At 39.0% G+C, this 110,882-nt stretch overlaps 2 protein-coding genes across 9 annotated transcripts; both read right to left on the minus strand.

Moving 5' to 3' along the window:
• Positions 1-234: 234 nt before the first annotated feature.
• On the minus strand, positions 235-75,682 carry NOD1 (nucleotide binding oligomerization domain containing 1). 7 transcript variants are annotated; one of them, XM_058179863.1, is made up of 12 exons: positions 75,536-75,682; positions 60,995-61,307; positions 55,047-55,221; positions 40,158-41,961; positions 39,702-39,785; positions 38,632-38,715; positions 35,172-35,255; positions 27,226-27,309; positions 22,625-22,708; positions 20,292-20,375; positions 2,780-2,863; positions 235-1,468 (listed from the first exon to the last, which is right to left on the minus strand). In XM_058179863.1, the coding sequence occupies exons 2-12, from the start codon at positions 61,208-61,210 to the stop codon at positions 1,396-1,398; spliced, it is 2,856 nt and encodes a 951-aa protein (XP_058035846.1). In that variant the 5' UTR covers positions 61,211-61,307; positions 75,536-75,682; the 3' UTR covers positions 235-1,395. The 7 variants fall into 7 exon arrangements, 6 of the variants coding, with proteins under 6 accessions (XP_058035846.1, XP_058035847.1, XP_058035848.1 ...); XM_058179864.1 differs by lacking the exon at positions 20,292-20,375; XM_058179865.1 differs by lacking the exon at positions 60,995-61,307 and having other exon boundaries at positions 75,536-75,666.
• A 1,237-nt stretch (positions 75,683-76,919) lies between these two features.
• GGCT (gamma-glutamylcyclotransferase) lies at positions 76,920-88,210 on the minus strand. Of its 2 annotated transcripts, XM_058179870.1 has the most exons (6): positions 88,034-88,210; positions 87,610-87,644; positions 86,134-86,304; positions 85,521-85,666; positions 79,383-79,518; positions 76,920-77,434 (listed from the first exon to the last, which is right to left on the minus strand). In XM_058179870.1, exons 3-6 carry the CDS (start codon positions 86,293-86,295, stop codon positions 77,273-77,275), a joined length of 606 nt encoding a protein of 201 aa, XP_058035853.1. In that variant the 5' UTR covers positions 86,296-86,304; positions 87,610-87,644; positions 88,034-88,210; the 3' UTR covers positions 76,920-77,272. The 2 variants fall into 2 exon arrangements, with proteins under 2 accessions (XP_058035853.1, XP_058035854.1); XM_058179871.1 differs by lacking the exon at positions 87,610-87,644.
• Between the last annotated feature and the right edge of the window lie 22,672 nt (positions 88,211-110,882).

The following is a 110,882-nucleotide window of genomic DNA, read 5'->3' on the forward strand; positions in this document are numbered from 1 at the left end:
ATTTACAAAAGAATAATTCATTCAATGTGTCTATTATCATAAGATTTCAAGAGGATGCCTATTTCTTCTTGGTAACAATGGTAATGGATACAATAAAAGCATGTGATATGCTAAGTCCATTTGCTTTGACTTGTAAACAGTGGTGCTAATTAAACCATTTCTAGATGTCTTTTTAAAAAGTATTGTATATATGAAAGAAAAGATAACCTACAATGTAACCAGGACAAATGCAAATCAAGAGAAACAGAAAATGAAAATACTTTAATGAGAAAATAACTCATTCAATAAATTGAACCTTGATTACATATTGATGGGTTTCTGCCACATAATGAAAAGCAAATTAATATGCAGACAGGAATACATCAAACTGTAACATAAAATATATTTTCATCAAAGTAAAACATTTTAGCTGTAGTCCATATCCAATAAATGAAGTGTTCTTCATATACTAAATTAAATTTCAAATTACCATTATATTGTTCAACCTTTCATCTTTTATTTCTATTTCCAACCCCCTAATAATTAATTTATTAATATTGGAACAAAAAGATACCACAATGGAGCATCCCACAAATATCTGTCATTTATACCATACTTCTCTTCCACATATTGAGGCTGAGATCCAGCCCTTATTAAATATCCTCAGATAATCAAAACACTAGAAACAAATGATATTTAACATTCTGTAACACTAACCCAATCATTTGACTAAACCACTAAATCACTATTAAGGACAACTTATGTGAGCACGTTGGATGCATTTCCTCTCTTCTCTCTAAGATCTAGGAGTAAATTAGCACAACTTCCAAGTGAGCCAGTAGCAAAACAGATGAGATAAGTCATTGGCTTCAAAATGGCGAGTTAACTGGTGATCAAAGTAACCTTCATTCTGCTCCTTTTAGGTGAGTGATAACACATTACTTAACACATTTCTACATTGCCTGTCTCACTTAGGTCACATAAAAAAGCTTTACCCATAACTTTCAAGCTAGTGACTTTGGGGAATGTGTGGCAAACATTTGAAGGAGGGTGGAGTAAGGGAGAAGGCAGACAGTATATTTTTTTCAGATGAGCTGCCAGTTCCCTTAGAGTTCTGATCCTCCAATTTCAGTGTCCTTTAAGGGCTGTCTTCTGAACCACTTCCTGCTTATATATCTCGAGGCCTGGCATAAAATCGAAGCCATCCCACAACCCTAGCACAAATGTTGTTACGGTAGACCTGGTTAATTACCAAGGCAAAATCCTCCTTTCAAGCATCAGTGTCAAGATATGCACACAGGAGGTGATCATTTTATTCAAGTTTTGGGTTCATTTTGCCCAGGCTTCTGGCATTGCTCTGAGCACTAGTATAATTGTCCTGGTATGACAATTACCATCCAATCTGGAAAAAGTTTCTCAGAAGCAAATGAGTCTCTTTTCATTTTCAAAGACTCTGGCCTCCTCTTGACTTATTGGGTTTCCGTTTAAGCTGTTGAAAATGGAAAAAGGAAAAATTGGTTTTTAAAAGCAGTTGTTTCTACATATGTATCAATAAGTATGTTTCCTTTTCTTTCCTTAGATGATTTTATAGCTCTTTCTATTGCCTCATTCTTCCAGGATATGGCTGTTCTTATTGTAGGATGTGGAAAAACTTCAGAGCACTAACAAAATCTTTCTTACAATCCCCATGTTTAACCAGTGCCAGGGGGATACTGAAACTAATGATGCTTTGATCGATTTTTCTGTTTTGAGAAAAATATTAAGCTTCCTCTTTTTTAGCAAGTATTTGCTTTAATTATTGTGATGTGAACCCAATTTAACAGAAATGAAATTGGATCTCTTCTGTTTCCTTCAGATTTTTATGCAGCTAATTGGGGTAGAATTAAGAAACATTAACTAAGGATGAGGCTGTAAGTCACCACCTAGAGAACCTCTCTCTCTCTCTCTCTGTCCTTGTTAATAGGGAGAGCAAATCTGTAATCTTCCAGATACTGATAGATTACAGCTGTCAGCCTCCTTCATTATTGGCTAAACATCTGAAGGATCATCAATTGCCCATCTTTACATAAAGCGTAAAAATGATAAGGAAATATAACTATAGGCATCACATAGGTATATTTACTTTAGCTAAAGCACTGAATCAAAGAGAATATTTATGCAACTGTCTACAGAAAACATCCAAAGGCATATTTTAGTTTATACCTGTGATCATCCAAATATGATAATCCTTGACCACAATTGAGCCCAAAATTTTTGTTGCTGAAAGACGGTTGTTAAGTGAGTTTTGCCCCATTTACAACCTTTCTTGTCACAGTTGTTAAATGAATGACTGCAGTTATTAAATTAGTAACATGGCTATAAAGTAAATCTGGCTTCCCACTGGCTTTGTTTGTCGTAAGATTGCTAAAGGTGATCACATGACCCCAGGACACTGTAACTGTCATAAATGTGAGTCTGTTGTCAATATCTGAATTTTGATCAAGTGAACATGGAGATGCTGCAATAGTCGTATTTGTGAAAAATGGCCATAAGTCACTTTTTTCAATACTATTGTAATTTTGAATGGTTACTAAACAAACTGTTGTAAATCAAGGACTACCTGTATTGCTGAATGGTAACTCCTGACAGGTTTAAGCAATTGGGTCAGTAATTAAGGTTTCTGGGAGTTGTAGTTTGCTCCATCAAGAGGGCAAGGGCATTCCACTCTTACTTTCCTCCTATTCAATTTAGTGAAGTTTCCACAAAGGGTATGGAGCTGAAGGCTTCACTGGTGGGTTTTATTCCCTATGGATGACCTTACCAGATTTCTTTGAGAGTTGTATTGTCTTGAAGAGCATCAGCTAAGCTTGTGGCGCCTCGAACCGTAATCTGGTTCTGGATAAGCCTGGAGGTGAAGAGAAGAAGGAGAAAACAGACTGAAGACAAATATTTTGCACTGGACAAACTCTGTCATCTATCCCTACTTTGCAGCATCCTGCCTGTCATGCATTTGGCAAGAGCTTGGTGCATTTGATGCAGAAAATCAACCAAGAGGCTCCAAGCCTCTTCAATTCGAAGTACAAGAGCTTCTTTCAGGGTTACCGAACTTAATTGTACTATTAACTTTACGGCTTATCTGTGATCACAGCACAGCAGCTGTCTGGGGGATAATGCTGGCTAATTCCACACAACTGCTTGACAAGACCATTCCCTGGCCATATTGAACTGGCTGGGAACCACTTCAGCAAATGCCTCCAAAGACAACTCTGGGGAGTTATCAATCACTGCAAAGACTCCAGCCCCCCTTTTTTTGTTCCATTCAGAAATGAGCAAACTTCCTTCTGTTGAAGTCACATACTTCCAAAGAAATAGCAGGAGCTACATTTCATGCCAAGGATAAGTTGGACAAAAGCAAGTGAGGGGTATAACACAAACCAAAAGCAGGTGGAGCCCACCTTATTTCTATTTCTGTCTCTTATTTCTCCTTCCACCATATCTCTTCCCCCTTTTTCTTCCCAACGTAGTGTCCTCTCGATGTAAAAAAGGGTGAAACTTCCTGGAGTCAAGACTGATGCCTAGTGAAGTCATTTGCTATTGTCTTCTTGTCACATTTTGTACTTTTAGCCCTCATAGGTAATGTTTCCATAGATGTTTTCCTATGCAAATATTAATCTCTCCAATCCTGCTTCCTTTTTTCAAGATCAAACTCCTACTATGACACCCTCTAATGTTGGGCTACAATAACCGAGGGAATCATCTGGGAAGGCTACTGTACTAGGAGATTGTTTTCCCTCCTTGCCTCATTTCTGTCTCATCTGACTACATGCTGCTTGCATTTTTTCAAAAGAACTTGAGAGGGTAGGAAAAGAAGGGCTTTAAAACAAAAATGTAGTGGGAAAAATGAGCTAAACATTTATTCTCCCAACTGATTTTCAGGGGTATGAATTGAATCACTGGGACCCACAATGCAACTATTTTGAACCCTGAGCCAGGAATAGAAACTCACTAGAATTTAGACAAGAATGAATCTCCCTTCTCCCTCCCCCCACCTGGAATTTGTATGTGCCAGGAAAAAAGCCAAGCATAATTCTTCTCATCTGATCAGCAAAGACAAACTCTTGAGGGACACGGGGCTAAATTTTAACCTGGTATAGGCAAACATCTTCTTTAGTCATTAGAAAAATCACTGGAACATAATGGTTGACAACTGCTTTGCTAAGTAATTTGAAGAGTAAGTAATTTTATTGATTGCAGAGATTCTGCTCAGCTAACTAAAATTTTGTTACTGGAGAGAAAAGAGACTAATAACCATGTAAGTTTATTTGCTTTGTTAGACAATGATGAAGCTTAGATATTTATACCTATAGGTAATCCTTGATTTACAACTATAACTGGAACCAGAATCTTAGTTTATTGAGCGAAGTGGTTGTTAAGCTCATATGACTGCTTTGCTCAACAACTGCAGTTCAGCTCTCCCAGTTGCAGTTATTAAGCAACTGTGCAAGTTAAGTAGGTGAAGCAAAAGAACTACCTGCAAAGGAAGGCAGATAGCTCCCTTATGTGCAGAAGGGAACTCCTGCAGTGGAGTGCAGGAATGACTTTTGGAATCTGAGCTTCATTTCTGCAGCCTGATGAAGGACCTCACACCACTACCACCCTGATACAGAGAGAGGAAATTCTTTAGCTGGCCGCAGCAACTTGCAATCTTCCTTGCCGCCTTCCGGGAAAGCTGGCAGAGAAAATGGCAAATGACAATTGCATTATTGTGGGGCATTAGGCAACCAGTTAAAAGCAAATGGATGATGTGTTAGAATAGGAAGTAAACCACCCTTTCCATGCAATCATAACTTCAAACAATTTTTAAAGATTCAGTCGTAAATCAAAGACTATCTGAGAACATAAACAGCTTAATAGTGCTGGTCTCAAAGCATCTCAGGGTAAATGATGCTTTTCAGACACAAAGAAATAAAAAGTGGGACAGTCCAAGCAAAAAAGAAATTCTTTTGTACTGTACAATCTTTAACTGCATTTTCTGAACAGCAACCTAATTGCCTTTATCAATTGTTTGCATAGATTTATAAAGTTAGTTAGGATACAATAAACTGGAACATCTTTTCTACCAGAGAAAAAAATCTTCCTGTTTAGGTTCTGTCCCAGCTATACAATCTGTGGATTTTCCAGATGTGTTGGATTTCAATATCCACAATTCCAACCCTCTACTCTCTCAGGGGGCTATGAAATATAACTTTGAAGAAAAGTTATACTGGGCTATGCTTTAAAAGTAAGTTGACTCTATAGTTTTCCTTTGCAGCAGCTGAGAACATTGTGTATTCCAGTCACAATATATGCCATGCTCAACCTCTATCTGGGGCCAGACTGATGATCATAAGGTGCAGGGCTTTGTAGGAGACATCTTCTCTATGGGATTCTTTCTTATAACACACTCAAAAAACCGCATCCTATTTTTGATATTTTAAATGTTGCTAGGTGGGATAAATTTGAGAAGTGGGTGGATCTTCTTCATAGGCAGGAATCCGCTTAGGCTTTTTTTCATTGGCTAGACTGAGACCCATTGTTCCCTGGCTCTTCCTCTTGAGGCCCACATTCTCCAATTAAATGAAGCCCATGACATCTTGTGTAGAGCTTGTCTATGAAGTTTCTCTTAGGAGGATCGAGATTTAATGGCCAAACAAGGAGGTTTCTCTAGCCATATATAGACATACAGAAGGTCTCCCTGTGAGTTGTGATTCTTGATAGTCAGGTTTTCATTGTGGAGGAATTCTATTGAGACATATTTTTATGCATGTCAGGCTCTTTTTCTCACGAGTATGAGGGGAATGGGGATTTAATGTGGGGGGAATGGTTGGAGCATGTTGAAGCAGGACAACCAATACATACAATCCTCTTGCGCCTTACTTACTGTATTTTTCGGTGTATAAGACGCACCGGAATATAAGACACACCTTAATTTTGGGGGAGGAAAACAAGAAAAAAAGAATTCTGCCTCTGTCTACCAGCATCAGGATCAGCGGCGTCCTCACTTCCATTTGGATTTTGTTAACGGTAGCACAGATCTTTTTATCAGTTTAAAACAAATCCTAACACTCTATTTAACTGGACTGGGTAGGATGGGATGATTTTCATGGGGGCAGAAGAGGGACTTGGCACCAAAGGCTCCATTCTCGAGACACCCCGTCTTCCTACCTAGCACTTCAGTCCTTCTGGATGCTGCCATCACGTAAACACAGTGCCAGGCTTCCCAGCAAGCTCCCTGCACTTTTGCTGCCTTGGTCAGATCCTGATTCCAGAAGCGGCCTGGGGAAGCGCGGAGGTCAGGACTTGCTTGGCAAAGCAGGCACTGTGCAGGGGGCAAAAGGCAAGGCGCTGCCACCCAAAAACACTGTTGCCGCGATCTCTGCCACCTGGAGATCTCCGCTGCTTCCCCAGTTCCAAAAATGGGGTGTGCAGAGGCAAAGAAAGAGCATCGCGTTTTCGGGCGGTTCCGGGCAGCAGAGATCGTGGCATCAGTTTTTGGGTGGCAGTGCCTTGCCTTACACTTCCTGTGCAGCCCCCAACAATCTACCAGTTCCTTGAAGATGCAAGACCGTTTTCATGAGGACGCGCAGCCCTGCGAATTGCATTGGGGAGGAAAACGCGATGCATGGAGGCAATGCTCTTGCGAAGCGGGCACTTCTGCGGGAGAGGTGTAAGGCTAGGTGGCTTGCTGCCTGGCCTGCCCCTTCTCCAGACAAACCAGGCTGAGGGCAGTCAGCTTCTGCTCCTGGCCCGGGAGGCAGATCTGGCCAGGAGCAAAGAGAAAGCGAGACTGTGGAAAAGGAGGATGAGAAGGGCGACGCAGCTCTGCAAATTGTTTCGGGGAATTGAGGAGGAAAACGTAATGCATGGAGGCAATGCTCTTTTTCCTCTCCAATTCCCTGAAGCAATTTGCAAAGCTGCACGCCTCCTCCTCCTTTTCTGGAGTCGGCTTCTGCTCCTGGCCCGGGAGGGGGATCTGGCCAGGAGGAAAGAGAAAGAGAGACTGCTCTACACCATTTCTGACAGATGGCAGTCCAGTCACTTCTTGAAAGCTTCCAGTGGCTCCCATAACATCTGAAGGCAGACTGTTCCATTAGTTGATTGTTCTGTCAACCTATTTCTAGGTTGAATTTCTCCTTAATCAGTTTACATCCATTTTTTCTTGTCTGGCCTTCAGATGCTTTAGAAAATAGCTTGACCCCCTCCTCTCTGTGACAACCCTTCAAATATTGGAACACTGCTAGATTAGCCATGCCCAGTTCCTGTAACCATTCTTCATATTTTAGCCTCCAGTCCCCTAATCATCTTTACTGCTCTTCTCTGAACATTTTTCTAGAGTCTCAACATCTTTTTTATAGTGTAGTGACCAAAACTGGATGCAGTATTCTAGGTATGGTCTTACTAAGGCTTTACAGAGTGGTATTAGTACCTCACATGATCCTGATTGAATCCCTCTATTAATGCATTGGTTTTTTGGCTGCCGCTGCACAGTTGGCTCATATTTAGCTGGTTGTCCACTAAGACTCCAAGATCCCTCTCACAGTTACTGCTATTAAGTTTGGTTTCTCCCAATCTATAGGTATACTCTTAGTTTTTCTTGTCTAAGTATAAGATTTTACTTTTCTTTACATTTAATTTCATTTTGTTAGTTAGGGCCAAATGTTCAAGTCTGCAAAGATCCATCTGGATCTTGAGTCTATCATCTAGAGTATTAGCTATTCCTGCCAGATTAGTATCATCTGCAAATGTGATAAGTTCCCCTTCTATTCCCTCATCTAAGTTGTTTATGAAGATATTGAAAAGGACTGGGCCTATGATAGAAACTTGCGGTACCCCACTGCTTACTTCCCTTCATGTATACTAGTACTATTAAGGATTACCGTGTTTCCCTGAAAATAAGACCCGGTCTTATATTCTTTTAGGCCCCGAAATAAGCACTCAGACTTATTATGGGAGGGGGAGTGTCTTATTTTTTTCAAGGAAAGAAGGTGGCGAGCCCGCTGGCCCCACCCTCTCTGTCCCATCACTGCTTGCCTGCAGCCACAATTGCCCAAGCTCTCTGTCTACCCCAGCCTCCACCTGCCCTGCTTGCTGGCCCTGCTGCTGCCGGGACATTTTTGGCTGCTGGCCGCCAAGTGGCTGCCTGTGCTGCTGCTGGCCTTGTGGGGTTTTTTTTATTTTTTATTTATCAAACTTATATACCGCACCATCTCCCGTAGGACTCAGGGCGGTTCACAGGCATATTAAAACAATATAAAAACAATATAATAAATAAACCTTAAAACCCAGATTAAAACTAAATATTATCATAGCCTGATCACTAAAACAGTAAAAACCAATAAAACCTCCATTAAAATTTAACTAAAACATTTTGTTTTTAGGCTAGTCCCGCATGCTGAAATAATAGAGTCTTCAGTTCACGTCTGAAGGTCCGGAGGTCAGGGAGTTGTCGTAATCCTGGAGGAAGCTCATTCCACAGGGCTGGTGCCGCCACAGAGAAGGCCCTCCCCCTGGGGGTCGCCAACCTACATTGTTTGGTCGACGGCACCCTGAGGAGGCCCACTCTGTGGGAGCGCACGGGTTGTTGGGAGGCAATCGGCGGCAGAAGGCGGTCTCGAAGGTATCCCGGTCCTAAGCCATGGAGCGTTTTAAAGATGGTAACTAAAACCTTGAATTGCACCCGGAAGACTACCGGTAGCCAGTGCAGGCTGCGCAGGATAGGTGTTATATGGGAGCAACGCGGTGCTCCCTCTATCACCCGCGCGGCCACATTCTGGACTAACTGGAGCCTCCGGGTGCTCTTCAAGGGGAGCCCCACGTAGAGAGCATTGCAATAGTCCAGGCGGGAAGTGACGAGGGCATGAGTGACCGTGCGTAAGGCGTCCCGGTCAAGGAAGGGGCGCAACTGGCGAATCAGATGGACCTGATAAAAAGCTCCCCTGGCGACGGCTGTCAAATGATCCTCTAAGGACAGCCGGTCATTCAGGAGAACACCTAAGTTGCGCACTCCCTCCCTGGGGGTCAGTACTTCCTCCCCCACAGTCAGCGATGGTGTAAGCTGACTGTACCGGGACGCCGGCACACACAGCCACTCTGTCTTGGAAGGGTTGAGTCGGAGCCTGTTCCTCCCCATCCAGACCCGTTCTTCGCCCTCCTAGCACTGCTGCTTTTGGTCATCCTGCTGGGCTGTTCCTGCCTAGTACGAGGGGGGTGGTCATCCCAGATCTATGACCACCGGAGTGCACATATGCTGCTGGTGGCACAATTCCACCAGCCCAGTCTTGCACAGCCAGCACGAGAGCTAGCACCCACCAGGGCCAAGGCCTGAAGAGAACTGGGCTCAGCTCACAGCCCGGTGCCTGCAGCACCAAGTAGACCTACAGGAAGATGCTTAGCAGCCCAAAGGTGGCAGCAGGTGAGGCAGCATGGCTCCATCAGTGGCCGCTTGTAAAGGTGCCCTGGTAGGCTGCTGGTGGGGGGGAACTTTCTGGACTCTCAGCTGATTCACCCAAAGCAAGCAGGAGCAGCCCAGCAGGGCAGCTAAGAGCAGCACTGCCAGGAGGGTGAAGTTGCTGCAGGTGAGTGGTGAGTGCATCAAAAGCAAAAAGCGGGACTCGGCTCTTTCCGAAAATGTGCTTGCAACAGCTGCCTGAAATGTGCTTACTGGACACAGAGTGGGTGGCCCTGTGCCTCTGCCTTCGCCTGCTGTCAATGCTGTCCTGGCATGTTTTGGAAAGGGAAAAATAAATAAATCCTGCAATCTCTCTGTCAACTCGTGAAGCATTCCTGACCTGCTCTTGAGTTGTCATAGGCAGGGGGATGGGGAACCGAGCCTCACAGCTGCAGCAAGGGAACTGCATTTCAGTCAAAACAAAAGCACATTCCAGCCATTTCTATGTCAAGGCCATCCCCATGGGGACCCACAGTAGTTGGAGGGAGGGATTTCTACAACCCACAAAATTGCTTTGTTGGGGAATGTGACTGATGACATACAATGGGGGAAGGGGGAAACAGGGTCAGAGCCGGGGTGTGAATTAAGTGAGGTCAGAGTTGGCTTCACTTGAAATGTGCCGTCATGAATCTCCTAATAAATAACTGGATTTCTTTGGAAGCTTGGCTCAAGGCTAATGATTAAATAGGGCATCGGTCAGAACCCTGACAGCAAGCCAACTCTCTCAAAACTAATCAAAATGACTGGGACTCCTGAGCCTCAGACTCTCCAGTTGCTCCCTGACCCCTAGAGTGTGTGGAGAAAAACTCAGGCCACCATGGCAGAGGGTGGACTATCCGAAGAGAGCCTGCTCCAGGTGGCCTAGAAAGAGGCAGAACTTGTCTCCACCTAGGGACTTCCAGGACCCAGCAGCCCAATCAGAACCAGAGTGCAGCCCTCCCTGACCATCAAAGCCGAGATGCCCACTCCAGCTACTGAAACAAAAAGGGATGAGTATTGGTGGGAAAAAAATCCCTGAAGCAGCTGAGGTTGAGTTTCCCCACCCTAGTGCCCAAGGCTGGGGAAAACCCTTGAATGAGCTAGGAAGAGTGGAATGGATGTGGGACTGGGAACAGGCCAGGTTCCCAAAAACTCTGATGGAACCCTTGGGGAGATCCATAGAAGAGCTGAGGGAGGAATTTGACCAAGCCACCCTTCGTGATGGGCATTGTGCCGCCCAAAAGAGAGGAGGGTTGCAGCTGAACTCTTTGAAGTGAGGAGACGCAGATGGGAACACAGCCCCCCTTCTCCACCCACCAGAAGGAGATTGAGCCCGAGACAGCAGCTGATGCCTCCACCACGCAACAGGCAAGCTGCTCAGGGCGGGCAGCCCTCCCCTCTCTATGAAATAGAGCTGTGGGAAACCACCAAGCACAACAAGCACAGGCATTCAAGGGCCAACATGAGGAGGAAGGAGCAGCACTTAACGAGCCACCTCAATTCAGGGGGAAATTTGATGGGGACAGATCAGTTGGCTCTATTCTTTGACTCAGCTAGGGTCTATTTAGAGCACTATGGATACTTCTACCCATCCCACAGAGCCATGGTGAATACCATTGCTGAGGGGCTAGAGAGAGAAGCAAGGGACTGGCTAGCAGCCATCCACAAGAGGAGAGCTCCCCAGCTGCAAGACATCAAATACTTCCTCCAAGAGCTAGAAGCCAGATTTGAGGAGGCAGAGGAGAATCCATACATGGAGGATAAGCTTCAAAACCTAAAGTGACCCATTAAGGAATACATCTGTGAATTCAGGGGAGTCATGGGGAAGCTATCCCCTTTGCTGGAGCAGCTATTAGTTCATTATTTCAGAAGAAGCCTAGATAGGCAAATCACCCAAGTAACCGCCTATTGGGACATCCCGAACCGACACTCTGAGTGGTTCTGAGTAACCATAAAAGTTGACAATAGATTGCATGCCAACAACATGAGAAAGCAACCAGATACCAAAGAGTGAGATCAACCAGACCAGAGATCATCTGGCCAATGGGAAGCCGCAGCACCACAACCGGCCCTGAGACCATGTTTCCTACGAAGTCAGCTGAAATGCTAGAGATGCAGAGGGATAGGCCACATTGCATCAGCATGTGCAAACCCAGCTCCGAAACCCAAACCCCACCACCCACGGCATGACTGGAATGAGGCCCCAGGTGTGCTGCCAACATGTCCCGAAAGGCCCTCCAAGTTGTAGAAGTCCCTCCCTACCCAGCCAAAGGGGGGGAACTCCAGCCAATGATGACCAATCATCAGATCCCTATGACAGTGAGGATGAAGGCAAAAATGACCCAATCGTGAGTGAACCGATCCATCTCTTCGTCTTCTTGATACACCTCACAGCCACAAAAACAAGAACCCAGGGTAGTTTTCAAGCCCTAATAGATTCAGGCTGCACTAGATGCTTGATTAACCTAACCACGGTCCTGAAACTAGGGATTAGAGCGAAAAGACTCGCCCACCTGATCAGGTTTGAACAAGTCCCTATTGGGGGGACCTACGCCACCCAACTGACCAAACCAGTGAAGCTAGAGCTAGCGAATCACTGGGAAGCAATCTGATTCATAATAGCCCCCAAAATGACAGACACGATCATACTGAGGCTCTCCTGGCTAGGCAAGTGGGGCCCAACCATCTGGTGGAAAGGGGGCAACCAGACACTGAGGATAGCAAGAGGCTCGTAACCCCCTCCACAGCAGCAACTAGAAGCATCGCCCATGCAGGAAAGCCTCCCAAAGGCTCCATGAGAACAACTGGTAGCAACCTCTGACAAAACCCCAGAGACTGAACAGATCTCCAGAGAATATCAGGACCTTGCAGAAGTGTTCAGCGAGACCAAATGTGATATCCTACCCCCCCACCATGAGACAGACTGCACCATCAAAATCATTCCCAGGGAAAAATCCAAACTGTACACCATGTAAACCCGGGAAATGCAAGAAATGCGCAAATACATAGACAAAAACCTAGCAAGTGGGTTCATCGAGCCAGCCAAGCCAGGGTCGCAGCCCCAGTCCTATTCAAAAAAAAAAAAAGGTGGAACTATGAGATTATGCGTGGCTTTTAGGGCAATAAACTGTGTGTGTGTACACAATCTATACCCCCTCCCTCTTAAGAAGGATATGCTGTCTTAGCTAGCCAAGAGAAAAGTAAACTAAACTAAACCTCAGAGAAGCATACTACCGAAACTGCATCAGTGAGGAAGCTGAATGGAAAACAGAATTCAACTGTCCCCTAGGGAGCTTCCAATTCAAAGTAATATCTTTTGGACTGCAGGGGCCCCCAGCGCTGTTCATCGCCCAAACAAGTCCGCTGGTTCAATTGGTTCAACACTTCAACTGGTTCAATTTCATGCTAAAACACATCCCGGGAGGCAGGGAGGAATTTCCTAGCTGATGCCCTCTCCTGCATGCCCCCGTACAAATGCAAATGGGAGTTCCTAATTTCTTATTCCCACATCAATGAATTTTTTTTCCTCTTTTACTAGCATTTCAATTCTATATCTCAATTTCAATTATTTTCATTCTACCTTTCACATTGCATCCCCTGATCTATTTTACATTAAATACTTTTTTTTTGCTTCTTACATACCTTTCATTTCATCCTTACTTACATCATTTACTAACATTTTGATTTTGTATCTTAATTTCAATTAATTATTCCATTTTACAGTAATCTGAATATTTCTTCTATTTTACTTCTTACATACAATTTCTACTATTAATACCATTCCCTTAAAAAAACATACTACTACTTTCTACTTTCTACTATCCATTATTCTTCCTCTTTCACCCATTTTCATGGTCTCTCCAGAATTCTATTTCTTAATATTTTCCTCCCTTTCTCCCATTCTCTTATTTCCTTCTTTTTCTTTTTGTATTTATTGTTATCTTCTTTCCTGTATCCTTTCTCTAGTTTTTAAGATTGTTACCCTTTTACTTCTCCCCCTTGATCTTTTCTCATTTCCTTCTTTTCTCTTTTTTGAGAAATATTCCCCCCTCTCCAATTTTATTTTGTCACTGTCAATTCTAGTGTAATCAGCTATTTTTTATGTTCAATTATTTTCTTTCCAACACTGTGTTCTTGCTTCTCACTTGTATTTTCTTTTTCCTTTTTTTTTTTTTTGTATTCTAACCAATCCTCTGCTTCTGTATTTCTCTTAAATGCTTCTCGTACCTTTTGAAACATCTTCTCATGTTTATTCCTCATACTCACACTCCCAATTTTCCATATTGTCAATTCAAGGAGAAAAGATTTTTAAGTTTGTTGTTATTTTAACTTGCGTATAGTTCAAATTCAACTCCATATAACGTCTCTTTTTTCTTTCCAAGTAGTGTCCAATTCAGATATTCTTTTAGACCATTCTAGTTTAAGACTTTATACTTTCCACTTCTTTTTGAAATCATGCTCCAGCTGTTTAAACAAATACTCCTTAAAAAACTCCCCACAAGTCTGAATCCTTGTTCTTTCTGTCTTTAAAACACTTATTGCAATACTTCTTTTCTACCAGCAGATGTCTCTCTCCAATCCACAAATCCCCAGGCAACGAAATATCAATTGTAGATCCACAAAGACAGTACTTTCTCTTCTATTAATTCCTTTTGTTGTTAAAGAATGCTTTTCTTCAGTTTTCTTTTCTTATATTATTTTTAATTCTTTCCAGATCCAATTTTAAATCCAAGTAGAAGGTTTTCCTTTTAGGGCTTTAATTTTAAAGTTCCTCTTTGTTTTTTTTCTTCATTTTCAATTCCCAAATGCCAATTAGCTGCTTATTTCAGGTTGGGACCTCTTTAAAGCTTTAGCTTGTTTTTCTTCTTACCTGTGAGTTGCCCAATCACTCACCCTGGTAACAATACTCCATTCAATCACCACTCCTCCACAAATCTTAATCCGGTTGCCCCAGTTTGTAGTGGTCACTTCAATGGCCACCGCCCCTGCTGCCGGATCAAAGCGCTGCCTCCAACCCTTCAAGGAACTTGCCTGTTCCTCTTGGTCTTCCGAGGCGCCTCTCTTTCTTCCCTGTCTCTCCAAGATGGTTCTGGTCCGAAGACCCCTCGACAGCAGTTTGTCTGGCTGGATTTTCGCGAAGCTCAACAGAGCTTCACTATTTTCCAGCCACTATCACCACGAGGCTTCAAGTTCTGAGGTGGAAGGTTAATTAAGCTAAAAGGTTTTAAGCAGGGGTGAAATCTAAACATTTTCCCTACCGGTTCTGTGGGCGTGGCTTAATTGGTGGGCATGGCTTGGTGGTCAGATGACTGGGTGGTTATGGCCAATAACAATAGATAATAAAAATAATAAACAAAGTATAAAAAAAAAAGAGGTATCAAAAACCAACTTTCACACTTTACACACACACAACACAACACAACACAACTGACTCACACACAATGTAAAAGCAGCTGCACTTCACACTTCACAAAGCCACAAAAAGCTCAAAAACCAACTTTCACACTTTACACACACACACACACACACACACACACACACACACAAAATGCCACATACAGCTTTCTTAGATTTTGTGTGTTTGTGTAGTTAGAGTGAACTGACAAGATTGATCTGCAAGTGATCTAACCATGAAACCCAAAACCGAACTGCTAGCAGACCCCTGGTTCCGTGACAATCAACACATTTTGACAAAAAGGGAGGATCTAGAATGGAAGAATGCGTGCCCCTCTCGCACCACTTCCCTGCCTTACCACAAGTTTTGGCACCAAGCATTAAAAGTAGGACACATGTTAGCCGCGAAGTGACTGAGCCAAGTCTCACGGATTCTCACGACAACAAACACCACCATGAGAACGATGCATTTGCTTTGCATGGGGTTGTGCCGAAACAAGGTGAGCGGGGCGGGTGATGTGGCGAAGCTGTTTCTGTCCTTTGTTTACCTTCAGACAGTTCTCGCTACAGGCAGTGTGGGAAATGGGGGCACTACCAGCCTTTAGAAGACCGGCTCCTATCTTTTTCCAATTCTTTTCAAAATATTTTCCGTCGCGGTGGGAAGAAGAGCAGAAGAGTGCCAGCAGCGCCCTAAAAAAATTAGTAGCCCCCCCTTTTTTTTAAAAAAAAAAGAAGGGCATTGACTTAAAAAAAGTAAAATAAAACAAGAGGGGAATCAGAACTCCCTTTACTCCTCCTCCTCCTGTCACTTCCTCCCCCCTTAAAAAAAAAACACATCTAGCAAATGTAAAAAAAATGTAAAAAAAAAAAATCAGCTTCCAGATTAAAGTGACCAAGCCGGCGGATTAAGTATTGTAGTAAGATTGCTTGGAAGGAGAACGCCAGGCACACACTTCCCTTCCTCCACCAGCACCCCAACCCAGCCAACATGAAGGAAAAGGCGATGATTAAAACTGCCAAAATGCAAGGCAACATGATAGTAAGTAGCCGGTGGCAGCGGCAATGTAACTCCGGGGCGCCTTTCCACAGCGTTCGTTCGTTCGCTCACGAGCAGGGACGTGCATTAGCCTTCGCCACCAGAAAGGCACGATCCGGGTTGAGCACGGCATTGCATCTGCGTGCGGAGCTCCTCACGCGGAAACCCTTAGTCAGGTTTTACTGGCTGAGGACGCGTCCCTGGCCTGCCCAGCACAGCGCAATTGGAAATGAGCTTCGGCCGGGTGCTGGCATGTGGCTGGGGCTGAGGAAGGGTGGAAGGATGGTGTGCAGGGATGAGTGACCTTAGAATCAGGACGCGCCTCTGAGCTCGCGCGCTGCCACCGCCCGCTGCCCCTGCATTCCTTGCCCTTTGCTTGGAGAAATAGCCGGTTTGGCTAGAACAGCAGTTCTCAGCCTGTGGATCGCGATTTGTATTAAAGGGGTCGCAGCACTATAAAGGTTGAGAACCACTGAGCTAGCCAAACTGCTCCTGAAGCACATTTACTGCCTACATGGAGTGCCATGAAGGATCATCTCAGACAGAGGGGTCCAGTTCACAGCTAGGTTCTGGAGGGAGTTCCTGTGGTCCATCCTGCACCAATGGGGGAGGGAGGCAGAGAGACTGAACGCCATGGTAGAGCAGTACCTGAGGTGTTACCTAGAATTATCAGTAGTCCAATTGGATAAACCTCCTGCCTTTTGCTAAGGTCACATACAATAATACAGTTCACACTAGGACAGGACTAACTCCATTCAAAGTAGTGAGCAGCATGGACTTCATCCCAATGCCAGAATACCCAAGGGATCCCCCCCCCCAATCAGCTTTACAGACTAGCTGTCAATGCTGAAAGCAGCATAGGAAAATGTCAGAAAGCACTATCTAAAGTGGTGCAGACCTATAAGAAACAGGCAGACAAACACCAAGCCCACAACAGCTGTTCCAGCTAGGGGAAAAGGTCTACCTCTCCACAAAGTACTTGAGGTTAAAACTTCTCAGCAAGAAGCTGGGACCCAGGTTTACGGGACCATTCCCCATAGTGAAAATTATCAACCTGGTCATGGTGCAATTAAAATTGCCCCGACTACTAGGCAAGGTACACTCAGTATTCCATAGCAGCCTTTTAAAACCTGTGGACAGGTGAACCCTGAGACCACTACCTCATGAGCCCCCGGACCCAGTGGTCATAGGGAGCCAAACCCATTATGAAGTGCAAGGTGGCACAGGAGACAACTCCAATACCTAATCAAGTGGAAGGGCTACCCCTATCTTGGGTAAAGAACAGAAACATCCAAGCTGACCGCCTCATAGCTAAATCTCATGAAGACAATCCAACAAAACCTGGGGCAGGGTTGCACGACGCCTGGTCACTCGGACCTCGCCTCGCCTGGATGCCTCATTGACTGCTACTTGCTGAAAAAGGTAAGGATCGCTGGTTGCGGCCTAGCGTGTCGCGCTCCATCACCCAATCCCTAGGCTCACGTAGTTCACACAGCTGCCGGGGATCATTTGCGGGCCATGTGCTACCCCACCATTGGTCCCCCAGTTCCCTTGCTTGCTTGCCTGCCTGGCCTGGCTAACCACCCACCTTTCCCCCCAGCCTCCAGCTTGCTTACCTTTGCTCTTCGGACCGAATTCCGAGCCGCTGGTTGAAACACCTGCCTTCCTTCGCTTGCTGTAATCCCTGCAATCGACTGCATTGCTAACAACTGAATCTGCCTGCCTGCAATTTATCTCATCGCTGAGCAACTGAATCTGCCTGCCCTGTCCCTTCAACTGGGTAAGTTTTTTTATTTTGGGGGGGGAGCTTTAAAAAAAATGGTTAATTGGGGTTTTTTTAAGAGGTTTTTTTCATTTGTAGTTTGGGAAGTTTTAAAGTTAGCTGCTTTTATCTAAAAATAAAAATAAAATAATAAAATAAATATTTGTGCAGATTTGGTGTGTTTCTGTAGTGTTTCACTTTAACTACACACAAAATCTCACAAAGCTGTATGTGGAATTTTTTCTGCCTTTCCTCACTTCACGGAGGCACCAGTAATAGGCAGAGGTGCAGAGGTGGGTGGAGAAGGCACGCAATCAGGCCTGCCAGATGTGCCATGCGGCTGCCTTTTCATCGCAGCTGCAGGCAAGCAAAGATGGACAGAGTGGATGGGGGGGCCCCCACGGGCTATATCCAGTAAGCCAGATCGCATGCCTCCCCCACCTCCCTTGCACCTCTGCCAGTACCACTGCTATAAGGCGAGGCAAGTGGTGGGGTGGGATGGGGCACCACAGTACAGTCCCTGCATTCTTGGCCCCCACCATCCAGCCTAGTCTTCCAGCTCCACCACATACTCCCCAAGCAAAGACGGTGGGACAGACCGCATGTCTCCCCCTGCCCCTGGGCAAGTTGCAGCTGCTTCCAGACAATGTCTGGCCCTCCACACACGCTCACCACCTTCTATATTGGCCATGCCATGCCCTCCGTCCCACCCCCAATGAGGATGCTCTGAACTAGGGCTTATTTTGGAGGTAGGGCTTATATTGTGAGCAGCATGGAAAAAAAATCATGCCGGGTCTTATTTTTAGGGTAGGTCATATTTTGAGGAAAACATGGTACTTGTTGAGTATGGTTTGTCAGCCAGTTACAAATTCATCTGATGGTGATGCTATCTATCCCACTTTTTTTTAGCTTACCAAGAAGTAAGTTGTCTACCTTGTCAAATGTCTTGCTAAAGTCTAAGTATAATGTCCACAGCATTTTGCTAGTCTACTAATTTAGTCATAATGTCAAAGAATGAAATAAGATTGGTTTGGCATGATCTGTTTTTAACCAATCTATGTTGACTTCTAGTTATTACTTTACATGTTTCTAGATGTTGGCAGATCTGTTTTTTGATTATCTTTTCCAGTATCTTCCCAGGTATTGGTGTTAGGTTGATTGGTCTGTAGCTTTCTGGTTCTGCTTTTTTTTCTTTTTTTGAAGATTGGAACTACATCAGCTCTTTTGTTCTGCTTTTTCTTTTTTGTAAATAGCTTTGAGAATTGAGTTGAATTGAAAAGCAGATTAGAAATGTAAAAACAAATAAAGGGACAGGTGTGAAGAAGAAATCACAGCTAACTTATTTCTAAGTAAGTGATGCATATGCTCATCAGAAGACATTTCACCTAGCTCAGAGCCCAAAGATACATCAATCTGCAAAACAATAGCCATTTTATCAGGCAGGAGGAAAGAGGATAAACCGGAGGAGGAGTTATGAAAAGATTATTAAGTCCTGAGAAAATGAGCAAGAAATTCAGTAAAATGTGTGAGAGAGAATTTTGGATGCTGGAAAGAATTGATGAGAGACAGACTTGAGGTCTACAATATTTCAAATCTATAGGCTGCTCCACTCTGGCATCAAGCTTCCAAACTATCAGTTAATAACAGCCATAAGAAAGTTAATTCAAAAATTACTCCTTTGGTAATGTAATCACATGTAAAGTGGTAGAACTAATTTATCCTTGGCTTTCAAAAAGATGATGTCAACATGTCTAGCCACCATTTCAGCTTATTATCTAAACTTGGTATCTTATAAGTACAGAAATAGGCAAGCTGGTGCCTGCCAGGCTCTCTGTTCTATCTGATTTTAATTTAAATGGATAAATAGGAAGCTGACACACTTCAAAGCATAGGGCAGCTTTATAAGAATGCTTCTCATGCTGGCAATGTGCTCATATATCCTAAAGAAAGACCAAATAAGCTGGGGTGATGAGGAGCTAGAAGCCCCAGCACCCCTTTGTCACCATAATGATGCCAAAAGGATGAAGCATTATGTCATAGTAGAAGTTTCACCTATCTGTACACATTGCAACATCACATGCAAGCCATGTAAGGGACAGAACTTGATTTGTGATCATTTTGGTAGTCTCCTCTGCCCCCCTCTCCCATAGGTTGAGGCCTATCATTAGAGATAAGGATGGTGAGCCAGGTCACCTATTTTGCTAGGAAAGTGCTTGGTGATTGCCCAATGTGCATTTTGTGAACATGTAAGCTTCTCTGAAGGGGTCATTTTGTAACATGCTTTTGGAATTCCAGATGGGGCGGGCATCCAAAAAGGTTACTTAGGAAAAAGGAACTCAATACCTGTGTTAACATGTAACAATCTTAAAGACCATCCAATAGTCTTCCCTATTTTGCTTCTGTTGAAGAAAAAAATTACTGTTCGGTGTTGTTTTTCTGTGTTTGTCATATGTTAGTTTTTGTAACATTTGTAATGTGCCCTGATATTCATTGGGATAGTGTGGATTACAAATAATAAATACAGAACTATATAACATTAAATACATATCTCAGTCAAAATAATTCAAATAACTAACTATGGATCTTTCTACAGAATTTTTAATAGTCCTTAAAATATGGTTTACTGCCCCCAGCCATAACTAAGAATGTGTCCTTCACAAACCAGTGTAACTCACCACAGATGGCCCAATCTCTTGTTAACCTTTACCATTTCAGCAAAACTCTCAGCTGCTTCATCATCCAACTCATTTTTTGTTAGCCTAGTCAAGAACACAAAAAGGGTTTCAGTCATGTGAATGAATGGTAGATGAGTAGTTAAAAAAGTTGTCATTCTTGTTTTTGTTGCTAATTTTCATGCAATATTATAAAAAATGCTGGCAAGCCAGAATGGATTTGAAGAAAACTCTTTTCAGTCCAATCTGTCTGCCTGCCAAGCACTATTCAATTTCTATTGTGCATATAGCCTCTGGGGCATAACTAGATGGCTGTTTCATTTTGTGCACCATTTGGTTAAGAAAGTAAGAGGTCACTCAGACTAGAGAACCAACCTACTTCCTCCTTATTCAAAGTCATTTCTATGTGTCCTGAAAACTTTTTGTTTTTGTCACTGTTGTTATTATATACAACTATGTAAATAAACAAAGAAGTTTAGGGAAATGCCTGGGGTAAAAATGGGAATCAAAGGGTCTGAGAACTTCTATTAAACATCAGCAAGTCCTGTTAACTTTTCCTCAGTTACCCTGTAGATCAGGGGTTGGTTCCACTTAACATTGCTACCAGTTCACTCGCGCGCCACTTCTGTGCATGCGCAGATCATATTTGAATGATGTCTGGGTGGGTGGGCTGAGCCTCCCCCCGCTGCTGCTACCGGTTTGCCTGAACTGGGGCGAACCAGTAGCAACCCACCACTGCTGTAGATATATTCCAATGATGTGATGTGGCATTCCCAGTATTTTTTTCCCCAGAAATTCCAGAAAAGCATTATAAATACAGTAAAACTGTAAAACATAAGCAGTCCTAAACCATGATCCCATTTCTGTCCATAGACAGAAAAAAAGAAAAACCTCTAAATGCACATCCCACTTTCAATTATTCATGGGATGTGAATATTGAGAAAATATAAAACCAATAACAAAAAAAAATGCACTATATTTTCACCTCAAAAACAATCCTCCCTCGAAGTTCTAGCCAGTTGTACATCCTGACCTACAACAGGACTCTCTTTTGCCTCTCCTCATGATTCTGCTCTTGCTTTCATTTCTGATGGACCCCTCAATACATTATTATTGACACATTATTCAGATGAATCAGTAACATTATCTATGTACCCACCTATAGTACTTAATGATTGTAGCTGCACCAAGGAAAAATATATTCTCAGTTCTATTCATTTCTTGTTCATATTGTTCAAGCCAATAGCACTGTAGCCATGGTTCTCCAAAATTTTGCAATTCTGGGCACCATTTAGGATATCTTTAAATACCATCAGCCCCTTTTGTTAGTGTCAGGACTGGCTGTTCTAGAGATAACTGTTATTCATTGTACTGATCACAATCAGCTATGCATTGTTAGAACTCCAACAGAATAAAAGAGAGGAATGGTCTGTTTTTTATTTAATTACTAAGACATATCAGACTTAAGTGTTTCATACTTTTGCTCCCCAGATGAGAAGAGTATCATAAGCAGAATCAATGTGCCAACCTCATCCTTTCCAAACAGACCACCATATAACTACCAATAATCTCAAACAACTCCAACTTGAAGAATTTTCAATCCTACCACAATACTATAATCCAACACCAACTATGGCCTTCCCATATATGAAGCATTTCACCTCCCTCCCAGGGATGAAATGCTACCGGTTCAGGCGGATTGCCCGAGCTGGTAATGAAAATGCTACTGGTTCGCATGAACCGGTAGTAAAAAAAATGCTTTTAAAAAAAAGTTCTGAGGATTGCGCGGCACAGCTGATCCTCGGAACTTTTTAAAAACTTTTTTTAGCATTTTTTTACTACCATTTGGGCAATAGGTAGTAAAAAAATGCTAAGAAAAAGTCTTTAAAATGTCCCGACAATCAGCTGTGACAATCAGCTGTGCTGTGCAATCCTCAGAACTTTAAAAAAAACTTTTAAAAGCATTTTTTATTACCCATTGCCCAAACTGGTATTTTTGTGTAAAGTGTGATAGTTTGTTTTTTGGCTCTCTGTGACTCTGAGGTTCCTGTTTGTTGCAGGGGCCATTTTGTGTGAAATCCAGCTGCTTTTACATTGTGTGTGAGTCAGTTGTGTAGCTTTTGTGTTATTTTTGTGTAAAGTGTGATAGTTGGTTTTCCCGTCACACGCCCACCAAGCCGCAACCACAGAACCAGTAGGGACAATTTTTGAATTTCACCACTGCTCCCTCCCCAGAAGGTTAGGATGCTATGAAGCAGATTTTTTCTGCCACTTTTGCAAAAAAGAGGATGTTCAAAACATCAAAAGTTTATCCCCATCTTCTGCAAATTTCTTACCAAAATATATTTACACCATTGTTGTGTTTCATCGCTTCTGCGAGGCTTTTACCTCCTTCTGTAGTGATGCTGTTAAAGGCAAGACTGTGAAGCAAATGATAAAGAGTTTTAAAAATCCAGAAAGTAGTACCACCCAAGCAACAATAACTATTTTGATTAGGTTTTAAATCATACTTTTAACAAATTAATTAACTGTAAAATTCTGAGGATGCTTTCTTAGAGAGTTACAGTATCTTACAGAAGAAGAAACTGGAAAGATTTCCTAAGTTCTATCTGTTCTGCAAATAGATCCTGGTAACGATTAATTAGCTGTTGGAAGAACACATAATTAGCTATAGACAACTAACTAAAGAATGTCTCCCACATTTTCACAATATTTTGAGCATAGCATTTCAAGCTGCATTAATGAAAAAAATTAATGACTGCAAGGCAAGCATGGGAGCAAAGTGAAAGGGCAAGCTATTTGGAAAATATGAAAAGGAATGCAGCTCCCAAGTTCCTCAACCTGTGTTTCCTGAACTCTCCAGGAACTATAATCATATATTCATTTCTGTGCATGATACAAGTTCAAAGAGAGGTCAGAGGCCCTGCTGCCTTCAGGGACTGCAATGACAAATTCAGGGAAAAACATTTTTTTTCTCCTAAGTTTGAAGCAATGTTTCTTTATGTAAACTGGCTGGGAAATTCTGGGAGTTGAAGTTCACACATCTTCAAGAAGAATACTAATTTAGAATATCTAAGATTAGGTGGCAGTTAGAAGCAGGGCTAAAGGTTCAATATAGATATACCAGACTATTGCCCTTGAGACAAACAAATAAATCTAATCAGACTTTTCTCTTAAAAAAAACAACAACAATCAGGAAGATGAGAAGTCAAAACAGCTTACTAGTATCGTTCTGCAGCTGACTGAGAAATCAAAAGACATGAAGTTCTATTGTCACTGAGAGTAGCTACTAGTCTTGGGAAAATAAGTGCCCTAATGAAATTCATTAACCAATTTCCCATGTCATACTTTTTATTGCCCCTATAAACCATCTTAAAAAGGTAAAGGTTCCCCTCGCACATATGTGCTAGTCGTTGCCGACTCTAGGGGGTGGTGCTCATCTCCGTTTCAAAGTTGAAGAGCCAGCGCTGTCTGAAGACGTCTCCGTGGTCATGTGGCCGGCATGACTAAATGCCAAAGGCGCACGGAATGCTGTTACCTTCCCAACAAAGGTGGTCCCTATTTTTTCTACTTGCATTTTTACATGCTTTCAAAACTGCTAGGTTGGCAGAAGCTGGGACAAGTAACAGGAGCTCACCCCATTACATGGCAGCACTAGGGATTCGAATCGCTGAGCTGCCAACCTTTCGATCGACAAGGTCAACGTCCTAGCCCCTGAGCCACCGCATCCCTCTTAGAGCTTAGAAAAACCATCTGAAAGCTTTGGAAAAATAAAAATCACCCAAAGTATTTGAATTGCTGTGAAAAAGATATTGAAAATAAACAAACTACATTAATTATGAGGCAAATGCAGAACAGTCTACAAATGTTTACTAATTGAACATTTACCCAAAATCACACTGTTTTCTTCCTGGAAACCAAACACAAAAGTTTAAAGGGGAGGGGGGGGAATTCCCAAGCTTAGAAATCGTCAAGGTTCTGGAAACAACAATTGAGGGTAGCCTTCCTTCTGGAACATTTTCTTTCCTTCCATATTTATTTGTATGTTATTCCCTCATAGGGCTGTAGATGATTTACACTACACAAAGAGTTTTTAAAATATTCATAAAATTGAACTAGAACAATTCACTAAAAACAGAGCTGTTGACTATTACAACAAAAAAAAATATGCTACTATTACTAGATAAAAACTTTTCTGCCAATATGTCCTCCAAAAGAGCAGCATCTTTATCATTTTTTTCTGAAGGAAATAAGGGGATGGGCAAATTTGGCTCAGGGCACAAACTCTTTCAGAAAGACCCTGAATTTTCCTTCTCTGGTTTCTAGTTCAAAAATCCTCTTGGGATGAGTATCTGGAGCATTCTCCCCCTGCTGGGCTATATAAGGAGCTCAGATTTTACCACAAGACCATTCCCAAGGAAATAAGCGAATAAATTAAAGAATGGGTGTTTCTTCAAGTCAGATCAAATAACTTTTGCCTAAAATTTATCTATTTTTTTAAAGAATGGAGGGTGAAAGTAAGTATGGGAAAGTATTGGATGAAGGTCTGCTGTTCAAAAGAAAATATCTTACTTGGTAGAAATAAACCTTGGGATTCCCATACTCTGGTAGCCAGTGATTAAAAATAAGATAATTTATATCTTTTCTTCAGCACTAAAAATATGATTCATTTCTTTGTAACAATAGCAAATCTTTGATTGTGATATGAATAAAAACAAATGGAAGATCGTGGATTTTTCCTTTTTCACATACATGAACCAAGTAAGCATGGTTGTCTGATCTTTTGGCTTACCTGGGCTGCACTGAGTGAAAAGAAATTGTATTTGGTTGCATATAATATATATAACATAGTTAATGTATATAAATAACAAACTTCCTTTATTTTTTAGTATTTTTATTATCTTGTGGGGCCACATAATCAACTGTCCAGGGAGGAATGTGGGCTATGGGCTGCAGATTGGACATGCGTGAAATAAAGAAAGAATAAGGAAGGAAGAAATCAATAGTTCTTTCTTTCTTCAACACAGCCCATTGGCTGAAGAATTTTTAGTGGAATCTAGAAAAAAAAATGGTCTCTGCTTACAGAATGTACATCATTAATAAGGAGGTCATGACTCTTTCTAAAGCTATCTAGTGATTGACACAACTAAATAGATTTTCAGAGTCTAGATTCAACTGTTTTCCTCTCAAGATTCGCCACCACTGCCCTAGAAAAATGCATAGGTTCCTCTGGGGGATGTTTCCCTGGCCTTCAATGAGACCAATTTTATTTTTATATTTTTCCATATAAAAGCCTTCCTACCTTGCGTGCATTTCTACTACTGAGCTTACATGTCTGCCTTTTTTTTAAAAAAAAAAAATATGCACAGCTACTGCCATTTATCCAAAAGAAACCCAGTAGAGCTTGCCACCTTGTGGAGGAATTAGAAATGGCTACATTTCTCATTTAAACCACGTTTAAAAGATGAAAAAAAAGTGATGGACATCCCCAACACCTTTTTTCTTTTAAAAAAAAATCTTTTAAAAGTCTTCTTGTTAAATGTTGAGGGGATACCAATGCCTATTTTATTTTTAATGTGTTTTTGTAAATTCAAATATAGACTACCAGTATCATTTTCTAACTGTCACAGTGCATTTTAAAATATCACTTACATTTGATGTTTTAAATAGATGATGCTCTACTTTATCGTTTAAAATCCATTGCCAAATGTTTATCAGCTCCTCTAGAATTCCACAGGTGCCATAGTTCCTTTTCAAAAAAAGGTGATGTCTTCTTTTGAACTGATTGCTCTTTACTTACAATAGGATGGTCGATCTACTGGGGTTTCAGAGCTGTACTTACATGTGAAGAGGAGGATCTATATAATCCATGTTTTGGGCTATCATATCTAGGTAGCAAAAATCTAAATTACTCGATGGCAGAAAAGATATTTTCTGTTGGTAGAAGGATATTTGGGCAACTTTGAAAAAAATATTTTTTAGTTTTGACATGCCCATTTAATTTTTACATGTTTTCTTTCTCAAAATGGCAGGAAATTCTAATAGAAATTTTGAGTGAACATGGTCAGAGAAGAATTGAAGGGCTGCAGAAAGGTGACCCAACTGTCCGCAAAAGTATTTCTCCAAACAATATTTGGTTGTTCTATCTAGCCAAACTTCGAATTTTTTTCCAAAGCTATAACTGTGTAAGTAAGGCCCTGGCAAAGGTATTGTGGGGAATTTAAAAAATGGCTTTCTGATGCTCTGGATCAGGGGTAGCCAACCTTTTTATATTTACTGCCCACTTTTGTATCTCTGTTAGTAGTAAAATTTTCTAACTGCCCATCAGTTCCACAGTAATGAACCGTGTATCGTCATCTGCACATGCCTCTTGCGCATTGTGGATGGGGGGGCGCCAGCTACCAGCTCTGCTTGTCTGTTACAGCTGGGTGATGTGGGAGGAGATGCGCAAGCTATTCTGGGACAGGGCTCTTTTGTTTGCAGTCGCACTATAGCGCTATTTAGTTTCACTTACGTAACATGAACTAAACTTATGCGCAGTTGATACAAATAGTGTATTTTCAGAAATTTAAATTGTCACAGGGAATTTTATGAATACCTAATGACAATATTTTTAAATAATGCTATGAAAATTTTTTTAAAAGTCAATTAAATTAAAAAAAAAGGAAAGTGCTTCAGTATCGGACAAAACCCCTATCGCCCACCATGACAGCTGGAACACCCACTAGTGGATGGTAGGGACCAGGTTGACTACCACTGCTCTGGATGATAGGATGAAGGAGAAAAGAAAAGTAACATTGACAGTGACACCAGAATATCGAGGTTCTGCACAAAAGGATAATGCCAGTTCTGCAAAGCTCATTGAGCAATTCTGAAATCTAGAGGGCCTTCTGGGTGGCATGTGGCATGAATATCAGTCTCCTCATAAACATTTTACCTGATATTGGTTAAGGTGGGGTGATTTTTCAGTGCCTCTGCAAAAGCTTTTGCTCCTTCATCCCCAATCTTGTTACCCCACATTCTGCCAAAGACAAAAAGACCAGGTACATTAAAGAATATTACCATCATGGGTTTTTAAAAAATATTTTTTAAAATCCTGCCTTTATTATTTTTATACATAACTCAACCCAGCAAGCATTCTTAATACGCCTTTCTATTCCTACTTTTTCTCCACAATAGCAAGCCTTTGAGGCAAATTAAGCTGAGGCAAAGTGACTGGCCAAAGTTACCCAGCTGGCTTTCATGCCTAAGGCAGGACTAGAACTCACATCTCCTATTTTTTAGCTTAATACATTACAATAAGCCACCAGAATCACACTATCCCAAAGGTGCTTTTTTTAAAAAAGGCAACTGGACTTTCTGCTCAGAAAGCACCTTTGGGACAACTGACCAGACTACAGGGAGGAGGGCTTGGGGCATATTTCTTATATGTGAATTTTGTGCCAAATACCTCAGAGCTTGCTTTCATTTTGTTTGCTTTCAGTTCATACTCAGTAAAAGTACCTTTCTCTACAAACAATGGAGTTGGGGGTTTTCTTTCTTGAGTATTGAAAGGAGGTATTCCTGACAACAAATTTGCAAGTAGATAGGAAGCTAACAATGGGATTAGAAATGAGGGTTAATAAAGCTAGACTTTTTAGCAACATAAATGTTAAAATGAAGTTACAAATTGTCTTTGTTTAACAACCAATTGTTCAGCGATGGGTCAAATTTACGATGGTGCTGAATGACCAGACCTCATACACAGTGATCATGACTTTGGGTCATTGCAAAGTCCCACAGTCATGATCACTATTTTTTTTAATCAATTTTTATTGATTTTTTTTTCTTCACATGCACACCCACATATTTTATGAACAGAGTATTGGCCATATCATATCTTATACAACTTAACATATCCAAATACATTTTACTTAGTTACAATTTCTGCCAAAGTGTTCTTTTTCCATATTTTAAATCATATCTTAATATTGTTTATATAAACAATATGCTTGTTTATATAAACCACATCTTCTTTCGCCCTCAAATTCTATTTTCTCCATTTTTACTGATATAGATTCTCTTTTATTATTTTTTAGATAATTCATTTTTTATCCTGATATGTTCAAACATGTTCGGGGCTGCCTTTCTTTCATTTCATTTTTTTGTTTTGTTTTACAGCAATCTTTCTTTTCTCTTTCCTCTCCCTCCCTTCTTTTATCCTTCCTACTTTCTTCCCTCCTCTCCTACTTCTCTACTTCCCCTTCCTTTCTCCCCCTCCTCCTTTCTTCCTCCCTATCTAACCTTCTCTCCTACTCTTATTTCCCCTCCCTTTCTTCCTCCCCTCTTCCCTTTCTTCTTTTTCTCTTTCCTTTTCCCTTTCTTCCCTCTCTCTACTCCTTCTTATCTCTCTCTCTATTTACTGTATTCATTTTATTTATTTATTTATTTTTATTTATTTCAATTTTTATACCGCCCTTCTCCCGGAGGACTTAGGGCGGTGTACAGCCAAGTAAAAATTCAATATATAAACATTAAAAAGAGGTTAAAAAGAAATATTATAATGTGGCCGAAATTTTAAAACCATTTAAAATCTTAAAACATAAATACCCCAATAAAATTTCAATCCAGTCCCGCTTGAATAAATAGGTGCGTTTTCAGCTCACGCCGAAAGGTCCGAAGATCAGGCAATTGACGAAACCGGGGAAGTTCATTCCAGGCGTAGGAGCTCCAACAGAGAAGGCCCTTCCTGGGGCCGCCAGCCGACATTGCTTGGCGGACGGCACCCTGAGAAGGCCCTCTCTGTGTGGCGTCTGGTCGGTGGGAGGCACAAGGTAACAGCAGGCGGTCCCGTAAGTACCCGGGTCCTAAGCCATGGAGCGCTTTAAAGGTGGTAACCAAAATCTTGAAGCGCACCCGAAAGACCACAGGAAGCCAGTGCAAGCTGCGCAGGATTGGTGTTACATGGGAGCAACGAGTTGCCCCCACTATTACCCGCGCAGCTGCATTCTGGACTAGTTGCAGCCTCCGGGTGCACTTCAAGGGCAGCCCCATGTAGAGAGCATTGCAATAGTCCAAGCGGGAAGTGACAAGGGCATGAGTGACCGTGCATAAGGCATCCCGGTCAAGAAAGGGGCGCAACTGGCGCACCAAGCGCACTTGGTGGAAGGCCCTCTTGGAGACGGCCGCCAAATGATCGTCAAACGACAGTCGCCCATCCAAGAGGACACCCAAGTTGCGCACCCTCTCCGTTGGGGCCAATAACTCGCCCCCCACAGCCAGCTGCGGCTGCAGCTGACTGTACCGGGGTGCCGGCATCCACAGCCACTCCGTCTTGGAGGGATTGTGCTTGAGTCTGTTTCTCCCCATCCAGACCCGTACAGGCTCCAGACACCGGGACAGCACTTGACAACCGTTGGGGTGGTTCGGGGTGGAAAAGTACAGCTGAGTATCATCAGCGTACAGATGATAACTCACCCCGAAACCACTGATGACCTCACCCAGCGGCTACATGTAGATGTTGAACAGGAGGGGCGAGAGAATCGACCCCTGAGGCACCCCACAAGTAAGGTGCCTCGCGGTCGACCTCTGCCCCCCTGTCAACACCGTCTGCGACCAGTCGGAGAGATAGGAGGAGAACCACCGATAAACTCCCAACCCCTCCAACCGGTGCAGCAAGATACCATGGTCGATGGTATCAAACGCCGCTGAGAGATCTAATAGGACCAGGGCAGAGGAACAACCCCTATCCCTGGCCCTCCAGAGGTCATCTACCAACGCGACCAAAGCTGTCTCCGTACTGTGACCGGCCTGGAAGCCAGACTGGAACGGGTCTAGATAGACAGCTTCATCCAGGTACCGGGGAAGCTGCCATGCAACCACACTCTCTACAACCTTCGCCACAAAGCGAAGGTTGGAGACAGGACGATAATTTCCCAAGATAGCTGGGTCCAGGGAAGGCTTCTTGAGGAGGGGTCTCACCACTGCCTCTTTCAAAGCAGCGGGGAAAACCCCTTCCATCAATGAAGCATTTATAATTCCCCGGAGCCAGCCTCGTGTCACTTCCTGAGTAGCCAGCACTAGCCAGGAAGGACACGGGTCCAGTAAACATGTGGTCGCATGTAGCCTCCCCAGTAACCTGTCCACGTCCTCGAGAGCCACAGTCTCAAACTCGTCCCAAATAACCTCAACAAGACGTGCCTCTGCCATCCCACTTGGATCATCGCAATTTTGGTCTAGACTATCCCGAAGCTGAACGATTTTATCTCCTCACTAAATTTTCAGTTCAGTATTTTTCATTATGGTGTCCAGACAACCCCGTTTTTTCCTCCATTTATTGAGTGTATTTCTCAGAATTCCCCTCATATATTTTTATTTATTAACAATGTATTTCAACTTATTCCTTTTAATTAGTTCAACCTTCCACCTCTTATTTTCTTTAAATTCATATTCCCAGTTCAATAATTTTTTTTCTCTTTCATTAGCATACATCATTTACTAACATTTCAATTTTATTCAATTTTATATCTCAGTTTCAATTATTTTCACCTATAAACCATTCTGTCTTTCACATTTCATCTGCTGGTCTATTTTTCATAAATAGTTTACTCCTTCCTTTTTTACTTCTTGCATATATTTCATTTCATCCTTATTTATATCATTTGCTAACTTTTCAGTTTTACATCTTATTTTCAATTAATTTCTTTGCTCTTTTCAATATTTAAAACATATTTCTTTACCATCCACTATTGTTCTCTCCAATTCATACATCCTCAGACAACAAAACATATAACCCATTTTATCTTTCACATTTCATCTACTTCTCCATTTTACGTTAAACAGTATATTTCTTCTTTTTTACTTCTTACATACACTTCATTTCATCCTTGCTTACTTCCCCTTTACAATAATCTATATATTTCTTCTAATTTACTTCTTATATACAGTTTCTACTACTAATATCCTTCCCTTAAATCAACCTATTGACTTTTTAATTTCCTTTCTGTTATCCATTTTTTCTTCCCCTTTTAACCATTTTCTTTCAGTCTCTCCAGAATTCCATTACTTAACGTTTTCCTCCCTTTCTCCCATTCTCTTATCTTTTTCTTGTATCTTCCTTTCTTCTTTTCTCTTTCCTTTTCCCTTTCTTCTTTTCTCTTTCCTTTTCCCTTTCTTCCTCCCTCTTCCCTTTCTTCTTTTTTGAGAGATACTTCCCCCTATCCATTTTTATTCTGACACTGTCAATCCCAGTGTAATCATCTGTTTTTATCTCCTTTTCAACATTGTATTCTTGCTCCTCTTGCTTCTCACTCATATTTTCTTTTTCCTTTTTTTTATTCTAACCAGTCCTTTGCTTCTTTATTTCCCTTAAACGCTTCTCGCACCTTTTGAAACATCTCCCTTAGTTCCTCATACTCATGCTCCCAACTCTCCATGTTATCAATTTAAAGAGAAAGGATTTTTGAATTTATTATTTTAGCTTATGTATAATTCAAATTCAAGTCCATATAATGTCTCTTTTTTCTTTCCAAATAATGTCCAATTCAAATGTTCATTTAAATCGTTCCAGTTTCCACTCCTTTTTGAAATCGTGCTTTAGCTGTTTAAACAAATACTCCTCCAGTAGTTTCCCATGGTGGTCTAAGTAATGCAATGCTTTCCTTCCACCAGCAGATGTCTCTCTCCAATTCACAAATCCCCCAGCAACAAAAAGTCAGTTGTTAATCTACAAAGATAATTACTTTCTCTTCTTTAATTAAATCCTTTTGTTGTTAAAGAATGCTTTTTCTCAGTTTTCTTTTTCTTTTATTATTTTTAATTTCTTCCAAATCCAATTTTAAATCCAGATGGGAAGTTTTTCTTTTAGGGCTTTGATTTTAAAGTTACTCTTTGTTTTTTGTTTTCCCTTCACTTTGAATTTCCGCGTGCCAATTAGCCACTAATTTCGGGTTGGGACTTCTTTCAAGCTTTAAAAATGTTTCCTTCTTACCTGTGAGTTGGCCGATCTCTCACTCGGTAACAATACTTCGTTCAATCACCACTCCTGCTCAAATCTTAGCCCAGTTGCCCCAGCTTGTAGTGGCCATTTCAATGGCTGCTGCCCCCGCCATCTGGTCAAAGAGCTGCCTCCGACCTTTCGAGGAACTTGCCTGTTCCTCTTGGTCTTCCAAGACACCTCTCTCTCTCCCCCACCCCTCCAAGATGGTTCCAGTCGTAGACCACCTGACAGCAGTTTGTCTGGTTGGGTTTTTGCAAAGCTCATTAGAGCTTTGCTATTTCCTAACCAATATTGCTGCGACACTTCCGGTTTCTCCTCAGTCATGATCACTACTTGTGAGTTTCCCTGCCAGTTTCTTGCAAGCAAACTCAAGGGGAAGTCAACTGGAAGTAGGAAGTCATGGTCATGTGAGGTCCTTATTTAGTGACCCATGTGATCCTTGTTTAAAGACCACAACTAACCTCCTGAATGTGTTGCCACTAGGCAGCAAGGTCACATAGTTTTTTGGTTTATGACCATATCGCTTAATGGCAGTTTCTGGTTCCAATTAGCATCATTAAATGAGGACTACGTGTACTGGTTTCTGTCCAGAACATTTTTAAAAAATGCCACACTTACCCAATTTCATATATTTTTAATTATTAACAATGTATTTCAACTTATTCCATTTTTACATTACAACCTTTTAGTTAGTTCAATCTTCCACCTCTTATTTTCTTTAAATTCTTATTCCCAGTTCAATATTTTTTTTTCTCTTTCATTAGCATACATCAGTTACTAACATTTCAATTTTATTCAATTTTATATCTCACTTTCAATTATTTTCATCTATAAACCATTCTTTCTTTCACATTTCATCTGCTGGTCTATTTTTCTTAAACAGTATACTCCTTCCTTTTTTACTTCTTGCATATATTTCATTTCATCCTTGCTTATATCATTTGCTAACTTTTCAGTTTTATATCTTAATTTCAATTAATTTCTTTGTTCTTTTCAATATTTAAAACATATTTCTCTACCATCCGCTATTGTTCTCTTGAATCCATACATCCTCAGACAACAAAACATATAACCCATTTTATCTTTCACATTTCATCTGCTTCTCCATTTTACATACTATTACAGTATAGTTCTTCTTTTTTGCTTCTTACATACACTTCATTTCATCCTTGCTTACTTCCCTTTTACAATAATCTATATATTTCTTCTAATTTACTTCTTACATACAGTTTCTATTACTAATATCCTTCCCTTAAATCAACCTATTGATGTTTTAATTTCCTTTCTGCTATCCATTTTTCTTCCCCTTTTAGCCATTTTATTTCGGTCTCTCCAGAATGCCATTACTTAATATTTTCCTCCCTTTCTCCCATTCTCTTCTACTTTTTTTTTCTTGTATCTTCCTTTCTGCTTCCTTTCTCTAATTTTTACTCTTTTAATTTTCCCCCTTTTCCCATTTCTTTCTCCTTTCTTCTTTTTTGAGAGATACTTTTCCCTATCCATTTTTATTCTGTCACTGTCAATTCCAGTGTAATCATCTGTTTTTATCTTCAATTATTTCCTTTTCAACATTGTATTCTTGCTCCTCTTGCTTCTCACTCATTTTTTCTTTTTCCTTTTTTTACATTCTAATCAGTCCTCTGCTTGTTTATTTCCCTTAAACGCTTCTCGCACCTTTTGAAACATCTCCCTTAGTTCCTCATACTCATGCTCCCAACTCTCTATGTTATTAATTTAAAGAGAGAGGATTTTTGAATTTATTATTTTACCTTATGTATAATTCAAATTCAAGTCCATATAATGTCTCTTTTTTCTTTCCAAATAATGTCCAATTCAAATGTTCATTTAAATCGTTCCAGTTTCCACTCCTTTTTGAAATCGTGCTTTAGCTGTTTAAACAAATACTCCTCCAGTAGTTTCCCATGGTGGTCTAAGTAATGCAATGCTTTCCTTCCACCAGCAGATGTCTCTCTCCAATTCACAAATCCCCCAGCAACAAAAAGTCAGTTGTTAATCTACAAAGATAATTACTTTCTCTTCTTTAATTAAATCCTTTTGTTGTTAAAGAATGCTTTTTCTCAGTTTTCTTTTTCTTTTATTATTTTTAATTTCTTCCAAATCCAATTTTAAATCCAGATGGGAAGTTTTTCTTTTAGGGCTTTGATTTTAAAGTTACTCTTTGTTTTTTGTTTTCCCTTCACTTTGAATTTCCGCGTGCCAATTAGCCACTAATTTCGGGTTGGGACTTCTTTCAAGCTTTAAAAATGTTTCCTTCTTACCTGTGAGTTGGCCGATCTCTCACTCGGTAACAATACTTCGTTCAATCACCACTCCTGCTCAAATCTTAGCCCAGTTGCCCCAGCTTGTAGTGGCCATTTCAATGGCTGCTGCCCCCGCCATCTGGTCAAAGAGCTGCCTCCGACCTTTCGAGGAACTTGCCTGTTCCTCTTGGTCTTCCAAGACACCTCTCTCTCTCCCCCACCCCTCCAAGATGGTTCCAGTCGTAGACCACCTGACAGCAGTTTGTCTGGTTGGGTTTTTGCAAAGCTCATTAGAGCTTTGCTATTTCCTAACCAATATTGCTGCGACACTTCCGGTTTCTCCTCAGTCATGATCACTACTTGTGAGTTTCCCTGCCAGTTTCTTACAAGCAAACTCAAGGGGAAGTCAACTGGAAGTAGGAAGTCATGGTCATGTGAGGTCCTTATTTAGTGACCCATGTGATCCTTGTTTAAAGACCACAACTAACCTCCTGAATGTGTTGCCACTAGGCAGCAAGGTCACATAGTTTTTTGGTTTATGACCATATCGCTTAATGGCAGTTTCTGGTTCCAATTAGCATCATTAAATGAGGACTACGTGTACTGGTTTCTGTCCAGAACATTTTTAAAAAATGCCACACTTACCCAATTTCATATATAGTTTTACTTTTCTTGATGGCGTAAGCAAGACTTTTCCCTCCCTCTGTTGTTATCTTGTTTGCTCCAATCCTGCAAAGAAATTATTTTCCTGGAAATCAAATCAACAAACATTTTTGTTTCAATGCTGTTTTAGATACCTAACATTGTTTTGGAAAAAAACGGCCTTTTCACCATGGCTCAGTTAGCCTTATGCCCCATTCCTACACCCACATATAATCTGATAATCTCAGTTCCAATCCTTATGCTGCCTTTATTACCTGTGTTCTGCCTTGCTGCTGCATGGTGGTGTTCTGCTTTCAGATATGTAGGGGTTTTAAGCTACCTGGCTTTGCTGCCCCTCTTCTTTCTAACTGACATCAGCTTGCAAATATTTGTCAATTATATCTTTGCTGTGACTGGCAGATAGAGAAGGCATGCCTAAACCAGCTTAGGGTGTTTTTACTACTTTACCGTTATGATTAATCACAGTTTCACATTTGCCACACTCTAAGTCATGGGTGTCAAACTTGCTGTCATGTGACGTTTTATGACGTTTTTCCTCTTTGTGGAGCTGGAGTGGACATGGTCTTTGTGTATGCATTTGGCCTGTGGGCCGCCAGTTTGACACCCCTGTTTTAAGTAATAGCTAATTTTTAAAAAGTGGAAGCTTCCAACATTCTTCACAGAAGAAGCCAGCAAACTAGTCTGCTCTGATATCATTCAACCAAGATTTAGCATTGCATTGAACACAACTACTTGCCTTTTATTAGTGCATTATGCTTTTAGTTCATACTGTGTAATCTTTCTGTTCTTTTATGAATTTTTAAAAGTAGAGTGTTTACAGTAATTTTAATCAATAGGTAGACTTCTTGGTGAACTAAGTCTGAACCTGTCATATGACCTGTTTTTTTAAACATGCACTGAAAGCTGTATTGTTGCAACTGTATTGTTGCTTTGTTCTAACAAGAAATATTAGTTCATAAATTTTACTATTCATAAAATATAGTACAATACTATACAATTAGCTTTCTTAAATTTTCCCTATGGATATTTTAAAAAATACATCAACATTTTGGAATAAAAAGCAGATAAGTATATCATCTGATCCATTCTTTTTTTGAGGGGGGGATGGGAAATCCTTCTGGAATTATGATTAATAAAACATTTAGGATCCAAATACTAATAATTTTTACCTTGGATATTCCTTCATGGGCTTTTATGCTGATAAAAGTCCATAAAGGAATAGACAAAGGTTGCTTATTATCTACTTTTAATTGATTCATTAAAACTAAACAGATATGCATAGTGCACAAATCATATGCAGGTTGAATCTTGGAAATTTTTGTTGGGAGAATGTGTAAATTAATTTGTAATCTAATTAAAAATTAAAATGTAATATGGGCAGATGAGTTTGCTCATCCTTCTAAAACAAGGCAATTAAAATATTGAACAAGGTCTTTTATTCTTTGCACTAATGTGCTTATATGGAAAAAGTTTCTAAAGCTGATGAATCCTAGTCAAAACTACAATCTTAAAATAATTTTGGAAAACATTCATATGGGAAGAATATTCTTAAATTCGAATACAGGTGGTCAGTGACACTACAGGCTGCTTATTATGGTCACAAGTTGTGGTCATTAAGCGAGCTGCCCAGGTATTGCCTCCCTAACTGACCACAGTCCCTGATCTCCAGTTATTAAGTAATTAGGCAGATTGTTAAGCAGAAGATAAGGTTCCTTAGGAGTTGGGAGGCCCTGGGAGGTCTAGTGCAGACCCAGGCTTGTATTGCACTATCTTTCTAGCTCACAAGTGACCAGGGCATCTCCCATTCTGATGGACCCTGTGCTTTGCTTCCTGCCATACTGGGTCTCCATAGGCCTTGGGTACCATACCCTCCTCCCTATATCTTTGGGAAGAAGCCACTCTGTCACAAGGTCTTCCTACATAATGGTGCCTATTTTGAAAGCATTCACAGAATGCTTTCAAAATGCAGAATGACACGCCCTCAGCTTCTTTATACAATGGAGGTCATGTGGTGCCATCCCAGAAGTAGGCACCATTTCAGAGAGGTATACATATGGAGTCACTACAATATCCCTGCTTTTGTTCATAAGGGTGGGCCAATTGCTAAGAGATTGAATTTTGTTCCCATGACTGCAGAGGCAGTGTAGAGACTATTGACTTTGGGCAAGGATTATAAATCCCTTTGTTCAGTGTCACTATAATTGAAAAGTTGCTGAACAATCATAAATCAAGGATTATTTGTATACTGAGTGGTTGATTCTGCCACTTATAAACCCTTGACAATTCATGACATTTATAGAATGGGACTGCTAGAGAAATCTGTAGGAATACTTTTAGTTTTTCATATTTACATAATACAATATAGCCAATTGACTATATCAGATATGAGCATCAGTCACAACAAAATGAGATTAGATACAGTGAAGTGTTATAAAATGTACACAAATCCTCACATGTATGACCACATAAGATAATTGTGCAGCTTGGATTTAACAAATCCAAAGCCACTCCTGAGTTGCCTCCATGTCTATCATTTTTCCTGCAGGAAATATCAGCAATTAATCTAAACAAAAAAATTTCCAACTAAAACTGTCAAAGATTTGTACTTATATGATGGTACCTCAACAGTGGTTGTTGAACATTTCCATTCCATCCAAATCCTCTCTAGCCAGTGATCTTGGAATAATAATTATCCTTCTACTAATTTTGATTAACTGGACCCCCATGTGATAATTTTATCTCAGTTGAACCCAATGATAACTGCAAGGCTAACAGTCAAGCTAAGACCCTCAAAGTTTTCAATCTTAGGATTTTCAAGATAGATCATGGATGTTCACGTAAAATGGCTCTTATATGAAGATTCACACTTTCCTATAAATTAAATTCCTATAATTTTTACCATGATGGGACTAATCAGAAAATTCTCTAACTCACTTAACGAAAATTGTTTCCCTTCACTGATCTTCTCACTCCACCCAAATACTTATTATTCCTCCCAACAACTTTTTTCTAGGCTACTAGATACCACTCTAAATAAAACACTGATGTCTGTCTGTCTATACATATACATTCAAACCCTCTCCATACAGCCCACCTCGATATACAGTGGGGCAGGTTCCTCTCTGTGCTTCCGGAAATCTAGCACCATTTCCGTTCATGAAAATCTCAGTGGGTTAATTCAGAAGTACTTTTTACTATACAAGCAAGCAACCCGGGTTCAAACAAGCTTATTCTTCTCCCATTCCATCAGATTGGGAAAAGATTCTCCATGGGAGGGACTCTGCATACTGCACAGTTATATTGCTCCAAAGCTCAGAGATACTTAACCTTAATATCCAACATTATATGAAAAAATTTTGTGGTAGTTGAGGAGGCAGAGTCCATTTTTGAAGGTTTAATCACTTGAGAGCTAGGGTGGTATAGGGATGGGAAAGATACTTACTTAACATAGATGAGGCTTGGACATTCCTCAATGAGTCTTGCCACATACTTTGCTCCAATATCGGTAATCTGGTTGTTATATAAGCTTTGGAAGGAATAATAGAAGTTCAGGTATTAGCTAATTAAGTTAATTACATCAAATACATTTTTTTTTAAAAAAGTACAAATACAATTTCCTAATTATAATGTAATTGAGACGGAAGTTTGTTTCCTTTGCACAAGAATCAATAAAAATTAAAGAAGCAGTTCCATATAGTTTCGGACCTCTAAAAATTTGTTATGATGTGCTGCTCATTCAATAGTTTTTTATGCATATACTGCTTTTTCGATTGACTATAGAATAAAAGCCATTAAATTCAAGGCAGTTTCTTCTAAGTGGACAAGTATGAGTTTGCACTATTAAAACAGAAATTAACATTTCCTCTTTTATTGTATTTACAACTGTATTTACTTTGTATTTCTTTGACCACAGCGGAATCCTCCACACACATACACCACTAGCACCACCCAACCACTACTACCACCACCATCACCACTGGCAGGACAAATTATAGTATATGAACAGGGAGCAAATCTCACTCTCTAGCACTGATAATATTACTTAGTTGGGTAATGAAATACCTGCAAGCAAATAACTAAGCTCAGAGAGCACCAAAGATTCCATCATTCAATCCTGAGCTACATATATTCTTTTTTTATCAATTTGGTATGCTGGATAGGGGTTTGTGGACATTGAAATTCAACCTCTGCAAATAAAATGGGTTATTAGCATGTAGTGAATCAGGCATTGCACCTCTGCCTAATTTTCCTAGTGCTCTTCAATTTATCTCCATTCAATAACTTTCCAATTGTTACTATGTTATTTCATGATGCTGCACTAAATATAAAAATACTAAAGACCGGATATAAACAAACAAACAAACAAACAAACGTTGAGAACAATCAAGTAATGGATCAAATGATCTGACAATGATCTAGATATGGAAGTCATTATTCTTTCACATTATTCTCCTTGATAATGGGAACACGCCCTTCACACAATGAGTATCTGAGCTCGTCCTTTGTACATACCCCAAATAAGACACAATTTTGAATTTGGACAGCTCCTCATAAAGCACTCTCACACCTTGATCTGTGATCTGGTTCACGCTCACCCTAAAGTAAAAGAAAGACGTGATAAAGTAGCTGGCTCACAGCCCCATATATATTGAAGTATGATCCTTTTAATTCAAAGAAGCATCAGCAGATTTAGCTTTCTTTGTAATACCATCAATGTTTGATCTTTCTTTTTTCCTTCACTAACTGAAGCAATTTATCCATAAATAATAATATCTAAAAGAAACTGTTTATAATTCCTACAAGTAATATTTTAGGGATTCCAGGAATCACTCAAAGGACAATTTTACCAGCACTGTGTAGATTAGAGGGTGGAAAAAGTAAGGATGAAGAGTCTGCTCCCTGATTCTTTCAAGGAGAAGTAGCTTCTTTCCTTATATCAGTTCCTATTAGATTATTGTGTTACTGTACCTGAGTACTGCCAGATGGCTAAAGCAAGGCTGCAGCTGCTTGATCCCATAATCATTGATGTTGTTATTGTCCAGATCAAGGGCCAAGCGTTTCTGGAAATGATGCATAACAAAGGAGATGGCACTGCAGTCAGCGGAGTAGGCATTGCAGTAAGTCAGCTTGATGTAGTTGGCACGCATGCACTTGGCAACCCCTTTACCAACTTTCTCACTCTGCGTCTCATAGATGCATCTCAGCATCCAAACAAAGTTTGGCATTACTTGTACCTGTTTGTATTCCTTCAGCCTTGCCCGAGAAAGACCCTTCAGATGAGACTTCATGCTTTCAAAAAAATAGGCAAGAAGAATCCTCCTTTTCTTCTTGACTGTACTCAGAGGAATCAGATGCCTCAAGAGTTTCTGCCTTGCCTTGGAAAGCAAGCCACACAAGAAGAGGTTAGTAAAATGAAAGTGCTCTTTATTTCGGAAAGGATCCCCTCCTGTTGGGTGGTAATTTTTTGACCAGGAAAGAGGCAAGCAGGAAGACAGAGTAGTGTCTTGCATGGAGCATTCAGCAAAGAACTGCAGCAAATCTCTGGCCCCTACTTTCTCATCTGTTACCAGATAAAAAGCTGTGAAAAATGACTGCAAGGTCAAGTGCAGGAATTCATAGCAAGATTGGTCTACAATACCTTCATAATTAGGAACTGTCCTGAGAAATCCTAAATGTAAATCCTGCTCAAGGAGGTCACTAAGGACTTCCTCTTGCTCAAAGACAAAGAGAGATTTCTGCATCCCTATGTAGGCTATTTTACTCAGTGCAAACAATTTCTCTTTATTGGACCTGTATGTTTCTTCTTGGCTTCTGTTGTTCTTCTTTAGAATATTTCTCTTTTGAATGCGATTAAGGTGGACTTCAGTCATGAGCAAGAATATGTCTGTTAGAGTGACAGTGAAGTCTGGGAGCTCATGGCTATCAAATGCAGAATGGAAATGTTCAAAGCATTTGAATATAATCCAGCAAAATAATGGCACCGAACACAAACTGCTTAGATTTGGGTTGGCTTCCAGTTGATTCAAAACCAAAGCCCGACATCTTTCATCTTTGAAGAACATTTTAGTATAATCTTTCAGGTTACTACTGGAAAACCCTCGAAGATGTACTTTCTTCCGGACAATGTTTTTAACAATTTCTGTCCCTGTCCTGGCTGTCAGAATTTTTCTAGATCCCTTCAAAAGTTTTCCACTGAGGAGGCCCACCAGAAGAGCAAGTGGGTGAATAGATTCAGTGGGCGAGCAGATTTCAGGAATACTACTGAGATCAAAATCAGAATGAATTTCATCAAATCCATCAAATGTAAACAAGACAGTATGAGGAAATTTTACAATGAAGTTGAAAACTTCCTCTTGATCCTGATCTGGGAAACAGTTATACTTGAAGAGAAGATCCTTTAAACAAAAGGCTTCTTCTTGCTTGAAACAGCTGAACATTCGGCATCGGAAACAAAAGAAGAATTTGGCCCCTACATCAAAGGCATTCTTGGACCAGAGATTTTGCATCTTTTGCAGTAACATGGACTTTCCAATCCCAGCATCCCCAAAGATATAGATGGTTTCTCCATTTTCATTGATCAGCCCAAAACTGTCACTAAGTAGATCTTCTAAAGCATCCACATTACTGAGTTTCTCATTTTTATGATTGAGAAACTCCATAATGTTGGTAGAATATATTTCTTCAAGCAACATGTCTTCCTTTTGGGCATATGACATGACGAACTTTGTTTCTCGGCCCAATTCATCTTTAAGTTTCTGCTGGTATCTGCTGACTAAAGATAAAGCTGAGTATTATTAAATGAATTTTAGGCCAGTTCACGTAACCGAAAGATTTCTAGGAGCCATTTAAAAAAATTATACTACTAACAGATGATATGATCTATTTAAATTGTATTTTATCATATTTCTCTGCAATATGTGAGAATTTTCAAAGCAGCTATGGAATGTCTCAAGGGATTGGCACTCCACTCAAAAAGTAATAGAAAAACACACATACACTCATAAACTTCTCTTTACACATATAGACTTCCTCCACAGAAGTATATTGCTGTAAATGTATGCCAGGAAATTGATGTCCCCTCCAATACACAAAGTGTAATTTCACATGCATGACATTGTCACACATTACATATCCTAAATCCTAAATACATATCCTAAATTTTATGGCCCTCTTTTTAAAGATTTTATAAATTGTTTTTGGAAAACTATATTGCTACATACTGTATATGTATATATTATAATATGTGTTTGTGTTTATGCACTGTTATTGATTTACTGCAGTATTTAGATTTGCTTTTAGTAGTATTATTCAATTCTGTCCCAGCATTCTAAAATTTTATCTTTGGTTAACAATTCTTTTGATATTTTATGAAGATGTATTAAGTTTAAACATCATTTTCCTCAGATTAGCATATTTCCAACTTGCAAATTGTCACAGGATTACTTTATTCTGCACCCAATTGCAATAAAAAACAATATTAAAGTAACTATTATATAAAATTATATACATTTTTCACTTATCTTGCCCAGTGGGCTGTCTCCCAAATGTAATGGTTATACTGCCTATCATTTTGTTTTGCGGCAAGTAGTTACAAGGAATTCAATACAGGTAGTCCTTGACTTACAACAATTCATTTAGTGACTATTCAAAGTTACAGCGGCACTGAAAAAAGTGATTTATGACCATTTTTCACACTTACAACCATTGCAGCAATCTGACAGTCATATGATCAAAATTCAGATGCTTGGAAACGGATTCATATTTATGACAGATGCAATGCCCCGGGATCATGTGAACACTTTTTGTGATGTTCTGATCTTCTGAAAAGCAATGCCAATGGGGAAACCAATTCAACTTAACAACCACATAACAACTACAATGACTACACTTTGTCTCCTCTCCTCCATTTCTATGGCATGTAGTACATAGAAAGATCTTTGGCCTCCATAAACAAGCATTTTGTAATTATGATGTTCTTATTTAAATGATACCTAAATATATACATGATCCCCATGATATTCCTCTTCAGGACAAGTTCTCCATTCCTCTGAAAACAATAGAATACCCTATCCCACCACTCGAAATCCTAGGCTTAGAAAACTTGGAACTCCGTCGCCTTCGACAAGACCTAAGCTTAACTCACAGAATCATCTACTGTAATGTCCTTCCTGTTAAAGACTACTTCAGCTTTAACTGCAATAATACTAGAGCAACTAATAGATTTAAACTTAATGTCAACCGCTTTAATCTAGATTGTAGAAAATATGACTTCTGTAACAGAATCATCAGTGCTTGGAATACTTTACCTGACTGTTGTCTCTTCCCACAATCCTAAAAGTTTTATCCAAAAACTTTCTACTATTGACCTCACCCCATTCCTAAGAGGACCATAAGGGGCGTGCATAAGCGCACAAACGTGCCTACCGTTCCTGTCCTATTGTTTTTCTTTTCTTCTTTCTATATATATGCTTATACCTCCCTATATTTACTCATATATGTTTATATACAATATAATCTTTTGTATGATTCCTACATATATTGTTGTGACAAAATAAAATAAATAAAAATAAATAAATAAATAAAATGTAATGCACAGAAGAGGAATAAGAACTAGTAAATTAATTATAGGGAAAGAAGGAGGGCAGCTGACATCGTGGCTAGATATAATAGACAGTAAACTGCTATTATGAATATGGAAATTTTATATATAACAAAAAAACTTTATAATAAAAAATAACAATAACATATTACAGAGAAAAAAATATATAGCTAAAACTAATGTACCACACCACTCCATATCATCCAACAACTTTTATTTTGATTATGCCCATACAGATATTGTTAGATATTGTTTTCTCAGCTCACTTTCTCAGTCTTCTCCTTTAGTTTGCCCGATTTGTTTTCAACTCCACCGTCGTTCATCTTCTCTAAATGACTAAGCTCACATTTTTAATATGATCCATATTTATTCAGCCACTCATTTCTAAACCTATATTTTGTTTCTTTTACTTCTTAAGAATCAATTCTTACCATATTCCACTTAGTTTTATTTTTCTCTTTACAAATCCAACTCTCATTCCCATATAACAAAATTAAGCAGGAACATTCTTTTGCATGCTGCCATTTTACATTTTCTTCAATATACTTTAATTCCTCACAATAAAACACATGCAATTCACTGCTTTTCTATACTTGCAGTCTTATAATAAAATTTCTCCATCCATTTCCTCATTCTAAGAAAATACCTACTTGCATTTCTGTATAACTTCCAATCGTTGACTATATTTCCCAATGAAGCATAGAATCTTCATCTACGATAATTAATTTTCAAATCCATATCTTTATTTAATCAAACAGTCTATCGATCATTAACTTCAAATCATTTGTGTTCTCAGCCAATGACATGGCAGTAATAGCAGACACAGTAAATATTCATCAAAATCTCACCTAGCATTCCTTGTACATTTATTCATAAATTATACTTGCCTCAGTCCTTTTTCAGTTTGAACCATTAACTAAGGATTCTATTTATTCCCACATAGACTTGATTCCATCATTGTAATGGGCTGTGAGAATAAATTTGAGGAACAGAAGGTAAGACGCTGCCAAGATAATGCTCAATCCACAGCAGGAATGTAATTTGAAAAAGCATCTCCAACTTGATCCTCCCTAGTTTTCTTTAGAATAAAGGCAAGGAGTGGAAACACCCATTTAGGGTTGTAAGATTTTGTTACTATGATAAATAATATAATAAAACTGTGATCATAACACTAAAAGTAACCTTAGTACTCTTAATTTTAGTAGTCAAGATTTCCCTTATCTGACCATTGCCATTGCTGTGGCTCTTCCTCCTGTTCCTCCATTTTTTTTCTCTCTGTTCCAAGAAGCTTCCCCTTTCCCCTTTGTTGTTGTTAGTTGCGAAGCTGTGTCCAACCATTGTGACCCCATGGACAATGTTCCTCCAGGCTTTCCTGTCCTCTACCATCCTCTGGAATCCTTTTAAGCTCACACCTATTGCTTCAGTGACTCCATCCAGCCACCTTGTTCTCTGTTGTCCCATTCTTCTTTTGCCTTCAATCTTTCCCAGCATAAGGCACTTCTCTAATGAGACCTTCCTTCTCATTAGGTGACCAAAGTATTTGAGTTTCATCTTCAGAACCTGGCCTTCTAAAGAGCAGTAAAGGTTGATCTCCTCTAAGACTGACTGGTTTGATCACCTTGCAGTCCAAGGGACTTGCAGGAGTCTTTTCCTGCACCATAGTTCAAAGGCCTCAATTTTTTGCCGCTCAGCCTTTCTTATGGTCCAACTTTCACAGCCATACATTGCAAATGGAAAAACCATAGCCTTCACTATATGCACTTTTGTTGGCAGGGTGATGTCTCTGCTTTTTATTATGTTGTAGATTTGCCATAGCTTTCCTCCCCAGGAGCAAGCTGTCAGAATATTCATGATTGGAAAGACATGGTAACAAGGTCAGCCAATGAATAGGTATGGCAACTAAGTCAGCCAATTGGGAGCTGAGACAGACTGGAGCCAGGGCATGTCTTAGTCTGCAGCTTCTGATTCTGTGCAGAAAAAAAAGAAACTGAAACCAGTGTCTGTGTGTGAACTTGTCTGCTGATCTGAGCTGAAATGAAACTGTTCTCTGCTGTTGGTATTGTGTGTGTGTGTGTGTGTGTGTGTGTGAGAGAGAGAGAGAGAGAGAGAGAGAGAGAGAGAGAGAGAGGGAGAATATATATATGTTAAGCTCGTTCTTGTATAGTTCTTTTGTGTAATTTTGCCATCTCTTCTTAATCTCTTCTTCCTCTGTTAGATCCCTGCCATTTTGGTCCTTTATCATACCCATCTTTGCATGAAACATTTCCTTCATATCTCCAATTTTCTTTAAGAGATCTCTGGTCCTTCCTGGTCTTCTATGTCTTTGCACTGTTCATTTAAGAAGGCATTCCTATCTCTTCTAGCTATTCTCTGGAATTCTGCATTCAATTGCATGTATCTTTCTCTTTCTCCCTTGCCTTTCGCTTCCATTCTTTTCTCAGCTATTTGCAAAGCTTCCTCAGATAACCATTTTGCTTTCTTGCCTTTCTTTTTCTTTGGGATGGTTTTAGTTGCTACCTCTTGTACAATGTTGCGAACCTCTGTCCATAGTTCTTTAGGCACTCTATCTATCAGATCTAATTCCTAATCTAATCCAGGGGTGAAATCTAATTTTTTTGCCACCGGTCTGGTGGGCGTGGCTTGGTGTGGGTGTGGGTGACTGGGTGGGCGGGACAAACATGACATCACTCACATCACTCTTTCTTTCTTCTCTTTCTCTCTCTCTCTCTCCCTTCCTTTTTCTTTCTTCTCTCTCTCTCTCTTTTTTCCTTCCTTTCTTTCTCTTTCCTTCTCTCTCTTGTCAGTCCCACTGCATGGGGGCTCTCATTCTGGCGGGGATAGCAGCTGACAGAGCTAACCGCCCCACATTCCAGCCACCCAGGAAGCCTCACCCTGGCTCCACTTACTAGCCCTGCATCCTGTCACTCGCTGGTGGCTCCCACTCCTGCTCGCTGCTTCCGGGACTGCTGCCAAGACCTCAGATCTCCTTGTTGCTGCCTGCTCCCTACCGCCTCTCAGCTGAGAGGCGGACAGGAAACAGCAGGTGCTCAGATTGGCACTGGCCACTTCCACGCCTGCTCAGAGGCCCCAAGCCTGATCGGGACCAACCCAGGCTGCCCAGGATTACCCAGGTGGCTTGCCCAGGAGTAACCAGAACTCGATAGCCCAGGCTGCACAGGATTAATTAAGGCTTGCTAGTCCTGATGAGGTGTAGCTGGGGCTGTGCACCGGTTGCATGGTGGGGGGGGGTGTCGGGAGAGTAGCGGGGCGGAGTGCATCGGGCGCGTTCCCCGTCATTGGATGGATGCAGGCAGCGGGACCCGAAGTGGAGGGGAAGGCAAGCAGGCAGTAGTCACTCAAATGCCCTGTGAAAGCCAAGCGAACCTTGCCAGTTCCCCTTCTTTGGCCGAGCACAGTGGGTCTCCCTTCCCAACTTCCCATTGGCCTTACATCTGCCTGCCCTCCCGGGGCTGCCCATGCGCACCCCAGCAAAGCAGCAGTTTTTGCTCCAGCAGTTGCTGCAGGAGAAGTCCTCTGGGAGGGTGGGCAGCTTGGCCGGGAAGTAGCATGTCCCCTGCCATGGGCTGGATGCAGGCAGGGGGAAGGCAAGTGGGCAGCAGTCATCCAAAGGCTGCGCGGAAGCCAAGTGCGCCAGACCCAAAAGGTGAGCGAGCCTCGCAATGTCCCTCTGAGTAGTCTCGCACACCTATCCCTCTCTCCCCCAGCTAAGAAGCGCTGAGAGGAGCAGCACTTCTTCACCAGCGGATCTTCTGCGCATGCGCAAAAACTGCGCATGTGCAGAAAGTAAAATGTTACTTACTGGTTAAAAGCAGGAAGTAATGACACCCAGGCGGGTGGGCGAAGCTTCGCTCCATGATTGCTACTGGATCGCCAAACCAACTGGGACGATCTCTACCGGATCACGCGATCCGGTCCGATCCGGGAGTATTTCACCCCTGCTTAAATCTATTTGTCACCTCTACTGTATATTCATCAGGGATATGATTTAGTTCATACCTGAGTGGCCTAGTGCTTTTCCCTATTTTCTTCAATTTAAGCCTAAATTTTGTAAAGAGAAGCTCATGATCTGAGCCACAGTCAGCTCTGGTTATGTTTTTACTTACTGTATAGTGCTTCTCCATCTTTGCCTGCAGAGCACATAGTCAATCTGATTTCTGTGTTGACCATCTGGTGATGCCCATGTGTAGAGTCAACTCTTGGGTTGTTGGAAGAGTGTTTGCTATGATCATCATATTCTCTTGGCAAAATTCTATCAGTCTGTGCCCTGCTTCATTTTGTACTCCAAGGCCTGTTATTCCAGTTACTTTTTGGCTTCCTAATTTAGCATTCCAATCCCCCATGATGATAAGGACATCATTTTTGGGTGTTAATTCTATAAGGTGATGTAGGGCTTCATAGAATCAGTCAATTTCATCCTCTTCAGCACCAGTGGTTGGGGCATAGACTTGGACTACTGTGATAGTGAATGGTTGCCTTGGATCCGACCTGATATCATTCTGTTATTTTGGGAATTGTATCCCAGTATTGCTTTTCCTGCTCTTTTATTGACTATGAAGGTTACTCTTATTTCTTCTGATGTATACCTGATGGTCATATTCACCTGAGATGGAGAATAGCATTGGACTTTCCTTTCACCACCAGATGCATCCACAGCTGAACGTCCTTTCAGCTTTGGCCCAGTCGCTTCACTCTTTCTGGCACTACTAGTACTAGCCCTCCGCTCATCCCCAGTAGCATATTGGACACCTTCCGACCTGAGGGGCTCATCTTCCGGTGTCATATCTTTTTTCCTTTTTGTACTGTCCATGGGGTTTTCATGGCAAAAATACTGGAGTGGGTTGCTATTTCCTTCTCCAGTGGATCACATTTTGTCAGAGCTCTCTACTCTGTCCATCTTGGGTGGCCCTGCACAGCATAGCTCATAGCTTCATTGAACTACGCAAGCCCCTTTGCCACAAGGCAGTAATCCATGAAGGAGTTCCAGGCATTAATTTATTACTTTTTAAATGCTTTTTTTATATATGTCTTGTACTTTCTCTTTCGTTTTCTTTCATGTCTATTTTTCCCCAAGATCCACTCTTGGCACTTTGACAAATTGTCATTCAGAACTCTCATCAACTTAATATTGTGAGTCTTTCAATATAAATAATCAAATCCATCATGTTTAAAAATTTATATATTTAATTCCACAAATTAAAATAATAGGATCTGTTTGACGAATGTCTGAAAAGGCTTATAATTAAATTGAAACATATTTTTAATATTTTAATTCTTGGATGACTCAATCATTCTCTTCTCGCATTCCTACCTAGTGGAATATACTTTTATTTTGGATTGCCTATATTCAGAAGATTTGTTTCTTTCAAAACTCCTTAAAATTACATATTCATTCATCTTACAGGTAGTCCTCAAATTGCAACCACAATTGAGCCCAAAATTTCTGTTGCTAAACAATGCTGTTATTAAGTGAATTGTGCTCTATTTTAGTTTAGTTTTTGTCACAATTGTTAATACCATGTTTCCCCAAAACTAAGACCTCTCCAGATAATAAGCCCAATCGGGCTTTTCAGCACATGCGACAATATAAGCCCCCCTCCGCAAAATAAGCCCCCCCACCAATTACTTACACGCATGCACAGCCAGTCCCACCATTTCCTCTGGTTGCTTGCCGCGCAAACATCATAAGGTGAGGCAGCAAGGCCGGGGGGGGGAGGGCACCCCACATGCCCTTACCATACCTACTGGCAACGCTTTACCTACTGGCAAAAAGAGTGGCAGGCCAGCGACGTGCCTTGTGCCAAGCAACCGGAAGGCCAGCGATGCGCCTTGCATCCAGCAACTAGCAGGCTAGCAATGCGCCTCGCGCCCAAACTGGTAGGCCAGCAACACGCCTCATGCCCCACTCCTTAGCGGCAACGCTGATGACCGCCACAAAAAGAGCAGCAGGCCAGCAAAATGCCTTGAACCCCACTCCTAACCTGTACCTACCACTGCCTCCAGCAAAAATGAGAGAGAGAATGGGGAGAGAGAAAGAAAAGAAAAGAAAGAAAAAGAAAAATGGAGATGAAAAAGAGAGAAAGAAAGAAAAGAAAGAAAAAGAAAGAGCGAGGAAGCGGGAGAGGGAGAGGAAAAAGAGAGAGAAACAAATGAGAAACAGAATGGGGAGAGAGAAAGGAAAGAAAAGAGGGGGGGGAGGATGAAAGAGAGGAAAAAGAGAGAGAATGGGGAAAGGAAAGAAAGAAAAAAGGGAGAGGGAGAGGAAAAAGAGAGAGAAACAGAAATGAGACAGAGGTTGGGGAGAGAAAGGAAAGAAAAGAAAGAGAGAGGGAGAGGATGAGAGAGAGAGGAAAAAGAGGGAGAAGGGAGAGAGAAAGGAAAAGAGAGAGAGAGAAGAAGAGGGAGAGAAAAAAGAGAGAAAAAAATGAGAGAGAATGGGAGACAGAAAGGAAAGAAAAAGAGAGAGGGAGAGGATGAAAGAGAGGAAAAAGAGAGAGAATGGGGAGAAAGGAAAGAAAAGAAAGAAAAAGGGAGAGGGAGAGGAAAAAGAGAGAGAAACAGAAATGAGAAGGAGAAGAGGGAGGGAAAGAGAGATCCATTTCTCACACACATTTCAAAAAGAAAGAGCTACTCTGTGGAATTCAAGAAAGGAATTGTGTAGGGCAAGAATCTGGGCAAGAATCTGGCAGCTTTCTGCAAAGAGAAAACGTTGGATCTACGTATGGTCTGAAAATGAAGAGTAGAGTATGATAACCTCAGTCAACAAGTACAGAAAGGAAATGGCAAGAAGCGCAAGTGTGGATCAGGTCAGGAACCATTATTTCCTGAACTTGAAGATGCTATCTGTGAATGTATTACTGACAGGAGAGAAAGTACTTTAGTTGTAAGCAGGGCTGATATTCAAGCATTTGCCCTTGAAATGGCACCAAAATTGGAAATTACCCAGGAACAATTCAAAGCCTCTCAACACTAGCTGGATAGCTTCCTTCAGTGACATGAACTGTCTCTGAGGAGATCCACCTCGCTGTTCATGCTGGAAGATGGTAAACTTATCAAACGGGCACTTGCATTCAAGTTGTTCGTTGATGGCATTGACTTTTCCAAGTACCAGCTATCGAACTTAATTGCCATGGATGAAACAGCAGTGTTTATGGGCTAAGGTGTTCAAACCACTATTGACCAGAGGGGTGCCACATTGATTTATATTCCCTCAACAGGATATGAAAGCGCACATGTGACATGCATATCGGCTATTCAGATGGATGGAACCAAAGTCACACCTCTAATAATAAGCAAGGGAAAGAAGGACAAAATTGAAAGGGTTTCAGGGATTCATGTCCTTGAAACTGAAAAGGCCTGGTGCACCCAAGCAGCTATCAGGAAGTGGGTAGAGCTAATGCTCCCACTTGTTTTGCGAGGTGGCCAGAGGCATAGTATTGTGGGATTCAGCCAGCACTCACCATACCAAGGACATGAAAAAATTTCTGACTCAACGCAGGATTGATCAAATCATGATTCCTGCAGGAATGACTAGTTGGCAGACATTGGACATCAGTATAAATAAGCTGTTTAAAGATCACCTCCACTTGGAAATTAATCAATATACAGAACACCAAATGATACAGAACAAGAAAGATAATTTTGTGAAGCCTGGCCTGCTGGAATGACAAGTTGAGTGGGTGAAAAATGCCTCGGGAAAAATAACTGACTGTGTTGCAAATGCAATCAGAGCAGGATACATGAACAGAAGGTATTCCTTTGAGGAGACCTCTATTGCCAAGCATGAAAGACTGGGACCAATGTTGTTGAGCAAAATGGATTTACTGTTAAAAGAAACACAGGATGACATTCAGGATGTAGACAGTTTCAAGGGAATGGAAGATGATGATATGACTACCATATTGGAATAAATTGTTCAGTTTTAAAAAATTGTTGAATTTTAGAATATTGTTGAATTTTAATATGTTAAATTGTTGAATTTTAATAAATTTATTGTTGTACCATACATGAGTATTGTGGGTTCCCTGTGTGTGGGTTTAGGGTTTGCAATTGTAGTTTCACTGTATGTGGGAAATAGATCTCTCTTTCCCGCCCTCCCTCCCTCTCTCCCTTGTTCTCATTTCTGTTTCTCTCTCTCTTTTTTCCTCTCCCTTTCTTTCTTTTTCTTTGTCTCTTTTTAAGACGCACATCTCACGGTCTAACACATACCACCTGCCACCCCCAAATTGCATCCCTAAAGGGGGTAGGTGGCTAAGCTAGGGGTAGGAGTCCTGTCCTGCCCAGCGAGGGGGGGAGAAGAGATGGCAAGAGGAGCCATGTCTCACTCCACGCATCTCACTTCTCCCACTGCCCCACCTGCTAGAAATGAATCTTTGTGAGACTCGTTGTGCCACTGTTGCTGCCTCGTACAGTAGGACTCTGCAAGGTTTGTGCCGTTGCACACAGAAACGGCAGCTCTGCCATGAAGTTCGACATACTGGTGCATACCAGCTGTGCCGGTATGATAAAGCTCGTGATGGTGCTGCAGTTCATGCGTGCAACAACACAAGCCTTGCAGAGTCCCACTATACAAGATGGTGGCAGTGGCAGGACACATCAAGGCAGCGGCAGCCAGCCGCTCGGCTGACATGAAGAACAGGCAATGGCAGCAACGGGACATCCAGTCCCACACTCACCACCTCCTGCACCCCTAAAATAATAAGACCCCCCCGATAACAAGGCCAAGCCCTTATTTGGGGGGTCAAAATAAAATAAGACCTTTATTATCATTATACGTCATTTATACAACGAAATTGGTTTCGCCTCTACTAATGAAATCCATAACAAAAAATACAAGACAACATGAATAGTATAAAAAATAATCCTTATACAAGTAATTTGGATAAAACCCTAGTCATACGTTTCCATATGTACAGAGTGATTGTGATTGTGTTTAGGAGTCTGACATGGGTAGAAGCTGTTTTTAAACCTGTTTGTCTGGCTGGCTATTCTTCGATGTCTTCTGCCCGATGATATAAGGGAAAAGAGACACTGGCCAGGGTAGGAATCATCCATAAGTATCTTTCTTACACTGCTGAAACAGCGAGAGCTGGCGATATGTTCCAGTGGTGGTAGAGGGCAACCAACAGTTTCTTGTGCCGAATTGATCACTCTGTAGAGCGTAGTCCGCAAATGTTAAACCAGTATACCATACTGTTATACAGTATATGAGGACACTTTCTATCGTGGACCGATAGAAAGAAGTCATCAGCTGTTGTCCCACCTTATTTTTCCACAGGACTCTAAGGAAATGAAGTCTCTGTTGAGCCTTACTAACCACCAGGGACATGTTGTTTTTCACGGTGAGATCTTGACTAATGAGCACTCCCAAGAATTTAAAAGAGGAAACCCTCTCCACACAGCCCTCCTTGATATACAGTGGGACTGTATATACTGGTTCCTCTCTGTGCTTCCAAAAATCCAGCACCATTTCCTTTGTCTTGCTAGTATTTAGATGTAGGTTGTTTTTTGAACACCATGTGGATACCGTCTGGACTTCCTCCCTGTATGCTGATTTGTCCCCTCTAGTTATAAGCTCCAGCATTGTTGTGTTGTCTGCAAACTTTATTATGCTGTTGGATGGATTCGAGGATATGCAATCATATGTATACAGCAAATACTGGTAGGGGCTGAGCACACAGGTCTGAGGGGAGTCTGTGCTGAGCTTCAGGGTGGAAGATGTCAAGAACCCAACCCTTACTGTTTGTGGATGGTCTGTCTGGAAGTCTTGACCCAGTCACAAGTGAGGGGAGGGAAATTCAGGTCAGTCAGCTTTTCAATGAGAATGCCTGGTAAGACGGTATTAAAGGCCGAGCTATAGTCTATAAAAAGCATTCTGACATAATTCCCAGATTCTCAAGGTATCTCAGTGCAATATGTATAGCAGTGGCAATTGCGTCTTCTGTTGATGTGTTGCTTCTATAAGCAAACTGGTGTTGATTGAAATTTGGTAGAAGACAGGACCTGAGGTGTTGTAGGACCAGTCTTTCAAAGCACTTCATTACTATAGATGTCAGTGTAATGGGTCTATAGTCATTCAGGCTGTTTATAGCTACATTCTTTGGAACTGGGATGATTGTGGCTGCTTTCAAGCTCGATGGAACCCTAGCCAATTGCAGGCAGATGTTAAAAACCCATTAATTGGTCAGCACAGGTTTTTACCACTTTCCCCAGCACCTCATCTGGACCTGCAGCTTTGTTGGGATTTATGGCCTTTAACACAGCTCTCACTTGATGTTCATGCAGGGTGAGTAGCTGGACATTAGAGGGCCTTTGACCTAGAGCCACAGAAACAGGCCTTTTAATCTCAAAGGGGGGCAAAGAAGCTATTCAGCTCCTCTGCCAGCAGGGTATCAGGTTGGCTATTTTCATCGTATTTCCTTTATAATTGGTTAGGTGTTGTAGCCCCTGTCCCACCTGTCTTGAGTTATTATCTGCCAGATGCTTCTTGACTTTTTGTTTGTATTTCTGTTTAGCCACCTTAATGCCTCTCAAGTTTGCCCTGGCCTCGTTGTATTCATCTTTGTTTCCTGCCTTGAAGATGAAGTTTCGGACTCTCAGAAGTGATTGTTCCTCTGCTGACATTCAGGGTTTATGATTACTGTAAACTCTATTGTACTTATTTACTGTTACATTGTCTGTGCATGTTTTAATGTATAAGCGTATAGGGTCAGTGAATTCTTGCAGCTCCAAATGTTCAAATATACTCCACTCGGTAGTCTCAAAGCAGTCCTGCAACTGGCAGAGTGAACCAGAGCAGCTGTTAAGTGAGTCATGAAGTTGCTAAGTCAATCTTGCTTTCTCTATTGACTTTGCTTGTCCAAAGCCAGCTGTGAAGGTTACAAACAGTGGTCACATGATCCCAGGAAAGTACAACTGTCCTAAATACGTGCCAGTTGCCAAGTGCCAGAATTTAGATCATGTGATCATTGGGATGCTACAACAGTGGTAAATGTGAAAACCAGTCATAAGTCATTTTTGTCAGCGCTGTTGCAACTTTAAACAGTCACTAAACAAATGGTTGTAAGTTGAGACCTACCTGTACATCCTCCCTTTTTAACTAGTCTTGGTTTTATCCTGTTAGTTTTCTATGTTATATTATCACCATCACCATCACCATCACCATTCTTTGGTTTCTATATTGAAAAAGCTAATTTTAAAAATTAAAAGAAAAAGAGCAGACTTTCCTAACTGGATCTTACCTGGGTCAGTATTTTCCACAGGTTTGCTACAAATGACTTCTGATGGGTGGAAACCAATCTCCTCCAACCAAGGATGTAAGTCATAGTAAGCATCACCAGCTTGTTGCAGAACATACAGGCAATACTCTGCAACTTCCTCACCTTTACTCTGGGCTAGATCCAGGATTTTACGGACCTTAAGGAAAGATCAGATAAAGTCTCAAGCATATTTAGGCTATATTCACTGAACCACCATCATACATGGTACAATTGCTTGGTGCTATAAATGGTTATAACACAGAACAAATTTAAATTCATTCTACATAAATGTTAATATAATTACAATTAATTAAATTACAATTAATGTGATTGCTCTCTATGTATTTAACAATCCCCTAACATTCAATACAATCTGGTGATAAGTTTGAAGAATTCCAGAAGACAAGGGAGATACTTAATCCAGGAAATACAAGTGATGTACCCCTATGTCTGGAGGAATACTATTTCATTACCCAGACACACATATTTATAATGGGTCATGAAAGTCTTTATGTGTTCACTATTATCTATAGAAGCTTCCATGGGATCTGGAATACGATTGAAAATTTTTTTAAAATCAAAGGAAGTTTCTATATTTCATTTTAAGAATTCTCCATTTCAAGATGTCCATACAAGTGCAGAATTCAGGAAAGGGAGAAGTTGGCAACCAGCCCAAACTGTTTATTTCTATACATTTTATGTCCTTAAGCAAGTAACAATACAAAGGGCTATGTAAAATAAACAAACATTAATAGGATATAACTAATCTACTATCAAGGAAGAAAAAGACCACTATCATGCTAACATTGACAATATAAATGCATTTTCACAAAAGAAAAGTAATCTGAAGCCAGGGGAATTCATAAAAAAAGATTCCTGTGTATCAATTTCTTGATAGATAACAGCAAAAGTTTTGAAGCTTCAAATGCTGCTTAACTGGTTCATCAAGCAAATCAGCCAGAACCTTCTGAAAACTAATAATTATTAACTACAGAAACAGCTCAAAGATCATCAGACCCTGAAGCAATTAATTTCTAAAGATGAGGGAAAAGCATTTAAAAGGACTCTTTTATCCAGAAGTTCAAATTTTCTCTCTCATTGTTTGAATATCTATAGATATTGTCTTTCCATCCAGATTATTATTGGAATGTTGAGTGAAGGAAAAAATTATTCACGCGTGTGATGATGCAACAAACACCTACACTGTATCTTTGTCTATAAAATTGTTCCAAAACAAGTCACAATTATGAGAAGGAATTTCAGCTTTGGATCTTCTCTATATGAACAGCAATTTATGTTACACTGGTCTCTTAAATAATCCTAACCAGTAGCATACAAAAATATATACTGTTAGTCCATTAAATTAAGTAAATGCCTTCTATCAAACATGCCAAGAGAAGAGAAAAAAAAAGTTTTGTTAGAATTCCTTTTATCTGTAGCCAGCACTACTCCCAGATAATATGGTGGAAGATAAATGAAAAGATCAGTTCCAGTTCCACTAGCCAGCCTTGCTCACTTGCCTATATGGAAGATTGTGAGTAAAGACATGGTTTATAGAGTGCACTAAACCATGTTTTTCCCTTTCATGGATTACTGCCTTGTCGTGGCGAAGCGGCTTGCGTAGCTCAATGAAGCTATGAGCTATTCCGTGCAGGGTCACCCAAGACAGACCGGTCATAGCAGAGAGTTCTGACAAAACGTAATCCACTGGAGAAGGAAATGGCAACCCACTCCATTATCTTTGCCATGAAAACCCCATGGACAGTACAAAAAGGAAAAAAGATATGATACCTCAGGTCGGAAGGTGTCCAATATGCTACTGGGGAAGAGCGGAGGGCTAATACTAGTAGCACCAGAAAGAATGAAGTGACTGGGCCAAAGCCAAAAGGACGCTCAGCTGTGTATCTGGTGGTGAAAGGAAAGTCCGATGCTGTAAAGATTTTTTCTCCATAGGAACCTGGAATGTAAGATCCATGAATCAAGGCAAGCTGGATGTGGTCAAAAAAGAGATGACAAGAGTGAACATCAACATCTTGGGAATCAGCGAACTAAAGTGGACAGGAATGGGCAAATTTAATTCAGATGACTATCAGGTATACTACTGTGGGCAAGAATCCCTCAGAAGAAATGGAGTGGCCTTCATAATCAATAAAAAAGTACAAAGAACAATACTGGGATACAATCCCCAAAACAACAGAATGATCTCAGTCCGAATCCAAGGCAAACCATTCAATATCACAGTAGTTCAAGTCTATGCCCCAACCACTGGTGCTGAAGAAGATGAAATTGACCAGTTCTATGAAGCCCTACAGCACCTGATAGAATTAACACCCAAAAATGATGTCCTTATCATAATGGGAGATTGGAATGCTAAAGTAGGAAGCTAAAAGATAACCAGAATAACAGGCAAGTATGGCCTTGGAGTACAAAATAAAGCAGGGCACAGGCTGACAGAATTCTGTCAAGACAATACGATGGTCATAGCAAACACTCTTTTCCAACAACCTAAGAGACGACTCTACACATGGATATCACCAGATGGTCAACACAGAAATCAGATTGACTATGTGCTCTGCAGCCAAAGATGGAGAAGCTCTATACAGTCAGTAAAAACAAGACAATGAGCTGACTGTGGCTCAGATCATGAGCTTCTTCTTGCAAAATTTAGGCTTAAACTAAAGAAAGTAGGGAAAAGCACCAGGCCACTCAGGTATAAACTAAATCATATCCCTGATGAATATATAGTAGAGGTGACAAATAGATTTAAAGAATTAGATCTGATAGATAGAGTGCCTGATGAACTATGGACAGAGGTTCGCAACACTGTAAAAGAGGTAGCAACTAAAACCATTCCAAAGAAAAAGAAATGCAAGAAAGCAAAATGGCTGTCTGAGGAAGCTCTGCAAATAGCTGAGGAAAGAAGGGAGAAAGAGAAAGATACACCCAGTTGAATGCAGAATTCCAGAGAATAGCTAAAGGAGATAAGAATGCATTCTTAAATGAACAGTGCAAAGAAATAGAAGAAAACAATAGAATAGGGAGGACCAGAGATCTATTCAAGAAAATTGGAGATATGAAGGGAGCGTTTCATGCAAAGATGGGCATGATAAAGGACCAAAATGGCAGAGACCTAACAGAGGCAGAAGAGATTAAGAAGTGGTGGCAAAATTACACAGACGAACTATACAAGAATGAGCTTAACATCCCTGATAACCATGATGGGGTGGTCACTAACCTTGAGCCAGACATCCTAGAATGTGAAGTCAAATGGGCCTTAGGAAATCTGAGCAACAACAAAGCTAGTGGAGGAGACAGTATTCCAGCTGAGCTATTCAAAATCTTAAAAGACAACGCAGTAAAAGTCCTACACCCAATTTGCCAGCAAATTTGGAAAACTCAACAATGGCCACAGGATTGGAAAAGGTCAGTTTACATTCCAATTCCAAAGAAAGGCAATGCCAAAGAATGTTCAAACTATCGCACCATTGCACTCATTTCACATGCTAGTAAGATTATTGTCGTGTCCCACTCCTCCGCTGACGGCCGGGTCGGGGAAGTCCGTATCAAGCATGCCTCTGCAGCTCTGCCAAGGTCCTATCAGAGTTCTCAAGGCAGGCAGGAGACCAGGAAGTGACTTCAGCAATCCAAGGTAGACTTTGCCTGACTCAAAGAATGCCAGAAAGCGATCCTTTATATAGGCCATGGGGTGTGGCTCCATGACTCAGCACTTATCCAGGCCTGCCCCTCCCTTCCTTTTGCTGACGCCGCCTATCAATTCTCCTGAAGCGAGGATCTCTCCAGGCTCCAGCTGTTGGCAATTTACATTCCTCAGGCTCACATGCTGTGGGGGAGGGGGAGGGGTCTAGTTGCTCCGTTTGCCTGGGCATGGAGCCAGAGCTGGGGGCTGGAGGCATGTCAGGCCCTTCGTCTTGTTCAGCCTGTCTGGGCATGGTGCCAGGGCTGGGGCCTGGAGGCATGCCAGGACATTCCTCAGCATTCGGCAGGAGATAAGAGGGACCAGGCTGCGGGGAAAGCGAGTGAGACACAATAATTATGCTTAAAATCCTACAAGCTAGGCTCCAGCATTATGTGGATCGAGAACTACCAGAAGTACAGGCAGGATTTCATAGAGGCAGAGGAACTAGAGATCAAATTGCCAACATACGCTGGATCATGGAGAAAGCTAGGGAATTCCAGAAAAACATCTACTTCTGCCTCATTGACTATGCTAAAGCCTTTGATTGTGTGGATCACAACAAATTGTGGCAAGTTCTTAAAAAGATGGGAATACCAGACCATCTTATTTGTCTCTTGAGAAACCTGTATGTGGGTCAAGAAGCCACAGTGAGAACTGGACACGGAACCACTGATTGGTTCAAAATTGGGAAAGGAGTTCGGCAAGGCTGTATACTATCACCCTGCCTATTTAACTTATATGCAGAACACATCATGAGAAAGGCGGGGCTAGATGAATCAAAAATTGGAATTAAGATTGGTGGAAGAAATATCAACAACTTCAGATATGCAGATGATACCACTCTAATGGCAGAAAGCGAAGAGGAACTGGCCGTGGATAGCTCAGGCTGTAAGAAGCCTGTTATTAGAACACAGTAGCCTGCAATTACTGCAGGTTTCAGCCCGGCCCAAGGTTGACTCAGCCTTCCATCCTTTATAAGGTAGGTAAAATGAGGACCCAGATTGTTGGGGGGGCAATAAGTTGACTTTGTAAAAAATATACAATTGGAATGAGACTATTGCCTTATACACTGTAAGCCGCCCTGAGTCTTCGGAAAAGGGCGGGATATAAATGTAAATTTAAAAAAAAACAAAAAACCTAAAGAGTCTCTTGATGTGGGTGAAGGAGGAGAGTGCAAAAGTTGGCTTGAAACTCAACATTAAGAAAACTAAAATCATGGCATCCGTCCCTTTCAATTCCTGGCAGATAGATGGGGAAGAAATGGAGGTAGTGACAGATTTTATTCTCCTGGGCTCCAAGATCACCGCAGATAGGGACTGCAGCCAAGAAATTAAAAGACGCTTGCTCCTGGGGAGGAAAGCTATGGCAAATCTAGACAGCGTACTAAAAAGCAGAGACATCACCCTGCCAACAAAGGTGCGTATAGTCAAAGCTATGGTTTTCCCAGTTGCAATGTATGGCTGTGAAGATTGGACCATAAGAAAGGCTGAGCGCCAAAGAATTGAGGCCTTTGAACTCTGGTGCTGGAGAAGGCTCCTGCGAGTCCCTTGGACTGCAAGGCGAACAAACAAGTCAGTTCTTGAGGAGATCAACCCTGACTGCTCTTTAGAAGGCAAGATCCTGAAGATGAAACTAAAACGCAAGCTCAAGACTTTCTTTTTTCACCAAGCGGGGCTGGTCTGATTGATTGATTTTAATATTTGGGGATTTTAGCGGGTTTCTTAACAGGGGTTTTTATCTTTTGTATTTTTTACCTAATAGTTTTAAGTATACAGCAGTTTAATTAGATTTTTAATTTTGTTATGGTATTTTAAATGGTTTTTGGATATTGTCGTTTTACTTGCTGTACACCGCCCTGAGTCTTCGGAGAAGGGCGGTATAAAAATGTGAATAAATAAATAAATAAATAAATAAATAAATAAATACTTTGGCCACCTAATGAGAAAGAAGGACTCACTGGAGAAGAGCCTAATGCTGGGAAAGTGAGGACAAAAGGAGAAGGGGACGACAGAGAACGAGGTGGCTGGATGGAGTCATTGAAGCAGTGGGCATGAGTTTAAATGGACTCCAGAGGATGGTAGAGGATAGGAAGGCCTGGAGGAAGGTTGTCCATGGGGTCGCGATGGGTCGGACACTTTGCAACTAACGACTTCACAACTAACAACAACAACAAGCCATGTTTTATTATTAAACTACACTTAAGCCAAAAACTGAAATAAAATATATACTGTACCTTGTCTGCTTGTGTAGAATACTGTGCAGCAATCTCTGCATCTTCTATGGAGAAATAGTCATTCTTAATCAAGTTGTCAATCAAACACTGGGTGTTGCGGATTCGATTGACTAGCAATTCTCTGTGGACTTTCAGTGAGTTTACAAAGGACAGTGAATCTCCTCCTGCTGTAGCTACGCGTGTAATTTTTGTTTTACCAGCTAGCTGCTCTGCCATTATAACAAGAGGCTGTGCTTTCCAAACTCATACTTGGGGAGCTGCATACATCAAGGGCTGATTTCAACACGACAATCAATGCCTCACTTTGGTGAATCTGCAAAGAAAACAGTGTATTATAATATTCAGCTTTTTAAAACCTTAGAGCCTTCTTTCTGGCCCGCTTTAACATTCTATACTTGAGTATTGGACAGAAGGTTCCACAAATCCAATTTCATAAGAAAAAACATGAATAAATCTGAGACATTAGTTCAGGTGTTTTACTTTGTCTTCCTGTTTTATTTTGCTTACTTTCCATCTGTATAAATTTTAACTGGTACATTCTTAGGGCTTTATTGCTTTTATTTCAGCTGTTGTACAACATTACAGATCCCTGGTTGTAAATAAAATTTCAATGTCTAGTATTATAGATTAAGGTTGGAGAATCAATGGTCATCTTACTAGAGGTATGTCCATCTCTAAAACAGTTCTACTTAAATCAATTCTGATTTGTCCCACTGTTTTCAGTAGCACCACTACTGTAATTATGACTAAATCTAGATTGGTCAACTGGAAGCAAATTATTCATACTTATTTGGAAGTAAGGATACTAACACTGTACAATGGCTAATTTAAACTAGAATTAATTTACAAAATAAGCCATAATAGCTGGCTTCATACGTGTAGAGCTTAATGTTTCAGTGAGAAATAAACCACATTTTCTTAAGCCACAGTGGTTGAACTGATGCAACATGGAAAGCCAAAACCAGGGGCCAACGTCACTGCGGGATTGTGGTTCCCTGGGGCTCTGAAGGAAATGCCGATATCCCAGCTGTTTGGGGATTCTTTATGGACCATAGCTGTCTTGTAGAAACAACGAAGAAGGGAGGGACGGATTGGTGTAAACAGGGAAGTGGCAAATTCCCTGGAGCACTGACATCAGCCTTCGACTCAACAGCACAGGAAGACAGCTATTAGAGCTGTCAAAAGCTGGGGCAGCCACACAAAGAGAGCTGAGCAGGAGCAGTGATTGAATGGAGTATTGTTACCGGATGAGTGATTTGCCAACTCATAGGTAAGAAGAAAATTTATTAAAGCTTAAAAGGAGTTTTCATTTTGAAATTAGCGGTTAATTGGCACGTGGAAATACAAATAGAAGAAAGTAAAAAGCAAAGTGGAATCTTGTAATTAAAGCCCCAAAAAGGAAACTTTCCATCTGAATTTAAAACTGGCTTTGGAAGAATCCAAAAATACTAAAAAGGAAAGAAAATTGAAGGAAAACATCAGTTGCTAACAAAAGGATTGAGACAGGAAGTAATTAACTTTGTGGATTAACTAGTGACATTTTGTTGCTGAAGCATTTGTGAATTGGAGAGAGACAGCTGCTGGAGAAAAAAAAAGTATCACATCATTTAGATCAACGTGGGAAAGTCAGAAGGAGGCTTTATTTATACAGCTGCTGTGAGATTGTAAAAAAAGGGAGTGGAATCGACAAAGACTTCAATTGGAATAGCTTAAAAGTACATTTGAATTGGACATTTTCAGAAACAAAGAAGAAAAGAAGAAAAGGAATACTATATGGACTCGAATTTGGATTAAGTCAAAGTAACAAATCTGAATTTGGATTATATATGTTAAGATAAACAAATCTAAAAAGTTTTTTCCTCATATTGAAAATGTGGAGAATTGGGAGGAATTATGGGAGATGCTTCAGATGGTGCAAGAGTCAATTAATGGGTATAAACAAGCAGAACTGTGGCTTAAAAATAAAAAAAGAAATGAGAAAATTATGAGATATACTGTTGAAAAAGAAATGAGTGAGGATAATATAGATGATTATATTGGGACTGATAGTGAAAAAATAAAAACAGAGAGAGGGAAAGATATTTTAAAAAAGAGGGGGAAAATAGTGGTAGATATGTTTTCTTTTTCTGTTTGTGTCTGAGAATGCATGGAATGAGAGAGAATTAAAGTTGATGGTAAGGAAATAAATTTCAAATATATAAAAGAATGGAAAATCCAGCAGATGAAATATGAAAGATAGCATGGTTTATAAATGAAAATGATTGAAATTAAGATGTAAAAGAGAATAAAATTGAAATGTTAGTAAATGATGTACACTATTGGGAGAAAATAATAAGTATTGAACTGTGAACAGAAATGTTAAGAAAATAAGAAGTGGAAAGTTGCATTAATTGATTGTATGATATAAATGGAATAAGATGAAGACAATGTTAATGTCTAAAATATAGGAGGGGAGGTTTGAGAAATATGTATAATAAATGAGAAAATCGGGGTTGTCTGGACACCAGAAATATTGAAAATAAATACAGCAATGAAGAGCGATAAGAAGGGGAGAGATGGAAAGGGAGAAGGAGGGAGAGAGAAAGAAGAAAGGGAAGAGGAGAGGAGGTAAAGTAGGGGAAATAAGAGTAGGAGAGAAGGTTAGATAGGGAGGAAGTAGGGTGGAGGGGGAGAAAGGAAGGGAAAGTAGAGAAGGAGTAGGAGAGGAGAGAAGAACGGAGGGAGAAAGAAAGGAGGGAGGAAAAGGAGTGAGAGGAGAAGAAAGGACTGCTGTAAAAAGGAAATGGAAGAAAGACAACCCCGAATATATTAGGATAAAAATTGAAATAGTTAAAAAAAAGAAAGGGAATGAATATGAATAAAAATAGAGAAATTAGAACTTGAGGGCGAAAGAAGATGTGATTTAATAAAACGAGCAAGGAAATATTAGGAAATGAATAAAAACTATGAAAAAAGAATATTTTGGCAAAAACTGTAACTAAGTAAAATATATTTGAATATATTGAATTGTATAAGATATGATATGGCCAATTCATGAATTGTGTATGTATGTAGGGGGTAAACTAAAAAATCAATAAAAACAAATAAAAAAAAAGGAAAGCCAAAACCAAAAAATGTTCCAGTTGTTTTATATTGATTTACATTGTAAGAGACCAGTCAAGAAGTTTAAAATACTCACATTTTAATTTTTATGAACATAGGACAAGTAAACTACTTTTATTTGATAACAACTTTCACTTCTTGTCAGAAAAAGATTCTGGTCATTTTAGAAAAATCTATTGGTTTCTTGATTTACTCACACCCTGCTTCTACTTAGCTAGCTCTTTTCCAGAGCAGAGGAGGAAGAAAAAAAGGGGAACCAAAAAAATTGTTGTTGCAATAGCGATGTTGCACTTATTTAGGGAGGAGTTCATTCAAGCAACATCTCTCACTATATACTTATATATATGAGTAAGAAATCTAAGGGGAAAAACATCTCAAGAATAGAGATCTTGGCTTATAATACAATGGGCACATTCTGAGTATTTAATTATTTAATCACAGGTAGTTCTTGGCTTCCAACCAGTCACTTAGCAATCTTTTGACATAATCCCATTCCCTGGGATTACTTACAGCCTGGATTCAAAATTCCAATAGTGGCCCTCCCTCAGTCACATGATCACACTTACGGATGATTGCAATGCCCTGCAGTCACAGTCAGCTACCATATGATCATGATTTTCAGTGCTCCCTGCCAGCTTCCCATAAGCAAAGTTTCTGAGGAATCCAGTAAAAGTTGCTTATGCTTTTTTGCCACCCATGGTCATTCATTATATAATTATTGAATTTCCAATCTTTTGCCCATTTTATTTTTGTAGAAAATATGTGACATAGGTAGAGTTGAAAGACAGTGCCTGCTCCTAGCAGAGCTTTAGAGTAAATGTCTGCATCAGTGAATATATTATCACATCTAATTAACAATCTCGTTACTACAGTCTACTAGCTCTCCTAGATTCATTCTTCCACTTAATTGTGGGGTGGGGACTTTAATTAGAAAAGCTCTAAAAGACCAACTCTTGGATCTTAAAATGTAACATTAAGAAATTTTTTTACAAATTTTGACTGCTAAACAAATCATAGGCTCCTAACCTTTAGAAATTCAGTATTTCCATTCCATTGTTAAAGTTGGGGCTTAAATCACTCCATGCTTTTGGCAACTCAAATGGAAGCTTTCTTAAAACAAGATGTTCATCATCTTTGGCCTAGCATCCATCATGTACCAAACCTTACCAGCTGGAAATTCTGAGAGTTGTCATTCTTACATCTACACAGCAATAGCAGAGGGAAGGTTGTTTCCAATTCTCATTTAATGTTATTTTTCCATTGCTGATATTTTTACACACACAGATGGATAATAAGAAAATAAAATATTTTTTTATTACAAGAGCCAGTTCTCTTGGAAAAATTTTCTACACTTTTAAGTTCTCAATAAAATTATTTAGCAGTGAGAATCAGTTGTGTGAACTGTGTCTTTGTGATGAGCTGAATTCTTTCAATATAGATTCAGTGCTTCCCACAGTTGAACCTCAAGAAAATTAAACTAGTTAAGACTAATTTGGGTTTCCTTTTAACTCAGAGCTTTAAATCCATCCCATGTATACCCCAGCCCAGTAATAGCGAACCTTTTTGGCACCGAGTGCTCAAACCAGAGCGTGCATGGAGCGCCAGAAACCCGAAGACCAGCTAGCCCAGTTGAAAAATCCAGCCGGATCTATCTGGCTTGTGCAAACTGGTAGTGCCAGCGGCAGGAGGCTCTACCCACTCGCCGGGATATCATTACATCCCATTTTTTATCTTCTGTGCATGCACAGAAGGCTCTGCATATGTGGAGAAATGCATATGCACATAACGTGCACACGCCCCCATGTGTACCAGTAGTGAAGGTAAGTGGATTTCACCACTGAGGTGGCCAGTGCGCGCCAGTCACCTGGTCTTTGGGTTTCCAGTGCACACATGCACACTGGCCAGCTGGTCTTTGCAAGTGCCAGAGCGCTGGAAACCCAAAAACCAAGTGACCAGCACGTGCATGCATACCAGTCAGCTGGTCTTTGGGTTTCCAGCACTCCAATGAATGCAAAGACCAGGTGGCCAGCGCACACGCACATGCTGGAAACTAGTAAGCAGCTGGTGACAGCATATATGTCCACAGCAAGGGCTCTGCATGCCACCTCTGGCACTCGTGCCATAGAGTCACCATCACAGCTCTAGCCAATAGAAACTCTACTTCCTAACAAACAGGAAGCAGCAAGTGAAGCTAAGCAGAATCACATCAGATACCTGTACAATTAGCACAGGGCCCCCCCAAAGCTGTGTACTCTCCCCACTTCTCTTCTCTCAGTATACCAATGACTGCATCTCCAACGATCCATCTGTCAAACTACTGAAGTTCGCAGATGACATAACCATGATAGGTCTCATTTGAGACAATGACGAATCCGCATACAGACGGGAGGTTGAATGACTAGCCTCATGGTGCGACCAGAACAATCTGGAACTGAAAACACTCAAAACCGTAGAAAAGGTGGTAGACTTTAGGAGAAACCCCTCCATACTTCCACCTCTCACAATACTAGACAACACACTATCAACAGTAGAAATCTTCAAATTTCTAGGTTCTACCATTTCGCAAGATCTAAAATGGATAGCTAACATCAAAAATGTCATCAAAAAAGGACAACAAAGAATGTTCATTCTGTGCCAACTCAGAAAGTTCAAACTGCCCAAGGAGCTGCTGATTCAGTTCTACAGAGGAATTATTGAGTCTGTCATCTGCATTTCTATAACTGTCTGGTTTGGTTCTGCAACCCAACAAGACAGACATAGACTTCAGAGGATAATTAGAACTGCAGAAAAAATAATTAAAACCAACCTGCCTTCCATTGAGGACCTAAATACTGCACGAATCAAAAAGAGGGTGATGGACTTCTGGTGGCGCCACCTTCTTCACTGAGTGCCTAATTAAGGTGCTCTGCACTGAATTTCGTAAAAGCTGGCAAAAACAGCGAAGAACAGCTGTTCGCCGGCTTCAATTTCTCTCCCTGGGAGAAAGGGAGAGGATAGAGCGGCGGGAAAGTGGTAGATCTCCCCAGGCTTTGTTTTGTTATGCAAAGCCCCGGAGGGTTGAGTCCCACTGTAATCCTACCAAGCTCCAATCTTCAGCGCGCTCCTGCAAAGGCAGGAAAAGAAGACAGTGTCCATCTCTGCTTAATTGATTTTTTCCTTGTGTATTTCTATATGTAGACGGAACAAGCGCGAGTGAACAACTACTGGATTGCAAGTATTTTTGATTTCCTGACTTCTACCTTTTAAAAAGAGAAATTTTCCTTTTTGCTTTAACTGATCGCTTAAAATGGCGTGTGAGAGGGAGTGAACGTGAATTGAATCGAAAGTGGAAACAGGTTGTGTAACTAAGAAGCTAAGAAATGCTACTTGTGGATTGTAACGAACTGAGCTTTCCTATACTTAAAGGGGAAAAGAGAAGTTTTTAAACTTAAATTTTGTGACTTTAAAAATTGAAATGGCTACTAAACCACCTAAGACTGCTGGCAGAAGGGGATCTGAAGTAGCTTTGGAAGATCTGATTAAAGAGCAAGGAAAAGTGTCTGAAGAGGGATTTAAGGAGATGATGGAAAAAATTATGGATAATAATAAAAAAATAAGAGAAGAAATAAAAGAAAATAATAAAAAGATAAGATATTTTGATGGCTTTTCAAGATTTGGCAAATAGACTGGAGGGGCTGGAGGAGGAGGTGCAAGAAATAGTCAAGTCAAACCAGCAATTAGAAAATAAGATAGGAGGGATGCAAATAAAATTGGACAAAAATGAAGATCAAGTGGTGGTGATGCAGTATAGAATGATGGAAGGAGCTCTGAGAATTAGGGGATTACAGGAAGAAAAAGGTGAAGATTTAAAAAAAAAATTATCAGAAGCCCTGGCCGAATTTATTGAACTTGATCCACAAGAGGTTGCCTACCAAATTGATAAAATTTACAGAGTTAATTCCTGGATTGCTAGGCAGAAGAAACTTCCTAGAGACATTGTGGTTTACTTTTTGAAAAGGACAGTGAGAAATCAGATTTTGCAAGTTGCATATCAGAAAAAGTTGAGAATAGCAGAACAGAAGCTGAAGGTTTTGAAAGAGATTCCTCCCAAGATGTTAAGGGATAGGAAGGACTTTATATTTTTTACAAAAGAACTTAAAAAGTACCAGATTCAATTTAGATGGGAAGTTCCAGTTGGTTTGACAGTGTATTATCAAGGAAGAAGATATCGTATTGATACTGTGCTTAAGGCCAAAGATTTTCTTTCTACTGTGCTGAAAGTTGAAATAGAAGTAATAGAACAAAGAATTCAAGAGACCCAAATGGTTGTGGAAGCTGAGGTGACCCCAGTGATGTTACCACAAGAACAAAGAGTGATGAGGGGAGCCCTTAAGCGTAAAGAAAAGGAGCAACAAACTCAGAGGATCAGTTTGTCAGGATCCTGCTACAGAAGCGGTGGGAGGAGCAAGGCCGAAGATACGGGAGGAAGATCTTCAGCCGATTGTTCAAAAATTTCAGGAGGCCAGTAATGGCAAATAAAATTCTGATTTGGAATGTTAATGGTTTGAATTCAGCTCAGAAGAGAAGAAAAATATTTCATTATTTGAAACAATTTAGAAATGATGTGATTTGCCTACAAGACACATATATTAAATCATCAGATAATAAATACTTAATAAACTCAAAATTAGGTAAACATTTTGCTGCCTCAGCTTTGGATAAGAAAAATGGTTTAGTGGTATATTTGAGAAAAAATATACCAGCCAAGTTAATAGAGGCAGATACTCATGGAAGATATATTGCCATTGAACTTATATTAGAAACAAAAAAGACCATTTTACAGAATGTTGTATGACAAGTTGATTCTATGGGATTATAAATCGTGTATTATATTAGGAGATTGGAATGGAGTAATAGATACACGAAAGGACAAGAGAATTTCTTCTAAGAAGATACTTGCACATGCAAAGCTGCCTAAATCCTTTTTTGAGATGATAGAAGATTTTGAGTTGAGAGTTGTATGGAGACTGCGGAACTTGGAGGAAAGAGACTATACTTTTTTCTCTGATAGGCATCAATCCTTCTCACGTAGTGATTTTATTTTAAGTTCTAATGATTTGCTTTCTAGGGTGAAGAAAACTAAGATATTTCCAAGATGTTTGTCTGATCATAGATGGAATTGGATGGAATTGCAATATGGAAAAGAAGGCAGAAGAACATGGAGATTAAATGAACATTTGTTTAGATATCAGGATAATGTAAATTAATGTAAAAAACAGATGAAAGAATTTTTTGATTATACTTTGAATAAGGAAACATCGATAGAAATGGTTTGGGACGCCAGTAAAACTTTTATGAGAGGTTTATTAATATATATTAATAATTGACAGAGAAATAAGCTACAAAGACAGCGTAGGTATCTAGAAGAGGAAATTTATAAGAAACAACAATTATTAATACATAATCCGCATGATCAAAAACTTAAAGATGCAATAAAGTTATTACAGAGTCAATTTAATATCATAATAGCTGATCAGGTGGCAACAAATATACAATATGCCAAACATAATACTTTTTGTAATGCAAATAGACCTGGTAGGTGGTTAGCATACATTTTAAGGAAAAAACAAAAACAACGCACTATAGAAAAAATAGAACATAAAGGTAAAGAGAGATATCAACAGGATAAAATTTAAAAAGCTTTTTTAGAATATTACACAAATTTATACCTTAAAGATAATATATTGAACAGGGATATTGATAATTATTTGAAGGAATATAAGGTTAAAAATTTAACTTTAAAACAAAAGGAAGAACTGAACCGGCCTATAACTTCTGAAGAAATTATTTTGGTAATTAAACAATTAAAAATGGGAAAAACTCCTGGTACGGATGGGCTTACAGTTAGTTATTATAGGAATTTACAGGATGAGATGTTAGGTCCACTTAAGGAATTATTTAATCAGATACAATTAGAAGGGGGAATTCCCCCCTCATGGAGAACCTCTTTTATTTCATTGATACCAAAAGAGGAACAGGATTGTTCTAAACCTGGGAATTATAGGCCAATTTCACTTTTAAATAATGATTATAAGATTTTTGTTAAAATAATAGCTAACAGATTAATGTTAATTTTGCAGCGAAGAATTCATATTGATCAACCTGGATTTATAAAAGGGAGACAGATGAGGAATAATGTTAGGCAGATTGTTAATTTATTGGAGTATTTAGAAAAGAAAAATTTTATTCCAGCAGCATTTATTTTTCTCGATGCAGAGAAAGCTTTTTATCGATTGCATTGGGATTTTTTATTTAAATTAATAGAAAAGATGCAATTTGGAGATGGTTTTGCAGATGACTTGGTGATTACTTTAACAAACCGTATAAATTCAAGTATATCTCTGTTGGAAATAATTGATCGATACGGGAAGGTTTCAGGGTTTAAGGTAAATCAGAATAAAACAAAAGTGATAATAAAAAATATGGCCAGACAATAGAAAGAAAAATTAGAGGAAATAACAGGATTTGAAATTGTAAAAAAGATTAAATATTTAGGGGTTTATATTACATCATCAAATGTGAAATTGTATAAGAATAATTATGAGGTTTTATGGCAAAAAATACAGAAGGAGTTGATTGTTTGGAAAAAATTGCAATTATTGTTGTTGGGGAGAATAGCTGCTATTAAAATGAATGTTTTATCTAGATTTTTATTCCTCTTTCAGATGATACCAATAATTAAGAAAGGAGGAATGGCAGATGGGAATTAATAAATTTATATGGGAAGGTAAAAAAGCGAGGGTTAAAATGAAAATAATTCAAGATTCTCAGGAAAGGGGAGGTTTAAAAATGCCCAATTTTAAATTATACTACGAAGCAGCTGCTCTCTCTGCAATAAGTGATTGGTTTAATTTAATGGAGGAAAGAATTCTGAATATAGAAGATTGACTTGCTATATGGATGGCATGCATATTTAATTTATGACAAAAAACTGGATAAGGCTTTTAAAAATTATGTGTTAAGAACTGCTCTTTTGCGTGTTTGGAAAAAATATTCTTATAAACTAAATTATAAGGTTCCTATGTGGGCAAGTCCTAGACATACAATAGAGAATATAAATATAGAACAGAATCAGGAAATGATTACATATAAAGATCTTTTGTATACTGAAAGAGGTAATTTGCAATTAAAATCTCTGCACGTATTAAAAGAAGAAGGAAAAAATTATACTTGGTTTCAATATGAGCAATTACATGCTAGATGGAAGGAAGATCAGAAAATTGGTATAGTGCAGAATGAGGAAAATTTGATAAAGCAAATTAGAAATCAGTCTCAGGAGCATATAAAGAGATTGTATAATGTGTTCCTTGAAATAGATTCTGAAAGGGACTTGGTAAAGGACTTATGATAAAGTGGGCGCAAAATTTTCAGGAGCCAATATTATTGGAAACTTGGGAAAAAAATTGGGTTAGAAATGTTAAATTCACGCAGGCACAGAATTTAAGGGAAAATTTTTATAAAATGTTTTATAGATGGCATTTAGATCCTAAGAAACCATCATGTATATATGTATATATGTATATGTGTATATATGTATGTATGTATGTATACATATATGTATACACATATATGTATATGTGTATATATGTATGTATATATATATGTATATATGTATATATGCAAGCAAAATGTTGGAGATGTAATTGTGATGACGCTACATATTTTCATATTTGGTGGACTTGTAAGGATATTAAGGCCTTTTGGATAAAAATTTGGTGGATTTTACAAAATGTTCTGAAAAAGAAGATAAAGTTCCTGCCGCAATTTTTTCTGCTGGGAATTATTACAGACTGTACAGTAATTGAGACTAAATTGATTTTAAATCTAATAACAGCAGCAAGATTACTGATAGGACAGTATTGGAAGAAAAAAGAAGTACCTACAGTAGAAAAATGGATATTGAAAGTTGCCAATTTGGCTGAGATGGCGAAAATCTCAGCCTTTTTGAAAGACAATATGCAAGAAAGATACTTAAAGGAATGGAAAAAATGGATTGACTATATTCAGATATCAGACTAAGAGTTATCAGACTGCCTTTGAATGATTAGGATGTATTATTTTTGATTATTTTGGGGGAAGTTAGGAACTGATGAGAATTGTAGGAGTATAATTGAGTTGGGAGGGAAAATTTTTTAGCATATGTTTGTTTTATTTATAACTATACCTTATGTTTGTTCCGGGAACTCAGGGGAGGGGGGGAGGGGGTTTGTGAAGGGAGGGGGAGGGGGAAAGGGGAAAAAATTTTGTAAAACTTTTTCAATTTAAAAAAAAGAGGGCGATGAAAATATTTACAGACCTCTCACATCCTGGACATAAACTGTTTCAACTCCTACCCTCAAAACGACGCTATAGAGCACTGCACACCAGAACAACTAGACACAAGAACAGTTTTTTCCTGAACGCCATCACTTTGCTAAACAAATAATTCCCTTAACACTGTCAAACTATTGACTAAATCTGCACTACTATTAATCTTCTCAGCGTTCCCATCACCCATCTCCTTCCACTTATGACTGTAACTTTGTTGTTTGTATCCTTACGATTTATATTGTTATTGTTTCTTGATTACTTATTTGTAGCCTATGACTATCATTAAGTGTTGTATCATTAAATGTTAAATTTGTACCCTATGACTATCATTAAGTATTGTATCTTGATGAAGGTATCTTTTCTTTTAAGTATACTGAGAGTATATGCACTAAGATAAATTCCTTGTGTGTCCAATCACACTTGGCCAATAAAAATTCTATTCTATTCTATTCTATTCTACTTAGCCTTTTGCTCATTTTATAGTCTTGCTGAACAGCTTAACCACAAATTATAGCTTAGATTTAAGATGTTTGTTCTAGAAAACAGGCAGCTGACAGAAATGCAAAAGCTAACATCTGTGATAGCTGTTGTGATGGTGAAATCTGAGAGAGAGAGTTATTAGTCCAAACTCAGTCTGACAACTTCATGACTAAATAGGGTATGACTCTGTGCCTGTCTTGTCCAATTGTCTAACTACTGCTCTAGGCCTAAGGCATGCAACTGACCCCTTCTGGTCTCTTGAATTTCCTCTCCAAACAGCCACAGTTAACTCAAGCAATGCCAGAGGATCGTTAATATTGTAGCCTCAAATATCTGCTAAGTACTATACTGCCAATCCCTGAAGTACATTAAGTTAGTTCTAGTCTCTTCTATATTAGTGTCTCTAATCTGCCATCTTCTTAAGTTCTCAGCTTGCATTCACAACTGCTTCAGCACAATTGTGTCATATCTTGCAGCAATAACAGGTTGTAATTTTGAGTCACTTGGTAGATAATCCACTACCACTTGTGTGATGGGTAGGAAGCCACCTACCAAATTCAAGCATCGTTCCATTGTTGTGCGACTATGATCCTGTGCTAGGAATTAAAAGTTAAAAACTGGTTCTACCACTGGAATTGATACTGATAGGGAGGTCCCTTCTATCTCCTTGTAGTATTATAGAATTTATACAATAAATTAAATAAATAAATACAATAAATTATATAAATACAATAGAACGAGTCCAGAAATATTTTACTAGAAGAGCTCTTCACTCCTCCGAAAACAACAAAATACCTTATACCAACAGACTTGAAATCCTGGGATTAGAAAACTTACAATTCCGTCAACTTCGACATGACCTGTGTTTAACACACAAAATCATCTACTGCAATGTTCTTCCTGTGAAAGGCTACTTCAGCTTCAATCACAATATTACAAGAGCAAAAAATAGACTCAAGCTAAATGTCAACCGCTTCAAACTTGATTGCAGAAAATATGACTTCTGTAACAGAGTTGTTAATGCTTGGAACTCATTACCTGACTCCATAGTCTCTACTCAAAATCCCAAAATCTTCAACCAAAAACTGTCTACTATTGACCTCACCCCATTCCTAAGAGGACTATAAGGGGCGTGCATAAGAGCACAAAAGTGCCTACCGTTCCTGTCCTATTGTTCTCTTCATTATATCAAATTAATATAGTTGATGCATATTTTTTTACATATATATATATATATATATATATATTCTTCAAGATATGTTGTTTTATCTATGACAATTGTTTATGTATACTGTTGTGACAAAAAGAAATAAAATAAAAAAAATTGACTTCCTATCTTATTATCAGCAATAAGTCTGCCTCACAATGCTGGTTCCGATTGCTACTGCCTGCATCTGACAGTAGTTTCAGCCCAATAGATTTTCCGAGGTCTCATTTAAGGAAGGCTGGCACATGCTTTTAAGTATCTCTTAGCTACACCACGCCCTTTGATCAAAACTCACAAGATTTTAAAGCACTGCAGCTTGCTAGCATCTGATGTCAGGTGAAACTTAGCCAATGTTCTTAAACTTAGCCAAAGGGGCATGCATAAGAGCACAAGCGTGCCTACCGTTCCTGTCCTATTGTTTCCTTTTGTTATATCCAATTAATATAGTTATTACATACTCATGCTTATTTATATATATATATATATATATATATATATATATATATAAATATATATATATATATATATATATATATATACACACACACACACACACATATATATGCCTATATATTGTTTAGTTATTTCATGCTTATGCTTAGATATACTAAATAAATAAATAAATAAAATATTTATTTATTTAAATAAATAAATAAAATAAAATAAAAACCTGATTTAAATAAACTGTGGCTTTCTGAGAAAAGAAAATAGAGCTCCACTGGTTTTGGGAAAGGCTGTTTTCCTCCCCTTTTTATTATCAGCTGCTCTCAGAAAAGTCTTCTCAATTTTTTTACTTGGATCTTCATTGCCTTCCTGCTCATGTTCATTGATAGCTTGCAAGTTGACATTTTTCTCCACTAATATAGTCTATTCCCCTTTCATGAAGGGTTCACGTTTCTTTCCTGCCAGGCATTCCAAAGCAGGAATCGCACTTTCGGTTTTAACAGCCTATCTTCCCTTTTACAACTACCCAAGAGACAGAACAGATGCCTTCACTGTGAGACTCTGAGACCGTCAACAATTTCGTCGGTCTGAACTTTTAAGGCACATACATTTACTTGCGTGCTTCTCCAGTGCTAGTTACCAATTCGAATAACAACTTTCTTCCCAAGACGCTCAGAACTATTCAAGGATCTGCAGAAAAGAGCACAGATCTCTCCTTTTCAGAGTTGCGTTTGGGCTGTTTGTAAGATGCTTAATGCAGCCCTCGTTGCCTCGCCTCACCTCGCCCAACAAGCAGCGCAACGAAGCGAAAGTCACTTCAGCCGTCTCACGCTTTTTTGCCAGGCCTAAGATTTAAATTCCTATGTCTTCGCAACCCCAGGGGCCTTTTTCCCTGTTCCCCGTCTGTTTTCATACGTTCTGTACACTCCCACCAACCTCGGGGCGCACTTCAAGCATACCTGCATGCGGACAGAGCTGGCGAAAGAAAAAATACCAGAGGCGGGGCGAGGGTCAGGGCCCATCAATCGGGCTTCCTGCGGGTGCGGCGAGAACTTGAGCGTCAAAGGAGGGGAAACTCCACGCCCTGCCTTTCCTCACTCGAAACCCCCGCCCTCGAGATCTCTGCCAGGACAGCCCTCCGAGTCCTCCCAATTGGCGTGGTCAGCCTCCCCGTGCCCTCTGCAGGACTGGAAGGACGCCGGCAGAGGTCCTCGCACCCGAAATTTTATGAATTTCACTTCATAGTATAGTTCTTGTTAAAACCAGCAACCCTTCCTAAAAACAAGTAGCCTGTATGTTTCTATAAAATTTAAACCTTACCAGTAGGTCATAGAATCATAATACGTAGCTTTCAAGGACTTCTTAGCACAACTAAGATTTAATGGAAACTTAGATTAACAGTCTCTCACAAGACCATATTTCCCCTTCTTTCCTTTTGCTCTTTGCAAAGCTAGGATGGGTCCCTTCTGAGACAAAAGCAATGTCCTCTCTCCTGTGGGTTGAGGCATCTTTTACAAACCATTGTCCAGTCTGTGGCTCGTTCTTGTCTCCCAAAGTCAAGTCAGATATCATTATAGATTGTTTGTTCTTTGTACACCTCCACTAAGTTTTGAAAGGTTGGCTGGTCAAGATCAGGGCATTTGTTTACAAAGATCCACATTGTTGGATACTCATACAACATGCTGCACAAAACCTCCTGAGACTGTTAAATCTATAAAAAAGATACTTTTGATCCATTTTATTAGGTACTGCAGCTGTATTAAATATCGTATTAAATATCTTTTTTCTTACAAGTTCCTTCTCACTAGTCTAAATCCCAGAATTGTTGTCCAATGTAGGGACATCTCTAATATGAAAAGGGAATTTCATCGATTTATAAATTATATATATTTACAAGACCAACAAAAATTCCCAGTTCAGTAATACAAATTTTAATGCAGAAAAATGAGTAGTGATTAAACCAGCTTTTTAAAAAGCTTGATGATTGGAGGCTGGTATAATAACTATCACAACAAAGTTAACATACCGTATATTTGGTCCTTGCTTAACAACCCTAATTGTTAAGATTGGGATAGCATTTCAGATAGGAAAATGGAGTGAGTTGAAGCACATGCTGTAATCATAAATGTGGGTGAGCTGCCAAATGTCCAAATTTTGATTACATAATGATAGGAGTGCTACAATGGCTATAAGGAGGATGGTCATAACTAGCATTTGTTCAGTGCTATTGTAACTTTGGTTGCTGAACTAACAGTTGTTAAACAAGGGCTACCTGTAATATCCAATCCACCTGTAGCTGGATTAAACTGGTGCAGAAACTTTCAGATTGAAGCACAGTTTGGAAACCATTCCTAGTCTCAATTTATTGCAGAAATACAGAAACCGAAAAATGTAAAGGAAAGCAATAATCAAGGATCATCTTATACCTTATGGTATATATGTATATAGTATCCTCCAGTTATTTTCACATCAACTATATCAGGGAGGTCAAACTTGCATTGTCATTGTGTTGTCACATGACGTATTGTGACAATATAGTCAATATAGTCAATCCATTTAAACTGGGCATGGGCGTGGTTAGTGTAGACGCATGTGGCCCGTAGACCGTGAGTTTGACACCCCTGAACTATATCTAGGCTATTGTAATATAAGAGAAATAGACACACAAGATGCCAAAACAGTAAAAGCAAGTTATACTAAAATTGATCTTCATTATTTTGTTTCCCTGATGCATTGAGAGCAGCTTCGATTTCCTCAAACACTGGTACAGATCCTGCATAGTTGTTAGTCTCTATAGAATTTAATTTCTTTTGATAATCCACTGGCAATTCATTCTGTTTTGCACCCAAACAGATGACCTATAAGAACAAAAATAGAAAGGTTCCATCATTAGGTTTCTGTTACTTACACAAATAAATGGAATAAGGATGAAGAAATATATTATAGCTGCTTCAAACTTGAAGATTAAATAGTGGGAAAGAGCCAGTTGGTTGCATTCATTAGCTCCATCAAGAAGTTAATATAAATCATTCTTGGTATTGGTATAAGTTGAGCAACACAGATACAAAAGCACTTAACAGATCATTGCATAGCATCCACTGAATATCAAGTTAAGGAAGTATTTTAAAAATCATTAAAATGACTCCAATTTTATGAGATAGTCACTTATTTATTGTCATTACAACCACCTATTACCTATTCTCTAAAACAGGATGCATCATGGTTGTGTCTGACTTCAGAGGGCCAGGGGGCATGGCTGGGGTTGGTGTGGTTGTGGTGGGCACCTGGTGGCCAAGTGCTAAGGCAGGACTGCCCTGAGACCCTCCCTCTTTCTCATTAGAATCTCATCCCTTCCTTCCTCCTTCCTTCCTCCCCTATTCATTCTCCTTTCTTCTTCCCCAGGCCTTGAGTTTGACACCCCTGCTCTAAAAGGTCAAGATACTGTAAATAAGGATCACTTCTCCATGTTATCAAAATTCTGATGAGGCCAGCACTTTCATCAAAAAATGAGTGGCTCATGTGCAAGTCAGAGTTTAATGAAGAATTCCACAAGGACCATGTCAGGGGACTTCTAAGCAAGCCTTGAGTGTGGTATTCATTAGCTGCCTTCACGTACATATTTGGCAACAGCTCTGTAATATATCTTAAGCCTTTTTTTTAAAAGCTTTGTCTGATCTTAAAGGAGGACGGTAGGTGGGAAGGCACTTGGGTAACCCAAAAGATAGAGAGAGAGAGAGAGAGAGACCCATTTCCCACAGAAAACACTGGGAGCCACAAAACCTGGGTAGGCATGGCTGGGGGTGGTCACGTGACTGGATGGGAGTGATGTTGAGTTGGCAACCCAGGTTTTGTGGCTCCCGGTGTTTTCTGTGGGAAACAGGTCCAAATGGCTCCTGGAGTGTTTAAGGTCGCAGACCCCTGCCTTAGTGCAATGGTCATGAAAAAAATGGTCGTCACTTTTTTCAGTGCTGTTGTAACTTTGAATTTTCACTAAATAACTGTTGTAGGTCAACCTGTATTCAGACTTGCAACCAATTCTACGTTAAATCCATTTACAGTCCAAGCATCTAAGTGCTGGACAAAAATGTGAATGTAAGATGGCGACCGCAATCTAATCAACAAGATTATTAAAATATTTTTCTGAAGGATCAATAAAAAGTACAAAGCTTCAGAAAATCCCTCCTTTACAGCCATGGCTACAATAAAGGGAAGCAGTTTTTGAAAAGCCATTAGACCAACATGATGCAAGATGCATGTTGACTCCATATGTCTGATCAATATTGCCAGTTTTCAGGGATGAAAAGTAAGAAGTTGGGCTAGGCCACTGTACCAAGCAGTAAACCCCAGTGTAACATGCAAACAGAAACGCCTTATTTCAATGCAACAAATGTTTCGTAGATATGTCCAAAGAGAGAAAAAAAGAGGGGCTTAAGACAATCTATAGTAAACATGGAGTAGTCTGTAATAATTTATTCTGAGTAAAAGTTCTATATAGCAGAAAACTCAGCTATAGTGTCAAAGTAAACTGTATTGCAAAGCTTTATTGCTTGCAGTAAAATTTATTATTGATCAATATGCCCAGCTATGTACACATAATTATTAATATACCCTTGATAATTATCTCATATATTCACATATTTGTTAATTGTAATAGTATTGAAATTAGTTTTATCTTTTACATGAAACCAACTACTTTTTTCTTAGGTTCCTTCTATTACACTTAAATTATACATGTGGTTCTAGATGATGAACCTCTGGGGGGAAATGAATCCTTAGTGCATAGAATTGCAAAAGGCAATACAGTACCTTCTTATATTGTGGAGAAGGAAGATCAAAGACATAGTCATTCATCTGATAACTACGACATTTAACTATTTTTCCATCTTGAGTCCGAATTGTTACTTCAATTGGAATATAAATGCCATTTTCTACTCCTTCTTGTCTGAAATGGAGAAAGAAATGCCACGGCAAGTAAATAACTAAAATAAGAGCAAATATATATCCCCTGGAAACAGCTACTTATTCAGCAAATAATTAAGTAACATCACTTTGTATGTGACTTAAAAGATTACCCTTTTCAATCATTCTTGAAACTCAATATGCAAACTGTTCAATTTTGGATAGTTAAGGCTGCATTCAGAAAATAGCTATCTCAGCTGCTAAATAAAAACCTAGTACTATATGTACATGAAAGAACAAAACATCTTTAATACAGTTTTTTTTTAAAGAATTGCTCCTTGGAATCCTATTACATAATAATCCACTAAAACTAGCTTTTGCGTGTGGTCCATGTGGGTCTAGAACAGAGTTAGCCTACTAGATTCTCCCCAGACATCTTGTACTACAACTCCAAGAAGTTACAACATCAAAGCCAACTGCAGAATTGTGGAAGTTATAACCAACCTGGTGTTTTCTTCTTCTAGAAGCTTGCAAAGTACATATACAACCCAATTCCAGTTAAGACAAAAAGTTGATATAAATTAATTTTAAGATGTCACAAAGCAGTATTAATTATCAATACAAGCTTAACCAAAGGACAACAATATTTTCTCCTTTTCATTTTCTGTTATTTGTAGTCCATCCAAGCATACGTCCTAGCATGCTTTCAAAATGAATTAAATAAAGTTTAGAACTGGGAAGATTCACATGCAGTTCTACCACTACCATTTCTACTCTGCCATAGAAGGTCATCAGATGAAATGGAATTCTTCTTCAAAGTGACTAGAAAAGAAGAGACCTCATTACAAAATGTATGAGATACAGCCAAAGTATATGCTAGGGGGTTAGCTATAACCTCTACAGCAAGGAAAAATAGGAAGAAACAAGATCAACAGACACTAGAACAAGATTATAAAAGACTTGAAGCTGACTTACAAAAAGAACCACAGAAAAAATTTTTAAAAATTCAAATGGAAACAATAAAACATAAATTAAACTTAATAGAAAAAAGGGGAACTGGCACAATAAATTAGAAGAATGAAACAAAGCTTTTTTGAAAATGCTAATAAACCGGGAAAATGGTTAGTCTGTAAGTTGAAAAAGGAGAAAGAGAAGAAATTGGTAAGTGGAGAAGGGAAACTTCTACAGAAAGTTCTACAGAAAATTACATGATCAAGAAAAAGTGTCAGAGGAAAAAATGTTGCAATATTTGGGGAAAGCGGAATTACCAAAGGTACCTGAAATGGTAGAAACTATTTTTAAATGAAAAAATAACGATGGAATTGACAGAGGTGATTAGAAGACAAGAGAATGACAAAACATCAGAGACAGATGGACTACCGGCAGAACTCTATAAGTACAAAATGTATTAAGTACACCAACGTTAGAGGTTTGCAATGAAGCATTGGCAGCAGCTAAGATACCAAAGTCTTGGAGGGAAGCAAATATTATGTTAATTCCAAAAGAAGACTTGGATTTGACAAGTAAAGAATTATAGGTTGATATCACTATTAAATGCAGACTACAAAATATTTGGGTCTATAACAGCAGGAAGACTTAAAAGATATTTGAATGAATTTATACATTCAGATCAAAATGGATTTTAAATGAAAAGACAAATTAACAATAATGTGAGAATTATCTTAGATACATTGGAGTATTGTGAAGTCTTAGATACACAAAAAGCATTTGATAATTTAAACTGGTAACTTATGATACAACAGTTAAAATGTATGAATTTTGGGGGGAAATTTATACATATGATTCAGACAATATACTCCCAACAAACAGCAAAAGTGATTGCTAATGGGGACTTGATGGAAAACTTCAATATAAGAATAGAATAGAATAGAATAGAATAGAATAGAATAGAATAGAATAGAATAGAATAGAATAGAATAGAATAGAATAGAATAGAATTTTTATTGGCCAAGTGTGATTGGACACACAAGGAATTTGTCTTGGTGCATATGCTCTCAGTGTACATAAAAGAAAAGATACGTTCATCAAGGTACAACATTTACAACACAATTGTATTATTTAATTTAATTGTATTATTGAAAGGGTATTAGACAAGGATGTCCACTATCCCCACTGTTATTTATATTAACACTCTAAGTGTTAAACAGAAATGTTAGACAAGATGCAGATATAAAAGGGATGCCCATCCAGCCGGCATTCTGGCATGAGTCCGTTGGGCCTGTGAAGTGGTATGGTGCTCAGTGGGTGTGGTGCAGCCATGCGGCACACAGTTCCCTGCCAAAATGGCAGTCCCGGCCTCTCCTCCCCCCACTGAACTGGCAGATTTCAAACGGTAAAACCTCCCACCTCCAGTAAATGTCTCCATGTCATCAGGGTTCACCAAACCGCAAAGGCCTCCTTCTCCCATATAGCCCATTTGCGTTCAGTGTCATTTAGCTGACGGTTGTAAGCACACGGTTGTAGGGCTCCCTTCATTGGTTTGCAGAAGAAGCATTTTTAGCCAATGGATGATTACCATCTTCCAGGCTCTTACCTGAATTGGAGGCATGACTGTCTCAATTCTTAACTGGGCATTTGAAGTTCCTTTGGGTGCACCTAAGATGGCTTGCAGAAATTTGGTTTGTATGGTTTCTAGTGAGTCTTTCTTTGCAAGGATTCCTGATTATGCCCCATATAGAATTTGCAGCAATGTTTTGGCCTTAAAAAGGTTTAAGGCAGCAGGTAATAATTGACCTCTGCTTGTGTAAAAGAAATGTTTAATTGCATTTGAGGACCTATAGGCTGCTTGCAATATATGATCCAGTGTGCCTTCCATGTCGTTGCAAGTGGAAAACCACTTATACTATGAATGGCTTAGTGGGATCTAGCACCAGTTCCCTAGCAAACAGCATTTTCAGTTTATTTTATTTATTTTATTTATTTGTCACAACAGTATATATAAGTATAAGCACGAAATAACTATACAAATTGGATACAATCAAAGGGAACATTAGGACAAGAACGGTAGGCACGCTGGTGCTCTTATGCACGCCCCTTACAGACTTCTTAGGAATGGGGTGAGATCAATAGTAGATAGTTTTTGGTTAAAGATTTTGGGATTTTGGGACGAGACCACGGAGTCAGGTAGTGCGTTCCAGGCATTAATAACTCTGTTACTGAAGTCATATTTTCTACAATCAAGATTGGAGCAGTTCACTTTAAGTTTAAATCTATTGTGTGCTCGTGTATTGTTGCGACTGAAGCTGAAGTAGTCTTCAACAGGAAGGACATTGTAGCAGATGATTCTATGAGTTAAACTCCGGTCATGCCGAAGGCGGCAGAGTTCTAAATTTTCTAAATCCAGGATTTCAAATCTGATGGCATAAGGTATTTTGTTGTGATCAGAGGAGGGGAGAACTCTTCTTGTAAAACATTTCTGGACACGCTCAATTGTATTAATGTCTGAAATGAGGTGTGGGTTTCAGACAGGTGAGCTGTATTCGAGAATTGGTCTAGCAAATGTTTTATATGCTCTGGTTAGTAGTGTAATCTTTCTGGAGAAGAAGCTACGCAAGATTAAGTTTATAACTCTTAAAGCCTTTTTGGTGATGTTGTTCAAAGGCTTGTTGACATGCTAATGTCCACTGCATGAGGCAACTCGGATGTGGCTTTCCAGCTAGCACTGGATCAGATATTTTTAGGGACATATGAAAAATTAATAAAGAAAATATATAGTTATTTGTTAAATATTAAAATGGAAGATGAACAGGTGAAAGAAACAATGATAGTGTGGGCAAAAAAACTGGATATAACATAGAATTAGACAAATGGCAAAAACTTTGGGATAGAAATTATAAATTGACAATGGCAACTTCTTATACGGAAAATCTGTATAAAATATTTTAAAGGTGGCATTTATGACCAGCAAAATTAGCAAAGATGTTAAGAATATGTCCACAAAATGTAATCAGATATCGGGTTCCTACTTTCATTATGTGGTGGACTTGTCCAAAACCAAAAATATTCTGGACGAAAATACACACAACGTTAGAGAATATGATAAAGAAACATATAAACTTAAAACCAGAAATATTTTTGTTAGGTATACTACCAGAAAATTACAACAAAGGGACTACATATTTAATAATACACGTGTTGACAGCAGCGAGAATTGTATTTGTACAATACTGGGAAAATAAGGATACACCTAGAGATGAAAGTATAATTAGAAAAATATTAGACTGTGCGAAGATGAATAGATTGACATTAATAATAAAAGATAAGGAAGAAACAGAATATTTTTTAGCATGGGATATCTTTTATCCCATGGATAAAAGAGGTAGAAATTAGAGGATGAAAGATTACTGAAACATATAAGTAAATGAAATAAAAAAAATACTATAATAAATAAATTGTAGTATTTTAATTATGGATGTTATTATAATTATTACTTTTACTACTAGTTTATTAATACTTTATATAAGCCAATTAATCCAGACAACACTGTTTATTAAGCATTTGATGTATTTTAAAGAAGAAAAATATTTTTTTTAAAAATATTTTTTAAAAAGATGACAACTTTTTGATTCCACTGACTTTACAACAGTAGTTGTGTGGTATCTGTACAATAGCAGATGAAATTGGAGGCAGAAATAATATGGATATCATCTGGAAATCTGGGAAGAATGGTGGAATATAAACAAATCAAAGCCTAGATTATTTTCAAAATATATGGCAAGCTCTAAGAGTCCAAGTTCAATTTTACTGGTCAATTTGTAATAAGTCATCAAAAAAGGACAACAAAGAATGTTCTTTCTGTGCCAACTCAGAAAGCTCAAACTGCCCAAAAGCTGCTGACATAGTTCTACAGAGGAATTACTGAGTCTGTCATCTGCACCTCTATAACTCTCTGGTTTGGTTCTGCAACCCAAGAAGACAGACATAGACTTCAGAGGATAAATAGAACAGCAGGAAAAACAATTGCTACCAACCTGCCTTCCATTGAGGGCAGTACACTGCATACTGCACGAGTCAAAAAGAGGGCGATGAAAATATTTATAGTCCCCTCACATCCTGGACATAAATTGTTTCAATTCCTACTCTCAAAATGACGCTATAGAGCACTACACATCAGAACAACTTTAGACACAAGAACATTTTTTCCCGAACGCCATCACTCTGCTAAATAAATAATTCACTCAACACTGTCAAACAATTCACTAAGTCTGCATTACTATTATTATTAATCTTCTCATCATTCCTATCTCCCATCTTCTCACACTTATGACTGTATGACTGTAACTTGTTATATCCTTACAATTTATATTGTTTCCTAGTATGATTTGATTGCTTATTTGTACCCTCTGACTATCATTAAGTGTTGTACTTTATGATTCTTGATGAATGTATCTTGTCTTTTTATGTACAATGAGAGCATATGCACCAAAGACAAATTCCTTGTGTGTCCAATCACACTTGGCCAATAAAGAATTCTAATCTAATCTAATCGGTATCAATTTCATTTTGATACCAATAGAGGTAGTCCTCAACTTACAATCACAACTGAGCCCAAAATTTATGTTCCGAAGTGAAACATTTGTTAAATGAATTTTGTCCCATATTATGACCTTTCTTGCCACAGTTGCTAAGTGAATCAGTGCAGCTATGAAGTTAGCAACACGGTTGTTAAGTGAATCTGGCTTCCCCATTGACTTTGCTTGTCAGAAAAATCACAAAAGGGGATCAAATGACCCTGAGACACTGCAACCATCATAAATATGAGTCAGTTGCCAAACGTCTGAATTGTGATCAAATGACCGTGGGGGTGCTGCAATGGTCATAAGCCACTTTTTTAGTGGTGTGGTAACTTCGAACAGTCACTAAATGAACTATTATAAGTTGAGGACTATGGTACTGTACTGGGAACCTCTATAATTAAAGGAATTTTTTAGCTTGGACAAATCTTGAGAAGTATACAACAAACATCCAGAATAAGATCTTAACAATATAAGCATACATTGATGGGAAGAACTTTATGTAACACACCTATCCAGAGAATATAAATCACTAGTATTCATTTTCCATATTATCCCCCATACTTCTTCACCAGGGCTATAGACAATAGTAGCTGTACCTCCTTTCCACTGAAGACTTGGTTTCCCTTGATGAGAGCCAAAAGCAAGTTTATAATCCTGTGAATTAAAAAAAGAAGGTCAATAATATTCAGTTTTAAGTTTCTTGTTTTCCTATAATATAGTGAATGAAACATTTAGAAAGACAAAACAAGTAGACTGGAAAAAATGTTTCTTAAGACACATACCTGATTAAAATTCCATCTATAGAAATTTTTAATTAGAAATTAGATCAGGAAGAAAAAAGCCACAACAAGCCACATTTCTGTAGGTGGAAATGGACTTGAAACCTGTGTTTTGAATACTTGCAACAACGAACAACTAATTGGGCAACCTAATGGCTTTCAAACATTAGGGATAAACATTGCTTAACTTTTTTCTCCCTGTAAAAATAATCATAGAAACAAACTCATTAGAGACAGAAGTAAATATTCAACATACAGCCCTTGTATTATATAGTTACAACTTTAAGTATTACTTACTTACTAATATTGGTTTCTAGGAAAGGAGTCAAAGATAGTACAAACCAGTAGTTGTGCTATGGTAAGAAAAACCACAGAAGGGTTTCTTAACATTATTCTTTCCCGCAACAAGTTACTACCATAGGCAAAATAGAGGAAATGTTCACTTCCGCAGTTTTGCAATTCCAAATCTCCACCTAGTCCAGTACGGTTGATAAAGGCTTCCATCTTTTGAAACTGAACCAAAGAAAATATTAGACATTTACTCTATACAAATTAATTAATCATAGAAACATAGAATATCATATTGTCTTACATTTGAACCTGCAAATAATACATCTAATTTCTCCACCATTCAATAGTTGTTTATAAAGCCTATAATCATTAGTCTGAGAACTATGAGATATTTGTCAGCCCTCTAAGTTAGATCAAATATTGAATCCAAAGGCACCCAAGGAGGCATCACTTCAAGATACTACGAACACTTTGAAGCAAACAGCTGGATGGCATCTGTGACAGGAAACCAAGCATTTGCCCTCACCATAACATCATTTAGGAAACAGGGAGAGAAAGCTCTTGGCCCAGATATTTTTTATAGTTTTTGCTGGAACTGAAATTGTTTCTCCGGAAGTGTGCATTGGATAGTAATCAAAACTAATGAGTAACTTGTAAGAAGAAAACATCACCTAATTATTCTGTTCAGCCAGCATACAAAGCTGTGATTCGCTCAACACTGATTTCTTACTAAAAGCTAAAGAAACTACTTAATGGTTTAGTATGTTTTATGAACTTTAGGAAGTCTGTCTCATAAGTAAAAAGACCTGAAGGCTGAAAAATATTACAAATTTCTCCCTAAATAAGATGTAACATACAATTCCAAACAACTCCATTTATATCCTGGCAATGAGATAGCTTTTTAAAGGTAGCACAGAACTTTTTCTACTGAGGTATAACCATACTCATACTAGGATATGTGGTCAGTTTATTATCTTTTGATATTGTATTGTAATGTTTCAAGGTGAAATTTAGCCCAACAAAGAATGAATTCTTTTTGGCTATGAATTTCTAAACTCAGTAACCAATTCATATCAAAGTGCTAGTTCAGCTAGCTCAACTGCTAATATGACAAAAGCACATCCAGAAACATTCCTACAGGCTGCACAACAAATACAATGAAAACAAGAGTTATCTAAAGGGCAGGCAGGAAGGGGAGACCCATGCTCATCCATGCTTCTAGCTCAAACTTCCAGTCAACAAACCTAAAGGTGAGGAAGTCTTGAGTCTGTATTTCAGAAACATCCAGAGGACCACAGGTTATCTTAAAAAAATAGAATTTTATCTATTTTGCCATCCTAAGCTAAAGTCAAGTAATTATGCAGACAAATTCAAATAAGTGCTTCAATGACACTTTTCTCAACTAATTTCAGGTGCCTGAATGAGGCAGCCTGATACCATATATCAATGCAATATATCTCTCTTAGTCTGGCACTGCCCAGGTGCAATCTTGGGCATACAAAATCTGTAGGACTTGTTGCTCATTACCTTGGAGAGAAGAGAAACCAACTGATTGCTTTGACCTTAAAAAGAAGCAACAGAGATAGGGCAGGGATTAGTAAAAGAGATAACACATTTGCTGCAAGTTTAATGTTCTGTTGATGCTGGGTGGCTTTAACACAGAAGAGCAGAAAAGCCATTAATTCATTTAGTCACCTTTCCCTATATTTTCTCAACCTTTCAGACTCTAGAAGATGAGAAACCAAGTTTCCAAGAGAGAAGATCCACAATTCCTCACAGTGAGAACTGAAATTAAGATATCACTGTCATGTTTTATTTCCGGCCTTTGCATATTCCAATATTAAGCACATACTGGTCACCGATTATGAGCAGAAGGAACCAATTCAACCCTACGAGACACACACACACCTTCTTGATTCCCGGTTCCTCTCTTAACACACGTATTCCTTACCACAGATCACTTGATCCAAGAAACCGCTTTATGGAATGCCTCCTTCCTTTCGCCTCGTCGGGGCTTCCTCTATGGCACAAGCATCACTAACTACCTATGAGGTCCCCGCACAACCCTGAATTCCCACCCCTTTCCCAGCTCTAGACTTCAACCATCCTGCTCCGTCCTCACCACTTCCTCATTCAGCTGCGGACCGAAACGTTCTACAACAATCATGACGATTCTGCCCATTGGCTAAGCACACGATAGTCCCTACCCTCCACCGCCTCTTATTGGTTCCAAAGAGCTGGAGCAACCTTTCTATGCTTCTTAAGACGAGAGAAAGGCAGGTGCTGGCACTTCAAAGCACTTTTATGTTCTTCGATGGCTTAATTTTATCCGTGATTTTAGAATTAAATTAAATAAATGGTCTTCTCCTATTTTGCCCCACCCCTCTCATGCAAAATTACTTCGCGTTGTGGAGTGTTTGCTATTTCTAGAATTCAAATTTTTCCCCAAACGATGACAATAAAATAATAGCCTTTTTTAAAAAATAGACTTATATTTTTTAGACTTATATAAGACACTTAGACTTATATACTGCTTCACAACCCTCTCTAAGCGGTTTACAGAGTCAGGATATTGCCTCCAACAATCTAGATCCTCATTTTATCGATCTTGGAAAGATGGAAGGCTGAGCTGGGTGAGATTTGAATTGCCAAACTGCAGTCAATCGGCTGTCAGCAGCTGTCAGTACTGCATTCTAGCCACTGTGCCACCACGGCTCATTATTCCATATAACATGGCATTGAGACAAACTCTTTCTGAAGCTTCAGTGTCTGCCATAATTTCAAAGTATATCTGGCTGCCTGTGAATAAGAACTATGAAATTCTGTTAGCCTGATATGTCAGTAGAAGACCTGTGGGAAGCTATGGAGTGCAATCTGGAGGGGAAATTCTATTGATTTTAACAGGGCTTGCTGTCAAGAAGGCATTGTATCTTTGGAGCGGTTTCCTCCCCTCTAGGTTTGGTAATATTTTAGACCATAGCAGATTGCCAGCTGTGTAGAACTTACCCACTGAATTCCTGTGCTGCGCTACCTCTTCCACCATCTGGTAGAATAATATGCTGCATATCTTGAATATATTCAAAATATATTTATTGGGTCTGCATATCAAGCCATAATATTGTTTATTCAGTTTCATATTAAACACAGTCATTGTAAGATTTAACATGTTGAACTCCATCAACTAAATTACAATTTAAACCATGGAAACAGAGCTCAACACAATGGTGAACTATTTTTTTTCTCTACTGTTTCCTTTTGCACTGTATACTTTTTTATTAAGAATTTTAATTATAACAGAAAAATCTAATGCAAACTAAACTTAAAGAGTAAATAGAAAAGAGTAAAAAGTATAAAGAAAAAAGTACAGAAATAGAACAAAATATATAAAGAATTGGCTTATAATTATTATTACACAATTTAGAAACTCTTCACCTTCTGTTGTTCTTTTTTCTTTTTCTTTTTGTACTTTTACTCTTACACTTCATTCCATATCCTATTCTTTTTTATTATTATAATTATTTATTTTAAAAAATACAAATAATAAAACATAGTGCATATATATCTAAATACAAAAAAAGAAAGAAAAAAGAAAAAAGGAGGAAAATCCAAATATTACAGTGCGCTCCCACCCCCCAGAGACCATTTTTCCCCATTATATTTCTTCATCTATAACAACTAAAAGATATACAATATATTCCAATTGTGCTCTTATCCCCTCCAAAACAACATATATTCTTGAGTAGGTTTATTCCCTTTGCCTTCCACCAACACTGATTTTATAAAATCCCCCATATTTCATTATAATAATTTGCTTTGATCATCCCTTTTTAAAATTTAAATTCTGTTGTTAGCTTATCATTTGTTGCCATACACCAAATTTCACTATACTACTCATTTCTTTGAATATCCCAATTTCATTCCCAGTATTTAGCCATCACTAATCTAGCTGCCATTATCAAATTTACAATCAATTCCTTTTTTGTTTCATTTATATCCTGTTTTTCCACCAGTAACAGTAATGCAATTCTCAGTGACATATCTAAATTTACATTCAAAAGTGTTCTAATTTCTCTAAAGACCATGTCCCATATTTTTTGTGCACTATCACAATCCCACCACATATGTTTATATGTTCCAACTTCTTTCTTGCACTTTCAACCAATATTTATATATTTACCATCTATTTGATTTAATTTACGTGGTGTTAGGTACCACCTCCATATCACTTTATATCCATTTTCCTTAACTCTGACATATTCTTATATATGCTTCTATTCCAAATATTTTTCCAATCATTATCATTTATTTCTCCTAAATCTGATTTCCAAATAAACCTTTTGCCTGCTGTTCTAATTCAGTTAATATTCTATATATTTCTCAATTCTTCCTTTACCTATATATTCTTCATTCACCTCTCATTCTTACATAATCATTTCAAATTTTGTTAACTGTCTTTCTCCTCGAATCATTCTTCCACTTTTATCCATTTCTCTAATTGTATTAAATTCAACCAATTTAATTTAATATCTGCTAAAACATTCTTTCATTGTGTTATATTCTTTATTTTGTTCTTCCAGTCTTCCCATTTATATATCTGATTTTCTTTTAGTTTACTAATCCATTCTTTCAATCCAATCTTAGGGAATTTCTCCATTTCCACCATTGGTGTTAAAGGAGAAATTCCTGGCATTAGCGAGTATCTCCATTTACTCCATAATTCTATAAATTTTTTTAAAAAGGGATTTTGAATCATCCTAGCAATATTTTAAATATCCTTTTTAAACCAATATGGTTCTATAGGATCACCTATTTCCCTTAATTCTTTCAACTCTATATCCCTCCATATTAAATCTCTAGTTACTACTATAATAACTCGGACCACATTTAACTGATTAGCTACCCAATAATTTCTAATATTTGGAAAACCCAGCTCACCCTTTTTTAATGGTTCATACCATAATGTTTTACTTATTCTTGTTCTCTTACCTCCATTACAATACACCTCCAGCAACCTCTGTATTTGCTTTAATTCTTGATCCGGAAATTTAATTGGGATCATCCAAAATAAAAATTAATTTTTGTTAATACCTTCATTTTTATCATTGCAATTCTTCCAAACCATGATAATTTTATTTTCTCATATTTATCTATTTTATCTTTTATATCTTTCTTTAACTTTTCCTAATTTATTTTCTTTAACTCTTGAATATTTTTGGGAATGTCCATACCTAAATATTTAATACTGTCTACTATTTTTAATTTACATTTTCGTTTCAATACCTCCAGTTCTTCTTTATTATGGTTATATAACATCATTTCTGATTTTTCCCAGTTTATTTGTAATCCACTATATCTCCCAAATTTGTTCAGGTGTAAATCAGTGGTGGATTGCTACCGGTTCTCACTGGTTCGGGAAAACCGGTAGTAAAAATATTTAGTAGTTCGCAGAACCGGTAGTAAAAGATGGCTGGCCACGCCCCCGAACCGGTTGCTGGTCACTCACCCCGGCTGCCATGTTTGTTGCTGCCCCGCCACCACCTCTGCCGCCACCACCACCGCTGCCCCCCCGCTGCCACCGCTGCCCCACCTCCCCCACCGCCCCCACTGCCCCCACCACCCCCACCGCTGCTGCTGCCCTGCCACCTCCAGGCATCTTCAAACTTGCCTCCTTTAAGACTTGTGGACCAATCAACTCCCAGAGCTTTGCTGGCTGAGGAACTCTGGGAGTTGAAGTCCACAAGTCTTAAAGGAGCCACCCCCGCCACTGCCTCCCTTGCTCTTTCTCTGCCTTGCTCACTTGCTGCTCAGCCGGAGGTCGCTTGCTACGCTGGAGCCGACATGAAGGGCAAGTGCGCCATCATGAGATGATACTCGAGCGGGGGCTGCCCTTTTAAAGGGTCAGGAGGGTCAGGAGGTTTCAATGGAGGACCTGTATACAATTTTATATAATTTTATATAAATACAATTTTAGCTAATAGTTCTAATATAATCCTATTCTGTTTACTTTCTATATATTTACTCTCTAGTTCCCTAATTTCCTCCTCCAACCATTTTATATATTTCTCTTTTTGTTTTTTTATATTATAAGAGTATTTTATCCCTAAACCTCGCACTATTGCTTTCATTGCATCCCATATTACACCTATATTATTTCCTCCCTCTTCATTTATAGTCCATATTTCTTTTAATTCTCTTTCCATTTTTTCTAAAATCTCTTTATTTTTAAAAATCCTCAAATCCATTCTCCATCTACTTGCCTGTTTATAATCACAATATACTTCCATATTCATAGTTACTATATTCATAGTTATATTCATAGTTATATTCATGATCAGATATTTTAATTATTTTCATCTCTGCTCTCATTATTTTAGATAATCTTTCCAGTGTTACCAATATATAATCTATTTTTGAAAAAAAAAGTCTTCTAAAAAATATGTATAACTCTTGATTACCGTGTAATACTTTCCAAACAACTTTCAGTCTATTTCTTTTTTTTTTTGAATTTTTTTTATTTATTTTAAACATAAAAAAGAAAACTAATCAAATCAATTTCATTACAACGTGCTGCATGGGTGTTAACATATTTTCCTGTGCATTCACAAAATAAACATCTCTTTCATACATATATCTTATATTTATTGTTACTGACATATCTTTCCATCTAACCAATTATAAAATAAATCCCATATTTTATAGTATTGCTTATCTTCTTGCTCTCTGATTTCAAATGTTAATTTACTCATCTCTGCACATTCCATCATTTTTCTAATTATTTCCTCTTGCGAAGGTAATTTCTCATTTTTCCAATTTGTAGCAAACACAATCCTAGCTGCTGTAGTAATGTTCACAATCAAATATTTTATATCTCTAGTATATATCTCAGATATAATTCCCAACAGAAAGACTTCTGGCTTAAAATCAATATGTTTTTTGATCATTTTTTCCAACCATGTGTGTATTTTAGTCCAGTATCTTTTCGCTTCGACACATGTCCACCACATGTGGTAATATGATCCAGGTGTCTGATGACGTTTCCAGCATTTTTCAGATTTGTCTTTGAACATTCTAAGCAATTCTTGTCGGGGGGTAAATGCCACCTGTAAAACATCTTATACAAATTCTCTTTAAATGCTGTCGACATCGTCATTTTATATACATCCACAATTTCTGCCAAGCCTCTAAATCTATCCCTTGGCCAAAATTCTTCCCCGAAGCGATCATTGTCTCTTTTACTTGTTCTTCCTCCAATTTCACCTCTAATAAGTATCCATACAGTTTCTTAATCAAGTTGTCATCTGAACCTGTTAAAATCTCATCAAAACTAGTTAAATTGTTGTAAAAGCCTTCTGTTTTAACATCTTTATCATGTCTGGATTGTATTTAACATAACATAACGTAACAACAGAGTTGGAAGGGACCTTGGAGGCCTTCTAATCCAACCCCCTGCCCAGGCAGGAAACCCTACACCATCTCAGTCAGATGGTTATCCAACATTTTCTTAAAAATTTCCAGTGTTGGAGCATTCACAACTTCTGCAGGCAAGTCGTTCCACTTATTAATTGTTCTAACTGTCAGGAAATTTCTCCTTAGTTCTAAGTTGCTTCTTTCTTTGATCAGTTTCCACCCATTGCTTCTTGTTCTACCCTCAGGTGCTTTGGATAACAGCCCGACTCCCTCTTCTTTGTGGCAACCCCTGAGATATTGGAACACAGCTATCATGTCTCCCCTAGTCCTTCTTTTTATTAAACTAGACATACCCAGTTCCTGCAACCGTTCTTCATATGTTTTAGCCTCCAGTCCCCTAATCATCTTTGTTGCTCTTCTCTGCACTCTTTTTAGAGTCTCAACATCTTTTTTACATCATGGCGACCAAAACTGGATGCAATATTCCAAGTGTGGCCTTACCAAGGCATTATAAAGTGGTACTAACACTTCACGTGATCTTGATTCTATCCCTCTGTTTATGCAGCCCAGAACTGTGTTGGCTTTTTTAGCAGCTGCTGCACACTGCTGGCTCATATCTAAATTATCCACTAGGACTCCAAGATCCCTCTCACAGGTACTACTATTGAGCAAGGTACCACATATATGGTACCGGTGCATTTTGTTTTTTTGATCTAAATGTAGAACCTTACTTTTTTCACTGTTGAATTTCATTTTGTTAGATAGCGCCCAATGTTCAAGTCTGTCAAGATCTTTCTGTAACTTGAGCCTATCTTCTGGAGTGTTGGCTATTCCTGCCAGCTTGGTATCATCTGCAAATTTGATGAGTTCCCCATCTATCCCCTCGTCCAAGTCATTGATGAAGATGTTGAAAAGTACTGGGCCTAAAACAGAGCCTTGGGGTACTCCACTGCATACTTCCCTCCTTGTGGATGTAATTCCGTTGAGAACTACACATTGAGTGCGGTTGGTCAGCCAGTTACGAATCCATCTGGTGGTGGTGCTGTCTAGCCCACATTTTTCTACTTTATCTAGTAGTAGGTTTTGGTCTACTTTATCAAATGCTTTACTGAAGTCCAAGTAAATTATATCGACAGCATTCCTCTGGTCTACTAATTTTGTCATTTTGTCAAAGAATGCGATAAGATTAGTCTGGCATGATCTGTTTTTGACAAACCCATGTTGGCTTTTGGTTATTACTTTGTTTGCTTCTAGCTGTTTGGTGATTCGTTGCTTTATTATCTTTTCCAGAATCTTCCCCAGTATTGAGGTCAGGCTGATAGGTCTGTAGTTTCCTGGATCTGTTTTTTTTCCTTTTTTGAAGATGGGAACTACATCAGCTCTTTTCCAGTCCTCTGGCAGCTCCCCTGTGCTCCAGGATCTTTGAAAGATATAGTTCAGTGGTTCTGAGATCACGTCTGCCAATTCCTTCAGAACCTTGGGGTATAATCCATCCGGTCCTGGTGATTTGAACTCGTCTAGCGTAGACAGGTGTTCAGTTACCATTTTCTTCCCTATTTTAATGGTGCAATATTAGCAAATATGAAAACCAGTTCATTATTATACCCTCTGCCTCTAGTTTTGATTTAGATTTTAACTCACGCTTTTCATTCAACAATTCATTATATCTAACAATATGTTCCTTTTTAAATATTATTGAGTATGAGAATGCCTCAATAGGTGAAACCCAAGTTGGAATTTTTAAAAAGTGACTTTCCTTAATCTTCTCCCAATTTAACAACAACACTTTTCTGACTATGTCTTCTAAAATATCCCTGTGTTTTAGCTTGTCCATATCATAAAAAAGAATGCCATCCCAACAACGAATCATGGCCTTCCAGTCAATCTATTTCTATTAATAAATTTTCATAAATCTGTATTATACTTTATTTCTGCTTTTGACAGATTGGATTTGTCAATTCTGCTATCCATAACCATATTATAATCAACTGCCATTGTCACATAACCTTTTTTGATTTCTTCTATTTCTTTATATACCCTATTATAAAATTCTCTTTGATTTATATTAGGTGCATACAAGTTTGCTAAGGTAACCTCTGGTCCATAAAGTAAGCCTTGAATTATAAAAAATCTTCCCATTTCATTCCTTTTTATCATAAATTTGTATCTTTTAGCTACAATGATTGCTACCCCTCTTGCTTTTGATGTTCCAAATGCCTTTTCATATACATCAGCCAAGTATAACTTAAGTTCATTCTTCTGAACTTCTTCTTTTTTTTAGTGTGTTTCTTGTAAAAATACAATATCTATTTTCTCTTTGTTAATTGATTTTTCAATTCTTGCTCACTTATATTTTCCCCCCAAGCCATGTACATTCCATGTAGCTACCTTCAATGATTTCCCCATCTATTCCTCATATTAAATATTCCCTTTGGTCTCCATATGTGCTCAAATATAAATCTTACAAAACTAAAACTACACAGTACACATATTATCCCAAAACGTAAATAACCTTTTACCCATCCATAAACATATATAATGTCCCCTTCCCTTCTTCAGGAGATCTTCCTTCTCTCTGCTGCATAGGGCCTCTGGGGAGAGAAGAGGAGCCATCCATCCATGGACTTCAGTCGCCCACTCCACCTCCCTTAACCATCTTTATCCTATTTCTACACCCAAACCTATGTTGTAACACATATCCCTTAATTACAAATTACATATCCATTACATATCCATTACATATACATTAATTACAAACTATTACAAATATTTATATATTGTTTTTACAGTGACTTCTGTTGCTTCATCTAGCCTCCCTTTCTCCTGTAGATCTTCTTTCTTCTTCTCTATTTCCCTTCTTGAGAATTTCAACTTCTCATTCATTTTCTGGATTTACTCAGTGAACTTTTCTTTATTGATGAGTCCAAGCTCCCTTAAATTCTCCATTGCCTCATCCTTTGTTTTAACTCTATAAGATCTTCCACTATATGGAAATCTCAAAAAATTTGGATAACCCCAGCTATAATTAATATTATTTTTCTTCATTAATTGGCAAACTTGATGCATCTTTCTCCTCTATTGTAAAGTCTCATTACTTAAATCTGGAAAAACTTGTATCTGATGACCCCCAAACACTATAGTTCACAATTTACGCATCATAGTTCTTTTTTTGCATAAGCATAGCCATAGTTCACAATTTACGCATCAATTGTTCTTTTTTTGCATAAGACCAGAATCTTATCACATCTCTTGGCAATTTTCTTCCCAACCTTTTTGGGATGACTCTATGTACTACATCAAAACCGTATCTTGTAAATCGAGGTAGCCCAGTCTCAAGTGTTCTTCGAGGGTTTCACTGAATATGAGAATGTTGTTCAGGTAAATACGGAACCCCTTGGTATTCCATGCTCATGTAGCACTTTATTGATTAGCTGCATGAACACTGGGGGAGGGGTTGCAATCCAAGCAGCATGACTTTGAATTGGAAGCTGCCTGAGGGGGCAGTCGAATGCAGTCTTCCATTCATCTCCCTCTCTGATTCTTATTTGGTAGTACGCTTCCATTAAATCCAATTTGGTGAACACTTTGCCCTTCGATAAGTGATTTAGCATGTCCTTCATGAGGGGGAGGGGGAGGTGTTCTCCATGCACACAGCATTAATTCTATGAAAATCAATGCAGAGCCTCATCCCCCCATCTTTTCTCTTTAAATAGAATAGAATAGAATAGAATAGAATAGAATAGAATAGAATAGAATTTATTAGCCAAGTGTGATTGGACACACAAGGAATTTGTTTTGGTGCATATGCTCTCAGCGTATCTAAAAGAAAAAGAAAAAAATACCTTCATCAAGGTACAACATTTACATCACAAATGATGGTCATAGGGTACAATTTAACCCTAATGATAGCAACAAAAAGTTACAGTCATACAGTCATAAGTGGAAAGAGATTGGTGATGGAAATGATGAGAAGATTAATAGTAGTGTAGATTTAGTAAATAATTTGACAGTGTTGAGGGAATTATTTGTTTAGCAGAGTGATGGCCTTCGGGAAAAAACTTTTCGTGTGTCTAGTTGTTCTGGTGTGCAGTGCTCTATAGCATTGTTTTGATGGTAGGAGTTGAAACAGTTTATGTCCAGGATGTGAGGGATCTGTAAATATTTTCATGGCCCTCTTCTTGATTAGTGCAGTATACAGGTCCTCAATGGAAGGCAGGTTGCTAGCAATTATTTTTTCTGCAGTTCTAATTATCCTCTGAAGTCTGTGTCTTTCTTGTTGGGTTGCAGAACCAAAACAGACAGTTATAGAGGTGCATATGACAGACTCAATAATTCCTCTGTAGAACTGGATCAGTTGGCGCAGAAAGAACATTTTTTGTTGTGCTTTTTTGATGATGTTTTTGATGTTAACTCTCCATTTTAGATCTTGAGATATGATAGAACCTAGAAATTTGAAGGTTTCTACTGTTGATACTGTGTTGTCAAGTATTGTGAGAGGTGGAAGTAAGGAAGGGTTTCTCCTAAAGTCTACCACCATTTCTACAGTTTTAAGTGTGTTCAGTTCCAGATTGTTTCGGTTGCACCACAAGGCTAGTCGTTCGACCTCACGTCTATATGTGGATTCGTCATTGTCTCGAATGAGAGCAATCACTGTTGTGTCATCTGCAAACTTCAGTAGTTTAACAGATGGATCATTGGAGATGCAGTCATTGGTATAAAGAGAGAAGAGAAGTGGGGAGAGCACACAGCCTTGGGAGGCCCCTGTGACAATTGTACAGGTATCTGATGTGATCTTGTTTAGCTTCACCTGCTGCTTCCTGTTTGTTAGGAAGCTTGTGATCTACTTACAAGGCTGTTCAGGTACTTGTAGCTGGTTTAGCTTAGTTAGAAGAGTGTCTGGAATGATGGTATTGAATGCTGAGCTAAAGTCTACAAAGAGGACCCTTACATAGATCTTTGGAGATTCAAGATGTTATAAGATGTAGTGCAGAGCCATATTAACAGCATCATCTGTTGAACTATTTGCTCGGTATGCAAATTGCAAATTGCAAGGGGTCTAAGTAGAGTACTGGGGCTGCTTATTTGGACTTTTTGGGCTGAATGAAACCCTGTGCTAGGTTGGCATTGATGTATTTCCTCAATTCCTCCATTTCTTTAGGAGTCATAGAGTACATCTTGGGTTTGGATAGTTTAGCTCATAGTACAAACTTTATTGTGCAATCAGTGAGGGTGGAGTCAGTCGGTGAAGGTGGAGAAAGTTGCCGTCTTCCTCACTGAAAACCCCCAAATCTTGGTATTCCTTTGACACTTTTTGGCTGTTGGGTAGGTTGTCAGTAGCAGGAACCACATTTTCAGGCTCTTTTGAATTGTTAACCAGGGATCCTTGTTGAGGATCAGGCTCTATGGGTCCAATGTTGATGGAGAGCTTTCTATAGCCATTCTCCCAGGTTATAGTTGGACCGCATTTGTCTAGCCATGCAAGGCCTAGTATGACTGACTCAGTCAGGCTACGACAAAGTGGATGAGCTCTTAGTGGTGGCCCATCTCTAGCCTGACAAGTTCGGTGACTAGTGTGACAGGAGTCTACCAAACAGTGTCCCATCAACCTGCTCAAAGCATATGGGGTGTGCTAGGGGTCTTGTGCATATGCCTAATAGTTCAACTATGAGGAAGCTGATTAAGCATCAAGTGCAGCCCATGTCTATAATGGACCCTATTTCCCCTTGGACACCATTTTCTGGCATTTGTTATCTTGGTTTTGACAGTAAAGGGGTGGATGGCTGCATTTACCATCAGATAGTCATCACCGCTACTTTCTCCTATGAGGACATGAGGAGTTTTGCTGGTTGGAGTTTCCTCAGCGTCATTTGGGAGGAGTGGAACTTCCATAGCCTGTCTGGAGAATTGTCCTTTGTTGGGCAGCTTCCACGGGGTCCTTCATATTGCAGTCATGGCTGGAGGTTGAGCTCAGGGAACCAGGACCAGGACCAAGCATTCCGCTGCCTGGTGCCCATGTTGGCTGCATCTGTAGCACTTGACAATTCCAGACAGTGTGGGATGTAGCACTTCAGCTTTTTTCACCTGGGTTGGCATCCCAGGGGTCTCCTGGCAGTTTTATCAGCAGTCGGCTTCCTGTGGGGGTGAATTTCCAGGTCCAGAATGATAGCTGTGTTGTACCACACTTCTATTTGTTCTGGTACTCCCCTGGTGCCACAGGCTTGCCTAAGGTGTGGGTCCAGAGCTTCCTTGAAGGTGTGTACCAGTAGGCATTCTGGCCAGTCTTGTAGTTTCCCAACTAGTCTTCAACTCCCAGATTAGCTCATTTGTGAGCCTGCTGGCTTGCTCTAAGGCTTTAATCTGGGTCTCTGCTTCCATTTTATTTATTTATTTATTTATTTTTCATATTTGTATACCGCCCTATCTCCCTAGGGACTCAGGGCGGTTCACAGGCAATTAAAAATACATAAATACAAGTTAAAATAACAGTTAAAAAACTTATTCTATAGCCCATTATTAAAATTAATATAAAAAATAAAAACCCGTTTAAAACCAATAAATTTAAAATCTAATCCAGTCCCGCGCAGATGAATAAATATGTTTTGAGCTCGCGACGAAAGGTTCGGAGGTCCGGAAGTTGACGCAGTCCTGGAGGGAGTTCGTTCCAGAGGGTGGGAGCCCCCACAGAGAAGGCCCTTCCCCTGGGCGTCGCCAGACGACACTGCCTAGCTGACGGCACCCTGAGAAGTCCCTCTCTGTGAGAGCGCACGGGTCGGTGAGAGGTATTCGGTAGCAGCAGGCGGTCCCGTAAATAGCCCGGCCCTATGCCATTTGCTGGGCAACGTTGCTAAATCTGGTTCGCATCAGTTGGATGAACTGGTCGGCATCTTCTAGGTCATGGGCTTCTTCATCACGAAACTCAGCTAACCACTTGGATGCCTCTCCCTCATTCATGCTGTCAGCGATGGCAGAAATCAATTCTCAGTTGGATAGGTATTGATTTCTATATTGGTCAAAATGGGCCCAGGCCCAGTTGAGGAAGTAGGCTAGCTTCCCAGGGGTTCCATCAAATGTCGCTCAAAACCATGGGGGAAGTCCAGCTGGCTGGACCTGTTTCTGCCTTTTTGCAGGCAGTTGGCCGGGCATCTGCTGTTGGATTGGAACCGGCTATGGGGCCACTGACACTTGCTGCTGGGCCTGAAACTGTTCAGGACCGTGATTTGGGGCTGCAGTTATGGCTGTGGTTGGACAGGTGCTTATTGCAAAGCCATGGTCAGCTGCTGGAAAGGACCAAGCTGGGGAGGCATTGGTTGCTGGACCGGGGCTGATGTCCATTGGCACTGCATCCATCCTTGACCTGGGTAGAATGCACACCCAGGAGGAATCTGGCTTGCTGGTGGCAGCCCAAAAGTTGCTGCAGTGGGATGGGTAGATTCCAGAACCCTTGTTGTGGACCTAGCATACTGTAGCTGGACTGGCTAAGCAAAGTTGGCTGTTGGGTCATCTGTACTCCAGTTGCACCCAAGGCTATTGCCGGTCTGGTATGAGGGTGAGGCTATGGACTAAGCCACTTTATGCTGAGTGGAATGAAGCTGATACTCCACTCAATTGCACTGCAATCTCCTGGTCCAGGAAGGTGAACTTTGGTTGTGCCAATGTCCACCTGAACTGCCCAGTACCGAGTGGCTGAGTAACACCACTGACGTGAATTGGCTCAACTGTTCCGGGAGATTATACGGCAATTGGCTGCATGATGGTGGCAGGAATCCCCATTCTTCAGAGTACCTGCAGCACATCTGCCTTGGCATTCTTCATTTATGGGCCGAGGCTTGTCCTGCACCCATTTGTGGTTCCAACAGCAATTCCTAATTTGGGGAGATTCCCGCAGCTTCGCTTTGCAGGGTCAGGTCTGGCTGCGAACTCTGTTCAGGCATTGACTCCTTGCATCAGGTACACAGTTGGCATTCAGCTTCTGTGGCTTTTATGTCTTCCACCATGGCTTGGAAAGGGACGTAGATGGTCTCAACTTGGGTTGCTGAGCCATCATCTGCTGCTTCCTCCATGGTATTCTTGTCTTCCTCCATCTTCCCTGAGTCTTTGCATCACCTGGTTCGGGTGAATGCTGGGGCTCAGGAATTGCTTTAGTTAAAAAGGAGATTTGGGTTAATATCAGGGTTCCAAGTAACACCCCCAATGAAAGAAGACTCCGAGGTTTAAATTTCCTCAAAGTTCCTTTTTATTGAAGATGTCATATTGGCACATCTGTGAAAACCTGAATCTGAAAGCTTCTAGATTTTCCCCACCCAAATGACAGTTCAAGCTCTTGCCCAATATCCTCATGTCCATCACATGGTCTAATCATCCACTGTCCAAATTGGAGATACCTCCCAGTCATCCAACTCCAGGTGCCAGAGCAAGGCGTGCTTGACTCTTTGAGAAAGAAATGTTATTTTGACTTCATATCACCCATATGCTATACAATCCCCCCCCCCGCCCAGTTTCCCACAGTAGAAAATGTGGCAGGCCTGAAGACCCAAATGTAAAAGATGGCTTCCAGGTCTGATATTATATACTTTATAGTTCAGCTGTTAATTTAGGAAGAATCCATCACAACTTTCATTTGGATATCATTTGTTCCTGAAACACACTAAAAGACAGCATCTGTATCTTCCTTATCCAGTTTGATAATGGGTGCAATTAGTATTTGAAATTAAAATGTGAAATGTCATCAGCCTACATTGCAATTTTCAGTCTGAAATCTTAGTCTTTAAGATTTGTTTTGCCTTCAAAACATTGCTTGAATTCCTGTCCATTTTGAATATTTGCTTAGTATTAGGAACTGAAGGGTAATGTTGTGCCTTGAATTTCAGCTTTCTTGCTGATATAGTAATAATCAAAGAAGTTTTTACATTCTAAATATGCAAAATGTTAATTGGCAAATTAAAGGCCTTATCCAACCAACACACCAGCATTGGACAGTGTGGTTAGGTAGTTTTCGCATAAGACAATAAACCATGAATAAGCCACCCATCCTTTTATCTAGCAAATTGTATGAATGCAGTCGATACAGTTAATATACAATACCCCATTATTATATCATTGATCTATTGCTATAATAGCTGGGTCTCTAGCCCGACTAAGGCTTGGTGGGCTAATATGAGACCCTGCAAAAGCCAGACACAGACATATTGGGCGTTCTCCTGGATGAACGGCTGTCTTTTGAAGACCACCTGACGGCCGTCTCCAGGAGAGCTTTCCACCAGGTTCGCCTGGTGCGCCAGTTGCGCCCCTTTCTAGACCGGGATGCCTTGTGCACAGTCACTCACGCCCTTGTGACGTCTCGTCTGGATTACTGCAATGCTCTCTACATGGGGCTCCCCTTGAGGGGCATCCAGAGGCTTCAGTTAGTCCAGAATGCGGCTGCGCGGGTGATAGAGGGAGCCCCCCGTGGCTCCCGTGTAACACCTATCCTGCGCAGACTGCACTGGCTACCTGTGGCCTTCTGGGTGCACTTCAAGGTTTTGGTGACAATCTTTAAAGCGCTCCATGGCATAGGGCCGGGTTACTTACGGGACCGCCTGCTGTTACCGAGTACCTCTCACCGACCCGTCCGCTCTCACAGAGAGGGACTCCTTAGGGTGCCGTCGGCTAGGCAGTGCCGTCTGGCGACACCCAGGGGAAGGGCCTTCTCTGTGGGGGCTCCCACCTTCTGGAACGAACTCCCTCCAGGACTTCGTCAACTTCCGGACCTCCGAACCTTTCGTCGCGAGCTCAAAACACACCTATTTATTTGCACGGGGCTGGGTTAGTTTTTAAATTTATTGGTTTTATAGGGTTTTTTAGTATTTATATTGTTTTTAACAATCTGGCTATTGAATAAGTTTTTTATGTCTGATTTTAAATTGTATTTATATGTCTGTTTTTAATTGCCTGTGAACCGCCCTGAGTCCCTAGGGAGATAGGGCGGTATATAAATTTGAACAAATAAATAAATAAATAAATAAATATATCCTAATTTTAAAGTGTTCTGCCTGCCTGCTTGGAGCATTCCTGAAATGTTGTTCAGGGCCCCTAACACAGGCATTTAACTATTATCTTTATCATAAGATGTGACTCCCAATTGAAAAGGAAGATATGAACACTATATATAAGATATTAGATTATGTACAAAATTCCATTGCTGAATTTTTACCAGTGTTTTAAGTTTAATGGTACTAAAAAATTGCTCCAATAAGAAAGTGATTGTCAATTTGGGTTCAATTGTATTTAAATATTTTCCAGTTGACAATTACGGTAACTTTCTTCTACATAAAGCTTGATTTTAAGAACAATTTATTTTTCCAAGCTGACAGTACTGTAGTCACTTAAGTTTAAATTAGTAACTAAATATATGGTCTATTATATGATCATGAAGTGCTTTAATGCACAAATAATTAATCCATTGGAGTCACAGCGAAATGGCAGCAGATTCAATCTTTGGACCTGCAGCCAATGTTTTTTCCAGCATGATGGTCCGGATTTTTGGACCTCACTGTCCTGGAGGGACAGTGACTGGATAGGACACTTCCTGCTGGTCTCGGGGATACTGCCAAATCCCCGATCGACCCAGGAGAAGTCCTTTTTCGTGCAGTTTTAAACCAGCCCAGGCTGACAAAGCTGGGACAGCTACCTAGATGGAAGAGTGGAAGGAAACGTGCTGGCTGGGTGAGAGGCTTTCAATTAACAAGAACTTTTAAAACCATCCTAAGACTTGGAAGGAAGAAAATAGTTAAGACTATAAGTAATTGAATGGCGGCTTAAAAATATTTAAGAAAGAATATCTTTTTAAATGTTGGCTTTTTTGGATCCTTTTCTGGGAACGTTTTCATTTTGCATTTAAACTGTAAGGATTGATTCCCCCCCCCCCTCTTTCTTTTTGCCTGTTGTGTTGGAATTGAGAATGTTTTTATTGGAGTTTTTCTAGGGGAAGTTTTAAATTTTATTTTATTCCCTTATTAATTTTATACCTAATTATTTGGCCAATTTTTCCTTTTGTGGTTTTTTTTTTCTTTTCCTCTTTCTCTTTCTTCTTTTTTATTTTGGGTTTGAAGGAAGAGGCAGATAGGAAGAGGGAGAGAGAAGGATTCAACTAGATTACTATCTACTTGTACTTTTATTGTAACAAAGGACTGATGCATTGTTATACTTTCCCCAGAGCTTTAACCTTGAGATACATTGTTGCTTCTTGAGATACTGAGATAGAACACTGAATGGTTTATGCAGGTGTTCTATTTTATATTGTAAATTGGAAAAGCTTGTAAGGGAAGGGAAAAAGACAAGGGGAAAGTTTCTTTTGCTTTTATATCCCTTGTTGAATGAAATTTTAAGGAAAGAACTTAAAGAAAGATCTCATAAAAATCCTTTTTATTTCTCTTTTTGTTTTTTGTATATATCCTCCCTCCAGTATTTTTTACTTTTTATTTTTGCATCCTACCTTCACCCTTTAAGAACAATTTTTGTATATTATTATTATTATTATTATTATTATTATTATTATTATTATTATTATTATTATTATTATTATTATTATTATTATTATTATTTCTACACATTTGGGCTTTTTTTCTTCTCTTTCTTTCTTTCTTTCTTTCTTTCTTTTTGAGATTAATTCGAGCTGGATTAAGACATAGAAGAGTCTGAAGACTTTCCCCCCCCCCTTCTTGCTGCACAACTTTGGCGATTTGGATTATAATTTGGAGTTTCAGAGTTGGCACTTTTATATACAAAAATGAGCAGAAAAGCAACAGCAATCCCTGCCCCCTCTTCCTCACCAGCAGGATCTCAAAGAACAATTCCAGCGTTACTTATACAGGAAAGGGAAAGGGAAAGGGAAAGGGACTCTTCTCTTCAGCTTATTTTGCAGGGGATAGAAGAGATCAAGCAAAAGATGGAAAAAACAGATGAAAAAGTAGAAGATATCCAACATATGCTGAAAAATTATGAGGATAGACTTCAGAAAGTAGAGGAAAGATAAGAACAAAAAGACCAAAAAATTCAAAACATTGTCAGTAGATTGGAAGTGATAGAAAAGGAGCAAGGTGGAGCCTTAGGTTGGGAGATTGATAAAGCAGAATTTTTTTTTGAGATTTCAAAATATAGAAGAAGAGAAGGGTGAAAATTTGGCTGATAAAATGGTAGAAATATTGGCTGGACTTTTGGAAATTAGTTAGAAAAAGGAACTCGATGGAATTGATGAGATTTTTAGAGTGCATACAAGATATACAGCAAGAAACAATCTTCCTAGGGAAGTCCATATATGATTTACTAAAAAATCATTTAAAGCACAAATTCTACAAGCAGCAAGAGAGAAGACAATGCAATACAATGGCAAAGAAATTATTGTTTTGAAACAAGTTCCCAGAAGGGTAAGAGAATTAAGAAGAGAATACCAATTTTTGTCCAAGGCTTTATTGCAGAAAGGTGTGAATTATAGATGGTTGGCGCCAGAGGGCCTGTTTTTTACATGGCAACAGTAAAAATATAGAATTGATACAATAGATAAAGCCAAGGATTTTTACGCAGAATTCTTCAATGACAAAGGAAAGACAAGCACTGAAGTTTCACTGATTGAACTTCAAAAGTCAGAGTTAGCGGCTTTATTACAAAAAGAAGAAGGAGCGGTAGGTGGCACGATTGAAATTAAGCCTCGTCATGAACCAAGTTCGACAAGAGTGATAAACTCTAAGTGTAAAACATAGAAATGGAGGAGAGGAAATTGATATCAATAAACATTAATAGATTGAATTCGGCAATTAAGAGGAGGAAAATATTTCATAAATTAGAAAAATTGAAATTGGATATAATATGCTTGCAAGAAGTTCATATTAAAAAACAACATGAACAAATATTAACACAATCAAAATTGGAGAAAGTATATACATCATTACCACAATATAAGAAAAGAGGTATAGCCATATATATAAAAGAGCCTATTAAGGCAAATTTAGTATACTCTGATGAGAATGGTAGAATTTTGATACTGGAAACAATTGATGACAATAAAAAAATACTTTTAGTAGCAATATATACTCCAAATGACAATCAAGAAGAGTTCTACAGGAAACTCCACAGAAAGATTGTTGAACTGGATTATGAAAATACATGTATCCTTGGTGATTGGAATGGTGTAGTTGATGTAAAGATGGATTATAAAACTCAGAAAACAACTAGGCAAAATAGAAAGACTTTCTCAAAGTCCTTTTTTAAAATGGTGGAGGAAATGAATTTAAAAGATGTATGGAGAGAAAGGAATCAGCAGAGTAGACAATATACCTTTTACTCAAACAGACATTTATCCTGGTCTAGAATAATATGATATGGATGACAACAGAAATGAGCTTCAATAAAAGAAAAATTGATATAGAAGCCAATATCTGGGCAGACCACAGCCCTATGATGTTGATATGAAAAGGCCAAAGGAAAAGATCTAGATGGACTTTAAATACGATGATTCTAAAAGATAGAGAACTTACACAAAAAATAGAGAAGGAACTGACCTTTTTCTTCAAAGAAAACAAAAAAGAAGATATCTCAATACAAAACCGTTGGGATGCAATGAAAGCATATGTAAGAGGTTTGTTCATAGACTATGTAGGGAAAAGGAACTGTAAGAAAAAACAAACCTTTAAAATATTAGAAAATGACTTTAAAAAATGGGAACAAGAATTACAAAGATTTCCAGAGAAGACAGATATTAAGATGAGAATGGATTTAATTAAACACAAAATGGCTTTGCTTGAAAAGGAAGAGTTAGCACAAAAAATCAAAGGGGCAAAACAGAATTATTTTGAAAATGCTAATAAACCAGGTAGATGGCTAGCTTATAAACTTTAAAAAGAGAAAGAAAAACATAGAATTTCACATTTAGAAGATTGCAACGGCTGATTCAATTTATGAACAAAGAGAAGAAAAGAATTGTTCAGAACTTTTATATGCAATTATATAAAGAAGAGGGAATTGATAAGAAAAATGTGAAACAATATTTGAATAAAGCAAATTTACCTCAGATTCCTAAAGATATTGAAGTTATGTTGGAGGGAAATATAACAATGATGGAATTAATGCAAGCGCTGAAAAAACAAAAAACAAAAAAAAAGGGAAAGCTCCAGTCCTAGATGGATTGCCAGTTGAATACTATGTGACATTTCAAGAGCAACTGGGTCTCCCATTTTTAGAGATTATGAATGAAGTGATGCAGATACCTGAGACCTGGACAGAGGCTTATATTACTTTGATTCCAAAAGAGGACTCTGACTTAAATCGAGTTAAAAATTACAGACCTATATCCCTGTTGAACTCAGACTATAAAATATTTGCTTTAATACATGCAGAACGTCTTAAAAGATATTTGAATGAATTTACACATTCGGATCAAAATGGATTTCTGCCTAAAAGACAAATTAGGAATAATATGAGAGTAGTCTTGGATACTTTAGAATATTATGAGGCTCATCCCCAAAAACAGATGGTGTTGATCTTTTTAGACGCACAAAAAGCATTTGACAACTTTAATTGACATTTTATCTTCCTACAATTGAAGCAAATGGGCTTCGGTGAAAGATTTATTAAAGCAATAGAAACTATATATTATAAATAATCAGCTAAGATAATGATAAACGGTGAATTGACAGATGTGATTCAAGTTGAAAAAGGTACAAGACAAGGCTGTCCACTGTCACCGCTGCTGTTTGTGTTGACCTTGGAAGTATTGAATAGAAATATTAGAGCGATAAGGGGAATAAAAGACGTGAAAATTCAGAAGGAAGAATACAAACTTCAAGTTTTGCTGATGATTTGGTTTTTATTATTGAGGATCTTTTGGAATCTATAATTTGTTTGTTAGAAAGAATTGATGAATATGGGAAAGTGGCAGGCTTGAAAATTAATAGAGACAAAATTAAAATTTTGACAAAAAATATGTTGATGAAGCAAGAAAAAATGAGTTGGTAGAATATTCAGGGATGCAGATTGCAAATAAAGTTAAATATTTGGGGATATATCTTACTCCAAGGTGTAGCACTTTAAAAGAAAATAACTATGGTAAACTCAAACAGCAGATTGTGGCGGATTTGACTAAGTGGGAACATCTACAATTGTCTTTGTTGGGAAGAATATCAACAATTAAGGAATATACTACCTAGAATTCTGTATTTGTTTCAGACTATACCTGTTAAATTGACCAGAGGGTACTTTGAGGAGCTGAATAAAGCGATGCTGAAGTATATTTGGCAAGGGAAAAAAGCAAGGATAAAAATAAAATTATTACAAGATAAGAGAGTTAGAGGCGGTTTTGGGCTACCCAATTGGGAACTATATTATCAAGCAGCGAATATGATGTGGATTAAAGAATAGATAACCCTAAAAAATAATAGAATATTAACTCTGGAAGGCCATGATTTGTTGTTGGATAGCACGCCTTTTTATGATATGGACAAGCTAAATCACAGGGCTATTTTAGAAGACATATAGTCAGAGAAACGTCGTTATTAAATTGGGAAAAGATTAAGAAAAGTCACTTCTTAAAAATTCCAATGTCGGTTTCACCCGTTGAGGCATTCTCTTACTCAATAACATTTAAAAAGGAACAAATTGTTAGATATAATGAATTGTTGAATGAAAAGGGTGAGTTAAAATCCAAATTAGAATTAGAAGCAGAGGGTATAACAATGAATTGGTTTGCATACCTGCAAATACAATCCAGAAATAATAATGATGTTAAAACAGAAGGCTTTTATAATAACCTAACAAGTTTTGATGAGATTTTAACAGGTTCAGATGACAACCTGATAAAGAAACTGTATAACTTGACTAAAGGTCAAGTTAGAGGAAGAACAGGTTAAAGACGCAACATAGGGAGATAGGTCTATAATTATCAACTAAGCTGGGGTCGCCTTTTTTGAAAACTGGAATGACTGTAGCTAGCGACCAGAGACTGGGAAGGGAACTGGTTCTAAAGGCTATATTAAAGATTATACTTAGGGGTTCTGCTAGATTACTAGAGAGTTTTTTAAAAAAGTAAGCACAAAGACCATCAGGTCCAATGGATAGAGATGGCTTCAATTTACTTAGAGCTTTACCAACATTTTCTTCTGTAAAATCAACAATTGTTAAGTTGTCATGCTCATTGATTGTACAAATTTGGAATGTTGGATGAGTGCCATCACTGTTGACAAAAACTGATGCAAAGAATTTATTAAAGAGGTTTGCTCTAGATTCTTCATCATTGTATTCATTGCCATCAGGATCTTTTAGAGGTGGCATGCGTCTAGAGTTTTTAAGCTTGTTGTTGACAAAATTATAGAAGGCACGACTGGAATTTGTGCGCAGAAGATCCTCTTCTTGTTTGGTGTGGTAATTTGTGCATTCAGTTTTTATTTGGTTGCATATAGTTCTGTAGCGTTTTTTAAAATTAGCTACATAGCCCTTTTTGTTTCTTTTCCAGAGGGATCTTTTTTTAGATTGAAGCTTTTTTATTGATATGGGTAGATTGCTTTTCCTAATCTTGATGGTAGTTAGTGGTACATATAGTTCGATGACTCTGTTGATTTCGAGTAGAAAAACTCTATAGTGGTCTTCAGCAGTTATACAGGTTGAGAACAGATTTTGCCAGTCTAGAAATGAAAGATCATTGTTTATAGAGTCATAATTGGCTTTTTTGAAGTTGTAAATGGGAATGCTATTGATATGATGGTTTAAGTCACAACCTATATTAAGATGGAAGTCAATCATGCAATGATCACTGTTGGAAAAGGGTTCTCTTATTTGTAGTCCATAAATGGTATTGTTATTGTTGCAGAAGATGAGGTCAAGGCAGTTGTTTAGTCTTGTATTATTGGTTACAAGTTGTTCAAGACCTAGGTTAGTAACAGCGTTGTATATTGTTGTGTGGATTGGATCAGTTGTACTTTCGTTAGTTATCCAGTTGATGAGAGGTAAATTTAGGTCACCCAGGAAGATGAGTGGATATGGGCAGAGGCAGCCCAAGTTAGTAATGAGGTTAAAATATTAGCATGAGTAATATCGTAGTCGGGGGCTCTGTAGCATAGAATGAATCGAAGTGCGGTATTAGATGATAGATCACATACAATAGTTTCAGGAAGAGAAAGTTTGTGGGCAACTTGTATGTTTTTTAGATTAAGTGACTTTTTATAGAAAATAGCCACTCCACCACCTCTTCGGTTTTCACGATCTGAACGGTGAACTTGATATTCATTGTTTAAAATGATGGAATCAGGGATGGAAGAGATTAGCCATGTTTCGCAAATAAATATAATATCAAATGTACCACTGTTTAGCAGGAGGATAAATTCAGGTAATTTGTTAAGAATACTTCTTGCATTCATCAATTTACATTTAAA

The sequence above is a fragment of the Ahaetulla prasina genome, chromosome 4 (assembly GCF_028640845.1).
Source record: "Ahaetulla prasina isolate Xishuangbanna chromosome 4, ASM2864084v1, whole genome shotgun sequence".
Lineage (NCBI taxonomy): Eukaryota > Metazoa > Chordata > Lepidosauria > Squamata > Colubridae > Ahaetulla > Ahaetulla prasina.

Excerpts from the sequence above, each read along its gene's own strand:
- GGCT (XM_058179871.1), bottom strand. The coding sequence starts at position 86,295 with ATGGAAGCCTTTATCAACCGTACTGGACTAGGTGGAGATTTGGAATTG. Across the intron at positions 85,667-86,133 it reads TTACCATAGCACAACTACTG|GATTATAAACTTGCTTTTGG; the intron begins GTTTGTACTATC and ends TTTAATTCACAG. Across the intron at positions 77,435-79,382 it reads CTTCTCCACAATATAAGAAG|GTCATCTGTTTGGGTGCAAA; the intron begins GTACTGTATTGC and ends TTGTTCTTATAG.
- NOD1 (XM_058179863.1), bottom strand. The coding sequence starts at position 61,210 with ATGGCAGAGCAGCTAGCTGGTAAAACAAAAATTACACGCGTAGCTACA. Across the intron at positions 20,376-22,624 it reads AATGGTGTAAATATATTTTG|GCTAACAAAAAATGAGTTGG; the intron begins GTAAGAAATTTG and ends GTTCTTGACTAG. Across the intron at positions 1,469-2,779 it reads ACAACTCTCAAAGAAATCTG|CTTAAACGGAAACCCAATAA; the intron begins GTAAGGTCATCC and ends CATTTTCAACAG.